This window comes from Schistocerca piceifrons, chromosome 1, assembly GCF_021461385.2.
Source record: "Schistocerca piceifrons isolate TAMUIC-IGC-003096 chromosome 1, iqSchPice1.1, whole genome shotgun sequence".
NCBI lineage: Eukaryota > Metazoa > Arthropoda > Insecta > Orthoptera > Acrididae > Schistocerca > Schistocerca piceifrons.
Genome location: NC_060138.1, coordinates 722,566,527 through 722,710,705, shown reverse-complemented (window position 1 = coordinate 722,710,705; position 144,179 = coordinate 722,566,527). Strand labels below are relative to the sequence as shown.

At 41.0% G+C, this 144,179-nt stretch overlaps 1 protein-coding gene, 1 long non-coding RNA gene and 1 other non-coding gene across 3 annotated transcripts; 2 read left to right on the top strand and 1 right to left on the bottom strand.

Annotated features, from left to right (window-relative positions):
• The first annotated feature begins 23,941 nt into the window (after nucleotides 1-23,941).
• Nucleotides 23,942-136,112, top strand: LOC124804589 (lipopolysaccharide-induced tumor necrosis factor-alpha factor homolog). Its single transcript, XM_047264780.1, has 4 exons — nucleotides 23,942-23,961; nucleotides 96,376-96,503; nucleotides 120,242-120,383; nucleotides 135,783-136,112. Exons 2-4 carry the CDS (start codon nucleotides 96,377-96,379, stop codon nucleotides 135,880-135,882), a joined length of 369 nt encoding a protein of 122 aa, XP_047120736.1. The 5' UTR covers nucleotides 23,942-23,961; nucleotide 96,376; the 3' UTR covers nucleotides 135,883-136,112.
• On the bottom strand, nucleotides 51,491-61,699 carry LOC124804598. Its single transcript, XR_007017351.1, has 2 exons — nucleotides 61,615-61,699; nucleotides 51,491-51,650 (listed from the first exon to the last, which is right to left on the bottom strand). It is a non-coding gene; the product is annotated as an uncharacterized LOC124804598 (long non-coding RNA).
• Nucleotides 53,053-53,124, top strand: Trnah-gug. The gene has a single exon. It is a non-coding gene; the product is annotated as a tRNA-His (tRNA).
• Nucleotides 136,113-144,179: the final 8,067 nt, after the last annotated feature.

The following is a 144,179-nucleotide window of genomic DNA, read 5'->3' as shown; positions in this document are numbered from 1 at the left end:
GTCTATTCAGCTGGTTGCTTTATTGTTGCAAGTGATAGTGTGTAATGTGCTTGTTTTATGGGTGTTTCTTGTTCATGTGAGCCTGGAATAGCTTCCGTGTGTTTGTGTTCTCCGTGTGTGTAAGTTGCTGATGAGCTGCTTGTTTTTATGTACAAGGTCTCATCTTTATTTTGTTTCATTTTGTGATTCAGTTTCTCTGTAATGTTTTTTATGACATCAATTCTCTACAATTATTTGCTTGATTATCTGTAATTCATTTTGTGTTTGTCTTGACTGTCTGGAATATTGTTTACGTTTTGCAGCATATACTGGAAACCAACTAGTATGTGCAGAATCAGATTATTTTAGGATTTGTCTATGGCTGTACTGGTGGTGGTGACTTTCCTGAAGGTGGACAGCTGGTGTTGGTTGTTGTGTGTGTTTTATGAGTCAAGGAAATTTAACATTTTGTCATTTTCTGTTTCTATGGCGAATTTTATTTTTCAGTGAACTGTGTTTGTGTCATTGTGCAGTTTTTGGATGTGACTGGGTGTTTCTTTCAGAAGGCACATTTGGTGTCATGTACATAGCATTAGCAGTACGTTATCCTGTGTTGTTTGGATCTGACTATTATTTCAGTTGTTTTATTTTCAATGTGACTGAGAAAAATGTTGGGTAGGAGTGCATTGACTAGTGAGCCCATGGAAAACCAATCTTATTGTGAATAGAACTGGTTGTCAAATGATAAATAGTTTTGCTGTGTGGTTAGTTTTAGAATACTTACTATTTCTTTTAAGTTGTCTTTGGGAATGTCTTTCTGTTCTTCTAATTGTTGTTTGATTACGTTGAAGGTTTCAATGGATGTGGCATTAATGTACATGGATGTGATGTTGAATGATGTGAATACGGCAGTTGTGAGTATGTTGATGTCTTTGATTTTTTTGTATCAGCTCTTCAGTCTTGTGTATGTTTCTGTTGTTTGTGTGCACATAACGTCTTTTTTTTTTTTAAAGTATCTGTGTATTTCCCTGGCTAAGTGATACGTGAGTGCACGTCTGAAATTTATCACGGGACATGTTGGAATATCCATCTTGTGGAGCATCAGGAAGCTGTTCAGTATGAGTGCCTTGGGTTCTTTTGTTTTAGCCATTTCACTTTCTGTTTTGTGAATATATGTGGGATATTTTTTAGAAGTGTCTGTGTGTTGTTTTGGTGTCTTTGTGTTGGATCACTGGTTAGCTTTGTTACGTTGTTGTCTTCTAGGAGTTTTAAAGCGTTATCTTTGTAATCCTCCTATGTGATTTCTACTATGTTGCTACTCTTGTATGCTCTCTGTCCTTTTTAGGTTTGTTCAGACTCAACAGGCAACATCAATTCTCCATATTCAGGAAAAGTCACTGCCTCTAGCGCTATCATGCGCAAATATTCAGATCGTCTGATTGTACAAAAACTATCCGGTTTCCAGTACATGCTGCATAGACTGAACAAAACTCCACTCAGTCAAGGCAAATACAAAAATGAATTACATATATTCTCTCACACACAAAATTACAAAATAAATAAATAATACATAAAAAAGTAAAACATTAAAAAATAAAAATATAAAAGTACGTAATTAAATGAATAAAACTCACACCCATTCACCCTCTCTCTTCTTCTTCTTCTTCTTCTTCTCTCTCTCTCTCTCTCTCTCTCTCTCTCTCTCACACACACACACACACACACACACACACACACACACAGACAATCTTCCACATAGAATTAGTTTTATTAGGCCTCACCACAGCATTAAAGTCGCAAAATTAGGAAGCAAATACGTTTCCCCCACATTAAGTTCTATATGGTTGCAGACGACAATCTGAAAGAAGACCAGCGCCATTAAAAAACATAAAATACCTAGTAAATCCACAGCGTGTAGTGCAAGGTATGTACACAGAGCTTTGTCTGTTTTTGAAATTTGTAAATACAGTAAATTATCGAATATTCGAGGGCGGATTATACGCTTTGCCGATTATCCGCATCCTGCTTCTTCCACTTACCTTTTCTTTTTTTTCTGCTGAAAATGTTCCATTAACCCGGGAGTGGTCGCGGATGAGCGTAATGTTACGTTACAATACGAGTGTTGTAAACGATGTGCTGCTTGAACACTGCAAGAGCTGGACTGTATTTTGTTTCAAAGTAGTGTAAAGTAATATGAAATTGAACTGTACTGTATTCATTGCGAAAACCGAATTTTCACATGTTCTATGACAGAATTTATTATAAACATTAGTTAATGATTTTAATTATGGTACTGTAATTAATTTTGATTTCGGCCAACCCTAATTCATTACTGCGTAGTTTAATTACGGATTATCCGCGGAATTCGATTATCCGCAGTTTTCAAATCCCCAATTATTGCGGATAATCGAGAGATTATTGCACTGTCTCCAAAACTCAAATTTATTTTGTACAAACGGTAAAGAGCTTTTTTCCTGTCTAACAGAAAGAAAATAAAAGCCCACTTATGATGCTGAAACTTCAGTGAAACATAGCTAGGAAACAGAAGGAAAGAAGAAAATGTGTTTTGCTGCAAAGATTGTACTATGTAATTACTTATGTATCATAGCCAGTGTTTCTGTAGATTGAGAATCACCAGTAGCAGACATTGAAACATAACTACTACCGAGAAGGTTAGGAAGTTGGTGGCTGGTTTTCAGGAGAACATGGTTGAAATGGGCCCATGTGTGTACTGTGGACAATTATGTCTTTTCATTTAACACCACGATACATTCGTCCCTTAAAGAGTAAAATATCTCCGTTTTCTCTAAATTTGACAGCAATTAGTCTTTTTCTTATAAATACAATACCTTAAAGCTATCATCGATGCTTCCTAACGAATGTTGGCCGTTCTTAATACACTTCCGTACCATTCTCTTTATTTTGTGTCCTTGACGGCCCGCAGCGATGTGGACGTTGCGACCGAACCGCCGAATCTTTCCATCAGTAAATGGGGTATGTTCTCAACTGACTCGGTTGTTTTAACCCCTCCACTGACGGAATGACCCGCTTCCTACTTCCGTATGTATAAAGCCAATACGGACTTGTAGCTGTCACGCCTTTGCGCTTACTGCTACGTATTTTAACCGTAAATAGCTCAGCCCTAATGGTAAGAGGTAGTAGTGAATTCACGTTATTAATCTTTGAAGACAGCACAGCTGCCACAAGCTCAGCTCACTTTTACTCCACTCCTACTCTCGCCATTGCACCACATTAATTAGGTGCTACATGGACCTTGCTAAATTCACTTGCGTATACATTTTTGACCGTTACTCGCCAGTATTTACCTAATGATTAGTACACTCCTAACCGGACTATTTCCCAAGGAGCTGTGATGATTGAACGGGTTCGATCCATGGCCTACAGTGCCCTACAGTTCACACGGTAACACTGCCTACCTGACCCACTTAACTTGGTAGTGAGCTTATGTATCCAATCACCACTGCTAGCAGCAGTGGGTAATCCTATCAGCACGACGAGAGCAGCAGACTTACCGTCGAATCCTCCTGAAAATACTTATAACTACGGTCGCCAGTTCTGAAGGAGCAAAAGAATAAATCAGTTTTTTGGCTCGTTTCAAAGTGAAACGGCTTGAGTTGAATTTAAACTTAATTCTGAATATTACTATTTCTGATCATTCTAGGTGATTCTACAAAGCAAATACTCTCTCAATTTCTGTGAGTTGGCTTGGTAATTACCACCAAGACAACTTATGCAACTTAGGTTAACAAAATTCTATCCTTCAACTTATTTAATGATTTTGGATATTACTCTTTGGACAATTGATATAGAATTAGTTAAGTGACTTTACTTGAAAGGTTACTCAGAAAAATTTAAGTAACTATAAATAGGCGACTCATTCTGGTGTGACCATTGCTCTTTTCAACATTCTTATACGCTAAAGTATTCTACACCCAAAAGAATTGTAAATGAAAGAGGCGATGGTGGCCTCAGTCTGATTTCACTACACTATGTTTCAGGTTACTACACTTTACAATGAACAACATGCGTCGTAATTTTACTCATTACTATATTCTGTCTTCTGCACTTGCACAAAAGAAAACTGGTATTCTCCTTTTACATGTATACAAAGTTCGACTTAACAATTGCAAGCAGTCTTGCCTTGGGTAGACGTGTCGGTGCTGGTGATGAGATGCATGTGGCTAACGCAGCTCTTCACGCCTCATGCCCTCAATGGCGGCTGGAACTACGAGCTGTAGCACTCGTATAAGCTACTGCACGTCCGCCATAAAATCTGGGCGCAGGAACTCTTATACTCAGCCCCAGTGGCATAGAGATGGCTTCGACAACCATTCGTCGCGTTCTACTCCACAAACGGCGACGATATTCTCCTCTTCGCTGTTGCACAATCACTTTTGCGTGAGCACAGTTACGCACGTCCGGTCACGTCAACACTCCCCAGGCCATTCCATTGTTTAGTCCCTGTGTCTCCAGCTACCCCTAGCTACGCTCGTATCACCAAGAGTGGGGGCATTCCCCTACCACCTTTTCACCGAAATCATTTAGTATTTAAGAATATTTATATTTATTACCCTGGAGTTCATACCAGTCATAATAATTTACTACTAGCGCTTTATAACATTAAATCATACAGTAATAACTTATAATTACCAAGAAAAAGAATACATTTGACTCCGAGAGCTTAGTGCATTGTCTAAGAGGCAGCGCTAATTCCCAGTTTCGCCAATAGATGGCATCAGGCTGCACTCCCTAGCAGTCTCACACCAGCGCGCTCGTTTCCGACGCGCGGGCTCCAAATTACTGTCAGCCCACCATCATTTCAGTTCCGTTACACATGCCCCACTTCTTATTGAAGTATCTAACAGTGATAATTCAATAAGAAGTCTCTCCTATAATGAATCTGAAATTTTCGTTAAGCTTTTTACCAAGGGTTTTCTCTTTCTTACTGATACACCTCGGTACTTATATTACTTATTTAAAATTAAACACCAATTCTTTCTATCTTTCCTGCTAAACATTACATAAATGATTTACATATATTCTTTCCAATTTTCTTACTTCTAAACACAGTACACTTTAAACATCTTTTTTACAAAAATTTTAAATACACTTCTTTTATCTCAGGCAAGTAAAACACACGTTATGCGCCTATTACTTTAGAGCCCGTCCTTTTCACTTTACCTCCTCACTTTTCTACCTCTTCCACAACACTTATTTACACATCTATTAAGGCTTTCTTAGAAGCTCAGTCTTTCCCAGTCTGTTTAGTCTCTACTTAAACTAGAAGTTTCATTAGAATACTGCAACATATTTTAGTGAACATTTACCTTTCACATAGAACAAAAGAAACAAAACTATTTACATATTGGTTTACTTTAATATTTATTTATATATTTATTTTCAATCTGGTAGAATTCGTGGTTCATACCTTTTGAGATCCACTATGTTTCTTACTCCCAGGCGTTTGTCTGTTAATGGGTACTCTAAATAATAAGCATTCACATTGGGTATGGACACTATTTTAAATGGTCCATTATATATATATTTAAATTTGCTGATCTCGTTATTAATTTCACTTGACTTTTCATGTGTTTTTACAAGAACGAGATCACCTATTTTGAATTTAGGATTCCTTACTTTTTCGTCATGACGACGAATTCTCGCATCTGCTTGTTTTCTCATCTTGTTTTTTACTAAGTTCTTTTTACTATCATAATCTAATTCAACTCTATCTGGAAATTCTAGTAGGTCTTCTACTAGACTTTTACTTCTCGTCTTTTTCAGGATTTCTTCTGGAGTAAATCCAGTGCTCTCGTTTGTTAATGAATTCATGATTTCTTGGAATTCACTCACATACATGCCCCACTTCTTGTGGTTGCTATGGCAGTACGTCCTAAATAACCGACCTATCTCACGCATATATCTTTCTGCCGGATTGCTTGATGGGTGATAAGGTGAGATATGTACCACTTCTACCTGTTTCTCAGTTATCCCATCCTTCCACATTTTTGAGCAAAACTGAACACCATTATCTGATAGTATTCTCTTTGGCTTCCCTACTTTCACAAAATAATCACACACCATTTTATCATACACAGCTCTGGCAGTAGCTTTTCTCAAGGGATATAGCTTTATATACTTTGAGAAAAGTTCAACTGCTACAAATATATACACAAAATCCCCCATGGGTTTCGGTAATGGTCCAAAGATATCTACTGCTACTATTTCTAATACTTCATCAGGTTTTATTGATTGCATGGGCCCTTGATTAGTTGCATTTGTTACTTTCGCCTTTTGGCATAGATCACAAGATCTTATCCTCTGTGCTACCCTTCGTGCCATGTTGTTAAAGGTAATGCATTCATCTAACTTATCGGTACACTTCCGTGCACCACAATGGCCATATGCCAAGTGAACATAATCTATCAGCATTTCAGTGTGTTGTTCCGGCCAACATACTCTCCACTTCCCTGGATTATTTAATCTTTGAAGATACAGTACACCTTTGTGTATTTTATATGAAGCTCTTATGTTAGTTGCGTCCGGATTGTCAAACTTGACCTTTACCGACTTGAGTGCATCATCATCACTTTGTTTAACAGGTTTACTACATTTCTCTGTCGCCCCTATCACTTTAACACCTGTTACTGGCATCATGACTACTCCACGTTGCTCTTTGATCATCTCAAAAAAATGCGTGCGAAATAGCACTTATTTGAGCACCCGCATCCAACAATACATATAAATCGTACCCACATACATTAATGGGCAGGATTGTTTGCATCCTATTGTCCTCTTTCATACTTTCTTTATCTTCCCATAATAAATCCTTTTCCACCGCCAAGTCTTGCCATATTATTTTTCCGGTTTTTATACTGACCATTCCATCTGGAGGTTTCTTTCTCCTTTTCATCCTAAATTCTTTCACCACTTTTTCCAATAGTCCTTCGTCTAGGCTCTTTAATGCCATCTCGTTCTCATTCGAATCTGTCATGCCTGAACTCTCGGTTGCGGGATCGGAAACTTCCTCTACTTCTTTTTCTCCCTGGATGCTTTCTGATGATTCTGACGATAATTCCTCCTCCTTAGAAATATGACCTCCTTCGGATTCAAATAATTCTCGCAAATTATAACCCATTTCTCTACTTTCCCTTTGTTGGATAGTGCATTCGCCACTCTTACTTTCATTATTTTCCCCTACTAATGGAATTCCAGTCTCACTCAACTCATTTGCTTCAGTACTACAGCGATCACAACACTCTTTCTCTTGGTTAGATACACTTTCTCTAATTTCTCTAAAAGAATCTTCATCACAGTCATGTACTCTTGCTGTCACTAGGTACACATCATAATCGGTATGGCTCTCTGACACCGTCATATTCGGGTCCAAACTAATCACTTGAATGGAAGATCTTTCTAATTGTGCTGGCTGGCTTTTGAGCTGATGTACATATTCTGCATACGAGGTAATTTCTGAATCGGCATGCGTCTCTGCACTATGCCCCTTTTTCTTATCCACCCTTCCCTCTTTAATTACTTCTCGATGCGATTCGTCGACTATTCGTACGAACCTTTTACCATAAGTCACATCACTCCTACCTTGCCCTTGCCTCTCTGCACAGTTGCCATCCCTACCGACAAACAACGCCTTCTCTGACTCTTCCTTCATCAATTCCTCACTCTGACCTCGAATTGTACTTATTTCATTCACGTGAGCCTTCACATCCGACCGATATTCTTTTCCTACTTCATTTCCCTTAATAATTCCTCTCTGCTCTCTCTCCTCTGTTTGTATCCCTGCATTACACTTCGCAAAGTTTCGTTTATATAACTGCTCTTCAGGCGAACGACGCACTATCCTACTATAGTACTGACTACTCCGATCTTCCCTGTATTTGGGCCATTTCTTTCTTTCCGCGCGCGTTAGGCCCTTGACCTGCGCGGTATTTAGTTTTCCTGATTTTGATAATGCATCCCGTTTCCCTGATAGTGTCCTCTCCCTCACTGAGAGTTACCTCCTCGACCTCTTCCTCTCATCATGTTAATTTGCGGTTCATTCCTACCACCTTTTACTATTCCATTCTGATTTCTGAAACCTCGAAACTCTCTAGTTTCACGCCACCTATCTTCATTCTCGATTTTTTTCTAAAGATTCATCGAATGTTCGATGAGTGCCTCCTACATAACGCTTTGAATCGTCAGGTAGCTTTTTCCACAACTCCCACACTATCTCCGATTCTGATCTACGATCTTTAAGATACTCCAAACGCTTGAACCGTCCTTCACAGTATTCTTTCATGAGCCCACGCCCATGTTCTGGCATTCTGGCGACAACGAATTCTCTCCACAACCTATCTCTCTGTTGTGTGCTCCAGAATTCCTCAAGGAACTTTTCTTTGAAGTCTGTAAACTTCAAATTGTCGATATCCAAATTCAATCCCCAACGTTTAGCATGACCTGCTAAAGCGTCTATTACTAAATTAATTTTTTCTTTATCCGACATGTCTGTTGGTAAGACACGTTCACAATTTTTTATAAAATCCATTGGATGCCATCCACCTTGTTTCTTTTGAGGATCGTATTTTTCCTCCCTTCTCAGTATTTCCGATTTTTGCATTACCAATGGGATACCACTACAGTTAAGAAACGTCTGATTCTGAACTTGCTGACTTAACAATTTTATCTCATTACGCAGTGCATTTTCCTGTTCCTGCACACATGCATCAAAACTCAATATGGTATTGCGCAGAGTTCCAATATCAGCTGCCGTTTCTTTAACAATCTCTTTCTTTACAACTGGTACTATCACCTGTAATTTACTTTCAATTATCGGTTCTAATTTTTCACTAACCAAAGGTTCCACTGATTTCTCTATTCTCTGAATTTCGGTATCAAATCTTTTCTCTATTTCTGTGACTTTTCTCTGAACATTTGTTATTTCAGCCCTAATGCTATTTACTGATTTGTTTACCTCTGTGATACGCTGGCTTTGCGTATTCAAAATATCTAAATTGGCTTTTATTTTACCAGATAGGTTTTCATCCAATTGGGATATATGGCTAGCCATTTCTGCTTTCAAACTAGCATTCCCTTCTCGAATTTGCGCCATCATCCTATTTAACAAACTTGTTAATTCCATATCCTCTCCCTTGTGACTTGCATCCACAGATACATTGGGTTCACTTTTCACTACCTTTGGTTTCACTTCCCGTTCCTCCTGTCTTGTGGGTGTGGATTCATCTATAAGATTTTCCAACCCTACAACAGTATCTATGGTCCCTAATTCTGGGTCTGACCTTGTAATGTTTTCGTCTTGCTTGTTACTATTCGACTCCATCTTATGCTGCTGTATTTCGTGCCTAATAGAAATCTTTATTAAACCAAGTATTACTTGTTTAACTCCTACTATTGGACTTTCTTTTGCTGCTTTGCAGGTTGTCGTCTTGAACTTACCAATTGTGGTATATTTGTCTACAACAGAATTTTAAATTTAAAATGTTCTTGAAACTACAAGTTTATATAAAACACTTTTATTGCAGCCATTATTCTACAAACTTGGTAAGTCCTGTCACGGTCGCCACATGCGACCGAACCGCCGAATCTTTCCATCAGTAAATGGGGTATGTTCTCAACTGACTCAGTTGTTTTAACCCCTCCACTGACGGAATGACCCGCTTCCTACTTCCGTATGTATAAAGCCAATACGGACTTGTAGCTGTCACGCCTTTGTGCTTACTGCTACGTATTTTAACCGTAAATAGCTCAGCCCTAATGGTAAGAGGTAGTAGTGAATTCACGTTATTAATCTTTGAATACAGCACAGCTGCCACAAGCTCAGCTCACTTTTACTCCGCTCCTACCCTCGCCATTGCACCACATTAATTAGGTGCTACATGGACCTTGCTAAATTCACTTGCGTATACATTTTTGACCGTTACTCGCCAGTATTTACCTAATGATTAGTACACTCCTAACCGGACTATTTCCCAAAGAGGTGTGATGATTGAACGGGTTCGATCCACGGCCTACAGTGCCCTACAGTTCACACGGTAACACTGCCTACCTGACCCACTTAACTTGGTAGTGAGCTTATGTATCCAATCACCACTGCTAGCAGCAGTGGGTAATCCTATCAGCACGACGAGAGCAGCAGACTTACCGTCGAATCCTCCTGAAAATACTTATAACTACGGTCGCCAGCTCTGAAGGAGCAAAAGAATAAATCAGTTTTTTGGCTCTTTTCAAAGTGAAACGGCTTGAGTTGAATTTATACTTAATTCTGAATATTACTATTTCTGATCATTCTAGGTGATTCTACAGAGCAAATACTCTCTCAATTTCTGTGAGTTGGCTTGGTAATTACCACCAAGACAACTTATGCAACTTAGGTTAACAAAATTCTATCCTTCAACTTATTTAATGATTTTGGATATTACTCTTTGGACAATTGATATAGAATTAGTTAAGTGACTTTACTTGAAAGGTTACTCAGAAAAATTTAAGTAACTATAAATAGGCGACTCATTCTGGTGTGACCATTGCTCTTTTCAACATTCTTATACGCTAAAGTATTCTACACCCAAAAGAATTGTAAATGAAAGAGGCGATGGTGGCCTCAGTCTGATTTCACTACACTATGTTTCAGGTTACTACACTTTACAATGAACAACATGCGTCGTAATTTTACTCATTACTATATTCTGTCTTCTGCACTTGCACAAAAGAAAACTGGTATTCTCCTTTTACATGTATACAAAGTTCGACTTAACAATTGCAAGCAGTCTTGCCTTGGGTAGACGTGTCGGTGCTGGTGATGAGATGCATGTGGCTAACGCAGCTCTTCACGCCTCATGCCCTCAATGGCGGCTGGAACTGAAACGTCCCCTTTGAACAATTTTACACGGGACTGTGCTTAACCTGACACACAATATTTTTAGCGCAACGCAATCTGACTTTCAAAATTCCCTACAAAACAATGGCCCTGACTAACATTTAACTATACCTTTCACAAATCACTTACCTCACAAAAATCTTCGCTGCTCAAGCTACTGCAATACAGCGAGCGCCACTACTGCCAGCTAAATAAAAGATTCAAACTATGGAAGGCACTAACTACTGATAGGGATAGTTAGCAAATGAAAGATATTAATAGAGAACGAACAATGTATTTACCTTGATATCATCACAAGTCATAATATATATATCAGTTCATGACAAATTACAAACCTCCGCCATCTCTCTCCCCACATCCACCACTGCTGGCGGCTCACCTCCAACTGCGCAACGCTACGCGCTGTTCACAGCCAGCTGCCTAACACTACAATGGCGAGTATTACAACAATGCAAAGCAGACACAGACTGCACACAGCACAGCCAGTGATTTTCATATTGAGCGCTACGTAACGTTGCCAATAAGAAAACATAAACAGCCTGAGAAAACATAAACAGCCTACTTACATAGAGAAAACATAAACAGCCTACTTACATAGAGAAAACATAAACAGCCTACTTACATAGAGAAAACATAAACAGCCTACTTACATAGCCCCCATGCTCCCCACAAAAAATTTTTACAAATGGTGTTGGGCACTGGCCAATACAGATTTGACAAAAATTTTTCTTTTCATAATTACAATAACAAAGAAATCAAATGCACACACTTATTGATACAATGTTGGTCAAAAGCTAAAATTGTCTCACAGTCCATAAAGACAGTCCTAATCGTACATAACAGGAGAATAGCAGTGTTTTTCTCAAAGTCTGAGCAGTAGAAGAAAATGCACACGGAAGTAGTGGATTTCCATGCAGTCTTGAAGAAGTACTGTTGTCCTTCCAACTGAAAGACAGTGCTGACTCTTGACATGCAGACAGGTAATGCTCCACAACAGAGCAAACCCACAGCAGAGTCATTCGACGTTTTGAAGAATATTGGTAGGTAGGTCATCACAGAACAGACCCACTGTAGTCCTGGTAGAGATTACGGTATTGGTGGGCCACCAGAGGTGCAGACCCACTGCAGTCCTTGTAGAAATAATGGTATTGATGGATCATCAAAGATGTAGACCCACTGTAGTCCTTGAAGAGATGGCCAGCAGCCATCTGTTGTGACTGTGCAGGTGCACAATCACCATTGAAGAGTCTTGCGGATAATATAGCAAGTCCATAAACCACCACTTGTGCACTCACAAAGTTAGTTTCTAATTGTCCTTAGAACCAGCAATGCTGTTATCCAGTCCCTTGCTGAATTATTAACACACGTGCAAACACTAACAGTCCCTACTTCTCACATATTGTCCACATACTATGACCAACAGAAACGTGTGCAGTGGAATGTAACTAACAAGTTAATAATGTCATGAACTGGTGACAATTACAATTTTATAACATAAGAATACAATTACAAAGGTACAAAATACATCATTAAAATCATAATAATACAGATAACATTTGTAGTACAGGCTTTACAAAAGAATAGAAATAAACATATACATCAGTGTTACAAAAATAGTGACATAAGTACATACATAAAATAATGAGAATAGTTTTCGAAACATTAATTTCACACATGAACATTGAAACAGAACAGAATTGTAAACAACTTTACAAAGAAAATAACATATTATTAATGCAACTTATATTTGAGGATAACAGTATTCCTCCTCATAGTGAATATAGCTTAGTATTAGAAGAGAAAAAAATTCTATGAAACTGTACACAGAGACAGGAAGAAAACAAATACTCAAGGGTACACAAACACATAGTGGGATAACACCAACAGGAAAGGACAGGGTTCGTTTTCAGTGTAACATTTGGTACTGCAGTCCAACCCAAAACTTCATATATCTTTCCTCTTATTTCATCCTTTGTTTCCACCAAAAAAATTCTATCTAAGCATGCTTTCTGTATTTATATGTTCACACATTTCTTACCTCAACATTTATTTCCAAGAAAATCCTACCTAAACCTGTTTTCTCAATGCATTTCTTCCAATTCATCGCAACTCATTCTCTTAGAGGCTACCCCCTCTTAAGCTAACTTAAATCTACTGAGCTCAGATGCTAAACTAAGGGACGAGGCAATGCAGCATCACATAACAATTAACACAAACAGCAATGAGAAAAAAAATGGAAATTTGCAAAGCAAGCTACAGTAAATCTAAATTAACAAGCAATGCAACATTACAACTAATATGAGCCAATGCGCAGTAAACAAAAAATTAAATCTGGCTTAGCAGAGTAACACAAATTAAAATTCAGTAACACGATGCCTGGCAAACAGCAGTAACTTATACCTAAACATGACATAGCTCAAGCAGAAAAAATAGTACACTAAAGATAACCATGCAGATAAGGGAAATGTATAATCGCATCTTAATGTCTAAGTAATTAAAGTGGTGCACCACAAGAAGTTATTCTACCAAAAGTTACCAATTACTTGAAAAGAAAATTATGAATGCAGTTACTAGTTCCTTCTTATTGTTCTTTCCTTTCCAAGTGCTCCTTTTTTAAAGAATGTGGATCATAAAATAATTATTTAATAGATCTGTTGACAGAAAGTGTTCACATTAGCAAATGCATTTTATTTTATAAAAGCAATGCTGCAACACAGCTGGAAAACAGATGTCAAATGAAATAAGCAACTATGAAAAGCAAAGCATAAAAATATCATTCAGTAGTCATGTGACATTTCATAAGTTAGTAGCTCTCAACTCTCGTAGAAAGACGCTTGTCGTAATCAGGTGTGCAGATGTATGAATATTTCCCATCAATTCATAAGCATTTCAGTAATTAGCACAAAGTGCGAGTAATCATATGTTTTCAAGTAACGAGGGTGTCGCATTAGCGATGAAAGACACACCCTAATGGCTTGTTCTCCAGGTGTTTGACACGTCCCACGTCCCCTTTTTTTTTTTTTTTTTTCTACCTGTGCCGCTGAAAAGGGCTCGCAATAATGGCTTTTTCTCCAGGCGTCTGACACAGCTGGGTGCCCGCGACGCATTACGTGCAGGTGGTCACTTAACTTTCGTACGGAAATATTTACGACAGGAGATTCTGCTACCGTGGTAGTCTCATATAAAAATATTTCACAGGTCAAGAATTAGCGTTGCAAATCTGTAGAAACAAAACCCTATAAATATAACAGTGTCCAAAAAAATTTTCAGTGGTATTGTGATACATTCATGCATATACACACACATTTCATAACTCTTAAAGTACGATTCTTGGTTTCCAACAACCTTTTCATAAATCAGAGTCCCTAACCCCTACTCCTTATTCCTTACCTTATTACACATATACATATTCATATTCTTCAACACGTCTTCAATATTTCATCATAATAGCTACATAGCATAATCAGATTCCTCATATAGCATCAGCTTATTTATCATAAACATACCTCAACAGCATAGTACACATCGTCGTCGTAATAATAACATCATAACACTTCAGTCAAATCTTAAAATCGTCGTAACTTCCTCCAATAATTTCAAAACGTAAAAAAAATTCTCTGCTCATTTCAATAGTGTCATCTACCTCAAACGTACTTTAAAATCATGCTCCCTTACCAAATATATCATTCAAATCTCTCATAGTATCACAATGGTTCCGAAAAAATATGAACAGTTTACAAAGTACAGACAAAATACAGTTTCATAAGTGTGAAGTTATCCAACCGTGTAATTGCGTAAACATGTGTCACTGATGCAGTAAAATAAATGTTTGTCTCTCTCAGTTAAATAATCAGATAGCTGTGTAATTTGTGTGTTAGAGAAATAAGGTACCGATGTGTAAAGTTGTATAAGCAAATACCATATCAGCTAGGGTTCCTTGTGGTTGCCACACACATGGTACACAAAGTAAGCGTGTACCCCCCTGAGGATTAATGTAATTATACCCTCAGGTGTTACAGATTACAGCAATGGAATGAAATGTATCATGGAAAACTTTCTTTGTAATTCAAAAATCTTTAAAAATAAATGTTTTAAGTACAAAATTAATCACTCAAATGCGTGTCCTGTAGCGCTAAATGTGCGTCTTGCTGTAAGATAATTCTGTGGAAGTGTCGTAATTATCGTCCTCCGAAAGCTAAGTTCTGCAGAAGTCAATGTACTTACCCCATCAGAAACGAAAGTGAAATGCTTTGTGTATAGATATCATAATTATTATGCACATTACTGTGATCAAGAAAATACTATACTGTAAAGTATTGTTGTGCTAAGAAAAGGGCCTCACATTGTAGCTTACTACTAAAACATGTTTTGCTTTCCAGAAGAAATTCAGAAAAACTGTGCGGATATAAAACAGAAACACTGCAAAAGCAACATTGTAAATTGTCACTCATTAGTAGCGTCGTGATAAAATCGTGTAACTGTCACATAAACTAACACTGTGTCATCTGGTATCTCACAGAAAGTACTTTAAATCCAGAATATATTTTCAGGTCAACCAAAATGTTGCCTTAAAATCTCATTAGCAGTACTGGTAAATGTTCTAAGTATGTGAGCCTTATAGTCGTTACGTAATCGTGCAACAAACAAGCAAGAATGTACAAATACAATACTGTGTCGTCTGTTCACTATAACAATGCATTCGTAATTTCTGTTTAAAATGTTCCCTAGGTTCTAGACTGGATATTGTACTTCAAACATTGTTGTATGTTAACAGTTTCTTAAGTCTGACAAAGCATATTAGTAATGTGAAGCGAAAAGTTTTATGGCAAAGACAAAGTTAAAAGACAGATTATCTGTCAATAAATGGTTTTACATGAGAAATGTGGTGTAAACCTTTACTCTTCCTAGTACGCAGAGTTTCAACTTCAACGCAATTATCATGTGGTATACGTCGGATTCTGTAAGGTCCATTGTAAACTAGAAAGAATTTGTGACTCAAGTGTTTCTTCTTATGTGACAATGAATGAGCTTTAATGAGAACTTTCTGACCAATATACAATTTCTTTGCATTTGCTTTACCGTGTAGTTTTCTCCTTTTGTCTGCTGCAGATTTTATATTTTTAAGAGCCAAATCAATTATGTCTTTGTGTCGAAGTTTACGTGTATTCGGGAAAGGTACAAGCTCTCTGATTCTGTTCGGTGGTTCTTCATTCTTCAGTACAAGAGTAGGTGGTAAAGCAGTGGAGTCGTGAGGCATTTCATTCAGCACGTTTTGAAATAAGTGTAAATATCTGTCCCAATGCTGATGCTTTCTGTGACAATAAAGTCTACAAAGCTTATTGATTTCTTTCATAATCCGTTCGGAGGGGTTACAATGTGGTGAGTACAATGAAATAAAAACAGGTTTGATTTTATGGTTGCGAAGCATACGTGACCAAACAGCAGATCTGAATTGCGGTCCGTTATCTGAAATGACTTTGCTAACGTGTCCAACTTCACGTAAGAAATTTTTAACAAAGGCGTTGGATACAGACCGTCCAGTGGCTTTACGTAACGGTGTGAAAGAAACAAATTTTGAAGTAAGTTCAACAGCGACTAGAACGTACGAAAATCCATTAGATGTTCTGACAAGCGGTCCCAAGAGATCAACAGCCGCAAATTCTTTTAATTTAGAAGGAATAATAGGAAACAACGGAGTACGATGTGAGACAGTAGATGGTTTCGCCTTTTGACAAAGTTTACAAATAGACAAGACTTCGAATTATTTTTTCCATATTGTTAAAATAACAAGTCGTTCGAAGAATATGATAACATTTTCGTGGGCCAAAATGTGCGTAGCTGAAATGAATGTACCAAATGAGCTTATTAACAAAATCGTCTGGAATGCAAAGTACCCATAGCTTGTCATCAACAGTGCAGCGTTTGAAGAGTATGTTGTTTCTAACCAGGTAATAATGCCGAATCTGTGTGTGTGTCTTTTCATGCCATTTGCTCTTGATGTCCTTCCAAATCGGATCTTTATCTTGTTCATGAGCAATGTCCTTTAAAGATGTGGTGATGAAGTTTTCAAAGGCGACTTTCTGAATGTAAAGAATACTGAAATTTTTCTGGAGGTTGCCTTCTGTGGTACTTTTCTCAAGCCCAGCCGGTGCGCGTGACAGTGCGTCCGCAACAATGTTCTCCTTGCCGGGAATGTAGACTATTGTGAAGCGGAATTCTTGCAGAAACAATGCCCAACGTTTTAACCTGTCATGATTTAATTTTGAAGACATAAGAAATTGTAATGCACGATGATCACTGTATACTTTTACGTGCTTACCAGAAAGAAAGAAACGGAATTTGTTAAATGCCCAAACGATAGCTAAAGCTTCTAATTCAGTAACGGAATAATTTTTTTCAGATTTTGTTAGCACTCGGCTAGCAAAAGCAATGGTTTTCTGAACGGTAGTGTCATTTTCTATGGCTTCTTGAAATAAATGGGCACCAAGACCGACTTTAGAAGAATCCGTACTAAGGCAGAAATCTTGTGACAGATCAGGATGAGCTAGTATTGGCGCGTGAAGTAACGCTTCTTTCAAAGAATTGAATTCCAACTGTGCTTGTTCGTCCCAGTTCCAAATAGTATTTTTTCCAGTGAGAGAACAAAGTTTTGGTGTAATTAGAATTTGCATATTCAGAAAACGACGGTAAAAATTTACGAGACCTAGAAAACTGCGGACTTGTCTTTTTGTGGATGGAACTGGAATGGCTCTGATTGCTTCTAACTTTTCAGGATCCGGCTGAATGCCTTCAGAAGAAATAATATGTCCCAAAAACCTCACCTTTGACCTACCGAATTCAGACTTTTCCAAGTTAACTGTAATTCCAGATTCTGCAAAAATACGTAACAGACTGTTGAGGATGCGATTATGTTGTTCCCATGAAGCTTCCGCTATTAGAATATCGTCCACATATAAGGTGATGTGACGTTTTAAGAACTCAGGTAATATGGAATTTAGCCCGCGAATAAATGCTGCTGAAGAAATGTTCAAACCAAAGGGAAGTTTCCGAAACTGATAACAAACGCCGAAACAAAGGAAAGCTGTGTATTTTCTGCATTCTGGATGAAGTTCGATCTGATAAAAGCTGGATCTGAGATCAATGGAAGACAACACTTTTACACCATTAAAATTTTGAAGAAGTTCTTCCATCGTCTGCGGCCTGTCTGTTTCAGGAATAATGATAGTATTGATTTGTCTCGAATCTAAGACAAGTCTGATCGATCCATTTTTCTTTTCAACAACATGTAATGGATTGTTGTATGAGCTTACTGCAGGCTCAATAATGCCCTCGTCAAGCATAGATTGTATTTCTGTTCTAACACGGTCCCTATAATGTGCTGGAATTACATATGGTCTAACACAAAATTTAGTATGCTCACGAACACGAAATTGGTATTGAAATCCCTTGATTGTTCCTGTTTTATGAGTAAAAACTGTGGAATGTGCTTGTAAAATCTCAAAAAGGTCCTGCCTATCAGTGTCATTACAATTCTCAATTGTTTGAATTTTATTCTGAATTAACTTATTAATGTCAAATGCGCCGTCGATATCATCCCTGTCAGTACTTGTAGAGTGATTGTTAGTGTCTAGTTCCGTAGAAAAGTCCGAACTGTTGTCTAACAGAAGGTAAAGCCGATTAATTTCCTCGTCATGGTTTGAGAGCCAGTCTTCAAATTTCAAAGCTATTGACTTACCTTCTTTCTCTAAACTTATTTCAGCATCGTGAAAGCTTAAGATTGCTTTGTATTCATTCAAAAAGTCTACTCCCAATATAATTTCCGTCGACAATAATGGAACAATGAGAAAGTTCATAGAGAAGCTGTGGCTTTGACAAAAGAATTCTAAATTGGTTTGCTGGCGTACATCTACACTTTTTCCAAAGATTGCACCTTGTAATTTAATCTTACGTAACGGAAGTGTAGGGCAATCGTTCGATTTGTTACATTTGCTAAAGGCTGTTTCACTAATTACTGAGATGGGACTGCCAGAGTCAAGTACTGCCGTAAATTTTACGTCATTTACTGTAATGTGAATCACAGGATATGCAATATTGTTATGTTTTATGTCGTGTTCCTGGAGTAAGATGTCCCTAATGTCTTCCATTTTTACGTAATTACTAGCTACGGCAGCTGCGTCGTTAGTGTCATAAGAACGTTTTGTGGCTGCCATCGGTGTGAGTCATTGCCTATTGTCTCTTTGTTGGCGCGCGTCGCTATTGGGATTTGGAGACCTAACTTCTACAAATTCACCGTGACGAGAGGGCCCTGCTCTGTTTGAATCCCGCCAGTTCTGATGCAGTTCAGGTCTATCGTTACAATCATATCGTCTGTCGTCATGTCGGTAGATGCCATAGTTTCTTTCTTGTCGGTCACGTGGTGGAGAATTTCTCCCTGAATCGAAACTGCGCGCTGGACCGTTGCGTCTAAAGTTATTCTGTCTCCCCTGATAATATTTATTTTGGTTCCCATAGTGTCTGTTTCTCTGATTGTCTCTGTGATAGTCATTACCACGGAGAGGTGATCTTTCCCTGTAGTTATTACTACTCTGCCAACGGTTGTCATACGGGTGTTGTCTATTTTGGTCACGATTTGTGTTGTGAGAATAGCCTTGTCGTGTCCAGTTATTACTTCTTTCATCGCGGATTTGCGACGGATGTGACCTGTAATTGTTGTGTTCCTGGTTTCGCGTTCCGCGATTGTCAGTGTCAATTTCTAATTCTTGTAGGAGTCCCTGAAAAGCTTCAATGTCGTCTTTGCAACGTCCTGCTAAAATAATATGCCGTAAATGTTCAGGTAATTTGATTAAGCAAATGCGGATGAGTTCTGAGGGGCTGTATGGGTTTGACAGGTACTGATTCTTGTGCAACATGTCTTCAAAATATTTCACAAGACTGGAAAATTCAGATTGTTCGAAGTGTTTCATCATTATGATGTTATGTTTTACACGGTCTTGTGTAGCTTGAGACCAATACGCTGAGAGGAAGGCATGGTAAAATTCTCCCTCACTGTGGCAATCATGAATGACCGATCGCATTCTTACAGCTGGTTCATTCTCTAAGTAGCCACACATAAATTCTAATCTGTGTTCTAACGACCAGTTGCGAGGAAAACAATGAGAGAATTGATGGAGCCATGCTTGTGGATGAATGTCGTTGCCAGAATTCTTAAATGTTTTGAATTTACGTGTAGTAATGAACAGCTTATAGTCAAAATCATCATGTCGGCGAGTCGCATATCGGTCATTGTTAGGTCGTGTCGGCCGTTCCATCTCAAAATTCGGTGCACATTCCCAATTTCTTTCATTACTTCCGAAATGCCCTGTGTTATTATTTTGTGTCTGTTCCGTATTTGTATGTCCCTCTTCCCGTATTGGGGCGCGAGTGTCCTCTGAAATACGTAATTCTTGTACTACTTGTGCCAACTGATCTTGCACTTCCCGGATTTCTCTTTTGTACTGTGTATTGATTTGATTTTGATTTTGTTTGAATTTTCTAATTTGTTCATACTCTTCAGTGTCCATGAAAGCTACAGGTGTTGTGTCATTCAGATCATCATCTACCTTTGTAGATAAGTTAGTGAACTGATCTGAAAGTTCGGCTACTTTATCCGATAGTGAAATCATTTCCTCTCTGTGTTTTTCTGAACCAAGTTTCAGAGTGTCCATTTGTGTTGCAATCGTGTCTACTGTGACCTTTAAGTTTTCCTGAGTTTTTGCAAGTTGCATAACCGTATCGGTAGATGCAACTGAGTCAAATTTTGCTTGCAAGGTCTCATGATTTTCATGAACAATAGTTTGCAGTTCTTTTATAGCTGCTTCGTGATTCTGTAGTGCATTTTCATGACGCGAAAAAATAGGTTGGAAATGCTCACAAATTTGTGTTTTTACGTCATTACAGACTTTTTGACATTTCGATTCAATGTGATGTAACTCAGCAGTTAAATCCTCACGTGTTCGTTCAAGAGTTTGCTCCAATGAGTCTAACTTTTTAAGATTTTGTTCCATTGTGTCTAACTTTTGAAGCTTTTGCTGTGTTTGTCTCTGATTTTGTTCCATTGTGTCTAACTTTTGAAGCTTTTGCTGTGTTTGTCTCTGATTTTGTTCCATTGTGTCTAACTTTTGAAGCTTTTGCTGTGTTTGTCTCTGATTTTGTTCCATTTGTTGCATTAATTGCAATAATAATGTATTAGTTTCTGGAATCTGTTTCTCTACACTTTTCGGCAGTGCATTTGCACCGGCAACATTCACATTTTGACAAGCAGAAAATGCGTCTTGACTTATTTGAGAAAACGGTGATGACCCAAAACCTGAATCTACAGTATTTGCGAAATTGTGTCCTGTCATTTCGGATTCCTGAGGCGAGCTGTTGCCGACCGATCGATCGATAATGCTTCCCTCTTCACTGATTGTTTCACTGTCCACGCCATTGTTTGCCGCCCGCTCCATTTCCCTATGCACAATTACCAAATTACTACTTTGAACATCAGTTAATTCATAACTCAGTGGCGCTAACACACTGCTCTCATTTTCACTGTCATTTCTCAGTTTACTTTGGAGCCTAGTATTACGTTTTTCACACGCCATTATTGTCACAGTATTTCACACGACAACACAGAAAAACACAATTTGAAGAGCAAAAATAAGAGAACACATTAACATAACACTGAAAATAATATCTAGTTAATTACAGCTGCGAAATACTTGGTGCAAATCTATATGCATGCCACAACTGTTTTACTGTACAACAATGAAAGGCTACAACTACAAAGGAGATTCTCTCTACAATTACGCGCTAGCAATAAACAAAAGCTACATTAAATACACAAACTACAAGAAAAATCAGAAGATTCCAGTGAGGTATCCTAGGCTAAGGGTCGACATATGAAACGTCCCCTTTGAACAATTTTACACGGGACTGTGCTTAACCTGACACACAATATTTTTAGCGCAACGCAATCTGACTTTCAAAATTCCCTACAAAACAATGGCCCTGACTAACATTTAACTATACCTTTCACAAATCACTTACCTCACAAAAATCTTCGCTGCTCAAGCTACTGCAATACAGCGAGCGCCACTACTGCCAGCTAAATAAAAGATTCAAACTATGGAAGGCACTAACTACTGATAGGGATAGTTAGCAAATGAAAGATATTAATAGAGAACGAACAATGTATTTACCTTGATATCATCACAAGTCATAATATATATATCAGTTCATGACAAATTACAAACCTCCGCCATCTCTCTCCCCACATCCACCACTGCTGGCGGCTCACCTCCAACTGCGCAACGCTACGCGCTGTTCACAGCCAGCTGCCTAACACTACAATGGCGAGTATTACAACAATGCAAAGCAGACACAGACTGCACACAGCACAGCCAGTGATTTTCATATTGAGCGCTACGTAACGTTGCCAATAAGAAAACATAAACAGCCTGAGAAAACATAAACAGCCTACTTACATAGAGAAAACATAAACAGCCTACTTACATAGAGAAAACATAAACAGCCTACTTACATAGAGAAAACATAAACAGCCTACTTACAGAACTACGAGCTGTAGCACTCGTATAAGCTACTGCACGTCCGCCATAAAATCTGGGCGCAGGAACTCTTACACTCAGCCCCAGTGGCATAGAGACAGCTTCGACAACCATTCGTCGCGTTCTACTCCACAAACGGCGACGATATTCTCCTCTTCGCTGTTGCACAATCACTTTTGCGTGAGCACAGTTACGCATGTCCGGTCACGTCAACACTCCCCAGGCCATTCCATTGTTTAGTCCCTGTGTCTCCAGCTACCCCTAGCTACGCTCGTATCACCAAGAGTGGGGGCGTTCCCCTACCACCTTTTCACCGAAATCATTTAGTATTTAAGAATATTTATATTTATTACCCTGGAGTTCATACCAGTCATAATAATTTACTACTAGCGCTTTATAACATTAAATCATACAGTAATAACTTATAATTACCAAGAAAAAGAATACATTTGACTCCGAGAGCTTAGTGCATTGTCTGAGAGGCAGCGCTAATTCCCAGTTTCGCCAATAGATGGCATCAGGGTGCACTCCCTAGCAGTCTCACACCAGCGCGCCCGTTTCCGACGCGCGGGCTCCAAATTACTGTCAGCCCACCATCATTTCAGTTCTGTTACAACGTCTCTACATTGTTTTTATTATTGTACTCTTTGGAACTTATTTTAAAGTTTTTCATATTTGGCCCACATTTTTCATCTCACAATAATGATACAAAGATTTTACTGTCGACAGCAGCATCGTTGGTAGGTATGACGTACGTGTAACGAGTTACTACAGTCTTTGATAGGTGAGGGCAGTTGACAGTAATTAATAAACTGAGCTTTGTGAGATTGTTATGTTCCACCAAGAGATGTACAAGGGATAGTCATCTATGCATGTTTGCTTATTTCTTTTTACTGCGCGTAATGGCGTACTAATTTTGAGGTATGTAATACTACAGGGCAAAATGGATGATTTAAATTAGACGTGTATTTATATATGTAGTAAGCGAAGTAATGATTTATATCTCTTGTTTTCTAGAACTTGATAATGGGATAATGTAGTCCCAACAAATGTTGTACTAAATGAATCACATATTTTCAACCAATTGTGCATAATAATCGCCGTACCTTTTAATCAAGTAAACAACAAAGAAGTTATTGGGAAGTGTGTGTTTACTGTTTCATTGAATCTGTCCATTTTAACTGTTCGGTTCATATCGAACTAGCTGTCTGCCTTAATTGTATAATCAGCGAAAGTTGCAGTCGATGCGTCAAGAGTGAGGAACTGAAGTCATTCACGTTAGTGTCATGCAAAGTGTTCGCTGCTATGGTAACGAAGTTTACTTGTTTGCTGACAGAAGTGCCGCACAAAACAGCCGTGTGCACGGTGAGGATAAACGCGCGCGCGTTGCCATGACTACAGCACACTCGCAACACGCTACTATATATTAATTGTTCGTATCAGCTGAGGGCGCAGTTGCAGCACACGCGCTCCGGAACACGTACGGTAAGCACACGCGGCTGCTATTGCGACTCTAAAAGCACAACGACCAACACGAAAACGGTGCACGTCTTGGCATTCAAAAATGTCGTTCGATTACAGTCGCCTACTGCATTCACGTCATCGGTCTGTTGTAGAATTATGTAACATATTTTATGCTTACGCGTTATAAGGTCTATGGAGAACGAAAATCCGCTCATTAAAAATCAACACGGGTTCCGTAAACTAGGATCTTGTGAAGCCTGCTCGGTCCGTCCATGAGATCCACTGTGCCGTAGAAAAAGACGCCTGGGATGACACCGCGTTCTTTTACTTCCGAAAGTCATCCGATACTGTTTCATGCTGTCGTTTTAGTGCGAAAAAAAGAGCTAACCGAGCATCGGACACCAGATTTGTGATTGGATTCGGAACTTCCTTGCAGATAAAGGTCAACACGTCGTTTTTAATGGAACAAATGGCTCTGAGCACTATGGGACTTAACATCTGTGGTCATCAGTCCCCTAGAACTTGGAACTATTTAAACCTAACTAACCTAAGGACATCACACACATCCATGCCCGAGGCAGGATTCGAACCTGCGACCGTAGCGGTCACGCGGTTCCAGACTGAAGCGCCTAGAACCGCACAGCCACACCGGCCGGCCTTAATGGCACAGAATCGACAACTGTAAATGGAATTTCCGGAGTACCCCAGGGGAGTATTACAGAGCCGTTTCTGTTTGCAGTTTATGTTAATCATTTGGTGGATAACGTTGAAAGCTGTGAGCTGTTTCGGCCGCTGCTGTAGTCTACTGGGAGAATGGAATGCCAGAAGAGTGTAGCCAGAATTCGGGTGGGAATGCTAGTGGATCCTGAATGTAAATAAATGTAACGTATTGCGCACAGGTAGGTAAAGAGATCCACTACTGTTCTCTTGCACAATTGGCTGCAAATCACTGGAAAAAAAATAAGCACCGTAAAAATACCTAGAAGAAACCGTTTGGAACGTCTGACCCTCAAAACACAAATACAGACGCCAGGCTGAGAGTATCTTAAGGACATGTAATACCCACGAAAGAAGTGGCTTACAAAACACTCGTTCGAGCAACTGTTGAGCAGTACTTCTCAGTCTGGGACCCTTATCAAGTATAAGAAAAAATAGAGTAGACGCAACGAAGAGCGGCACGCTTCGTCATAAAATCTTAGTCGGTGCGTGACCTTTACGGAGATACTCAACAAACTTCAGTCGTCGACGTTACAAAAGAGGAAGTGTGTTTCACGAAGAGGTTTACTGTTAAAATTCTGAGAGCATATTTTCCGTGAAGGATCGGGCTACTTATTACTTCCTCTCGTCGTTGTTTCGCGGAATGGCGACGACGAGAAAATCTGAGAAATTAGAGCACGTACGGGGTTTCGCCGTCAATCATTCATCCTACGCGCCACCCAATGGAAAAGGGAAGAGGTGAAAAGATGATGTTATCAGAAGTATCTTCGACACGTCTGCAAAGTAGCTGTAAAAGCAGGTATAGCTGTCTCTGTAATCTGCGTATTGAATAGTGATATGTTGCTGTTTCAATGACGTTTCTTAATGCGACGACGTATTAAAAGAATAATTATGATAAATGTTATTAGGCAGACACTAGGTGACATCTCCTTCTAGACGCATTTATTGATGTGAAGCGTCATCGTCATGCCTCAGATGCAGTAACATGTCAGTTGGAATGCCTGAGTTCTAGACTTGTCCTGGAAGTTTCTGTTCCTTCGTCAAAGAATAAGTCTATCCAGATGCATGCATTACATGTTTCTTAGAAAATGGATCCTTGCCTAACTCGCAGTATACCATATCTACGAAGTGTTTTGAATCAATGAATAAACATGTCTCTCTTCAGTGCCCGTTAGTTAAGGATCAAGTGTGTATTTTTCTCGTGTGGTTGACTCAAAGTAGTAATATTTATTGTGCTGGTGTTGTAGTTGTAGTTGTAGTAGGTATGGAAAGAAAGGGAGGAACAGGATGAATGTCGCCATAATAACAGTTTCTTTTGCCTTTAATATAATAACCTTAAAGAAATTTAAAAGAAATTTCATCCTATCAGCACTTCGTGTAGCACTCGCTCCTCTTTACTTGATTCATCAGCAAAATGAGATTATGTATAAGTAAATTACAGATAAGTAAGATAATGGATGACTGATTTCAGTTCATACTAGGTAATTGGTAAATAATTGGAGTGTTTGTTACACTAATGACGTCATGAGATTTGACAGTGGGATATAGAAACAACAATGTGAAATACGGCTCTCTTTCGTTGTTGTTGTTGTTGTGGACTTCGGTCCTGAGACTGGTTTGATGCAGCTCTCCATGCCACTCTATCCTGTGCAAGCTTTTTCATCTCCCAGTACCTACTGCAACCTACATCCTTCTGAATCTGCTTAGTGTATTCATCTCTTGGTCTCTCTCTACGATTTTTACCCTCCACGCTGCCCTCCAATACTAAATTGGTGATCCCTTGATGCCTCAGAACATGTCCTATCAACCGATCCCTTCTTCTGGTCAAGTTGTGCCACAAACTTCTCTTCTCCCCAATCCTATTCAATACTTCCTCATTAGTTATGTGATCTACCCATCTAATCTTCAGCATTCTTCTGTAGCACCACATTTCGAAAGCTTCTATTCTCTTCTTGTCCAAACTATTTATCGTCCATGTTTCACTTCCATACATGGCTACACTCCATACGAATACTTTCAGAAATGACTTCCTGACACTTAAATCAATACTGGATGTTAACAAATTTCTCTTCTTCAGAAACGCTTTCCTTGCCATTGCCAGCCTACATTTTATATCCTCTCTACTTCGACCATCATCAGTTATTTTGCTCCCCAAATAGCAAAACTCCTTTACTACTTTAAGTGCCTCATTTCCTAATCTAATTGCCTCAGCATCACCCGACTTAATTAGACTACATTCCATTATCCTTGTTTTGCTTTTGTTGATGTTCATCTTATATCCTCCTTTCAAGACACTGTCCATTCCATTCAACTGCTCTTCCAAGTCCTTTGCTGTCTCTGACAGAATTACAATGTCATCGGCGAACCTCAAAGTTTTTATTTCTTCTCCATGAATTTTAATACCTACCCCGAATTTTTCTTTTGTTTCCTTTACTGCTTGCTCAATATACAGATTGAACAACATCGGGGAGAGGCTACAACCCTGTCTTACTCCCTTCCCAACCACTGCTTCCCTTTCATGTCCCTCGACTCTTATAACTGCCATCTGGTTTCTGTACAAATTGTAAATAGCCTTTCGCTCCCTGTATTTTACCCTTGCCACCTTTAGAATTTGAAAGAGAGTATTCCAGTCAACATTGTCAAAAGCTTTCTCTAAGTCTACAAATGCTAGAAACGTAGGTTTGCCTTTCCTTAATCTTTCTTCTAAGATAAGTCGTAAGGTCAGTATTGCCTCACGTGTTCCAGTGTTTCTACGGAATCCAAACTGATCTTCCCCGAGCTCTCTTTCGTATGGTGTGGTAAATCAGATTCCTCCCCGTTTCCATCAAGAATTTGCATCCTGTAGACAGCATTGTCGGAGGCAAATTGAAATGACGCGTTTGGATCAAATTCCAATCACTTTGCCACCCCAAAATGTACTGCCCCTGTGTAGGAGGCACTGTATCCTAAAGCAGACAGTACATCAACTAGTTTCCGAGAGCCCTACATATTACAAATGAATGTGGCCAGGCCAGCTTGCAATGGTGACAGGAAAGATTTCTGTATAATAGCTGCCATCATGCTGTGTACTATGGGCAAACCTTTGGTCTTCCATTTTTTCAAGTTTCCTCACTTCCTTTTCACACTAGTTGATTAACGAAATTTTGAACAGTATCAGGCATGATGACCTCGTTACCTGTAAGAAACTGGTCTGGGGGGGGGGGGATATTTAGTTGTGCTGTAAAAGTGCTATCAAATACGTTCAGCAAGTGCGTCTGATGTTGTTTAAATCACATTTCTGTGGTGTCACCGCCAGACACCACACTTGCTAGGTGGTAGCTTTAAATCGGCCGCGGTCCATTAGTATACGTCGGACCCGCGTGTCGCCACTATCAGTAATTGCAGACCGAGCGCCACCACACGGCAGGTCTAGAGAGACTTACTAGCACTCGCCCCAGTTGTACAGCCGACGTTGCTAGGAAAGGTTCACTCAGAATTACGCTCTCATTTGCCGAGACGATAGTTAGCATAGCCTTCAGCTAAGTCAATTGCTACGACCTAGCAAGGCGCCATTTATCCTTTGCTATGTATCTAATGAAGCATGTACAGTAACAAGACCAATGTTCACCAATTGTGGATTAAAGTTAAGTATTCCAGAAGCTACGTACTTTTCTTTATAGCATTCATTACGCATCCTGTTTCAGACCTCACGCCATCCTGCGTGAGCTTATAGCGCGCATTTCGGCTTCCTCAAACAACACGGTGTTGGCACTTCTGCCGACACTTCAATATCGACGCTCCTCCTCTCGGGATGAGCTTTTTGCGTGATATCACCTACCTGTACGAATTTTACTAGTGTTTGTGAAACAAACAACACAGACGAAGTAGTCACTATATCACTTCCATATTTCTTCAACAGCCCACCTTTCACAGTCTTGACGTAAGGATGCCAGCCACCATGGATCTGGTCTATTAACTGCTGACGGCAAAATTGACAAAAAATGGTTCAAATGGCTCTGAGCACTATGGGACTTAACTTCTGAGGTCATTAGTCCCCTAGAACTTAGAACTAGTTAAACCTAACTAACCTAAGGACATCACACACATCCATGCCCGAGGCAGGATTCGAACCTGCGACCGTAGCGGTCTCGCGGTTCCAGACTGCAGCGCCTAGAACCGCACAGCCACTTCGGCCGGCAAAATTGACACTTCTCATCACTTTCACTGAGGTCGTGGCAAATTCGCTTCATAGCACCATCAATTACTGTGACGTATAGATATCGTTTTTCTCCATACCTGTTTTGGACTGCCCTGCAGGACCTTCATGCATTTGATGTGGTACTGGGCATCTGCTGCAACCGAGCCATGAACTGGTCCAATCCGAAGTATTATTGAGCGGCCTAAGTCACTGTTTTGTCTCTCAGCAAGATTCACGAGTCTCTCGTATCCCCAACTTAAGCACACAATACTGTAGGTTCCGTCGATTGGATGGTAGCCTGTTTTCTTGAGTCAGAAATTCTGTCATAATAACCTACCCATACACAAAAAATGGTTTTGAAATCAAAATCTGCTTAAGGAGATAGTTTCTTTTCAGCTGCAACCATCCGCAATCTTCTTAGCCTCCGTACCCATTAATTTTTCGTTAACGTACTGCCTTCGACATGGTTCACGAACCTTAACCAAACTTTTGCCCTTCAAAAGAGCAGCCATCCAATCTGTCCTCTTCTTAATTGTTTCAAGAACATTCTTCAAGCTCACTTCATTCCTAAGTGATGACACTGTCCTACCATCATCCAGTACGCCATCACATGGAACACACATCTCACTTGAACTCATTATATACTTCATGTCCGCCCTGATAGCTGAATGGCTGCCGGCATGGTAGCTCAGCGTGTTTGGTCAAAGGACTGTGTGCTCTCTGTAATAAGAAAAATGAGTCAAGCAATCAACGATCAACTTGAACGGATGTCTTGTGACGTCCGGCCAGACCGAATGCAACGAACTATATCGAACAAAATGAAATAAAAGTAAAAATGGTCAGCGTGACGGACTGCCGTTCTAAGGGGGCCGGGTACGATTCCCCTGGTGGGTAGGGGATTTTCTCCGCTCAGGGACTGGGTGTTGTGTTGTCTTGCATCATAATTTCATCGCCAACCGGCGCGCAGGTCGCCCAATGTGGCGTCGAATGTAGTAAGACCTGCTCCGAGGCGGCCGGACCTGCCAAACGCTCATTTCATTTACTATTTTATACACTTACACTGAATTTAACGACCACAAATACATTCCAAGCAACCATACGAGGGCGAAGTCGTACACAGTTGCCGTCGCAGGAGACCAGCAAATCGACCGGCCTTACCCCTCCCTGTCGGAAGGAGGGAAATCACTGGTATCTCATAGACATCCTATCCCTCCAGCAAGGCAAGTATCAACTAACAACTACCCCAATAACATCGTCATACTGTTGGAGGTTGGAATTCGGCAATGGATGTACTAAAAAGTAAGGTAAGGGCGCGGCGGTTAGGTCCTGAGATGACCCATCTTCTCAGCTTTGAAATCGCGCTAACTTCAACACGCGCTACACACCATACGGTTGGTATGATGAAAAACGTCACTCAGATATACTTTGTTGGAAATTTTATCATCTTTATTTTAGTTAATTTTGCCGAAAATTGCGTCGTTTCGTAGTTAAAAATAAAAATCAAAGAGAAGTCGAGGTGTTTTTCCATTTCCAGGCTTAAATTTTGGTTCGCCTTTGAAAATTCTGATTCAGCACCCTCGAAAACAAATAGAAAACTCTTTAAAAGACTTTTACGATGCCGCGCGGAGTTGCCGCGCGGTTTAGGGCGTCATGTCACGGATTGCGCAGCCCCTCCCGCCGGAGATTCGAGTCCTCCCTCGGGCACATAGCATAAGCTAGTTTCAGTAGTGTGTAAGTCTAGGGAGCAATTACCTCAGCACTTTGGTCCCTCAGGAATTCACACACATTTTAATTTCTACAAAACTTGTCGCTATTTCGTCATTATGAGCACCATTTGACTGGACTGCTGATGATTAGTAAAAATCATCTATTCTTGCTATTCTACCATAGTTACCTCTGTGGCTTTCGTTACCACACGCTGCATTGGTGCTGTCATCGCCAGTTTTTAAACAGCGGGGGGGGGGGGGGGGGGGGTGAAGAGGTGTGGCGTGACGTTGCTGAGTATCAAATTATGCACCAGTGTCCTGTATTAGACTCTGAACCTCGCAGTGGTGTTTCGTGGTGGACGAGATGAGACACTGTCGATTGTGTTCTGCCCATTGGTTGGGTACAATGGTTTCGCGGCTCCCTTTTAGTTGTTCGAACTAAACAGGTCACGTGCCGACAGAGTGTTAAACCCTCCTCCTTATGTTATCATTACCACCACAAACAGTGCACAAGTTATCCTCACATTTAGAAGCAGTTAGAGGAAAGAAAATCGATAAGAAAACTACCCAAGTAGCATAAAAGAGGAAATCTTGCACCAGGGCGCACGCCAAACGAGCAAATCAATAACTCTAGTTATCACCTTGAGGTGATTTATTCAGAAAGCTCACTGTTTCTGCCCGTGTTTGCTTTAGTTAACAAACAAATTTTGAGGCTTTCCCTCTGAATAAAATATCAGTTCTTGTCTGCAGAACATGACCAACCAAATGATCTGTTAAGGTCTGTAGCACCAGCGTGACCATCAGATTGTACCCCTTACTATGACGTTATCTGCAGGAAAGTATCGTTGTTAGACGGTCGTACTGAAATGCAGAAAGAGCTGGACAAAATTTCCGTTTGGTATAATGAATAGTAGGTGTCTTTAAAAGTGAATAATTGGAAGATAATGCCTATAGCGAAGAGAATGAATTCGATTGTGGGATTAATCCTGAGTACGTCACACCCGTGAGTATTTAGACATAATACTAAATACTACAAATATAAATGTGTTAGGGCATGTTTTTTGGCTGGGAAATCCCACGCTGCGCGTTAAGCCACCTGTCGGAAATGGTGTTATTCCTCCGCGTACATAAGCCCCTTTACTTGGGGATAAGTTAGAGTTATGTCTTATGGGTATATGTCAAGTGTAGGTGGGTGTAATGGATGCGTGTATACTATAGTGCTATGTTTGAGAGACGGTCACATAGTCTACTCCTCTCGAATAGGACCAAGGGAGCCGCTGAGCTTAACGTCCCCGTCCGACGGATCACCATCAACCGTGTCACATGTCCTCGCTTCATGAAACACTACGACGAGGCCTGCAATTTATAGCAGGACAATGACGAAAATACTGGTACTCAGAAACTTAACGACATCTCCTCTCTTCCCAAACTTACATCCACCAGTAGGGTTGAAAACGGTGTACATCCCCCCTGCGAGACGAGAATGAGCCAGTGTCCACAGGCAGGCAAACACGTGAACTAAAAATTTAGTTCAGAAATAAATAATAAAAAAATAATCATTATGCCATGTAATTCCTCCTGCACACATTCAGGTCGCCACCCTGGACACGTTGATACGCAGCATCGTTGCATGCCAAGAACGTAGGACGTTGGGTAATCACCAAGTACCGATGGGAATGTTGATCACGTTGCGCTAATAGCTGGCAAAGGTCCACGGTATGTGGGGGGACGTTTGAGAGTACTGTGAGCTTCCATTACACGCCACCAAAATTCAAGTGTGGAGTGTCTGAGATAGCGGAAAAGGTAGGCGATCGTCGCTTGACCTCGGAACTATGCGATAGCTTGGTGTTTAGCCAGGGAAAAATGAGAAGTGTGTGGTAGAAGTAGGAGATTTGCTTCCTCGGCTACGGAAGCAGATACTATTGAGAAGTTGTGTGAAATAAGACGATCAATTAAATAAGTTTAGGGGAAGACTTGTTGGAAGGGTTCTGCGAAAGTGCAGTGTATGTGGGAAAAAAAATGCATGTATGAAGCTAGTGGAATCAGTTCTAGAGTATTGTTCGGATGTTTCGAGTATTTATCAAATAGGCATGACAACAGATACCTTGCCGCCACCGTCGTATATCTCGTTGAGGGATACTGAAAATAAGATCAGTGAGGTTACTAAGCTCACAGAGGCGTGTGGGTAGCAATTCTTAACACTGTCAGGAGAAAAAACTGATAGTGTTGGGACGAAGTGCCCTCCGCCATACACATTTTTGTGGCTTGCGAAACTGCAGATACAGAATCTGTGGGACGAACGTCACACAACAGTTCTTTTGTAAATATGTATTATTTATTTTCGTTTTTCTGATGTGTTCCGCATCCCGAACGATCTACGCAGTACGGATCTACGAAACAGTGTATGAGATTTGATCTCACCTAACAGAAATGGCCAACAAACCACAGGGTTAAACGATACAACGGCTATCATAAATGCTGTTTAATGATCACCAACATAAAATCCGGTGGTATACTCGTGGATAGTAAGTTGCCGAATTTTAGGATCAGAAGATTAGGAGATACAGCTGCAATTTGCATGAAAATGATGTGAGACGACGTGGTCATCTGGATGCACTTTTAATATATTTGCTTCTGTCTTGACCACACTTTTATTTTTCATCGCCGATACGCGTTTCGACTTTCCGTCATTTTCATAGGCTACAAAAATACAACGTTGAACTTGTATCAGACGGTATGAAAATATGATAAATTTCATCTTTAATAGGAGACGTACTACAAATACTACACTAGAGTATGGCTTCCTAGTTTACTATTGCTATGTCAGTCATATAAAAACATTAGATACATTGTATCATGTCAAGATTTTCGAGGATGAGACAAGTGCAAACTGCTACCAAGTGAAAATTTTGAGCCGCGCGGGATTAGCCGAGCGGACTGGGCGCTGCAGTCATGGACTGTGCGGCTGGTCCCGGCGGAGGTTCGAGTCCTCCCTCGGGCATGGGTGTGTGTGTTTATCCTTAGGATAATTTAGGTAAAGTAGTGTGCAAGCTTAGGGACTGATGACCTTAGCAGTTAAGTCCCATAAGATTTCACACACATTTGAACTTTTTTTTTTTTTTTGAAAATTTTGGTAGCCAAGTGGACTACACTGCTAGGCGGCGCTGGTTACACTGTATATGCTGCAGTTTTCTCCTGTTTACAATCATAATTTTCATCGTTGCAACGTATAAAATGATTTCATCAGTCAATATGGGAAATATTTACAACGTCAGACAAATATATTACTTCACAAAACAGTGCGTTACAGCTTTTTTTATCGTCTAATACATTGGTAAAACGCGCTGATTGGCGCTGGGGCCAAATGTCTGTTAACAAACAAACCTTACAGGACATAAATTACTTCCATAAGTAAAAGTTCAGTAGTATTTAGTAAAACTTAAAATTATATAGATTGCTAGAGGGTTGTAAGGAACTGATTAAAGCTGTCGCACTTAATATACCGTACATAAGAAATTCTGTACTTGTATGACGGTAAAATTGTTTTCTGTGAGTAACAGGCGGCCGGAGTGGCCGAGCGGTTCTGGGCGCTACAGTCTGGAACCGCGCGACCGCTACAGTCGCAGGTTCGAATCCTGCCTCGGGCATGGATGTGTGTGATGTCCTTAGGTTAGTTAGGTTTAAGTAGTTCTAAGTTCTAGGGGACTGATGACCTCAGAAGTTAAGTCCCATAGTGCTCAGAGCCATTTTTTTTTTTTTTGTGAATAACAAACATTGTAGATCGCCATGTTACAATTAAGAGAAGGGAGAGGGGTCAAGGTGTACACAACATTAATGTTAACATTTCAAAAAATCCTGTAAAACGGCTTGCAATAATGTGACTGCAAATGTTTATAAAATGACAGTTTAAATAAAATTACGCGAAAGGGTTGTGAAGCAACTATAATAGCTCTGTTGTCAACAGCTGTCAACTTGTACCATGCAGCGTGAGGCGCTGAGCAGCCACATATGAATACTCTATCGGCATACGTAAGGTAACGTTCATTAGGTCCTCTATGGTTGACCATAAAACTGTTTTTCTTAGAATAATAAGCGTTGTAGAATGCCCTGACGCAAATTAAAGACTGGGCCCCCAGCGCCAATCAGCGCGTTCTACCAATGTATTAGACAATAAAAATATCTGTAACACAATGTTTTGTGAAGTAATATACGGGGGTGGGGGACACAAACTGTTGCCACCTAGAATAACTCCGAAAGTATGACAGTAGCGGAAAAGTTTGTGGGACAAATACTGCATGGGCCAATGGGGGCCATAAATGACGTTGGCATTTTGTTGCTAGGTGGGGTCGCGCCACAGATTTGAAGGTCAACTTCATTTTTTGTTAATGGGATGTTATAGTTTGGTACTAATTTTCTGATAGCGGCTATCAAGACGAATTCAATGATATGTAACAGTAAGGTCAACGAAGGTAAAAAAGGTGGCATGAACGTCCATTTACAGAAGGTGTTCGAAGTGATGACCATTGGCATCAGAGCAGTGCTACAATATTATCATGGATTGAGTGGTATTCTTTATCACTTCGACACATACGCTGACAATTTCCTCTCGTATAACGTGCAAAAAGTAACTATTCGCCGAATACGGCGTAGCCATCCAACGTGCCATTGACATGTAAACACCATTCAGCGGTGTCGCAATACAACACTAATAGGAATGGTAAGACTACTATCGTCGAATCAAACGAGTGTGAATGATGTATTTCTTCGAATAACAAGTCGATATGCTTCTCTTTTACGGAGAGTGCCCACGAAATTCAATGAGAGCTCGAGACTTATACGCTGGAAGGTATCCTCAACGTACTCACCCTACACGTCGTACATTTAAATATGTGTATGATAAATTGAGAACAACTGGATCTTAAATGCATCGGAAACATATACGACAAAGGAAAGGTACTAACGAGGAAACCGAAATTGGTACACTTGCCACTGTGGTTCGAGATCCTTGTGTTAGTTCGCGTCAAATCGCAGGGGAATCTGGCATGAGCCAGAGTAGTGTTATTAGTGTTCTGCATCGTCATAAATATCATCATTACCATATCAGTCTCCACCAAGAATTAACTGGTACGGATTGTACGCGTCACACTGAATTCTGCCGATGGGCTCAACTTCAGATTCAGAGGGATAGCACGTTTATTAATTTGATTTTATTTACTGACGAGGCTACATTCACGAACCATGGAAATGTTAATTTGCATAACATGCATTATTGGGCAACTGAAAATCCATGTTGGCTGCAGCAAGTTGTACACCAAAAACCGTGGTCGGTGAATGTGTGGTGTGGTATTCTGGAGGACAGAATTACAGGCCCTTATTTCATCGAAGGAAATCTTCATGGTAGGAAGTACACCACATTCCTGCAAGAAACATTAGGTCTGTTATTGGAAGAAATACCTTTAGGAACAAGGAACAGAATGTAGTATCAACACAATGGGTGTCCGGTTCATTTTTCGCTTATGGCTAGAAATGAGTTGCAGAGACAGTTCCCAAATAGTTGGACTGGACGCGGAGATGTGTCGTGGCCGGCTCGTTCGCCAGACTTGACGCTTCTGGATTTTTTTCTTGTGGGGATTCGTAAAAGACATTGTTTATAAAGACGTTACAGCTACATCTGAAGATATGCGAGAGAGTTTTTTCAGAGCATGTGCTTCGATAAGTACCAATGTGATTAGGAATACCACTCAGTCCATGACAAGAAGATTGCAGCACTGAAATGGACGCTGATGCCAACTCCGTGACCTTCGTTGAGCTTCAAAGACCTTACTGCTACACATCATTCGATTTGTCTCGATAGTCGCTAACAGAAAATCAGAACCAAACTATAGCATCCCATTAAAAAAAAAAAACAAAGCTGACCTACATATCTCTGAAGCGACACTCCTTAGCAACAAAAAACATCATATTATGGCCCCATTGTCCATGCAACTTTTGTCCCACAAACTTTTCAGCTCCTATCATACTTTCGTAGTTATTCTTGGTGGCTATAGTTCGTGACTCACCCTGTATTTGTAAAACATTGTAAGTTATTACCATATTGACTGATGAAATCATTTTATACGCTGCAACAATGAAAATTATGATAGTAAACAGAAGGAAACTGCAGCGGGTACCGCGTACCCAGGGTCGCCAAGTGATGTAGTCCATTTGGCTTCCAAAATTTTAACTTGGTAGCAATTTGCACTTGTCTTGTGCTCGAGTATGTTGACGTGATACAATGTATCTAATGTTTTTACGTGACTGATATAGCAGTGGTAAGCTAGGAAGCCATATTCTATTCGTCATAGTACGTGTCTTATTAAAGACGAAATGTATCTTATTTTCATATCGTCTGATACCAGTTTTATGTTGCATTTCTGTAGCCTTTGAAAATGACGGAAAATCTAAACTCGTAAAGTTGATGAAAAATAAAAGTGTGGTCAAGACATAAGTCATCAACATTGCATTATAACATTCCCTGCGAGTATAAAGATATTCGAGAGTGAAGAGAAGGGAAGGCTCCTGGAGACGTTGGTGTTAAAGTAGAAAGAGATAAAACTGGAGCCAAATAATGGGGAAGGAACATGGAAAATTACTTCCATAATTCCGGGACTGCGTCTGACAGCCCGCAGTGAAGTGTGCGCTGTTCTGAAACTTCCTGGCAGTTTAAAAGTAGGCACTAAACAGGGACTCGAGATTATTGCACTCCAATCAACTCCCTGCGCGCAATCTACATCACATTTACACGTATACTCCGCATGCCCCCTTGCGGAGGGTCCTTTGTGTACCACTGTAGCTTTGTCCTTTTTCTGTTCCAGTCGCGAGATTGTTCGCGGGCAAAATGACTGCTGCTAATCCTCTATTCTCTCTAAATCTACCCTCATAGTCTTTTCGCGAGAGATGCATAGGAGGAAAGAATATATTCGTTGACTATTCTAATAACGTACGCTCTCTAAACTTCAGCAGTAAACCACAACATGATGCGGAATACCCCTTGCAGCTTCTGCCATTGGAATTGGCTGAGCACGTCCGTGACTCTTACGTGTTTATTAAATGAACCTGTAACGAAACGCGCTGCTCTTCTTTGGATGTTCTCTACTTCCTCTTTTAATCCTAGCTGGTGCGGATCCCATTCTGAAGAGCAATATTCAAGTATTTGTGGAACGAGTGTTTTCTGAGCTAATTCCTTTGTTGGCGGACTACATTTCCTGAGGATACTTCCAATGATAACAGTCTGGATGATTGACTGATCTGGCCTTGTAACAATAACCAAAACGGCCTTGCTGTGCTGGTACTGCGAACGGCTGAAAGCAAGGGGAAACTACAGCCGTAATTTTTCCCGAGGGCATGCAGCTTTACTGTATGATTACATGATGATGGCGTCCTCTTGGGTAAAATATTCCGGAGGTAAAATAGTCCCCCATTCGGATCTCCGGGCGGGGACTACTCAAGAGGATGTCGTTATCAGGAGAAAGAAAACTGGCGTTCTACGGATCGGAGCGTGGAATGTCAGATCCCTTAATCGGGCAGGTAGGTTAGAAAATTTAAAAAGGGAAATGGATAGGTTGAAGTTAGATATAGTGGGAATTAGTGAAGTTCGGTGGCAGGAGGAACAAGACTTCTGGTCAGGTGACTACAGGGTTATAAACACAAAATCAAATAGGGGTAATGCAGGAGTAGGTTTAATAATGAATAGGAAAATAGGAATGCGGGTAAGCTACTACAAACAGCATAGTGAACAAATTATTGTGGCCAAGATAGATACGACGCCCACACCTACTACAGTAGTACAAGTTTATATGCCAACTAGCTCTGCAGATGACGAAGAAATTGAAGAAATGTATGATGAAATAAAAGAAATTATTCAGATTGTGAAGGGAGACGAAAATTTAATAGTCATGGGTGACTGGAATTCGAGTGTAGGAAAAGGGAGAGAAGGAAACATAGTAGGTGAATATGGATTGGGGGACAGAAATGAAAGAGGAAGCCGCCTTGTAGAATCTTGCACAGAGCACAACATAATCATAACTAACACTTGGTTTAAGAATCATGAAAGAAGGTTGTATACATGGAAGAACCCTGGAGATACTAAAAGGTATCAGATAGATTATATAATGGTAAGACAGAGATTTAGGAACCAGGTTTTAAATTGTAAGACATTTCCAGGGGCAGATGTGGACTCTGACCACAATCTATTGGTTATGACCTGTAGATTAAAACTGAAGAAACTGCAAAAAGGTGGGAATTTAAGGAGATGGGACCTGGATAAACTAAAAGAACCGGAGGTTGTACAGAGATTCAGGGAGAGCATAAGGGAGCAATTGACAGGAATGGGGGAAATAAATACAGTAGAAGAAGAATGGGTAGCTTTGAGGGATGAAGTAGTGAAGGCAGCAGAGGATCAAGTAGGTAAAAAGACGAGGGCTAGTAGAAATCCTTGGGTAACAGAAGAAATATTGAATTTAATTGATGAAAGGAGAAAATATAAAAATGCAGTAAATGAAGCAGGCAAAAAGGAATACAAACGTCTCAAAAATGAGATCGGCAGGAAGTGCAAAATGGCTAAGAAGGAATGGCTAGAGGACAAATGTAAGGATGTAGAGGCCTATCTCACTAGGGGTAAGATAGATACCGCCTACAGGAAAATTAAAGAGACCTTTGGAGATAAGAGAACGACTTGTATGAATATCAAGAGCTCAGATGGAAACCCAGTTCTAAGCAAAGAAGGGAAAGCAGAAAGGTGGAAGGAGTATATAGAGGGTCTATACAAGGGCGATGTACTTGAGGACAATATTATGGAAATGGAAGAGGATGTAGATGAAGATGAAATGGGAGATATGATACTGCGTGAAGAGTTTGACAGAGCACTAAAAGACCTGAGTCGAAACAAGGCCCCCGGAGTAGACAATATTCCATTGGAACTACTGACGGCCGTGGGAGAGCCAGTCCTGACAAAACTCTACCATCTGGTGAGCAAGATGTATGAAACAGGCGAAATACCCTCAGACTTCAAGAAGAATATAATAATTCCATTCCCAAAGAAAGCAGGTGTTGACAGATGTGAAAATTACCGAACTATCAGCTTAATAAGTCACAGCTGCAAAATACTAACACGAATTCTTTACAGACGAATGGAAAAACTAGTAGAAGCCAACCTCGGGGAAGATCAGTTTGGATTCCGTAGAAACACTGGAACACGTGAGGCAATACTGACCTTACGACTTATCTTAGAAGAAAGATTAAGGAAAGGCAAACCTACGTTTCTAGCATTTGTAGACTTTGAGAAAGCTTTTGACAATGTTGACTGGAATACTCTCTTTCAAATTCTAAAGGTGGCAGGGGTAAAATACAGGGAGCGAAAGGCTATTTACAATTTGTACAGAAACCAGATGGCAGTTATAAGAGTCGAGGGACATGAAAGGGAAGCAGTGGTTGGGAAGGGAGTAAGACAGGGTTGTAGCCTCTCCCCGATGTTGTTCAATCTGTATATTGAGCAAGCAGTAAAGGAAACAAAAGAAAAATTCGGAGTAGGTATTAAAATTCATGGAGAAGAAATAAAAACTTTGAGGTTCGCTGATGACATTGTAATTCTGTCAGAGACAGCAAAGGACTTGGAAGAGCAGTTGAATGGAATGGACAGTGTCTTGAAAGGAGGATATAAGATGAACATCAACAAAAGCAAAACAAGGATAATGGAATGTAGTCGAATTAAGTCGGGTGATGCTGAGGGTATTAGATTAGGAAATGAGGCACTTAAAGTAGTAAAGGAGTTTTGCTATTTGGGAAGCAAAATAACTGATGATGCTCGAAGTAGAGAGGATATAAAATGTAGGCTGGCAATGGCAAGGAAAGCGTTTCTGAAGAAGAGAAATTTGTTAACATCCAGTATTGATTTAAGTGTCAGGAAGTCATTTCTGAAAGTATTCGTATGGAGTGTAGCCATGTATGGAAGTGAAACATGGACAATAAATAGTTTGGACAAGAAGAGAATAGAAGCTTTCGAAATGTGGTGCTACAGAAGAATGCTGAAGATTAGATGGGTAGATCACATAACTAATGAGGAAGTATTGAATAGGATGGGGGAGAAGAGAAGTTTGTGGCACAACTTGACCAGAAGAAGGGATCGGTTGGTAGGACATGTTCTGAGGCATCAAGGGATCACCAATTTAGTATTGGAGGGCAGCGTGGAGGGTAAAAATCGTAGAGGGAGACCAAGAGATGAATACACTAAGCAGATTCAGAAGGATGTAGGTTGCAGTAGGTACTGGGAGATGAAAAAGCTTGCACAGGATAGAGTAGCATGGAGAGCTGCATCAAACCAGTCTCAGGACTGAAGACCACAACAACAACAACTGCCAATGAATCTCAGTTTTTCGTGCGCCTTACCTGCGGTCAGTTTTACGTAGTCGTTCCAATTTAGTCGCTCCGTACTCATACTCCTGGATATTTAATGGAAGTAACGGCTTCTAGCGATTGATCTGCAATCGTGTAATCATACAACAAAGTGTCTTTCTGTCTACATATACGCAGTACGTTAGATTTGTTTATGTTGAAGATCATTTGCCACTCCCTACACGAAGCGTCGAGCCTCTGGAAGTTTGCTTGCATTTCGCTACAATTTTCCAGCGCTGAGACTTCTTTACACGCTGAGTCACGTAAGACATAACACACCTTTCACATCGTGAACGGTTACACATATCGAAACGCGGTTTTCGGCAAGGACTAGAGCGTGGAGGGGCACTTATTTTTTTGTTTGGTTAAAGTTTTCAGAGCTGGTATCAACGGAGATACTTAAGCAAATACGTTTTATAACTGCATTCGGTAGCTCTTGAGAAGACACAGTGATGTAGTGCCGCTGAAACCTACCGTAAAAGAATTCGAGAAATGTCCTATAATTTGAGAGCACGGTGGCAGGAATCTGCACAGCTGTACTCTCTTGCTACGCTGTGTATGTCAACACATTTTCCTGTTTACTTGTCTTCACTGCAAGCTGGTCATTTCTGCTTTAACATTCCTTGCTTGTACACAAATGAGGACAAATTGGATATACTACTTTCATGTGGTGAATGTAAAAGAAATGGCGTAAAAGCAGTACAGCAGTATAGGGAGGGCTATCTATCCTGATCGCCAACGTCCGACGTGCCAGGCAGCTGCTAGAATTATTAAGACGCTAGTGCGGAGAGGCCGACTGAACGTCAAAAGCAAGACAAGAATGAAGACTGCAACTTACAGAGAACACGAAGAAGCTGTTCTGCCTACGACGGTAATGTATCCGCACAGCTGTACGAGACCTGTTGCCAAGAAATATGGAATCAGGCATCCTACATCGACAGAATTTCCATCCCTGTCATCTGTCACTCCATCAGGCATTCGGTCACTGTGATTTCGAACGTCGTACACAGTTTTGTCGGTTTGCTCTTCATCAACTGAGCCGGCCGGGGGTGGCCGAGCGACTCTAGGCTCTACAGTCTGGAACCGCGCGACCGCTTTGATCGCAGGTTGAATTCTGCGTCGGGCATGGATGTGTGTGGTGTCCTTAGGTTACTTAGGTCTAAGTAGTTCTAAGTTCTAGGGAACTGATGACCTTAGAAGTTTAGTCCCATAGTGCTCAGAGCCATTTCATCAGCTGAGAGACCACCCTACGTTTTTCCAACGAGTGCTCTTATCGCTGAAACAAAATTCACTGACCACGCTAATGTAAATTTGCATAACATACACTACTGAGCAGCGGGAAATCCACACTGGCTTTGTCAGGTGCAATATCAACGGCCGTGGAGCGTCAACGTATGGTGCGGTATCGTAGGAAATTACATTTTGGGATCTTTCTTCATCTCAGGCAGTCAAATGGACATCCGTACGCACACTTTCTGACGAACATTCTGCTGGGTCTTCTAGAAGAGGCACCACTGGATATTTGACAGTGTATATGGCTGCAACACGACGGTTGTCAAGTTCATTAGTCCAGTGTTGCAACGAAAATACTGAATGAGAACTTTCCTGGACTTTGGACTGGACGAAATTCTGTTGTCAAATGACCTGCGAGGCCGCCCAATTTGACTCCTCTTGATTTCTTTCCTTGGAGAGTGGTTCAAATGGTTCTGAGCACTATGAGACTTAACATCTATGGTCATCAGTCCCCTAGAACTTAGAACTACTTAAACCTAACTAACCTAAGGACAGCACACAACACCCAGTCATCACGAGGCAGAGAAAATCCCCGACCCCGCCGGGAATCGAACCCGGGACCCCGGGCGTGGGAAGCGAGAACGCTACCACACGACCCTCGGAGAGTGCTCGAAGATACAGTCTGTGACGAAGTCCCATTGACACCAGCCGATGTGTGTTGTCGAATCGCCAGTGGGTGCTCTACCATATCATCCACTGTACTTATATCTGTTCGTCGTTCTTCCTAACAGCGATTGCAAATGTGCCTGTTCAAACTGTTGACCATGGATTGAAAATCCATGAGCCATTTAGATGAGTACTGCTGGAGGAAGAGCATTCCTAAAGGTTATTGTTTATTTCTTGCATTTATGTAAGTTGTCAACAAAATGTACAAGCCTCGTTTTGTTTGTTAGGTGTTGGTGGGTCTGATACTTTATTCTTGTTTTGCGTTGCGTTTTTTTATGTTACTGTATTGTGCGAGTTTTACTTTTTTGGTTTCTCTGGAGGGAGGTTTTTCTGTCCTTTTAAAATTTTCTGGTTACAATGGTGGGCCGAGGGGTATTGCTGTTTCTTTGCCGGAGGGTTTATGTGATTGACTCGTGGTTTCATTTTTTCTTTTTTATTTTAAAAGTTTGCGTCTGATTGAGGGCGGGTGGTAGGGAACAACTGATTTGAGTGGTACCTCATTCGTGCCAGACAGTTTGCGTTTCTTATTATTTTTTTCATTTGTTATTCTGGATTTTGCTTCTTTTGTTACAGTTTCACCTTCTAACATTATTATTTTCTGTTGTGTCCTTATTTTGTTCTTGTCAGCCTCGATCTTTGACTCCTTTGGAAGTTCATATGCGGTAAGTTTCTTTTTATGTAGCCACTTTTATGTTTTCCTTACCGTTGTTTCTGCTACACTCCTCTTATTTTTACTGTCACTCCTGGTGTATCGATTTTACTGAGTGTTATTTGGAGCTATTGTAGTTGGTGTGACTTTCGTGTAGTATAGTTATGGGTTGCAAGGCTAGGTCATTTTTGCGTTTTATTTCTTTGCGTGTGCAGTAATGTGCGTAGGGATTTTCATTTTTTGAAAGTCTAGTCGTATTCTGTAGTTCACTAACAAGATAATTTTTAAGCACGTTTCTGATATGTTATACGATTTTTGCGCAACAAACAGCAGTATTGGAATCCGTAACTACAAACGACGTCCTACATAGGTTGCTTCTAGTTACCGATTCCAACTATTCGACGGTTCATTATTTACACCGTTTTTGCAGTACGTGCGGAAAATATAATATATGCACTCGTAATTGCTCTCGTTTTCTTAGTTACTATAGTCATCTTCCACTTGTTTAACTGAAATTCGCTCGTAAATAATAGTCGCGTTAAATGTATTATTTTATGGCACACTACATTCGTTTGTTTACAACTATGATCCGTTCCATCTATAGATAGTCCATTGGAGCATCTTCGCCTTACGTATGACGTCATTGGTCAAAGCTGACGGGTGGTATCGGACACTAGAATTTATCCGTGTTCGTATTTATAACCTTCCAAAGGTATCAACAGATTATCTATTTTTTTAAGAGTCAATTAAAGTGTTATTAAATGAGTTATTTACATGAAATAGTTACAAATGATTCTGGTGCTCAGGTGTTTAGATTAAAAACATAAATGGTGCATTTTACAAAAAACTACAAGTGTCAACCAAGTGAAATAGCTGGATTACAAAGTGTTGAATATGACCTTGCATAATATTGGGGCTAAAAAGTGCAAATCTGTAAATTACGTGAGTATACAGTACAAAAGTATTATTAAACTTATTTGTTTTTCATACTAAGTGTAGTGAATAATCAGGTTTTCCTGGCCAAATTTTACAACGAGCAATTTCGTAGTCACATATGTTGACACTTTGAATAAGCCTATGTGAGCAAAACATAACAGTTCCTAATGAAGTATTCTTGTTAAAACAGTTAAATAAATGTACCATGCTTTTACAATCTCTTTTGGATCGAAATATTATATATTAATGACATTGAAAAACATCGCATCATAATTGCACCCATACGAAATTTAAGTAATTTGAGTTTAATTTACTGAAAAATCGTAATATTTCCTCAGTAACGTATTCTTCCATACTTCTTTTCCCTCCTATCGGGATCATTACATACATCTTCCGTGACTCAGCCTGTATATACAGCGGCATCATCCGCGAAAAGCCTCTTGGAACTTCCGACATTGTCTGCATGTAGTGTGCGAACTGGAGTACTGACACCACTTTCGGAACTCAGGTGTCTCTTTCCGCTGATTTCAAGTGATTTTTTACAGTCGCCTTCCGTAAGGCCCGTCTGTCTCTGCCCGTTGGTACATCATGTATGCATGGATTTGGTTTAGCTGCGGTTGCTGCTTCGCATTTCCACTTCACAGTCACATCACAAACAGTCGAAGGGTAGAAATGTCCCTGACGCGTCTGTCACTCAGGTGAGATGCGTAGTCTCTGAGCTCCCTGATCGACCCTTCTGCTGTTACAGCTTCTCTGTTGACTACGTAATACTCCACATCTCCTTTTATTCTGCCGGCGCCTCTCGTGACATCTAGTGTTCAATTTGGCATTACATCGGGATGTCCGGATACTTCTGATCAGATAGTGTATGCTTCATTTATAGGGCTTACTTTAGTCTTTATTTACGATCGCATGAGATTCAGAATTGCAAGAGGGATCAGGCAAGGATGTTCCATATCACCAAACTATTCTCAGCAGCTCAAGAGGATATTTTAAGTCTTCTTTACGGAGAAAACGAAGAAGGGAACATGTGTTAATGGGTGGAAAGGTCTTGCGCATCATGTGCTCTCCGCCCCGATCTCCGTTTGCTCGCGAGACACCCGCGGATTTTACCCAAGTAGGGGAGATTTATGTACTTTGATACACTTTACAAACTTCGCCTCGTAATGCAGTCTTTTTGAAATTAAAAAATTTCACCTGAATGTTAAGATTTTTTTCCAAAACGAAAATATGTTTCAAGGTACAAGATGGTCATGTACCTAGGAGCAAATATTCGATTGCAGTTTAAAATAGTTGCAATAGAGAAAATCTTGCCAGTACTATTTTCAATAGTGTATATATTATATTATTGCTCTGCTACACATCAGTACTCAGTAAGCAAAATAAAATTAAGCAGAAGCATTATAAAAAAACAATTACAAGTTAAATACATTCTGGACTAGAAGATATTGGAAAGTAAGACATATTTCCATTTTCAGGATGGGTAAAATTGGTAAGACATTAGAGAAACTCAGTTCCTTTGCAAATATCACGTATTCCATGATAAAATACCGTCTTTTGTTTCAAGGTACAAGCTGATAAACGACCGACAAAGTATGATTTTACTTTCCAATGTTATATAAATAGCTTTAAAAATATGTAGTATTTTACTCACCATAAAATTCTATACCTGAGGAATTAACTATGTATATTCCATACAGCTTTAACGTATTAAACAGCACTTAAATATATGGAACGCCAAGCATTTACAAATGCTACACAAAAGACACCTTCATATCTAACAAGATCAAAACTGTAGAAAATGGCGGTCTCTAGTGTGCATCCCTTCCATAGAATATGTATATCTGTGGAGTGAGCATACTCTGCTCGCGTGTTCTCAACGTAACACCGGCCTAGTCATCTTATTTTGGGAGGAAGCTTCTTGTCTACAATTTGCGGTAATAGCGAAACTTGAATATTACACGAATTCGCCTTGATAGCGAAACTTGAATATTACACGAATTCGCCTTGTTTCATGTACGTTTCTGGACGTTTGAGTTTTGTTAACAGCTATTGTGTAACATTGTCGTTCCTACGGATGTAGAGAGAAGTATGTGAAAGGTCGGTTGTTTTTCATAGGTGTGTGCAACAAGTGTATGATCGCAATTGTCATATTAATATCAGGCACTTCATACGTGGAAATATTTCGAGACACGGTAACAACGTAAAAAATATTATTGGCTGTCACTTCTTTTATTACTCCAAAATTCGAGCATTGATCTTGTATTTTTTATTTCTTTGTGCGTAGTGTATGGTTTTACTTTTCTGCTGGGGTAGCGAAAAATTGTCTTGTATTGTAGAGATAATTTCTGTGATTTTATGGCCATGTGTTTACGACGAGACAAGAGCTGGATAAATTTAGAAGTGCGATTGAATAAACTGACAATCACTGTATATATACTGGTGCTATGTTCAAATAGATAAAATTTATACATGGTAGTCTGACGAATTTCCTCCATTTTACACAGGTTCTTAAACCTGTGTGTGTATCTAAGGATTTCTGCATGAAACAGTTTCCTACTCTGTGTCATTGTAAGGTAATTAATTAGAACAGTTTCGGAAGTATGAATCAGTGCAACAAACAACGTAAAAAATATTATTGGCTGTCACTTCTTTTATTACTCCAAAATTCGAGCATTGATCTTGTATTTTTTATTTCTTTGTGCGTAGTGTATGGTTTTACTTTTCTGCTGGGGTAGCGAAAAATTGTTTTAGATATTTTACTTGTCTATAAAGAGCAGATGGGTCAATAAACAAAAACTGAAAATAATAATGTAAAAGAAGGTGGTGCAAACTGCAACTATTTCATAGTTCCAAATGCGTTGTTTCTTTGTGACACTTCGGCGACGTATACAGTGTCATTGTAACTTAATTAATTAGAACACGGATTCGACAAAACAAATAAGTGCAACAGAAAACGTAAAATAATATTGTTGGCTGTCATTTCTTATCCTGTTACCGAAAAAAACGTAAATAAAGTGGAATCTGATCTGTGATACTGTGGCGAAGAAGGACAGTAGCATTTCTCGTCACATCTTTAAGCCAACTTCATTTTGTGGCGTCAAATTGTTAAGATGTCTGTAAAACGCATATACCAAGTTTCGCAGTGACCTATCTGTAGCACCGAAGTAACAACACTCAACATACACTAAGCGGTATATTAGCTAAAAACGCGCCGTCCCATTGTCACGTAACTTGAGCTGCAGTAGATGTTGCGGACAGAATTCTCGTTCTGCTCATCCGAATGCTCACTCCATAGATATTTATACTCTATAATTCCTTCATGTGATTCTAAAATCAGTCAATATACTGACGGCGCAAACAAAACATCACGTGTTTCTAGGTATACTATCCTCTACACAACACTATCCCATACAGGTCGACGTATAGTGAAGGCTTTAAAGACACAGTTGTGGTCTGGAACTAAAGGCTTCACTTGTTTTATCTCACACTCCCTATGGATACTGATGTATTTTTATATTTACTGATTTACATGTCAGGCGGACAATGGTGACGTAACATCTGTGTGACTTTCATGTTTCCAGATATACCAGTGTTACAGAACAGACAGTTTTTTCGCAACCCAGTATAGCAGCAGTCAATAAGCGCAAACATGTTGCCATGTGATATTTACACGGTGTATTTGCTGACCCTCTTGCGATATCGACCCTCCTGTAGCTATGGAGCGCAATTGCTGTTGCCACAACAGTGCAACACAAAAACAGCGAAACGTTCTGTGTTCACCACTCTTAATGTGGTTCACAATTTTGGTTTTTCTGTGTCCCTGCAGGGCCAGAGAGGCTAGACAGTAGAAAAAAATGCATTTATCAAGTTTAGACAGTAAAGTGTGTCCGGATAAAGCTTGCCGTATTCATTCAAGCAAGATAAGACCATACGGAGTACCAAATCAGGTATATGAGTAGTTCGGTGAATGTTTGACTAATAGACCTCATTGCATGACGACCGTTCTTCAGAAACAATAACACCATCAGATGTGCCCTCAGGAAGCGTAATAGGATTCTCTCACCATTTCTGCCAAATAATGACAGTAAAGTCAGCTGCAGAAACAATTCCTGAACTGTAGGCCTGGAAAAGACTTTTATCAAAAATCAAAATACAGGATTTTTCCAAAGAACTAGCAAATCAAAATTGTGAGGAATTGTATAGAGAAAACAACGTAAATCAGAAATTCTCTAAGTTCTGATCCTAATTTGCATCGAACATTGAACAGAAATTTCCAAAAATAGCCACAGGAGTAGCAATAACACATAAAACCAAATGCACAACAGTAGGCAATAGAAAGTCATTCCAAATCCTTAAATAACCCAGTTCCATGATAAAAGTATCATAATGAGCCTCAGTTCTTAAATTTCTGCCACCAGTGCAAAAGATTTATGTAGGGTCTGATTGCTACAGAAAAAGTCGTTTAATGACAAAGTAAAATACAATGCAGACAATAAAAACAAATCAGTCTGGATGAAGTTAAAAACGAAACAGGGAGACAAGAACATACGTTTATCGTGTTGCTAAGGGAGAGGATGAAGTAATGTATGACCCATATCACCTAGGAAACCATGTGAGTGGGCAGTTTTCAAATCTTGCAGAGAAATTACAACAAAAATTCACCAAACATGTAAAAGACTTGTAAATATGAATGTAGTAGGTGCGATGATGTTATTATAGATCACAGGGCATGAGCTCGGTAAAGCTGTACAAAACTTAAAAAATAAAAACCTCAAAAATAAAATTCAAGGGAGAGGTTTCTGAACCTTATCAAATTAGGACAGGATTGAGACAGGGTGACGGATTGTTTCCACTCCTCTTTAACCTGGTGCTGGACAAGATTATCAAGAGGTGAGAGAAAGAAATACCTGGAATAAATATGGGAACAGAGGACAAACCAATCAACATCAAATGCCTTGCTTTTGCAGATGACCTAACAATAATTACGCGGACCCCCCAGGAGGCCAAACATGCCATGTATAAACTTCATGAGGTTGCCATCAAAACCGAACCCCAAATTTCTTACGATTAAACACAGTTCATGGACTCCGAAAGTTCAAAACAGAAACCACTTGCAACAAAATATGATGACCTCAAACAAGTTAAGTACTTCAAGTACTAGGGTGCAATGATCAGCAACACTGGCAACGAAAAAGTAGCTCACAAAACACGAGCAGAAAAATTATGTAACACATACAATAAGAAATCGCTATCCACCCAAGCCAAACTTCACCACTATCATGCAGTCACTCTTCCAGAAGCGCTCTACGCAACTGAATCATCATCATCATTAACCATCAACATCAAGGAAATTGAGAAAATGGAAAGGCAAATACTCAGGAAAATATTTGGACTCAAGATTCAAAATGGTATCAGGATGCGCCAAAGCTCTGAAGAACTGTACTCAAGAACTGAACGTTACACGTTAGTTGCACGGTAAAGTCGATTGAAATTCTGCAGACATTTAGCAAGAATGTACGCCTCTAGAGTGACCAAGAAAATCTTCCTTATCATCAAAGGAACTAGACAAACCAGGGCACGCTGGCTAACAAACCCAAAATGACCTCACGGAACTCAGTATTGACCCACTAGAAACCACACGGACTGTGTACAGACAGAAAATCAACTCTCATAAGTTCACAACCAAAAACCCGACGGAAAAGAATCTGAAATTGAAAAACGCATGGACACAAGAAAGAAGACCGGTCCATAGTGAAAGGATGAGGAAGATTTGGGAAGAAATGAAAACAAGAAAGCTAAGAACACCAGTGCTCCTTAGAGGGCGAAACGAATAAATAATAATAATAATAATAATAATACAGTAATAAAAAGCCAGTAGGCTTAGATGAAATACCAGTATGTGTGCTGAAACAGAATGCACTAACTTCTTAACAAACGTAATTCGCATCAAGGACGTTTTCAGAGTATTGAAAACAGGTAAGAATTTTGTCTATGCTAAAGGAAGGCACTACAGAAGACATGGAAAACTGATGGCCCATTTCACTGCCGTTATCGTTCTATGAAAATAATGCTAATGAATTACTCGAATAAATATGAAATTCTCATTGGAGTGGCACGATTAGAGAGTCAGACATAGTAGATTTCTCAAAATTGGCATTTGATGCTCTTGACAAAGTTGAGTGTATCACAGGTATATTCAGGTATATTCCTAGATCTTTTTCAGGCTTTGGATACTGTTGACTACAAGATATTTCTTCAATCTCAGTGAACCGGTGGGCCTTCGTTCTTAACAACTGGGCTTGTTTTCCGATTTATTTACAGTGGTTTGCCTTGGAATGTTATATTTCCTTGCAGCTTCCATCTGGCCAGTACATCCAGCAGTAATTACTTCTAACTTTTTTCTGCAGTGTTCATTCGAATTACGGGTATTTGTGTAATATTTCCGAGTACTTGGTTTGAAAGATTTCTGCTGTCACATTTCTGTAGAAGGAGAACATAGTAAGCGTACTGTGTCATTTAACTTGATGGCTAAAGGGAGGCTTCGAATAAATATTTAAGTCTGTTTATTATTTAGCCTACGGTAATTTTTGAATAATTACGAATGAGTGACATCAAAATTTGTGCAGTCGTTGGCAACAAGTTTGTTTAACTATTCATACATGAATTTCCAAATTTGTACTCAAATAAATGCCAGTATCGTTAGGCCCAACCATCAAAATCAGGGAATTCGTGCTGGACCAAGACATTGTCTCAATTTTAATCTTGATTTATTATTCTAGTTTCGATCTGGTAAACATATAACCATGATCTTGCCCTAACTTTATACCAGTACATTGTTATCCTAAGAGGAGCGTGAATCTGCAGCTAGTTACATCATAGTGGTTATGTCGTTACAGTAACGAATAATTTCAGATCAAATTTCATCAATGTAAACTACAAGGATAATGGAATTGTTAAAAAAAAAAAAGTTATGAAAGACATCATCACTTGTACTTACAATCATAAACAGAAATCGCCGTTGTCAGAAGTTTTCTTCGCACTCGGCACAAGCCAAAGAACTTAAAAGGAAATACGAACTACATTTAAATCTATTATTTTCGTCCAAAATAATGTCAGTAGATGGAGCCCCAGCCATCTGAAACAAAAGTAATACCAGTTGATTGGTAAAAAGCTACAATGGTTGACTGTAACGCATTAGCAGTGGAATCATGTGACTTCAGCGATCTCAAAGTTAGCGTTTTCGAGTGAGATGGGATGCTGTAGCAAGCACTGCTTTTAAGTTCGATTAGCTTGGTTGTATGTTTACGGTAAATTACAGCAGTTTCCTTGGGTCGGCGGCGCTTTCAGTACTGTTTTCCAGCCACGGTGAATGTAGACCTTTTGAGGAAATTTCCGAAATAGAGTTCCTATTCTTTTCGACACAGTCGCAGCATGCAGGCATCGTATTACTAACTGCACAGTGCGTTTTGATATGACTATACAACAACTTATTACACTGAAGGACTGCACTCGTTCAGTTCTAGTATGTGAAGAGTCGGTTATAAGGCTCAATATCATTTTTTAAAAATATTTCGGACATTTGTTATAAATCTTATTTATTTTATAAATTTATTTCGTACTTCTCCACTCAGAATAGTGTCAGAGGCATTTTCTGCTGGTTATTTGTGTTGACAGGAAATAGGGTTTCTTCTGTGGATCTGATTTTCTTCTGTGTCATATTTTTAATTTTTCAGTAGCAAACTGACATAATTGACGTATGAATATAAGTACACTTTGCAAATATTTTCTAATTCTATTTCGTAACTGTTGGATTTAATGTCATTTCAAAACATGTACTTCACAAATACTAGTGAAATATGCTTACCTTTTAGGTGTAAAAGTAACGTGATCTTCCAAAACATATTCAAGGGATGGTTGTCAAACGTTGGAGGTACAAATTGTGGGCACTCCTGTCGAATTAAGGACACAAGACGTTTCTCACACTCATTGGCAATTTTAGAATCTTGCCACCTGTTGTACGAATTTATGCAGACGCGTATGCCTCTACGATCTACGAATCAACGACTATGAAGAAAGGGAATACGCCATTCTTAGAGCAATATCTTAAAAAAGGCGAAATATGTCCCTTGTCATAAGAACACCAACAAGGTGGTGATAGTGATGAAATGCTGGGTAAATGGCTACAGAATTTTTCAAGCCCATACACATTTTATACTACGGCCGTATCCGGTAGCCGCAATATAAGTATTGTATTTTGCACATGAATCGCTCAGAGTAGTTAAAAATGTTTGTCTGTCAGTTTTGTCCTTTATGGTGAATGTAGTTTCTCGTTCTTTCCGTATAAGTGAAACAGCAACTTACGAAATACATCTCGATCTCGGAACTACGTTACCAAACGCATTCGATTACCTCACTCGTGCTTCGGCTTGCGACACCTAGATGGCATGACAACCGCTATGTCGACGCAGCTCGCCGTCCGCCATTGCTGCGTCATTATCAACCTTGAAAAGAGGGAACTGTTTCGTCCCTCCGGTATAGCCGTGATCGTCTAGTGGTTAGGACATTGCGTTGTGGCCGCAATAACCCAGGTTCGAATCCTGGTCACGGCAGTGGTGAAACACTGTCACGGCGGAGGTTATTTTAACCGGTGGAAATGCATTGTAAATTTATTATACTTTAAGCTGATATCGAATAAAAGCGTAAATTATTTTCGTACAGTTTAGTTTTCTTCTTAAACACACGGTAATTTTTCCACTAAAGCCCTTATGGCCAAAAATTAAGCACTGGTTCTGAAACGTTTTACGAGTTATTAATCTAATGCCGAAAACAATTATGAATTATGTTTCCGTGGGATAATTTATATATTTTTTGGATTATTTAATAAATCGGCTCTTTATCGCAGACCTTCGTTGTTTCATAGCACAGCAGCTCCTTTATCTACAAAATTTATGATGTGTGTTGATTGCTGATTTTTATGATAAAACGTGGAAGACAGTACAAAAACTATTAGCAGAGCTATGCTTCATGTTGCCACTATCGACTGCTACACTGCTTGTTCAGTAGACGAATAGAAGAATTATAAAGTTAGAACCTTCAACATCGCAGCGCGTCAGCAATCGTTGGTTAATATATTAAAAAACTAGAAACCCTCCTCGATTGCAAAAACAGCACCTAGTGTTAACCTAGGTTTCGGCGTAGATAACTACACCTTCTTCAGAACAGTAAAACCCACAAGTGCCTAAGAAGTCCTTTGTCAATGATTAAAAGAACACCATAGCTATATATTTTTAAACGAAAAAAAGTTCCCCATTTAAATGCGAGTGCTTATATATATATATATATATACTTTTTTTAGTCGCCTTTTGCACTTCGGCAACCACTGTTGCCACAAATACATCAAGGACACTAATACCAGTTTGTATGTGGACGCGCAGTCCGGAACCGCGCGACTGCTACGGTCGCAGGTTCGAATCCTGCCTCGGGCATGGATGTGTGTGATGTCCTTAGGTTAGTTAGGTTTAAGTAGTTCCAAGTTCTAGGGGACTGATAACCACAGCTGTTACGTCCCATAGTGCTCAGAGCCATTTGAACCATTTGTATATGGACACCCTCAAAGAGGTCAAGCCTATTTGTTGTCACTAGATATAATATATTTCGAACATGAGTGTGGTTCTGAGCTGTCTGGTCCAAGTAATTTTCGGAGAAGGCATTTAATAATGTTTCATAGGATGTCTTGTTACACACACCACTAACAAAACTGTAATTTACCCAGATGATTGTCGGGTGATTAAGTCTCGAGTGATGATTACAATATGACTGAGTAACTTCGGTATAAGCGAACTGAGGTTTTGTCTAAAGGTGAGTTTGGCGGTCGATCGAAGGATCCAATTACAATTTTGTGCCCATTGCTAATACTCAGTCTTGCCCAAACAGTCTTACAAGCATCTTCAGTTTCTGTTTCGGTGGATTTGAATTTCATGTCTACTGCAACAAATACTTCAACACCATTTCCTGTTAGTCCGTCATTATATACATGTTTAAATTTCCCCAAAGATCATACTGTTATTATCTTCAGGTTTTAACAAGTTTTCGGTACTTGGTAGTATGTGGCCTCTACTGTTTTTCAGGAGTGTTTCAGACTCTGGCTGTTTGTTGTGAACTACTAGGATTTTAATGCTCTCGCCTGTGTGTGGGGGGGAGGGGGGGGGAGGGGGGCAGGGGGGGGGGAAGTGGGGGGGAAAGGGGCGTTAATCTCATATACGAGACGCGTTCAGAAAATAAGTTCCGTTTTGTACTAAAAACAAAACGAGTACAAATATAGAAAATCTATTTATTCAAAAGAAATCTTAAATTATTCTTCTACATAGCTCCCACCACTTTGTGGGCACTTGTCGCTGCATGCCAAAAGTTTTTGTATGCTTTCCTTTTAGCATGTTGCTGGCAGTGTTGTCAACCTCTTTGAGCTCGTCACCGTTGTTGAATTTATGAATGTGAGATGTGGTGCTGCAGAAGAATGCTGAAAATTAGTTGGACTGGATAAGGTAAGAAATGAGGTGGTTTTCTGCAGAATCGATGAGGAAAGGAACATATGGAAAACACTGTGAAGAAGAGACAAAATGATAGGACGTCTGTTAAGACATTATGGAATTACCTTCAGGGTACTAGAGGGAGCTGTAGTGGGTAAAAACTGTGAAGGAAGACAGAGATTGGAATACATTCAGCAAATAATCGAGGACGTAGTTTGCAATAGCTACTCTGAGATAAAAAAGTCGGTACAGGAGAAGAATTCGTGGCGGGCGGCATCAAACCAGTGAGAACACCGATGACGCAAAAAGAAAAAAGAAAAGTAAAAACGTGTTCGGTGCGAAAAGAGATGGAAGTCGATAGGGGTTTGGTCAGTCCTGTACGGAGAGTGATCAAAGTCGGGTAAAAGTTGTGTCCTGCACTCTCGTGAATCAAAGCAATACCGTTTTTGAGCTTCTCGCCACGTTTACTCCGTACTGGGCAACACAATTACATAGGCGTCTCACAATAAACATTTGCAGCTTCATGTCACCTCACAGTAAATAATGTACCAGTGGGACACCGTGTGTATCTCAAAAGAGTGCACATTACTTTTTGAGTTTCAAGATGTGCATAGCTTTAATGTTTACTGGAGAGGCAATGTGCCCGCAGTTTCGGTTGAGGGTTTCACAAGCGATCCAAGTCTTACGCGTGGTCACTATCTTGCTAAAAAAATTGTCACCGTCTTTGTTTTAACGTCTCAAAAAGACAGCCAAGTGCACTGACCAGACGCTGTTTTTTGTGTTGCACAGAAAGAGTTCTTGGCACCCATCGAACACACAGTTTTTGAAAATTCAGTTTTTGATAAGTAATCTCACGAAGAAATGATCTCGAGATATGCGGGTTTTTCTTTGAAATATCGAGTAATGAAAACATGCGGTTTTCCTTTACGAGTTTTTTAACTGCACGATCCAGTTATTCATTAACAGAAGATTGGCACCCATTTCGTTCATCGTTGTGCACTCGATCACGCCCTACATTGAACGATCGAACTCTTCTCCTTACCACTGAGAGAACATAGAGAGAAATCAAAATCGTGTCATCTCCTTCTCCTCGACTGAAAGCAAATACGGAACATAAGCCCAACTGCGATTATAGGAGGGCATGCTGAAAATTAATGTCTACGAATTTTTAAGGCGAAAATTCTTAAAGCTTTTTAAATAAAACAAACATTACTGACATTCTTTCTACACCTTTATTCTTCATGTCTACATATATGCAGTCCTGTGACACTAGAGGGCTCCGAATTGTCGCATGTAGCGTAAGAGTGTGTTACATATGTCGCTGCGTGCAAATCAGCTTGCTATAATCGAGTTTCGAATCCGAAGAAGTTCGACCACCAGCAGAGCATCATCTCCTTCAGTCTGACGATGCAAGACCACACCCGAGCGCTCTGACATTTGGAACAACCCGACGCCTTGAGCTGACTGAGTAACAATACGATCCCGACCTGGCCAATTCCGATTTTCATCCATAACTTAAAGAACACCTTCGAGGACTTCATTTTGATAGTAATGAAGCAGTGCAAGCAGAGATTAGGTTGTGGTTCCGTCAGCAAAGTCAAATATTTCCCGCGTTACGAGGGGGAGAGGGGAGGGCGAAATGTTAAATTCTCTTCGCGGTAACTGGTATCAACAAACTGGTCTCTTGTTAGGGGAAATACTTTCATTGACAGAGTGACTATGTTGATAAATTAGTATGTACACTTGAAGAATACAGGTGTACAATGTTAATAACGTTCGTATTATTTAAAAAGCTTTAAGAGTTCTCGCATAAAAATTTGGAGGTATTACTTTTTAGCACGCCCTCATAGTGCTGCCTCCGAATGAAATACAAATGGAACTTACGTTCTGTTCGTACTTCGTAACATAGTTTCCCACAGTTTCGTTACGATGCAAGCTCTCGTTGGCCGACAGATACGGGGTATCTGAGAAAGGTGGCGAGCTGTAACACACAGGACCATACCGTAAAGGCGCCAGATTCAATTCACCGTCTGCCCAGGCCGGTTCAACACATTTTCCTGAAGATGCTTAAGCGAATGCTGGAACAGTTACTCTGAACGGTTACGACCTTATCACTCCCCACTCCCCGTCCAGCTGAATTGATGCTTTTCTAAGGATGTCGATGACGATAAGGCATGAAACTCCTGACTTCTTTCCTAGACTAACAGCAAGTTACGAACTCACCTACGAACTAGATTGCACAAAAATGTCTGCAAGAGTTACTTCCGTCTCATAGAAGAGAAAAAATTGGGAATGATCGTTAGACTAGTTACTGCGAAGAGAATTTATTATTTCACCCTCCTCTCTCCCCTTCATTACGCGGTAAATAAATTTTTCAATTTAGTAGAAAATCTCCGGTTCTTCGATTGCTCGATGAAGATGTATCGAACCTGCCTAATTTTCTCCGTGTTATTGAGATCAGATATCTGAAAAATCCAAAAGTGAACATACGAACGGTTGTGATGCCGAGAGAAGTTCATTTAATGAACGATATACGTAGGAAGAACATCACCTCCATTATTTTGCGAGGAGAATTTTATTTGTGAATCCGTAGCTGATAATGTATTTTCTGGAATTAGTAGTTACGTAGTTACGTTTTATTTTTTTCATTTGTGTGTTTTACTTTGACTTTGGTTTTGGGGCCGCAGCCATTATTTTTGACGCCTTATTCGTTTAAATTAGTCGAGCCGTCAACCTGCGAGTAGGCGCCATCACTGTGCACTGTTGTTGGGTTTAGAGTTAAACGCCACGTCGACGCCAAGGGCAGAAGAGATTGAGCACAAGCTCAGACTGGGCAACAGAGGGGAAGGGAACTGCCACTCGTCCTAAGTGATGTAGGGAAATCACAGGAAACCTTAATACGGATGGCCGGACATGAATCTGAACAGCTGTCCTCCCGAATACAAGTCCACTGTGTTTTCCAGTGTGCCACCACGCTCTGTTAGAAATAATCGGTACAGATTAACTGATTGTGTAATCAATGACTAAAGTGGACGTTAAAGCGCATACACACTAGGCAATCGGAGGTCAAGGGCCGCGCGGAACTGTGCGGCTGGTCCCGGCGGAGGTTCGAGTCCTCCCTCGGGCATGGGTGTGCGTGTTTGTCCTTAGGATAATTTATTTAGGTTAAGTAGTGTGTAAGCTTAGGGACTGATAACCTTAACAGTTAAGTCCCATAAAATTTGACACACACTTGGACATTTGGAGGTCAACGATCGACAACCATCCGTTTTGTTGGCCGACATTTGATTAATGTTTACGGAGCCTACGGAGAGGTTGCTTTGATTGCGGTTCGGACTACCGGAATTAACATCAAAGCGTTGGACAGTGGGTTGGCCTTGGGACTTCTCTCCTAGTGTGGACGATGGGTAGAATGTTCGTCGATTCATTAGCGATTTGCTACCTGTCAAAAGGGTGTATATTTATTGTGATTAAAAACACTGCAGTGTGGAGTGGAATACGGAAGAGCATTGAAGCTGATAAGAGTTTTATGGTGGATGTGGCTTACGTTCGGAAAAAAATTGAAAAATAGGCCATATTGCAATTCAGCTTTAAGGTCAGACATTAATTTCGTTTTATCACACTGATCCTAACTTTTTAAAAGAGAGGTCGTCCACCAGGGTCCTTTCTTCTTCTTCTTCTTCTTCTTCGTCTTCTTCTACTGCATTTTATTTGCAGTAAAATTAATGCTGCTTGTGGGACGACTGCTAACTCCTGTTCTTCACTCATAATATGGACCGATGAAATTGTAATTAAAACGCTACTTATAACAATAACCAAATTGGAGCAGCCTCGACAAGTTGTCAGAGCCAGCTGCGACTCCACTTGGTCGTCTCCTTTGGCTCCAACCCCCTTGGTTTTGTGTGGATGAGAGGCGGCGCGCCAGTGATTTGGCGACCAACGTTCGATTGTTGACTGTCGACTGCTGGCTGTTCTTCGTTGATCTTCGTTGGCCTTGTGTCTGCGCCCCTTTACAAATACTTTGAAAGCTTTGAAGGGGAATACGAACACAGAAAGTGTTATCAGCCACGACCCTTAAACTCGATTTTATAGGCGGAATTGGGACTTTATGCGGGTGGTATTCGTGTTGTAGAAGTCCCACTAAAGATGAAGCAACAGAAGAGGTTGTTAATTGCTTATTCAGACAATCATTAAGTGGTTGTCTGGAAATGAACTCTCCCTGAATTTTGGAAAAAAAACATACTATACTCAATTCTGAACACCAAATAGGATCACACAAACAATTACTGTAGCACATGGACTCAGTAAATAAGATAAAATGTTCCAGATATTTGGGTGTGCATATTGATGAAAACTTGAACTGGAAGAACCTCATACCTGAGCTAATCAAGCGTTTCAGTTCGTCTACTTTTGATCTCCATGTAGTTATAGTCATGGAAACAACCGAATAAACCTCCCGACATACGAGTATTTTACCCTTCCATTTAATAACACCTTATGGAATAAATTTCTGGCGTAACTCGTCACGTAAAAAGAAAGTATTGATCGAACAATAGCGAGCAGTAAAATTAATACGTGACGTTCTCCTGTGGAGAACCTTCAAGGTTCCTCTTGAAGGAGTTAGGCATTTCAACTGCACTACCACAATATACATACAATATTCGCTAATGAAATTCGACATAAATAATTCATCACAATTTGAGAAGAATAGTGAAATCCATGCCTACAACAGTAGAGGAAAGACTGACCTTTATTGCCCATTATTGAGGCTGTTAGTGAGTCAGAAAGAAGTTCAAAGCCCAGCAACAAAATTTTTTCATCATTTGCCCAATAATATAAAACGGCTGACTAGTACCAAGAAAGTTGGAAGTTCAACCTCAAACTATTTTGCCTAATTTCATGGACTAATTTTTACTTAAAAACAGATAGCCTGCAAAAAACTATAGTTTGTAAGTGTAGTTGCATGAGCAGGAGTAAAAGCAGTGTTAAAGCAGTCCGTAGAGGACGCCTTAAACAGCGCGGCCACTCCGCGCTGCAAATTATTTATAAAACGCGTAACTAACTGAGTAGTTTTGTGGCATCAACTGTCGAAATATCAGATGTCCATAAAACAGCCCCCGGAAGAAGAGAGAAGAAATGGAATAAATCGAAAGAAAGAAAGAAATAAACAAAAATATCTGCTTCCTTCGCATTCTGACAGTCACTGTCCAATTCAATCCGTGATGTAGAATTAAACAGTAGAACATGTATTGATAATATTTCAACGTAGTGACAGAACTGCAACTTCCTCCTTTCGTGGAACAAACAGTAATACTTATTTTTGTTCCACGTGCGTTTCATTCTATAATGACAGTACATGCACTTACGGAAAAGGCCAGTATTTGATAATCACTCTTAAGAGGGATGTTGTAAATAACGCTGCAAAATTACTTTGTTCTCTCAGTAAAGTGAGGATACAAACATTAAACGTTCATCTCACATTAAATAAAACATTTATGAAGGAGCGCCACATAAAAAAAAAACTTGGAAGTGTTGGCAATTAGAAGACGACTGTCTGCTGGAGCACCACAACCTGGACTACAGACCTGCGCGCGCACTTTTGACGTCACATACTGATGGCCGGGTCTGTATCAGAACGCTGCTGTTAAGCACTCTGAAGCTATACGAACTTTACGAGTTTCTGAGCTGAAACTTCATAGGGATTCCCGTGCTTTCCTCTTCTACATGGCCTTGTAATGAACGCATGGAAATTTATATCACTGCACGAAGTAATTGAACAAAACTGCCCTATGTTATTTGAACATGTTAAGTTGTTTTTACGATTTGCCTTAAATACGCGTTTCTAGGGTTGAAGACAAACTGTAATTTTAAATTCTGTCTTTTGCCTCAGGAGCTACGTTTTCCTGCAGTAAAAAATCGGCAAATGCTACAACAAGCAGACGTTTTCGGTTTTAAATAAAGCTACTGGAACTCCTACAGATGGTTCAAATGGCTCTATGCGCAATGGGACTCAACATCTGAGGTCATCAGTCCCCTAGACTTAGAACAACTTAAACCTAACTAATCTAAGGACACCACACACATCCATGCCCGAGGCCCGAGGCAGGATTCGAACCTGCGACCGTAGCAGCAGCGCAGTTCCGGACTGAAGCGAAATGAAATAGCTTTTATCATCAGATTCTTCAATAAACTTATCTAAAATACCTTGCATTATCTCTAATAAATGCTCTTTATCTTCATACTCTGGAGATGCACTGTTTCCAAGAGATTTCAGTATACTTTCAATATCATGAAAATAATTTGTTTTCATAGGAAACTGGTATCTGTTCTGGAAGGAATGATACTCCTTTATATAAAAAAAAAATGAAACTTGCAACTGTTCATTAATAACTTCAGTGTAACATAAATTAGGTGCAGATCCTGTTATCTCAATGTTAACAAAAATTACACTGTCTGCCTTGCTGATGACGGCCGACAACGAAGAAAAGTTGCCTTTATGCCCCCCTGTTAACTGAGATATATTTGAAATTTCGTTTCCACTTTCGTGTTGATCTGCAGAATTCACACTCTCACTTATCGCTTTCTGAAGTTGTGCTGCTTCCAGACGCATCCGCTTTTCATCAGGCGATTCCCGGGAAGCCAGTTGCGATGATTAACAGGAAGGACAACCAGGAAACATCGAAGGAACACTTCCATCTTTTATCCTCGGTCGTTCGAGATTTACAGTTAAAATCCTTCCTATCTTCTCGTCAAAGCAGTTTGTTGTCCATACAATACTTTCCGGTTGGAAGTGTTTGTGACAGATCTGTAACAGCACAACACAAATTAATATATCTATTCTGTGTGAGAATAGTTGCATTAAAGAGAGACTTTTCACAGCCAGATTCGTATTAACGTCGCAGCAATCGTCCAGAATTAAGAAACAAATGATACTTGGACATCATACATAACTGCTTTTAAAAACAATTGGCAAATATGGTGCAATGGAAACGAATAACACGTTACAAATTTTTTCGTCATTTATTTACACTTGAATGATGCATAGGCACAAATTCCTGTCTGGGAATAGCTGCAATCCAGCGATTTCTCAACTTCACATATTTGAGAAATCGAAACTTGTGCGCTTTCATGCCTGTTTTGGATTTATAATTTCCCTGGTAAAAGGGAGCGCAGCAGTTGTATCCCATACTTTGAAGAACTCTAGGCGAATACTGTATGAAATATATATATATATATATATATATATATATATATATATATATATATATATCACTTTCACGTGGCACACACTTTCAACACAACATACACGCCAACAGGACTGCCGACCAAAGATAAGACGGCCAACAGTTTGTGACGTCACGTGCCAATGTGGCCGCTGTGCATACGCCTTGTATCTGGAAGGCTTTGTCTGGAATCGGTCAAAGCCGGTAGCTGGACGGAAGGCTCCGCTTCAGACAGCAGCCTGCTGCAGCTGCCCAAGGTGAAACACAGTGAGGGCGGGGGGGGGGGGGGGGGGGGGGGCGCTGAGGTCATGGTCGCGATGCCGCGCGCAAAAACTCGGTCCGTCCTTGAGGCACCGCCTAAACACAGAGCGACGCCGTCGAGCGAATAGAATATTCTACGTGCCTGCCCCGAGAACGAGATTATTACCTGCTGAAACGAGAAGGCAGAGAGAGGATAAGCGAGAACAGTGTTTACTGCTGTGCAAATGAAAAGTAAATCAGCAATGGCGACCAGCAGTTAAACATACCATGAGCAAGACTGAATACAGCCTCTATTTTTTTCGCTGTAAGGATTTTGGTTCTTCAACCATAAAGGATACTATCTTGAGCATTGTTGTAACTCATTACGGGTTACGTCATGTGCGTCGCATGTGTCGTGGGAACAACAAAACTTTTTATTTTACAAGTAGAAATACTCAAACCGCCGGTTTTCACTCACGAAAAATTAGATGCTCACGTCCGAAAAAGACAGCAGTCCAGCGAATTTTTAATAGTATGTACTCGAACCCATAGTAAGGAAAAAGGGATAAGCCATACTACGTGTATATATATGAAGGGCTTATTTCAATAGTGGTACAAGTCCATTTTTGTTCATATTGAGATACACGGTCCTAAAGTTAAATGAGCCCTGAAAAATCTGCAGTTGAGATACCAGAAATATTCAAGCATATGGCTTCTTGCTAGAGATGAAACATTCTTTCTGTTTGTTTGGCTCATTAGTTTCAGAAACATTATAGAGAAAAGTGGAGGTAATGGACTAGTACCACTATTGAAATAAGCCAAAGTACCACTATTGAAATAATCCCTTCATATATATATATATTTAAATTGCTACACAACGAAGATGACGTGCTGACGTGCTACAGGAAGAAGATGCTGTGATATGCAAATGATTAGCTTTTCAGAGCATTCACACAACGTTGGCGCCGGTGGCGACAGCTACAACGTGCTGACATGAGGAAAGTTTCCAACCGATTTCTCATACACAAACAGCAGTTGACCGGTGTTGCCTGGTGAAACGTTGTTGTGATGCCTCGTGTAAGGAGGAGAAATGCGCACCATCACGTTTCCGACTTTGATAAAGGTCGGATCGAAGCCTAACGCGACTGCGGTTTATCGTATCGCGACATTGCTGTTCGCATTGGTCGAGATTCAATGACTGTTAGCAGAATATGGAATCGGTGGGTTCAGGACGGTAATACGGAACGCCGTGCTGGATTGGATCCCAACGGCCTCATATCACTAGCAGTCGAGATGACAGGCATCTTATCCGCATGGCTGTAACGGATCGTGCGGCCACGTCTCGATCCCTGAGTCAACAGATTGGGATGTTTGCAAGACAACAAACATCTGCACGAACAGTTCGACGACGTTTGCAGCAGCATGGACTATTAGCTCGGGAGACCATGGCTGCGATTACCCTTGACGCTGCATCACAGACAGGAGCGCCTGCGATGGTGTACTCAACGACGAACCTGGGTGCACGAATGGCAAAACGTCATTTTTTCGGATGAATCCAGGTTCTGTTTACAGCATCATGATGGTCGCATCCGTGTTTGGCGACATCGCGGTGAACGCACACTGGAAGCGTGTATTCGTCATCGCCATACTGGCGTATCACCTGGCGTGATGGTATGGGGTGCCATTGGTTACTCGTCTCGGTCACCTCTTGTTCGCATTGACGGCACTTTGAACAGTGGACGTTACATTTGAGATGTATTACGACCCGTGGCTCTACCCCTCATTCGATCCCTGCGAAACCCTACATTTCAGCAGAATAATGCACGACCGCATGTTGCAGGTCCTGTACGGGCCTTTCTGGACACAGGAAATGTTCGACTGCTGCCCTGGCCAGCACATTCTCCAGATCTCTCGCCAATTGAAAAATCTGGTCAATGGTGACCGAGCAACTGGCTCGTCACAATACGGCAGTCACTACTCTTGATGAACTGTGGTATCGTGTTGAAGCTGCATGGACAGCTGTACCTGTATGCGCCATCCAAGCTCTATTTGACTCAATGCCGAGGCGGATCAAGGCCGTTATTACGGCCAGAGGTGGTTGTTCTGGGTACTGATTTATCAGGATCTATGTACCCAAATTGCGTGAAAATGTAAGCACATGTCAGTTCTAGTATAATATATTTGTCCAATGAATACTCGTTTAGCATTTGCATTTCTTCTTGGTGTAGCAATTTTAATATCCAGTAGTGCACATAATGTCGTGTGACTAAGGCCTCCCGTCGGGTAGACCGTTCCCCGGGTGGAAGTCTTTCGATTTGACGCCACTTTGGCGACTTGCTCGTGGATGAGGATGAAACACCCAGTCCATGAGCGGAGAAAATCTCCAACCTAGTCGGGAATAGAAACCGGGCCCTTAGGATTGACATTCTGTCACGCTACTGGCGGTTGACGCCATACTACGTGAAAGCAACTAAGGTAATTACATTCTACTGACATCAATCTTAGGCGTAGAGTTCACTGTACAAAAACAGAAACATTTAAAGCGTTGTTATTTACAGATGGGCAACCATTATAAAAAAAAAATGACCTACACACACTACAACGATACCTAACGGTTACTGCTAGTGTAGTTGCTTTTCTAAACAGCTTCCCATATGAGTGAAGAACCAGTGCATGTGGATACTGGTACTTAACGACTATGCACAGCTCGGTTTAAAAGAATGACTCATTGTACTCATGGGGTCAAGCTGCAAATAGTGGGGTAATCGGGCTCCCACTCCAATTTTGATATCATATTGATATCATATTAATTATACAAATCAATTAATTACCCCACCACCTGATGGCGTCATGGGTTTTCCCCAGCCGGCATGTGGGTCCCTTCCCCTCCCCTCCCCTCCCCTCCCCTCCCCTCCCCTCCCCCCTCTAAACCTCTCGAAATGGTGGAATATTAAAATTTTGGCAGGAAATTCAAAAAAGACAGGCAATACAAATTTATTGATGGGAACATCAAATTTTGTGTGTTCACCTTGAAGTCTGGAGACCAACTGAGCTAGTTTACAACACGGGTGCTGTCGGTTCTCCCCAACCCCCCCTTCCCACCCCTCTCGTGATGTAATCCAAGATGATGGTGCAGAAAAAAAGGGCGGGAACCAATAGGAGCACTGAATCTGGTCATGTGATAGGCTTCAGCCGGTACGATCACAGCAATTGGTGATGTCATTGGAGAATATACAAGGTGGGCTCAGCAACTGGACAGCCTCAGTCTCACTCAGTCATCCAGCAACATCAGAAGAAGAACTATGAAGCATCAGCAGTAGCCGTCAAGATCCAGCACAGCCCAGCAGAACAAGAAGAAACGAAAAAGTAAGTATCGCATATTACATCTTTTTCTCAGCAACGTCAGAAGAAGAACTATGAAGCATCAGCAGTAGCCGTCAAGATCCAGCACAGCCCAGCAGAACAAGAAGAAACGAAAAAGTAAGTATCGCATATTACATCTTTTTCTCTAGTTAGCATTATTGTTGGTTCTTTTGTGTCTTGGTCTGCATGTGATGCTTCCTCCTCCTTCTTCAGCAGTAGCATCGGATCTGTTGAGGCCTGCAGGGGTGACCGCAAATATGTCGACCTCTGTCACATCGAGGCCAGCAGCAACCTCAGCCACCATCTTGAGAGACATGCACCAACCTCTGGACCTGCAGCAGCAGCAGCAGCAACCTCAAGTGTGAAACTTCCTGGCAGATTAAAACTGTGTGCCGGACTGAGACTCGAACTCGGGACCTTTGCCTTTCGTGAGCATGTGCTCTACCATCTGAGCTACCCAAGCACGACTCACGCCTCGTCCTCACAGCTTTACGTCTGCCAGTACCTCGTCTCCTACTTTCCAAACTTCACAGAACCTCTCCTTCGAAGTTTTCTGGAGGCATGACGTTGTGTGTTGCACACTGAATTGGCGTTTGAAGTGACATCTCATGGCAATGATGGGAGCACATCGTGATGCAAATAATACGTCTGCAATCAGTGTAATTATTGTATGCAACAAAGGTGTGTGTGTGTTTGTGGAGGGGGGGGTCATACAATACGTATCAGAGGGTGGGTGAGGTGAAAAAATAAAAAGAAAAAAAAACCACGTATAATGTACATGTTTAGTTTGTGTTACAGCACACTTCTTGTGAAGCTTAGTACGAACGATAGCGCACTGTTGAGACTCACTGCTGCAATTCTTTATCGTGGTCTCTTTATGGCACATTTCTTCGCTGTTCCACGCGAGGAATCGTCTCTGCATCTTGACTTGATTCAAGGAAAGCAGAAAGCTGAACGCTGGGTAATATGTTGCATTGTTTTAAAGCTGTCTTTATATAAAAGAAGCAAAGCTGCATCCCCTGCTGCGTTTTACTTTATGAACAAAGAACTGAAAACCATAGGTTTTGGAAACTCATGTTATTTTCGCTCTGCAGTTGTCCCTAAGCGATTACAATCAGTTGGATATCACTTAAATGACTTGCATGTTCCTAACCAGTTATTCAACAGGGAAAAAGGGAACTACAGTGCAACATGGAACCGAGCCACGTTTCGTTTATAGTAAATCGTCACATGATTTGAAGGTAAGTGCTAGGTTAAAATGCAGAGTAAAAAAAAAAAGTGACTCAGCAGGAATTCGATCCTACAATCATCTGGTTTCTAGCTATACGCTATACAACTCCTTTTGTTCGTCATGGTTCTCGTCATTTGGTCTGGACAGATGTCACCGGATACCCCTTCAAGTTCTTAGCTGAATACTTCATTCAGTTTTTTCTTTGTATTACAGGGGGCAGGCAGCCCTATGATCGAGCACAATTAGCTAGCGTGTCGGCCGCTAAACTACCACACGATATGCAAACTGTGTCACTCTTTCCGCTCTCACAAATCGCTGCTCCCCTCTTGAATTACGGCGGGCGCTCGCTAAGTGCCAGTGGCGTCGCTTTCACCACGAAATTTTAACTCACAATAATCATAACAATTTGTACAAAGTATTTATAAATTATACGCAAAAGAATTCCTTGTGGATCAGTGTATATTACCCATTAGTCAAAAACGGATCAGAATACCTTCAGCTGTTCCTGAGGTTAGTTTGCACATACAGTCAGAGACGAGGACGCGACTTCAATATATGCATAGACAGAGAGGAGACAGCATCGTGCTATGATTCATTAATATGTAGAATGGCAAACCATTAGCTTGGTGTCGTTAGTCTGGACCATGACTGAGCGCTTCAAATAGACCTATCAATGAAGCAGACCTGCATACTGCACTATACACAAATCAAAAAACAGTTTTGCATCACCCCAGTTCCCAGAACTCCTGAAGATAGACGTTGACTGTGGATATTGTATCACAGACACAGTCCCTTGACTGTTCAGAGATGTCACTAAACCTGCCCAAAAATGTAAACAACCATGCATAAGTAGCGCCTATTAGACGGAGGGGGTCCGACAGCCGATCAGTTGCAGTCATTCCACCAGGAAGGACGTACATTGCTCGTGTTATCTGTAGTTCAGCCATGCGTAGACGGTCAATACCGCGGTTCGGTCGCGTCCGCATTGTTACTTTGTGCCAGGAAGGGCTCTCAACAAGCCAAGTGTCCAGGCGTCTCGGAGTGAACTAAAGTGATATTGTTCGGACATCGAGGAGATACAGAGAGACAGGAACTGTCGATGACACGCCTCACTCAGGCCACCCAAGGGCTCCTACTGCAGTGGATGACCGCTACCTACGTATTATGGCTCGGAGGAACCCTGACAGCAACGCCACCATGTTGAATAATACTTTTCGTGTAGCCACAGGACGTCGTGTTATGACTCAAACTGTTCACAATACGCTCCATGATGCGCAACTTCACTCCCGGCGTCCTGGCGAGGTCCATCTTTGAAACCACGATACCATGCAGCAAGGTACAGATGGGCCCAACAACATGCTGAATGGACCGCTCAGGATTGGCATCACGTTCTCTTCACCGATGAGTATCGCACAGGACTTCAACCAGACAGTCGTCGGAGACGTGTTTGAAGGCAACCTGGTCAGGATGAACGCCTTAGACACACTGTCCAGCGAGTGCAGCGAGGTGGAGGTTCCCTTCTGTTTTGGGACGGCATTATGTGGGACCGACGTACGCCGCTGGTAGTCATGGAAGGCGCCGTAACGGCTGTACGATACGTGAATGCCATCCTCCGACCGATAGTGCAAGCATATCGGCAGTGTACTGGCTAGGCACTCGTCTTCATGGACGACAATTCTCGCCCCCCATCGTACACGTCTTGTGAATGACTTCCGTCAGGATAACGATATCGCTCGACTAGAGTGGCCAGCATGTTCTCCAGACATGAACCCTATCGAACATGCTTGGGATGAATTAAAAAGGGCTGTTTATGGACGACGTGCCCCACCAACCACTCTGAGGGATCTGCGCCGGTCTAGCGGTTCTAGGCGCTCAGTCCGGAACCGCGGGACTGCTACGGTCGCAGGTTCGAATCCTGCCTCGGGCATGGATGTGGGTGATGTCCTTAGGTTAGTTAGGTTTAAGTAGTTCTAAGTTCTAGGGGACTGATGACCACAGATGTTAAGTCCCATAGTGCTCAGAGCCATTTGAACCATTTTTGATCTGCGCCGAATCGCCGTTGAGGAGTGGGACAATCTGGACCAACAGTGCCTTGATGAACTTGTGGATAGTATGCCACGACGAATACAGGCGTGCATCAATGCAAGAGGACGTGCTACTGGGTATTAGAGGTACCGGTGTGTACAGCAATGTGGACCACCACCTCTGAAGGTATCGCTGCGTGGTGGTACAACACGCATTGTATGGTTCTCATCATCAATAAAAAGGGCGGAAATGATGTTTATGTTGATCTCTATTCCACTTTTCTGTACAGGTCCCGGAGCTCTCGGAACCGAGGTGATGCAAAACATTTTTTGATATGTGTATAAACCAAAAGCTTCTTTTTTTGAGGTAAAAATGTGAAATTTATGCAAGAAATAACTCATTCAAAAATGTGGTTCTCTGTAAATTTCTTCGTGACTGAGATTTATGAATACAGCGGCGGTATTTTGAAGCCAGCATAAAATTAGTATTAGTGTTGGGTATAGCTTCTCACGTTTAACCAGTGTTCGGCGAAGTCATCCCATTTCCGACTATCGACAGATTCGCAGACAACCAAGTGCCTTGACGACGACGCATCAAATTTTTATAAGTTGGATGGTATTGCAAGTCCATAGGACCCTGTGCTTGGCTTGCTAAAGGTGGAGCTTTCTTTCATTCTTCCCCGACAGAATTAAGAACAACGGGCTGAACTTAGGTCTGACAAACCACGTTCTGGGCTACGCGACCAAGTCAGCCGGTTCTTCCGGCCGCATCATGGGTGGCGAACTGCAGGGGAGCACGTGGTGCGGGGGGTGAAAGAGCGCTTTGTCCCGTCTGAACGCCTGTGAATACAGCTGCTTGGCAGCCTCTCGTCTGGCCTCGCCACTGCGATCTCCAGTCCTTTCCTAAGGCATTACTCCCAACAGTGGCTTCATACCGCAACGCAGCCGTTGCACAACAAGGCGTTGTTCCCCCTATCCTTCTTTAGGACAGCGAGCGGTCGACTTCATTACCAAACTGAGTATGGTTGGAAATTCTTTAGAACTTTTACTACGTGATGTACCATGTCCTCCTCTTTAAGCGTGTTCATCAATTTCTTGGTAATTATGATGTGATATAGGCGCGGGGCGGAAGGTAAAAGGAGACAAATATTTATTCCATTATCACCAAAGCCCGGCAGGCTGCTTGAAACTCTCGACGACGACCATGTCGACATCTTGAATATTCACATTAATCGATAATGTATGTGTACACTTCTGTTCTAAAAAATGAGAAAGGGATCTTATTGGCCGGCCGCTGTGACCGAGCGGTTCTAGGCGCTTCACTCTGGAACCGCGCGCCTGCTACGGTCGCTGGTTCGAATCCTGCCTCGGGCATGGATGTGTGCGATGTCCTTAGGTTAGTTAGGTTTAAGTAGTTGTAAGTCTAGGGGACTGATGACCTCGTATGTTAAGTCCCATAGCGCTTAGAGCCATTTGAACCATTTTGGGATCTTATTATCTTTCTTGTCTCGATTATAAACGACGAAACAATTTCCTAGTACTGTCTGCATTCTCTTCTGCACTGCCACGAGTCCTTACTTACGTAGAGCATATGGACATTGTGCAAATCTATGACCATTGTAGTGAAAACGTGAGTACTTCTGATCGACGACATTAACGACGGTTTGACAATACCCGATGCAACAGTATTTTTGAGACTCTTTTACAAAGTGCGTGAATGTAATCTACTTATTAACAGCTTCATCCAAATCTAGGTACAACCTTCGGAAACCATTGTGAAGTGTAGTGCAATGGCTGCTTAGCACAGAACCGCATGTTACGGTTTTTTTGCCGTTTCAACCACCAATGCCGTGGACGTTATTGTGAATAGCAGAGTAATCACGTAGACGTAGATGAATAGAGGGTTGGAAGATTGCTTGAATGTCTCTGTGCCTGTTGTACTTAGTCTATTCTGGTTTTCAAGAACCTTATGACGGAAATAGAAAGAGAACTATATCGTAAAATATCCGTGCTGCATCTCAGCGACGGAGTCACTAAAATGTGAATGAGCTGGTGTCTTAAAGCAACTTAACGCAAACCAGACGGCTTTGTAGATCTATCAACAGTTTCATCTGGCGTGTGCCAGGAAGCAACAAATTTCTTCCTGTTAAAATGACAATTTTAATGTCAAAAGGGGACTTGTGCTGTGTCTGCGTGAAGATGGCTGACACGTTTCAAAACTTAAGCTGTACATCTGCTCGGTGTAGTAATTCTCAACCACAGTTATACTTTCTTGTAATACCTTTATTTTCTGCCTCCAACATGGTTATGAACCAAATTAATAAGAAAAAAATGGTTCATATGACACTGAGCACTATGGGACTTAACAACTGAGGTCATCAGTCCCCTAGAACTTAGAACTACTTAAACCTAACTAGCCTAAGGACATCACACGCATCCACGCCCGAGGCAGGATTCGAACCTGCGACCGTAGCGGTCGTGCGGTTCCGGACTGAAGCGCCTAGAACCGCTCGGCCACATCGACCAGCCCAAATTAATAGTTTTGAAATAAACATAGGTATTAGCAATGAGTAGATACAACCTACTATTACGAAGGCCACAGCCGGCCGCTGTGGGCGAGCGGTTCTAGGCGCTTCAGTCTGGAACTGCGCGACTGCTACGGTCGCAGATTCGAATCCTGCCTCGGGCATGGATATGTGTGATGCCCTTAGGTTAGTTAGGTTTAAATAGTTCTAAGCTCTAGGGGACTGATAATCTCAGATTTTAAGTCGCATAGTGCTCAGAGCTATTTGCACCATTTTGAACGAAGGCCACGTATCTTCATAATAGTAACTCATTTGTGGATTCCTTTCTTTTGTCTTCCTCTTGCCGAAAACGGAGGCTACGGACCTAGATAGGTAGTTCCAGTACGGCACTGAAACAGATAAGATACTTTCTCCTGCTCGTCCGTCATTAGCAGTAATTTAATCGATGGGAGCTGTAATTCGCCATCGTCTGCGAGCTTACGAGATACGACAACATGTCTAAACATTAATATTTCGAAGCAATTAATCATATACAGTCTCATAACTGCTAGTAAAGATAAATAATTAACCAAAGATAAACATTAAAACCTATCCCTTGTCTTCTGTACAATATTAATCCGTACTGGGACTTTTGTTCTCATACTCCTATTCGTGACGATGTAAATTTGTTTATAACGTTTTTCGTCCCACACCAGAGAAAGAAAGGCTACACGGTCATAAAAATAAGTGCTTTAAGGGACAATGAAAAGATCAATATAAAAAAACAAAAGAGTCAAGGAATACTGTACCTTGCACAATTAAAACATTCGCGCTTTTTGTATAACCCCTTCTACCTTCGACCGAGCGAGTTGCACTGGTTAGCATTCCGGGTTGGCATTCACGAAGACAACGGTTCAAATCCTCGTCCGATCGTCCAGATTTAGGTTCCCCGTGACTTCCCTAAATCGCTCCATATTAATTCCGTTATGGTTCGTTTGAAAGGACAAGACCGGTTTCCTAGCTTGTGTTCCGTCACTTAATAACTTCGTTATCGACGGAACGTAAAACGCTAATCTTCTTTTCTTCTATTTACAATGTAAATGACGAAAGAAATAATTCATATACCTTATAACAGGACACGTTATTCACATGATCAGAAAACATATATCCGTTAATTCCGTTATGGTTCGTTTGAAAGCACAAGGCCGGTTTCCTGGCTTGTGTTCCGTCACTTCGTTATCGACGGAACGTTAAACACTAATCTTCCTTCCTTCTATTTACAATGTAAATGACGAAAGAAATAATTCATATACCGTATAACAGAACACGTTATTCACATGATCAGAAAACATATATCCAGCCCCACAAGATCAAATGTAGCTGCCCCTTCATCCATTGAAACTAGTCATCTTTGTGGGCACGAGGGAATTACACCTGACCCAAATGGTCCTGCCTCTCGAGGATTTTCAGATCCTGCCGCCTATTGCGCGCAGCGCTTTTCCTTGTAGGGGGCCGCTCCTAGGGGTTGTGGTTATGGGTGGTTTCCTATTTGATTCTCTGAGGCATAGAATTACTAATGTATGAGGACGTGCTGAAAAGAACTTTTTATGAGGACACCAAGCTTTTTAAACAAAACACCCTTTATTAACGTTATACATCCTTATTCTTCATGTATAGATACTTATTTCTCAACATGGTCACCTCGCCGGCGAACACATTTCTCCCAGTGAGAGACCAGTTTGTTGATACCGTCACTGTAGAATGTTTGGCTTTGTTGGCGGAGCCATCTCACCTCTGCTTGCACCCCTTCATCAGCATCAAAATCAAGTCGTCGAAAGTGTTACTTAAGTTTTGGGAACAGATGAGAATCGGATGGGGCAAAGTCAGGACTGTATGGAAGATGATCGATGACATTGAACTCAAGACTTCGGATTGTCGCATCTACATCTACATGGATACTCTGCAAATCACATTCAAGTGCCTGGCAGAGGGTTCATCGAACCACCTTCACAATTCTCTATTATTCCAATCTCGTATAGCGCGCGGAAAGAACGAACGCCTATATCTTAGCTCTGATTCCCTTATTTTATCGTGGTGATCGTTCCTCCCTATGTAGGTCGGTGCCAACAAAATATTTTCGCATTCGGAGGAGAAAGTTAGTCATTGGAATTTCGTGAGAAGATTCCGTGACATATTTCGCGATAATACAAAACGTGTTGCCTTTCTTTGAACTTTTTCGATGTACTCTGTCAGTCTTATCTCGTAAGGATCCCACACCGCGCAGCAGTATTCTAAAAGAGGACGGACAAGCGTTGTGTAATCAGTCTCCTTAGTAGGTCTGTTACCTTTTCTAAGTGCCCTGCCAATAAAACGCAGTCTTTGGTTAGCCTTCCCCGCAACATTTTATAGGTGTTCCTTCCAATTTGAATTGTTCGCAATTGTAATACCTAGTTATTTAGTTGAATTTACGCCGCAGGTGTCGCAGAGCTCGTGTTTGTTCTGACATTATCATGCTGAAGGAGAAGATGCTCGACGTAAGGACGACCTTAACGAATTCAATTTTCTGAGATGTTTCTCAAGCAACGATGTAGTTACATTACACACCGCCATGTTACACACTACAATTCGCAACCCTCTAGCGGCAGAGAGTTGCTTCTTCCGTCAGCGAAGCGGGAAAGTCTGCCGAGTAATACAGGGTGTTCCAAAAAGGTACGGCCAAACTTTCAGGAAACATTCCTCACACACAAATAAAGAAAAGATGTTATGTGAATATGTGTCCGGAAACGCTTAATTTTCATGTTAGAGCTCATTTTAGTTTCGTCAGTATGTACGCACAATGGAGCACGTTATCACGATTTCATATGGGATACTCTACCTGTGCTGCTAGAACATGTGACTTTACAAGTACGACACAACATGTGGTTCATGCACGATGGAGCTCCTGCACGCTTAAGTCGAAGTGTTCGTACGCTTAACAACAGATTCGGTGACCGATGGATTGGTAGAGGCGGACCAATTCCATGGCCTCCACGCTCTCTTGACCTCAACCCTCTTGACTTTCATTTATGGGGGCATTTGAAAGCCCTTGTCTACGCACACCCGGTACCAAATGTAGAGACTCCTCGTGCTCGTATTGTGGACGGCTGTGATACAATACGCCATTCTCCAGGGCTGCATCAGCGCATCAGGGATTCCATGCGACGGAGGGTGGAAGCATGTATCCTCGCTAACGGAGGACATTTTGAACATTTCCTGTAACAAAGTGTTTGAAGTCACGCTGGTACGTTCTGTTGCTGTGTGTTTCCATTCCATGATTAATGTGATTTGGAGAGAAGTAATAAAATGAACTCTAACATGGAAAGTAAGCGTTTCCGGACACATGTCCACATAACATATTTTCTTTCTTTGTGTGTGAGGAATGTTTCCTGAAAGTTTGGCCGTACCTTTTTGTAACACCCTGTATACATGACATGTAATATCTCAAAAGATATTGAGAACAGAATGAGAAATTCGGAGACATTACTTTTCAGGTAGGTGTTTTGACAGGTTCCCATCAAGCCGTCAATTGCAGTATACGGAACAGTATTCTTCTAAGAACTGGAAGTGCTTCGAGTATTTTGCTCAGTTGTCCGATGGTGTGGTCACTGACTTAAGAATTGTGAAAGCATCGCCAGGAATCGTTACCTTCTATCGGCTGCAGCTTAGGCATTGCTTCCTGCGCGCTCCGAATCAGTTTGGTATCACGTCTCCGGAAATCCTTGTGGCTCGTTTGTGAGCGTTTCCGCAATGACGCGTGGTCGGTGATTCGGCACATTTGCATTTTCGTATGCGAACTGCTTGAAGGACTGGATTAGTCATTAACGGTTCTTGATCTGATGTTTTGCACCAATGAGCGTGTGTTCCTGGTCGGTTTAGGCACCACATGTAGGGAAATTGGTTCTGACTTGCTGTGCGAGTATTGCCGCAGTGACGTGTGGTTGCTAATTTGGACCATTTACGTTCTTTTTGCGTGTGAATTGTATGCGGTATTATGGACTATTAGTTTATTTGTCTGATGCGTTGTAATATCATGTGCCTATTGCGTTATTCGAGTTGTGGACTGATTTAATTTTTGTACTGATTTCAGTAATTGCACCATCCGAGTGGTGACTTTAGTGATGTTAAATGAAATCTGCACTTAATTTGGGAGGAAGTTACTCCGTGTCGTTTATTGTACTACGTAGAATCTTAACCAATTGTAAGTGAATGTGGTTGTTATAATTGACACTGACTGAACCACTGTTTAAATTATCACTCGGTGCGCTGACTGAGGGTGGGTGGTTCACGAAACAAGTGTCTGAGCAAAAATTGAGTTTTGACTACATACGATATTGCAGTGCCTGTGTTGTTCAGAAGTACGATGCAATCTTCCTTCGGATTGCTTGCTTGTCCAAAGAACATTACATCTTTCTGAACAATACAGGCATTGCAATGTCGTGTTTATCCACCGAAACCAGGCAATGACATTCAGTTAAAATGTCCTCGCCTGTACAGGAATTAAATAATGTGAAAGAGTGCAGGTTGTGACGTTTCAACGATGACATAGGGAGTTTGAATCTGGCAGTGGTTGAATAACCTGTGGTAAGACAGCCACTCGGGATAAGCGGAAATCCGGGTTCGAGTCCTGGTCCGGAATGAATTTTCATTGTCGTCATTCCATAATACAGTTGATGGTTCTCAGTATTCGCAACTGCGAATACATTTCAGGCACTGAGTTTCGGCGGGCTGTGTTTCCTAAATTCGTCTTAATATTGTTCTCTGTGCGTGTATTTCGCGCACATGTTTGCGTATCTACTCTATGTTTTTGCCTTGATGATCAGTGTCTGCCTTGACCATTCTTGTGTTTGTTTTGTCTTCACTTGTGTGGTGTGCTGAACACACGTCTGTGTACATTTTGAGTTGTCGCCCTGTGTTGCTCACTGACTGCTTTGTATTCCATCGTATATTTTGGTATTACTTGTATTATGAAAACACGTCTGCCTATCTATTTTAAGCGTCTTGTGTTGATCAGAGTCTCGCTTGAATTTTGCCGTTGTGCGTTTCGATGTTAAGATTGGCTTGTAAGGAACAACGTATATCCGTTATCTCGGTTCATCCATTAGGTTGAGTCGGTATCTTGAACCGTTAACTGCAAAAGCCTCCAACTAGAGCTGTTCTCATTGTGTCAGTGATAGTTAGTGCGCTGATTACCAGCAGGCCTACTGCCGTATTCTTCTATTCTCTTGTTAGTATTGGCCAGGCTGAAGTCCGCGGAGTTATAAATGGGCTACTTCCCCATCCTACACTGATAACGTGGATAAGCTACGGCTAGTGCTGTCTTAGGATACTGCCTCAGTTGTAAATAGCTCTACTGTCATTGAAGCTAAGAACATCGAATGAGCGCCCTATTTTAAGAGTTAGCTTGGGTGTAGCTTAGTGAAACGGCCGCTACTGTGTTTGCTAATTCATAGCAATCATTATTACGAACCGGCTACATGGTAATATCTGAGTGGGGTAACTAACTGTGCTATGGGTGTGGTTTGGTAATGGTAATCGGCGTTGATAATTTGGCCTGTGTGGTAATCAATATCATTAGGTGGCTGCATCTTTGTGAAGTGCCATACATCGTTTATAAGAATCTTAGTTATTACCAAGCGTATGATTACCACGTAAAATGCATTGTTGCGTTGACATTTAATGTTCATTGATTTTATAACTTTAACTTCTTGAACTGTTTAATTAAGAGTGGTCAGTTTCTGCATTCATGCTTGGATATTTATCAGTTGTGAATTTTACTTGGTGGATTTTAAAAATAACAGTTGCCAGTCAGCTGTGCTGTTAGCGAGATTACATTAGTTATTCAAGTCTCTGTTTTAGCACAAGATCCCTTGCACATTCCTTTCGTCTTCCACCCTCCGCAATTCAGAGGTTCACGCCGACATTGTAACCATCGCAGAGCTGATACAGGTGGGTCAAGTTGTGACGTATGGCGCCGGGTTCACTTTGAAGACGTCAGGTTTTCGAAATTCGTGTCAGATCCAGAAGACCGAAAACTACTTTTTCATGAAATTTGAAACTGAGAAATAAAAATAATAGATAGTCTTAGTCTGACCGACTCTCAGTCACAAATGACACAGCTTATAACATTCGTAAGAGTCGCAGACCTCGCCCATATCAAATAACATGGCTCAAGGTGTGTGTCAGTTTCTTGTGTGGGCAGCAAGCCCTCTATCTGCGTTATTATATGAAGCTGCTATAAAAATATTGTTGCTTATTATATCTGAATACTGTAAAATCGTTAGCGCAATTATCATGCAAGAACATCCAGCTAACCTGTAATCCTAGGGGAAATCGACTCTCCCTAGAAAGTACACAGATCTATAATTACACAAGACAGGTTACCGCAAATGGGTTCAAAAATGGGTCTGAGCACTATGGGACTTTACAACTGAGGTCATCAGTCCCCTAGACTTAGAACTACTTAAATTTAACTAAACCTAAGGACATCACACACATCCATACCCGAGGCAGGATTCGAACTTGCGACCGTAGTGGCAGCGCGGTTTCGGGCTGAAGCGCCTAGAACAGCTCGGCCACAGCGGCCGGTGGTTAGCGCAATGTTCGTTACCCTCTCTAAACGATGACCGATGGTTATCAAGGACCATTGTGCACAACAACAACACTGAAACAGTGAGAAAAACAAACTTAGGTATACAGCAGATTGTATTTGTTATTAATGGTTCGTGTAACCATGAAAAGTTGTAGAACAATTAAAGTATCTTGAAATCTAAATGGAATGTAAGTATAGTAGGTTTTGATTTGGTCTAAGTATTGGACGCAGTTCTCAAGAAATTGACAGGAACCAAAGTTCCCTAATATTTCCATTGAACTGAAGCAAAAGGACGCTGACACTGTGCGGAGATGCCAAATTACATGGAAGACTGCACGGAGAATACGCAACAAGGTCTCTTTACCACAGCAGGTTTGGAATTCAAAGTTAATGACACAAAATAATAACATATAATCACATAGACAACTCAAGTTTCATGCCAAAATAATTACGAAGCTAGCTGTCAGAATATGGACCAAGCTACTACGGAATGCAACACATAGACTTCTTAAGAACAGAAAAGTCTGCATCCATCAGCATCTTATGGCGCTGGGAGACCCAGTAGAATGGCGGTCAGGAGACGAATGGCTGCCAACCTTCCTTTTCTGCCCTGAACTCCACCCTTTCAAACATCCTACATTGAGGGACGACTCATTGCTGTTGCCAAGGAAACAGACGAGAATATCACTTATTTCACGAAAAAAATCCACTTCAAAAAGCATGCGGTTGGTACCATCTAGGAGCAGTGTCTCTTCATTTGATCGGCTTTTTCGCGCGAAGCACAGTGGAGGGACGACATAGTCAATCGGATAAACACGATTTTTTCAAGTGAAAGCAAACGACATTTTCGTACTGGGAGTCTTGCGTCCCATCGTTTGTTGTTTACGCAGAAAATACAAAAAGAAGATGAATTATGCTCTGGGGCCAGCAGTAATGGCACACTGTCTATCCGTAGTGAGGGCAGGTGCCAGCTCTGCCCACAAAAGTATGAAACGACTTGCATCTTCTCTTCCTTGAAAACTGCCCATCTCCCTGAGGAGGCTCGCCTTTCCTAATGAGATTCACTGATTGCCTTCTGCTGACAAAGAGGAACCTGAGACCACACTCTGAGTGGATCTTCCCAGGCAGAAGCATGAAAAGCTTTCCACGCACGCTCCAATGTCCAGTACTCTCAATAAAATAACTACGAAATATTGGAAAAAAATAGCACTTAGCGATACGTAACAGTAATGTTACAACACCCTTTTACCCCTTTTTTAAAAAGTGTCAAAATCCCCAAAATTGCGTTCCTCGTGGGTGACCTGGCTTAGGTGTCCTAGAAAAAATGGTTCAAATGGTTCTGAGCACCATGGGATTTAACATCTGAGGTCATCAGTCCCCTAGAACTTAGAACTACTTAAACCTATCTAACCTAAGGACAGCACAACATCCATGCCCGAGGCAGGATTCGAACCTGCGACCGTAGTGGTCGCGCGGATCCGGACTGAAGCGCCTAGAACCGCTTGGCCACACCGGCCGGCGGTGTCCTAGAAATTAAGTAACTCATATACCTACTGGAACCAAAAAAGATCTGCCAGCAGTCTTCTCACAGGATAAAGAAAACGGCAAGGCATCATATTGCCTTCTTGGTACATAATAAACATATTACATCAGGATAAATATTGTAGTTTGAACATAAATAACATATATTAGCAATACTATAATACAATAGAGTGTTGATTATCCTAACTAATTGGGAGAGATGAGTGTTCGGAAAACTGGTTCATTCAAATAATCCAATGATATACTTTTATTTACCAAATTCTACATACATTTATAATAACATGAATCTCTCTTATTATTACAAAAGTAAGTACAGTAGGAACGTGTTTGGTACAACAATGTAATCAAAAACCAAGTAATACTAAGCATTTTGCATGTACAGTACATATATATAGAATTAACACTTTAAAAATCCTTTATTTTGGTCTGCCTTAGCAAACGTACTCCCTTACAGGCAGCTAGGTCATGCCCTTTTCTTGAGATCGGCATCTGATACTGGTCACTTTCATCTTGAGCTTCAAAGAATAGCAAGGCAATATCCAAACGTCTAAACGCTTCAGGAACATCCAGTTCATTTTCATCTTCTTCTTGTGGACCACTAGTTGATGAGATTTCTGGCAGTCTCATAAGTGATGAGGTTACAATTTCGCTATCCTAAAAAATTTGGTGCCCTGGATCTGCATCGTTAACAGTCATCCACTCACATTCACGGCAACTGAGTTCATTTAGCATATTTATCATATTGAGCATTCTGTTCGTCTTTTTCAACCGTTCGTTGAGAACTTTCCGCTGTACTCAAAAATTTATTCCAGCTTTTTTTCAGATTCTGTACCTTTACACTATCCCATGCTGCACCAATCGCGTGGGACGCATCTGTTAAATCAATATTTTTTATGATTTTTAAGATTGTTGCTTCTCCTTGGTCTTCTCTTTCTAACAATAACTCACGTAACAATTCTTCTCTCTCATACTGTTCGAAAGTGTCAATAACGCTTTATCCATAGGCTGTAATAGGGATGTTACGTTATGCGAAAGAAACATTTTTATGATCTCGTCCTTTTTGTTTAATATATTACATTTTTTTCCTTTTGCTATTCTTTAACTGATGAAGGATTTACAGAGGGTACTAAATTTCCATAAACCATTCCATGAAAATCGTACTGTCCATCCAGGTGCTCTTTTGTGAGGTGCAAACAACAGGCATCTCAGTTATATTAACGTGTTTAAAACAATGCGGTTTCTTACTTTTATCAATGACGAACATAAGCAATCGATGGCTGCCAGTAGCATTAACACAAGGTAAAACAGTAATACCATCGTTGCATATTTTACGACCAGGTGCTAGTAATTCACAACTTGAAGCAAGAGTTTTTCTTGGCAAAGCTTTCCAATTTCCCGTTTTGTCCGAATTTTAAACGTCTTTGAGATCATAATCTTCTTCCCTCAGTTCGTCCCTCAGCTTCATTTTAAAAGAATAAGCTGTTGAAGAATCAGCAAACAGTTTTTTCTGCTTGTATTTGAAGCTCACGAGCATCCTGTCTTGGCTTAAAGCGTTTTAACGAGCCCGATCTTGCTTTAAAATACGATGGCCTTTTCACATAGAATACGACCAGAGATTGGGTCTCCTTGTGGTTTTTTTTTTTTTTTGTGTAAACCACTCGTAAACAGCATCATCTAAATCCTGTACGAAATGAGCTACACGGCTATAAACTATGTCGATAAGTCGATGGATCAGCAGAATCAAGCTTAGATATAAAATTTGTGATGCTTGTCTTTTGTTATTTTTTATCTATAATTGGCGACTTAACAACCTTGTACTCATTTGATAACTGGTTGCAGATTCACCCTCCCCTAACATTTTATTAAGCTCGTATTTATCTCTCACAGAAACGACAACACAGTTACATTGAGACACGTTACATAGCAAATTTGCTTTACGCGACAGAATTAACGCAGCTGATCGAATCAAAGCACAGTTTTTATCGTTGACAACTCAGCTTTGTGTGTACGTGTGTATGTGTGTGCGCGCGCATGTGGCGTAACCACTCTCTCTTTCCGGTGAGTAATTAACAGATATTTATTTCATTCCTTCTTCTAATAACACGTTTCAGCCAGGCATTTGAATAATACACTCCTGGAAATTGAAATAAGAACACCGTGAATTCATTGTCCCAGGAAGGGAAAACTTTATTGACACATTCCTGGGGTCAGATACATCACATGATCACACTGACAGAACCACAGGCACATAGACACAGGCAACAGAGCATGCACAATGTCGGCACTAGTACAGTGTATATCCACCTTTCGCAGCAATGCAGGCTGCTATTCTCCCATGGAGACGATCGTAGAGATGCTGGATGTAGTCCTGTGGAACGGCTTGCCATGCCATTTCCACCTGGCGCCTCAGTTGGACCAGCGTTCGTGCTGGACGTGCAGACCGCGTGAGACGACGCTTCATCCAGTCCCAAACATGCTCAATGGGGGACAGATCCGGAGATCTTGCTGGCCAGGGTAGTTGACTTACACCTTCTAGAGCACGTTGGGTGGCACGGGATACATGCGGACGTGCATTGTCCTGTTGGAACAGCAAGTTCCCTTGCCGGTCTAGGAATGGTAGAACGATGGGTTCGATGACGGTTTGGATGTACCGTGCACTATTCAGTGTCCCCTCGACGATCACCAGTGGTGTACGGCCAGTGTAGGAGATCGCTCCCCACACCATGATGCCGGGTGTTGGCCCTGTGTGACTCGGTCGTATGCAGTCCTGATTGTGGCGCTCACCTGCACGTCGCCAAACACGCATACGACCATCATTGGCACCAAGGCAGAAGCGACTCTCATCGCTGAAGACGACACGTCTCCATTCGTCCCTCCATTCACGCCTGTCGCGACACCACTGGAGGCGGGCTGCACGATGTTGGGGCGTGAGCGGAAGACGGCCTAACGGTGTGCGGGACCGTAGCCCAGCTTCATGGAGACGGTTGCGAATGGTCCTCGCCGATACCCCAGGAGCAACAGTGTCCCTAATTTGCTGGGAAGTGACGGTGCGGTCCCCTACGGCACTGCGTAGGATCCTACGGTCTTGGCGTGCATCCGTGCGTCGCTGCGGTCCGGTCCCAGGTCGACGGGCACGTGTACCTTCCGCCGACCACTGGCGACAACATCGATGTACTGTGGAGACCTCACGCCCCACGTGTTGAGCAATTCGGCGGTACGTCCACCAGGCCTCCCGCATGCCCACTATACGCCCTCGTTCAAAGTCCGTCAACTGCACATACGGTTAACGTCCACGCTGTCGCGGCATGCTACCAGTGTTAAAGACTGCGATGGAGCTCCGTATGCCACGGCAAACTGGCTGACACTGACGGCGGCGGTGCACAAATGCTGCGCAGCTAGCGCCATTCGACGGCCAACACTGCGGTTCCTGGTGTGTCCGCTGTGCCGTGCGTGTGATCATTGCTCTGTACAGCCCTCTCGCAGTGTCCGGAGCAAGTATGGTGGGTCTGACACCCGTGTCAATGTGTTCTTTTTTCCATTTCCAGGAGTGTATTTCAGCAAAAAGCATTTAAAAGGAGAAGAGTAGTAACTAAGAGTAAAGGAACTATAAGAAATTAAACCTCAACACATTAGTTTGTTTCATAAGCCACAAACATTCATTGTACGCTCGTGTTCAGATCTATTCTGTGAGGAACTCGTCCGTTAGCAGTATTCGCTTCCATGTGATGTGTAGTTGTAAATTGGAAGTTGAGGCATTGTTAAAATTGTGTTTTATCCGATTTAGTCTAACAAGTGAATTCGCTGTATGATTGGCATTGGTTCCAAAGATCACCATTTGTCCCAAAGTGTGATAAATCAATAAAAATACTTGTTTCCGGAGATAGTTAAACAGACTTAAATTATTAACAGATAAAGAACATAGACAATGAACAGCACTGAAGTGATAATACTTGACATCTGATTTCTGAAATTTTAGCGTAGTGAACATTACGCTAATCACTAGTCAGTTGAGAGATTTTCGAAGGAAGTAACAGATTCTCTGATTTGTCCGCCAATCAAGCAACATGGGACAAACATTATTACATTTCATACGATCACTAATGGTGTTCCGAAAAGACAGACTAAATACGGTTGGCGGTGGCGTGTTTGTTGTGGTAGACGTAGTTTCTCTTGTCACGAAATTGAAGTAAATACTTCCTGTGAGTTAGTATGGACATGGATCATTGTTGGCAACCGGAATAAAATAATAACTGGATCCTTTTCCCGACCTACCAATTTAGATGATACAGTTGCTGAAAGGTCAAAGAAAACTTGAGTTTGATTTGAAATACGTACCCGACTCATAGGAATATAGTTGGTGGTGACTAATTTACCTTCGATATGTTGGTGAAAATGTAAGTTTAATTCCGGAGGTACGCATAAAACATCATCCGAAATTGTACTAAGCGCATTCTATGAAAATTATTTCGAGCAGTTAGTTCATGAGCCCACGCGAATAGTAAACGGTTGTGAAAACACACTTGACGTCTTAGAAACAAATAATCCTGAGTTTATAATGAGTATCAAAACGGATACAGAGATTAGTGAACACAGAGTTGTCGTAGCGAGATTGAATATTATAACCCCCAAAGCCTCCAAAAATAAGCGAAAAATATACCTATTCAAAAACGCAGATAAAAATGATCTTGACGCTTTCCTGAGAGACAATATTCATTCCTTCCAAATTAATAATGCAAGTGCAGACCAGATGTGGCTTGAATTCAAAGAAATAGTATCGGCAGCAATTGAGAGATTTATACCAAATAAATTAACAAACTACAGAGCTGATCCTCCCTGGTGCATACAATGAGTCAGAACACTGTTGAAGAAACAACGAAAGAAACATGCCAAATTTAATCAGACGCAAAATCCCCAAGACTCGCGACCTCGAAATTTAGCGCCGACTTCAGTGCGAGGTGCTTATAACAGTTTCTACAACGAAACTTTGTCTCGAAAGCTGACAGAAAATCCAAAGAAATTCTGGTCGTATGTGAAGTATGTTAGCGGCAAGAAACAATCAATGCATTCTCCGCGCGATAGCAATGGAGATACTGTCGAAGACAATGCTGCCGAAGCCGAGTTATTAAACACAGCCTTCCGAAATGCCTTCACAAAATAAGACGAAGTAAATATTCCAGAATTCGAATCAAGAACAGCTGCCAACCTGAGAAACGTAGAAGTAAATATCCTCGGTGTAGTGAAGCAACTTAAATCCCTTAATAAAAGCAATTTTTGTGATCCAGACTGTATAGCAATTAGGTTCCTTTCAGAGTATTCTGATGCATTAGCTCCATACTTAACAATCATATACAACCGTTCGCTCGACGAAAAATCCGTATCCAAGGTCACACCAATATTCAAGAAAGGTAGTAGGAGTAATCCACTTAATTACAGGCCCTTATCATTAACGTCGATATGCAGAAGGATTCTGGAACATATATTGTGTTTGAACATTACGAATTACCTCGAAGAAAACAGTCTATTGGCACACAGTCAACAAGGCTTCAGGAAACATCGTTCTTGTGAAACAACTAGCTCTTTATTCGCATGAAGTGTTGAGTGCTATTGACAATGGATTTCAGATCTATTCCGTATTTCTGGATTTCCGGAAGGTTTTTGACACTGTACCACACAAGCGGCTTGCAGTGAAATTGCTAGCTTAAGGAATATCGACTCAATTGTGTGACTGGATTTGTGATTTCCTGTCAGAGAGGTCACAGTTCGTAGTAATTGACATAAATTCATCGAGTAAAACAGAAGTGATTTCTGGCGTTCTCTAAGGTAGCATTATAGGCCCTTTGCTGTTCCTTATCTATATAAACAATTTGGGAGACACTCTGTTCAGCTGTCTTAGGTTGTCTGCAGATGACGCTGTCCTTCATCGACTAATAAAGTCTTCAGAAGATCATAACAAATTGCAAAACGATTTAGTAAAAATATCTGAATGGTGCGAAAATTGACAGTTGACCCTAAATAACGAAAAGCGTGAGATCATCCACATGAGTGCTAAAAGGAATTCGTTAACTTCGGTTACACGATGAATCAGTCAAATCTAAAGGCCGTAAATTCAAATAACTACCTAGGAGTTACAGTTATGAAGAACTTAAATTGGAAGGAATACGTAGAATGGGGAAGGCTAACCAAAGACTGCATTTTATTGGCAGGACACTTAGAAAATGTAACAGATCTATTAAGGAGGCTGCCTGCACTACGCTTGTCCGTCGTCTTTTGAAATAATGCTGCGCGGTGTGTTATCCTTACCAGATAGGACTGACGGAGTACATCAAAAAAGTTCAAAGAAGGGCAGCACGTTTTGTATTATCGCGAAATATGGGAGAAAGTGTCACAGAAATGATACAGGATTTGGGCTGAACATTATTAAAAGAAAGGCGTCTTCCGTTCCGACGGAATTTTCTCACGAAATTCCATTCACTAACTTTCTCCTACGAATGAGAAAATATTTTGTTGACACGAACCTACATAGCGAGAAACGATCACCACGATAAAATAAGGGAAATCATAGCTCGTACGGGAAGCCATAGGTGTTCGTTCTTTCGCGCGGTATGCGAGATTTGAATATTAGAGAATTGTGAAGGTGATTCGGTGAACCCTTTGCCATGCACTTAAATGCGTTTTGCAGAGTATCCACGTAGATATAGATGTATATCACTAATTTGCCTATTGCAAGACATTCGAGGGAGATAATTCAATTCAGAATCTTATCAATCCAACTTCAAGCTCCGTTTTAGCTTAGGCTTGGGTAATCATCGATGCAGCTTGTTGTGCAGCGCCGTGCACTGTGAGTTTATGAACAATTCAGATGCATTTTATTTTATTTTATTTTATTTTTTTTACACTACAGCCCAAAGTGAAAAGCGACGATAAAGCAGACTGTGTCAAGTTGTGCCGCGGTTCTCCACCGACTACACGGATAACAGGGCGCCCACAAATACGTTAGGTGACTTTTCGTCGTTAGTAAGAAAGCAAGAACTTCATACATAAAATTTCACCATAGTACTACTACTACAGCAAGGAAAAGGAGGACCCGGTGCGACTGAGGACGGTACGAGCGAGTGAGTAACAGTTCTGTTAAGCGGTTGTTTGGTTGACTGCCGTTCGGATAATTGACATTCCGCTGTAGTATCAGAACTCTTCTTACCTCAAATAATAAATTATGTTTTAGCCTGAGGTTCGCAGAGAGGGCTTGATACTAAAAGCGCAGTTTCGATCGACTTAACGGACGAAATTTTCATGTTGTATTATATAAAATTTGAGTCTAACGTACAAAAATGAAAGAGATTTGAAGTAGGAATCGCTTTTTCTGAAACAGTGAACAGGCGTCGTAACATAATGTTGTCCCACATTGTGATGTCCTGATTAAAGTAACAATATCTCATAATTTTGCAAAGATTTGTTAATTTTCTTAACAAGTTATATCACTCATTGCTCTGATTAGAAAATCACACAAAATAAAAGGGAGTTCAATGGCACCTTAAAAACCCGAATACAATTGCCATCTAGTAGTTATGACCTATTTACTTATTTATTTACACGTTAATTTCCGTAGGACCAAATTGAGTAGCAAATCTCCAAGGTCATGGACATGTCAGTACATTAAATTACAACATAAAAGTAATAACAGAAAAAAATAAATGTTTATGAACCTGAAAAAAGTCAGTCCATAAGTTTAAGTAAACGCAGTCAACAATGCAATAAGAATTAGCTTAATTCTTCAAGGAATTCCTCGACAGAATAGAAGGAGTGATCCATGAGGAAACTCTTCAGTTTCGATTTGAAAGCGCATGGATTACTGCTAAGGTTTTTGAATTCGAGTAGTAGCTTATTGAAAATGGATGCAACAGTATACTGCACATCTTTCTGCACAAGAGTTAAGGAAGTCCGATCCAAATGCAGGTCTGATTTCTGGCGAGTATTAGCCGAGAGAAAACTGCTTATTCTTGGGAATAAGCTAATATTGTTAACAAGAAATGACAGTAAGGAATATTTATTTTGAGAGGTCAACGTCAAAATACCAGGACTCGTGAACAGGGGTCGACAAAAGGTTCGTGAACTTACACCACTTATTGCCCGAACCGCCCATTTCTGAGCCAAAAATATGCTTTTAGAATAGGAAGAGTTACCCCAAAATATAATAAAATACGACATAAGCGAATGAAAATAAGCAAAGTAGACTAATTTTCGGGTTGAACAATCACTCAGTTCTGGCACCGTTCGAATAGTAAAAATGGCAGTATTAAGTCTTTGAACAAGATCCTGAACGTGGGCTTTCCACGACAGCTCACTAGCTATCTCTGTACCTAGAAATTTGAACTGTTCAGTTTCGCTAATCATATGCCCATTCTGTGAAATTAAAACGTCAAGTTTTGTTGAATTGTTAGAAACTGTAAAAACGGAGTCTTACTGTGATTTAGAGTGAGTTTATTTTCTACAGACCATGAACTTAGGTCAAGTTCCGCACCATTTGAAACCGAGCCAGTGTTGCACACAATACCCTTTACTACCAAGCTAGTGTCATCAGCAAACAGAAATATTTTAGTTACCCATAATACTAGGGGGCATATCAAATGGTTCAAATGGCTCTGAGCACTATGGGACTCAACTGCTGTGGTCATAAGTCCCCTAGAACTTAGAACTACTTAAACCTAACTAACCTAAGGACATCACACACATCCATGCCCGAGGCAGGATTCGAACCTGCGACCGTAGCGGTCGTGCGGCTCCAGACTGTAGCGCCTTTAACCGCTCGGCCACTCCGGCCGGCAAGAGGGCGTATCATTTATATAAATAAGGAACAGGAAACAGGAGTGGCCCAACACTGATCCCTGGGGCACCCCCCCCCCTCTCCCCGTGACACAGTACCCCACTCAGACCCCAAGTCACAGCCGTTATCAACATTGTGAATAATGACCTTTTTCTGCCTGTTCTAAAGTAAGAGGTGAACCAATGTGAGCTACTCCCCGTATTCCGTTATGGTCCAACTTCTGGAGCAACACTGTGTGATCAACACAATCAAATGCCTTAGTTAATTCAAAAAATATGCCAAGCGTTCGAAAACTTTTGTTTATCCCATCCAGTACCTCACAGAGAAAAGAGAGTATAGCAATTTCAATTGTTAAACGACTTCTAAAGCCAAACTGTACATCTGATAGCAAATCGCGTGATATAAAGTGATCAATTATCCTTACATACACAACCTTTTCAATAACTTTTGCAAACACTGATTTAATAGAAACAGGTCTAAATTATCTGCATTATCCCTTTCTTCCTTTTTATAAAGCTACTGAGTACTTCAATCGCTCAGGAAACTGACCATTCCTGAAGGAAAAATTACAAATGTGGCAAAATACAGGGCTAACATGCGCAGCACAGTACTTTAATATTCTGCTAGACACTCCATCATAACAATGAGAGTCCTTATTGACTCGATCTCCCTCTTCTCTATATCACAGAGGAGTATTTCAGACATCAATCTCGGAAAGGCATTTGCCAAGAAAGTTATATGATTTTCTGTAGAAACCAAATTTTTGTTAAATTTACCTGCAATCCTCAGAAAATGATTGTTAGATACTGTATATATATCTGATTTATCAGTAACAGAAATATTTTTTGCTGCGAACTGACTTATTTCGTCGACCTTGTGCTGCTGACCAGACACTTCCTTCACAACTGACCATATGGTTTTAATTTTATCCTGTGAAATAGCTATTCTATTTACATACCACACACTCTTTGCCTTCCTAACAACATTTTTAAGCACCTTACAATACTGTCTGTAATGGGCTACTGTAGCTTGATTGTGACTACTTCTAAAATTTTGATATAATTCCCACTTCGTTCTACATGATATCCTTATCCCACTAGTCAGCCACCCGGGATGCCTATTACTGCTAGTACCCCGTTTAGAACGTTCTAATGGAAAGCAACTCTCAAAGAGCGTGAGAAATGTGTTAAGGAAAGCATTGTATTTATCATCTATGTTATTGGTACTATAAACATCCTGCCACTCTTGTTGCTTGACAAGGTTTAAACAACTCTTTATTGCTGTTGGATTAACTTTCCTACATAGTTTGTAATTAAATATGACATTTGTTTGAGTACAAAAGTCTTTTAGTGTTAAAATTTGTGCATCGTGGTCTGAAGGCCACTCACGCTTTTACTAACACAATGCGTCTAGTTATGAAGAATGAATAAAAATATTGTCTATGGCTGTGCTACTGTTTCCCTGCACCCTAGCTGGAAAAAATCCAGTTTGCATCAGATCAGATCATATGAATTTAGGAGTTCTACTAAAATCGTTTTTCTTGCACCATCGTATACAAAATTAATATTGAAGTCACCACATATAAATAATTTCTGGTATTTCCTACAAAGTGAATCAAGGACCCCCTGTAGCTTGAGGAGAAATGCTCTGAAATCAAGAGTGAGGGGACCTATAAACAACAACAGAAGTTTAGTTTCACTAAATTCAACTGCCCCTGCACAACATTCAAATATCTGTTAAGTGCAGTGTCGTGATATGTCTATGAACTCAAATGGAATACTGTTTTTTACATACATAGCCACTCCCCCACTCCACAAGGAACTCCTTGAGAAACAGCCAGCTGATCTTTATCCTGGTAAATTAAGCCTCTGAATTGTCCAATTATTTAAGTGGTGCTCTGATATACAAATAATTTCATAGTCAACATCTATAAGCAGTTCACTAACTTTATCTCTAATACCTCTTATATTTTGATGAAATGTGCTAACTCCTTCTCTTCTGGGAAACATTACATCCTCGAAAGGTGATCCCTTAGTTAGAGGGACTTCCTTTAAGCAGGTATAACTGTCAGCTGACTTCACTCTAAAAAAAAGTGCAGCTCTAACACCAACTACTACAGGAATTTTTCCATGAGTGATCCTCACTACCACCACCACCACCACCACCACCCACTACACTGTCACCTATAAACTTAGCCAGCCTCCCCTTTCCATACCTATTGAGGTGCAGGCCACACCTAGTGAAAGCCAATCTACTGCTGGACCCAACTGGCACCACTGAGATGTGACCCATGCCCTCTGTCATGAGCGCCCTCTCCAGCCCCATGTTAACGCGCCTAACAGCCGCATTAAGGTGAGGCTGATCATGACGCTGAAACAGTTGCACGAGATTCACATTAGTGCCACCAGTTTGAGTACCTATCTTTACGAGGTCACCACCTACATCATATTCCCCGTCCCTATCAAGACTGTTCCCTGCTCCACCCACTATCACTACCTGATCCTCCTTCGTAAAATTCCTACATAACTCCCTTATGCTGTCAGTCACTTGAGCCAACCCTGTACTTAAGCTTCACAATGCTGGAGACCTGGTACTCGCTCCCCAACACTTCCTGCAACTGCTGGCCCACACATCTACCATCAGCAGCAGAACCTTCTTCTTTCTGTTAAACTTTGCAACTGACCTAGGCCTCCTAACTGCTGAGGACTGCTGCGTGTTCCCTACATCTACAGCTACACGAGGCTACTCTCCACTCAGCTCTGACAGTTGGACAAATATATTGCATATAGGTAAAGTAAAACTGTCTGAATACCTCCTCTTCCTAGCTGCCTTCTTGCCAACTACCAGTTCCCATTCCCCACCACCCTTCACCCTCCTCAACCTCTCTAGTTCCTCCTTTGCGCGTTGTAACTGCACCTGAAGGGCACAGATCTTACGCTGCTTCTCCTCTATCAACTTATTTCTACTACAGATTCTGCATTCCCGGGAGAGGATCTCACTAAAATGGCCACTGGCTTCCCCACTGTATTACCCCCCAATGAAAATGCTTTGAATAAATCCCACACCGTAATCCACTACGTACAAACTTACGACAGAGTTCATACTTCTCACTCATGGTAAAATTTTACAGTTACTGAAAAAAACTATCTCTTGCATGGTCAAATGGTGGCGTCTGCAAAGTGTATACAATGCAAAATAAATGATTATGGAAAATTATTTACATTATATCTGGTTCCTAAGATTTTTTCAAAAAATAATTGTGTGTGTGCATAAAATTTTTGTTCACAAAAATGGATTGTCTTTAAGATGTTATAATATGCAGATTTAAAAGTGGAAACTTTTTTCTCTGAGATGCAACTCAATTACATTATGTCGTTGCGCATAGCTGCGTTTCTTCGAGAGGGCAGCCACATCTGTTACTTAAGTTCGCCGAAGCTCCTGTGTGTGTCAATACCTGTAATGCGCTGCTCAACACGGCGTCAACAAAAGGTGCGCGCGAGCAGTTCGTTTGTGTCCTGCTCAAGCCCAAGGGACAGGGACGACATCTACTCTGCCTGCTTCCTGAGAATTTCCTCGCGTCTGTCTGCAGCCTGTCTGCTTCTGTATCAGTCATAAGACGCAAATATCTGAGTAGCTCGCGAATACAGAAATATTTGAAACAGTCAGAATACTCACTGACGGAAAAAGATACCAACACCGAAAGATAATTAACTTAGACTAAATAAATTTCTGAAATGCACTCTTCCAGGCAATATACTTAAGTGACTAACATTGCAAGATCACTGGGTAATGTAAGAAAAAAGTGGTTCAAATGGCTCTGAGCACTATGGGACTTAACTGCTGAGGTCATCAGTCCCCTAGAACTTAGAACTACTTAAACCTAACTAACCTAAGGACATCACACACATCCATGCCCGAGGCAGGATTCGAACCTGCGACCGTAGCCGTCGCGCGGTTCCAGACTGTAGCGCCTAGAACCGCTCGGACACTCCGGCCGGCCAAGGTTATGTAAGAGCGAGATAGGGCATTGCAAATATGAAATGCTGGGAAGTTAATAATCTTTGTAATTGCCAGAATGTTCAATGCAAGCATGCAAACGTGTTGTGCAGGTACTGGATGTCAGGTTGTGGAATGGAGCTCCATTTCTGTTGCACTTCGTCAGTCAATACAAAGACGGTTAACACTGGTTGTGGACGACGTTGGATTTGTCGTCCGATGATGTACCACGTATGCTCGAAAGGAGAGAGATCTGGTAATCGAGCAGCCAAGGCAGCATGCCGACGCTTTAAAATGAGAGTCTGTATGTGGTCGAGCGATCTCCTAGTGGAAAACACCCCCAGGAAACATGTTCATGAAATGCAGAACAGTAGGTCGAATGACCAGAGTGACGTACAAATTTGCAGTCAGGGTGCGAGGGATAACTACGAGAGTGCTCGTGCTGTCATACGAAATCTCACCCTAGACCATAGCTCCCGCCATAGGTCCAGTGTGTCTAGCACGCACACAGGTTAGTTATAGGCCCTGCACTGGCCTCCTACTAACAGACGGCCGTCACTGGCACCGAGGTATAGCGCACTTTCATCAGAAAATACAACAGACCTTCAGCCTGCCCTTCAATGAGCTCTCATTTGACACCTTTGAAGCCGCAAATGGCGGTGATTTTGGGTCAGACGAATGCAAGCTACAGGGCATTTGGCTCGGAGCTGTCCATGAAGTAACCGATTTGTAACAGTTCATTGTGTCACTGTGGTGCCAACTGCTGCTGTAATGGTTGACGCAGCTGCAGTACTATGCGCCAGAGACATACGCTGAATACGACGAGCAGGCCGCTGTGGCCGAGCAGTTCTAGGCGCTTCAGTCCGGAAACGCGCTGCTGCTACGGTCGCAGGTTCGAATCCTGCCTCGGGGATGGATGCGTGTGATATCCTTAGGTTAGTTAGGTTTAAGTAGTTCTAAGTCTAGGGGACTGATGACCACAGATGTTAAGTCCCATAGTGCTCAGAGCCATTTGAACCATTTCAATATGACGGTTTTCCCTCTCGGCAGTGTCACTTGGCCGTCTGGAGCCCAGTCTCCTTGTAACCGTATATTCCCATGTCCATCGCTGCCACCAATCATGTACAGTGGCTACATTCCTGCAGTATCGCAGAAGGAACATCCATCCCCTCATAGCCCTACTACACGACTTCGTTCAAACTGAGTGAGGTGTTGAGAATGGCATCTTTGTCGCCTTAAAGGCATTCTTGACCGACATCAAGTCACCAGTCCGAACGGTACGTAACGCTCATGGCCGTTACAGCGTTTATTTAAAGCAAATGCGATTTGCATCCTTACAGTGGCACTACTAGCGGCACTTCTATGCGAATAGCGTGAAATTTGAATACACGTCATCTTTCAGATGTACAGACACGCCTACCAACTTCCGTTTATTTCGAATATCTCCTTCGTGTTGTTTCTGATTTTTTTTCCGTCAGTGTATAATCAAATAGGCAACTCAAGTAATGTGTCAGAACAGTTAAGTAGCTGACTGGTCAGAATATGGACTGCACTGCTGCAGAATGATACACCTATATTTCTCCAAAAATAGCAAAGCGTGTGCCCATTAATACCAGATGTCGGGTGGGAAACGCAGTAGCATGGCGACCAGGAGATGAACGGTCGCCAATCGTCTATCTTCGACCTCAGTTCCTACCTTTCAAAAACGTTTGGAGGGACGACTCAATACTCTTGCTAGTGTAAAAGATGATAACAGCGGTTATTTCGCGAAAGAAGAAAACAGTGGAATGCAGCAGAAACTTCCCGCTCTTGGCTTACGAAGTGCGCTTCAACAAATACAAGGTTCGTACTGGCCCGACGCAGTGTCTCCTCTGTTGGTCGGCTTCTTCGCTCCAAGAAAAGTGGGCGTGAAACATTCGATTGACTAAACAAACCTTTTGAAAACAAAAGCTGACGACTTTTTCACCGTGGGTGGGCAGTTTTGGGACGTCTTAACCTTTGATGTTCGTGCAGAAAAGGCAAAAATGTCCCGCTCAATTAATTTTTTGGGGACGACAGTGGCAGCAAAGCGTCTTCTGTCCTCAGTAAGGGCATATATTAGCTCTGCCCACAAATGCACGAGGCAGGCCGCGGCTCCACTTCCGCACAAACTGCCCATCTTCCTGGGTAGTCTTGTCTCTCCTAATAAGATTCACTGAGTGCTCTCTGTCGGCAAAGAGCAACCTGAGACCACACCGTTAGCGCACCTTGCCAGTGAGAAAAACGCAAAGTCTTGCAGGCTCACATGTCCAGTACTCTCATTAAAATAGTAACGTAGCTGTAGTAAAACAACATGAAACAATAGCACTTAGCAACTTGTGACAGTGATGTCACAACGAATACGTTTAAGTATCGCTAAATACTATTCTGTAATCATTATATACTAAGCTCATCTCTAGCAGATCAATGTTCGCAGAATGAGAACTTGGGATATGTGGGTGCGCCTTGATACAAACATTTCATTGGGTCAAATTCCATTACGCATGGCAATATGTAAATATCAAAGAGTGAAAAATTGTTGCTTAGGATGGATGTATCATCAACTAGCGCTTCATATCTCTGTTTTACTGTTTTGGAAGCTGCTCTGTGTATACTACTATGAATGAAATATCATTGGTTTTCGATTTGCAATCCAGATGTAAGTTCTCTTTTTCTACACCGGAGTATTCACCAGCTGTTGTTTCACCACTGGCAAGTTAAAATATAAGAAAAATCTTTGCGCTCAAAATTGATTCACCTTATTTAGTGCAGCAACCACGTTCTTTCGTGGAATGTTTTGATTACGGTTTCATTTTTGCCGTAATGTGTTACGCCCACGAGAGATGAGCATTATAAACCTACTCGCAAATCGTCGATAGTCGAATACCAACAAATTTAAAACGATCCAGGCATTAATAGGAATCTTTTTTTCCGCTCTTGCTTTTGATGGAGGTTTAACAAACTTGGTACCCACCTTGCACAAAGATTTCTCATTCGTAATTTTTAATGTGAAATGTTAGATTGCGTCTTTTTCTTTTACGTTTATGTATTTAACAATTTCGTGCATTGCAGCCACTGACCGTTCAGTAACATTTTGTACTCTTTCTCGGTGTTTTCATCTGTGGTCGTAGTTCCCAGCTGCCCTATGAGAAGAACTAAAATTTTTGAATTCAGCCTCCCATTACTTTACCTTCGCAACTGAGCAACATACCTAATCTTATTCTTGTGTATATGTATATTCTCCAGGTAAGCAGGCTGTCCGAGTAATTCCTATTACAGTTATTGATTTTTCAGCCAAATACCAGGCATCTCGTAGATGGGCAGAGAGAGTCACAATTGGAAATATTTGGGAGAGAATTTCCATTTCCGGTATTTGCCCAACGACCAAGTGAAATATCCCGAAAATCTCGATCTGACCTGGGGGAATAGAAACTATTTTTAATTTAATTCTGCGTCACTATGTCCAAGATAGCCTAGCGTGCGTGATGGTGTGTGTGTTTGTGTGGATATAGACACGTGTAGTGTGCTGTATCTGTCTCGCTGAAATATATGACCAACATAGTGAAACAAAATTTCGTATGTATCGAGACTTTTCCACATAGCCCTCGATGGCATGCTAAACGACGTGAAAACGATTGTCTAGCTCAGTGGCAGTTTAAGAGTACTGGATTGAGATTGTTCCTGTACTGGGCGTGTTCTGTTGCTGCAATGAATGCCATGTTGATATATCTTTGTGTGTTAAAGGATGTATTCATCGGCAGAAGACCACAAGCCGCAGCCGCAGCCGTTACACGGGGCTCTGCCGCCTGCCTACGGGGTTGGTGGCCCCTCCAGTTCGTCACCACACACAGCTGTTGTGTTTACCACAGCGTGTAAGTACAGCTTCGTAAGAACTCGGGTCACATCGGTGTGCCAACTAATTTTCATTATCTGTATAGGTGTGTGTGTGTGTGTGTGTGTGTGTGTGTGTGTGTGTGTGTGCTGGGAAGGGGGGGGGCAAATGAAATAATTCACTGATTTCATGTAATGTGAATTTAGTATACACCATACAGCTAAACCGTTAAACAACTTGTGCACCTATAGTGTGGGGTGGTGTGTTAGGCAGTCAGTGCCTCTATTGTGCTACAAACAGAAATAATTCATTAATACCGAAATTCCTAAATATGGGCCCAGTTTTATAGTTTCTGCTTTCTGTAAACAATTTCGTTCTTTGAATGTGGAAGAAGATATCATTTAGCTGGGAAGAAATTAGTCTAACTTTGCCGTAAGTCCATTTACGACCAGTGGTTCAGGTTCAGTGTAGGCTGCCATAGCAATCGGCCACAGATTAGCCTCTAATTATTATTGCTGTGTTACAACCACTGTGCATCACATGTTAAGGAAAAAAGAGAAACATAGTAACTTTGAAAAAGAAGGGGGCATTTGTTTAGCTTCTTTTTAGACTCCAATAATTTTACAAATAATTTGCGAATGTTTTTTTTCTTCATTTCCACAGTTCTGGAACAAATCCTTTCATGTGATCCATAAGAATTATTTTTCCAGCCCTCTCTTTAACATGGAGGAGTAGAGCATTTCTCAATATGAGGTGGTTTTTAAGTCTTCTTAAATCCTTGAATGACCTCTTAGAGGAGCTGATGATAAACTGTCATACTCAGAATGAGCTACTGGATAACTTCATAAAACATTTCGTCAGCCCTAGCATATTCAGGATGAAGTCTTCTTTCAGTAGAGAATACATTGCACCAGTCGTAATGATTCGCAACATTTCGAACTGTGCCTGAAGTCTGTCAGAGTCTTCAGTGTTCAGTGTGTTCTTCAAGCAACTCTACCAAAAATTTTTTGAAAAAATAGTCAGCGATCTTAAAATTTGATAAAATTAAATTTTAAAGCAGTCTTGATCGCAGTCATGTTAAAACATTTTTTTTGGAGTGAGTGACCGGTTTCGGCTCTGTGAAAGAGTCATCTTCAGACTCCAAAGCAGTGAATGGGCACTCCTAGATGAGTTCCGTCGACACTCGACACTCGTGTAACTCCAGAGCAGTTATATGAGCGTGGAGGGTCGACGGTCACTCACTCCAACAAAAAATGTTTTAACATGACAGCGATCAAGACTGTTTTAAATTTTAATTTTAAGTTTACCAAACGTCGTATAGCTGGAGCATACATTTGGTTGCATGTAACAAATGTGTCTTCTAGATGGGACAGTGACTTTAGATCTTCTAGACTGAACCATCAATCAGTTTCAATCAGAAGGAGATCAAAAGTTTCAAACACATCTTCCTTAAATCTTCGTTTATGATATAATTCTTCAGGAACAAGCCATGTTATTCGTGCTTCAAACCCACTGGTATTCTTCTTGGCAGTAAGGTTATATGGGATTTTCTAGTTGAGGTTCTTTGAATAATTTTTACTTTTCACTGACAGCATATCAGTTGCTTATAGGAAGTTTCTGGATTATTGCCTTCTGTTTGAAGCTCCTCCCCCAAAATTTGGCACACTAGATGGCGACTGTATAGTTCGCTCTACGATGCTCAGCCCCTCCAGCTCGATTTGTTTCAACCACTGTACAGATGTTTACACAAAAGTGATATTCGAAATTTGTTGCGAATAGTGAGAGAGCTTGTCCCCCATTAGCATTCTTTTTTTTTTTTCTTTATTGTAGTTCAATTCCCCATCGGGGCGGGCTGGCAGCAGCATATAAGCTGCTCTTCAGCCGAAAGACATAGAACAAACAATAGAAGACATTTAAAAAAACAAAGGAGAGAATATGGTGAACATAGATATAAAAAAGGGGAACATCATGGAAGGCAATAGACAAAAAACGGGGTGACCGTGAAATGGAGATTAAAAAACTGTTAAAACTGTTTAAAAGTAGCACACACAAAAAGCCACACACTGCGACAATTAAAAGAATGCAAGGCACAGTATGACTGGAGCATGAAAGGTATCGACGGATGGTGTAGCACATAACAAACACTGACGGCGAGCCTCAAGGCAGTACACAATTGCCGGCCACGGTGGTCTAGTGGTTCTAGGCGCACAGTCCGGAACCGCGGGACTGCTACGGTCGCAGGTTCGAATCCTGCCTCGGGCATGGATGTGTGTGATGTCCTTAGGTTAGTTAGGTTTAAGTAGTTCTAAGTTCTAGGGGACTGATGACCGCAGAAGTTGAGTCCCATAGTGCTCAGAGCTATTTTTGAAAGTACACAATTAAAATCACACCTCTTGACGCACAGGACAAACAGCACTAAACACAACACTGATGTGGCACACTGACGATGATCAAAACAGAGGATCTTCCAGGCGCAAGGAGATGAGGGAGACTGGAAGAAGGGAGGGAGGGGAAGAGATGGCGGAGATGAGCGGGGGCGCGCTGAAGAGGGCCAGGTAGGGAGGGATGTGGGAAGGAGAGGCAAGTATGGGGTGCAGGGTCACAGGGGGGGGGGGGAAGGAGGAAAATCCGCTCTGGGAGAAGGAGGGAAGAGGAAAAAAGGGAGCCCTGGGGAGGGGGGGGGGAACCCCCGGGGGGAACCCCACCCATTAGCATTCTTTCTTGTGGGGATTAAAAGGCGCAGACTATAAATCAGTCGAAGCGAAGGGAAGGACAGTACAAAATGTAGTTGGACTTGAAGTTTAACATTGCCTGACAGCTGATGATTGTTCCAAGGATACGATAGTTTGATTCCTTCATAATATGAATAAACCAAAATACTAATCGAATATTTGCTGATGTAAGCATAATTTTTATCACTTGGCTTTTCCATTAGATATTATGTACATCGATAACGGTAAATGAATTTCCCAATTTGACGACCCTCTCCATGTTCATAAGCATTTTCCACGCAACGTGTTTGTGTATAAGTATACAGGGTGGTCCATTGATCGTGACCGAGCCAAATATCTCACGAAATAAGCATAAAACGAAAAAACTACAAAGAACGAATCTCGTCTAGCTTCAAGGGGGAAACCAGATGGCGCTATGGTTGGCCCGCTAGATGGCGCTGCCATAGGTCAAACGGATATCAACTGCATTTTTTAAAATATAAACCCCACTTTTATTACATATTCGTGTAGTACGTAAAGAAATGTGAATGTTTTAGTTGGACCACTTTTTTCGCTTTGTGATAGATGGCGCCATAATAGTCACAATCATATGGCTCACAATTTTAGCCGAACGTTTGGTAACAGTTAGGTTTTTTAAATTAAAATACAGAAAGTAGGTACGTTTGCACATTTTATTTAGGTTTTTCCAATGTGATACATGTACCTTTGTAAACTTAGCATTTCTGAGAATGCATGCTGTTACAGCGTGATTACCTGTAAATACCACATTAATGCAATAAATACTCAAAATGATGTCCGTCAACCTCAATACATTTAGCAATACGTGTAACAGCATTCCTCTCAACAGCGAGTAGTTCGCCTTCCGTAATGTTCGCACATGCATTGACAATGCGCTGACGCATGTTGTCAGGCGTTGTCGATGGATCACGATAGCAAATATCCTTCAACTATCCCCACAGAAAGAAATCCGGGGACGTCAGATCCGGCGAATGTGCAGGCCATGGTATGGTGCTTCGACGACCAATCCACCTGTCATGAAATATGCTATTCAATACCGCTTCAACCGTACACAAGCTATGTGCCAGACATCCATCATGTTGGAAGTACATCGCCATTCTGTCACGCAGTGAAACATCTTCTAGTAACATCGTTAGTACATTACGTAGGAAATTAGTATACATTGCACCATTTAGATTGCCATCGATAAAATGGGGGCCAATTATCCCTCCTCCCACATGCCGCACCATACATTAACCCGCCAAGGTCGCTGATGTTCCACTTGTCACAGCCGTTGTGGATTTTCCGTTGCAATAGTGCATATTATGCCGGTTTACGTTACTGCTGTTGGTGAATGACGCTTCGTCGCTAAATAGAACGCATGCAAAAAATCTGTCATCGTCCCGTAATTTTTCTTGTGCCCAGTAGCAGAACCGTACACGACGTTCAAAGTCGTCGTCGTGGAATTCTTGGTGCATAGACACATGGTACGGGCGCAATCGATGTTGATGCAGCATTCGAAACTCCGACGTTTTTGAGATTCCCGGTTCTCGCACAATTTGTCTGCTACTGATGTGCGGGTTAGCCGCGACTGCAGCTAAAACACCTATGTGGGCATCGTCACTTGTTGCAGGTCGTGGTTGACGTTTTACATGTGGCTGAACACTTCCTAACGTAACTATCCAGAGAACGGTCCGGACATTTGGATGATGTCGTCCAGGATACCGAGCAGCATACATAGCACACGCCCGTTGGGCATTTTGATCACAATAGCCATACATCATCAAGAAATCGACATTTTCAGCAATTGGTAAACGATCCATTTTAACACGGGTAACGTATCACGAAGCAAATACCGTCCACACTGGCGGAATGTTACGTGATACCACGTACTTACACGTTTGTGACTATTACAGCGCCATCTATCACAAAGCGAAAAAAGTGGTCCAACTAAAACATTCACATTTCTTTACGTACTACACGAATATGTAATAAAAAATGTGGGTTCCTATTTTAAAAAAAAAACGTAGTTGGTATCCGTTTGACCTATGGCAGCGCCATCTAGCGGGCCAACCATAGCGCCATCTGGTTTCCCCCTTCAAGCTATACGAGTTTCGTTCTTTGTAGTTTTTTCGTTTGATGCTTATTTCGTGAGATATTTGGCCCAGTCACTATCAATGGATCAATCTGTATATGTGTGATAGGCGTCATTACATTGTGCTCTCACTATTTCTGAGGGGAGCATTCAGCATGCTGAAAAGGCAGCAAGAGTACTTGTTACTGCTAAACTTTGCTAAGGGCAGTCCACTCTCTGCACCTGTACATGGTGCATCTTTGCATTGAGTCTCCGTGTCATGTGTCATGTTTGAGACACCCAGTGGAAGACAATGTGTGACACCGACTTATCAGCTGCTAACCAGATGATACCTTTACGCCGGAGAATACGAATTACTAACATTCCGACGTTTCTTAGTTTCTAGTTATCCGCCCATACCTTTGAGCGCAAATGGGCATTATCGCCGCGGATTCGTGGCACTTCCGACCAGCCAGTTTTCAAAAAAAATGTTCAAATTTGTGTGAAATCTTATGGAACTTAACTGCTAAGGTCATCAGTCCCTAAGCTTACACACTACTTAACCTAAATTATCCTAAGGACAGACACACACACCCATGCCCGAGGGAGGATTCGAACCTCCGCCGGGACCAGCCGCACAGTCTATGACTGCAGCGCCTAAGACCGCTCGGCTAATCCCGCGCGGCCCAGCCAGTTTTGTGCAAGAGCTTTCCCTCGCGGTTGTGGCCTTCTTTGACGCGACAACTGCAACGGTATTCACCTAAATGGTGTACAAGAACAGTGGTTTGTTGGGATTTACCTTATACGAGGGCAGTTCAATAAGTAATGCAACACATTTTTTTTCTGAAACAGGGGTTGTTTTATTCAGCATTGAAATACACCAGGTTATTCCCCAATCTTTTAGCTACACAACACTATTTTTCAACGTAATTTCCATTCAATGCTACGGCCTTACGCCACCTTGAAATGAGGGCCTGTATGCCTGCACGGTACCATTCCACTGGTCGATGTCGGAGCCAACGTCGTACTGCATCAATAACTTCTTCATCATCCGCTTAGTGCCTCCCACGGATTGCGTCCTTCATTGGGCCAAACATATGGTAATCCGACGGTGCGGGATCGGGGCTGTAGGGTGCATGAGGAAGAACAGTCCACTGAAGTTTTGTGAGCTCCTCTCGGGTGCGAATACTTGTGTGAGGTCTTGCGTTGTCATGAAGAAGGAGAAGTTCGTTCAGATTTTTGTGCCTACGAACACGCTGAAGTCGTTTCTTCAATTTCTGAAGAGTAGCACAATACACTTCAGAGTTGATCGTTTGACCATGGGGAAGGACATCGAACAGAATAACCCCTTCACCGTCCCAGAAGACTGTAACCATGACTTTACCGGCTGAGGGTATGGCTTTAAACTTTTTCTTGGTAGGGGAGTGGGTGTGGCGCCACTCCATTGATTGCCGTTTTGTTTCAGGTTCGAAGTGATGAACCCATGTTTCATCGCCTGTAACAATCTTTGACAAGAAATTGTCACCCTCAGCCACATGACGAGCAAGCAATTCCGCACAGATGATTCTCCTTTGCTCTTTACGGTGTTCGGTTAGACAACGAGGGACCCATCGGCAACAAACCTTTGAATATCCCAACTGGTGAACAATTGTGACAGCACTACCAACAGAGATGTCAAGTTGAGCACTGAGTTGTTTGATGGTGATCCGTCGATCATCTCGAACGAGTGTGTTCGCACGCTCCGCCATTGCAGGAGTCACAGCTGTGCACGGCCGGCCCGCACGCGGGAGATCAGACAGTCTTGCTTGACCTTGCGCCGATGATGGCACACGCTTTGCCCAACGACTCACCGTGCTTTTGTCCACTGCCAGATCACCGTAGACATTCTGCAAGCGCCTATGAATATCTGAGATGCCCTGGTTTTCCGCCAAAAGAAACTCGATCACTGCCCGTTGTTTGCAACGCACATCCGTTACAGACGCCATTTTAACAGCTGCCACCTGTCGGAAGTCAATGAAACTATACGAGACGAAGCGGGAATGTTTGAAAATATTCCACAAGAAATTTCCGGTTTTTTCAACCAAAATTGGCCGAGAAAAAAAATGTGTTGCATTACTTATTGAACTGCCCTCGTAGATGGTAACATTGTTAAAAGGCCCAGATACAACGATGACATGTGTAGATGTCGGAATATTTTTAAAGTTTGGCATGTCTTAAAACACAGTGTTTTGCTGGATACCACTTGATAATCGCCTTGAACAGAAATTGCAGTAGTGAAAATTCATAACCTCAACAGTCAATGGCGATTATAGTGTCTTCCAAAAAGTGTTACGTGACTGTGAAACCCAGCCATGAGAACTGAAACGAACCGTTTTCTTTAATGCGACCTGCGTGACGTTCAAGCACACGGGCCACCTGTGTAGAACGGTTTGCAGAATTCCTAGCACGAATATTAAATCGCTAACTTCGGTATTCTGTAAGCGATTAGGACGTTACGTGTGGACAGCCTACCCTTTACATTCCACTTGTGCCACATATTGGCGTTTTGTTGTCCATTTGTAGAGTGTTTACACAACTGAGAATTTCAGATCGATTTAGTGATGACAGACTGGTCTGAAGCACAGCGAGAGGTCTATGTTGGATTGAAGGTGAGAGTCTGGATGTGAGTTGACGAAGCCAACTAAGGCAAATGTGAATTTTTCGTTATGAAGACAGACTGACGCAGCGCGAGTTTCAAGTTGGGTTATAAGCTGATAGCTTTAGTGGAAATAATATCATGTAACACCTTATGCAGTTGTTCGACTAATGCTTTATTTTGCGATTGGTTTCGGTAAAAGACCGTTATCTAACACTAACTTTTGTTAACAGCAAGAGCTAAAAAAAATATGTCAAAAATATAATACTCATAAATAATGTTCAACTATGCAGACACTCCACGTATTTACATCTGAATGAAAAAACATTTTATAAATATAGACTAGTTAGTCGAGTTCAGCTGCACTTCATTAACACATGTACATTGTGAGATTGCTCTGACGTTCCATGTGACTTTGTATCATGTGTGTATTGTCAATGTGTGAACTACTGTCGTCTAGCCAAGCACTATCAGTGCAGCTTTAATAGACCTGGCCTGAAAATGACCTTGGTAGTTCGAAACTAGTTGCCAGCTTAATAAAATGCAACTGTGACGGTATTACGATGAAGAATTTTTTACATTATTGCTCTGCTACACACCAACAAATAATCAGTAAGTGAAATCAAATTAAGCATACGTATCATCAAAACCAGCTGCAAATTAAATACATTTTGAAATAGAAGCTGCTGGAAACTAACACAAATTTACGTTTCCAAAACGGGTAAAACAGTTAAGACGTTGAACAAACTCAATTCATTTGCAAGTATCGCAAGTTCTATGGTAAAAGGCCTTCTGTTTCAAGGTAGACGACGGTATACAACAGAGCATGTATGGCTTAACTGTACTAATGTTATATAAATATATGAGATCCACATCGCAGTGGACAACGGCGCTCAGGCTGATGCCGTGTTCCTTGATTTCAGTAACGCATATGATACCGTCCCGCATTGCCGTTTATGAAAGAAATACGAGCTTACTGACTATCGGAGCAGACTTGCGATTGGATTCAATACTTTCTTGCACATTGTACTCAACACTTCGCTTTTAACCGAACAAAATCGACAGATGTAAAGGTAATATCCGGAACACCACAGGGAAGTATGATAAGACCGTTGCTGTTCACAATATATGTAAATGATCTAGTAGAAGGCGCCGGATGCTCTATAAGGCTATTTCCTGATGATGTAGCTGTCTATACAAAAGTAGCAAAGCCAGAAGATAGTAAGAATTTGCAGAACGACCTGCAGAAATTAATGAATAGTGCAGGCTCTGACAGTTGACCCTGAACATAAATAAATGTAACATATTGGGCAAACATAGGAAAAGAAATCCACTGCTGTACAGCTACACTACTGATGACAAACATCTGGAGACAGCGTCGGCAGTTAAATATCTAGGCGTAACTATCCAGAGCGACCTTAAGTGGAATGACCACATAAAACAGATAGTGGGAAAAGCAGACACCAGACTCATCTTCATCGGAAGAATCTCAAGGAAATGTAACTCATCCACGAAAGAAGTGTCTTATAAGGCGCTTGTTCACCCTACTCTTGAGTAATGTTCATCTATTTGGGATCTCCATGAGGTAGGACTGATAGAGGAGATAGAGAAAATTCATCGAAGAGCGACACGTTTCGTCACGTGATCGTTTAGTTGGCGAGAGAGCGTTACGGAAATGCTAAACAAACTCCACTGGCAGACGTTACAAGCGAGGCGTTTTGCATCACGGAGAGATTTACTATTGAAATTTCATGACAGAACTTTTCAGGGAAAGTCGGACAATATATTACTGCCCACGACATACATCAAGCGTATTGACCACGAGGAGGAAATTCGAGAAATTAGAGCCAGTACAGAGGCTTACCGACAATCATTCTTCCCACGCACTATTCTCCAGTGGAACAGGGATGAAGGGATCAGACAATTGTACCGAAAGTACCCTGCCCCTCACATCATGAGGTGGCTTGCGGAGTATAATGTAGATGTAGATCCAAATATTTATAAAAATATGTAGCATTTTACTCACCATAAAATTCCCTACCTGAAGAGTTTACAAATATATTTCAAATAGCTGCAGTATATTATACAGCACTTAAAGGAATTTAATGCCAAACGTTGACAGACGGTACATAAAACACAACCTCATATCTAACAACAACAACAAAACTACACAAAATAATGTGATTCTAAAAACAGTCACCTGACTGAAGTACCACCGAAAGCTACCATTTGTTCGTAGATACAGTAACCTCTAGGTACAAAAATCTCCCCTAAATAAAAAAAATAAGTGGATCTGAAGTTTTCCACATTACCAACCGAATACTAGTAATCAGGTTCCAGTCTTTCTACATAAATATTGGGTTTGAGAAAGTAGAAAACGCAGTTAGACGTTAAACAAAGAGAGTACACGGAGAATTTCGCCTATCACATTGTTTTCTTTCTGTTACTGACACTGTTACAGGTAAATTTTATAGTAATTTTCTAGTCCTTCATTACCCGCTCCCTTTGCAGATGTGCAAGCCGTTTGTAACTTGTAAGCCAAACTTCAACTATTTACTGACATGAGACTTGTGTGCCATACCTGAGCAGCAAACGGACACCATATGAAACACTGTAGGACCGTTTGTCTTTCGGTAAATCTGTCGATGTGTGATGACCATCTCTGTAATCTCTCATATCTTGTTGACAGAGTTTGGTTTCTCCACATCAAAATGTTTTCCATGCATAGGGGACTAGATCAGTCAATTACACTACGTATCTGATCCAAAATTATTGACTGTGCAGACACATGTAAATATTTTTTCTTCTACATAATTGTAGTCTTAATATTTAAACCCTGCTGGAAATTAATTTGGTATAACAGAGGTTACAAAGCTACAAACGGGCATTGTCCTCGTCGGAAATTCGCTGCTGGAGTAAAATGCGCAACATCTTCAAGGGCAGTGTTCAGTGGCACCTAGGTATAATATATGTATACTGTGGAGTTGTGATGTTAATGATAATTTTTCGTTCACCGACGATCCGAAGACCAACCCTTCGTGCACGTCGTGGAAGGCAGGCAACGCCGCCAAGTACGGGATGGCCTACAGGAATGAATTATGCTGTGAACGCCCTGTAGTAACTCCGAAAAGTGGCAGCTAACGGCTCTCAGGCAAAGGCTGCCGTCAATGGATCAAAAAAAAAAGCTTTCAACAATGGAACGAGCCTCAGAAAGGATAAATTTAAAAGTCAACGACCCGGTAAGGCAAACGGACTACGAATTGTAACTTTGAACATTGGAACATTGACAGGAAGGACAGAGGAGATAGTGGATATGACGGAAAGGAGAATGCTGGGTATGTTAGGCATGGTAGGGACAAGATGGAAAGGAGAAAGCTGTAGGGGGCTGAGGGAAAGTTGCAGATTGTATTGGGGTGGAAAGCAAGAAGGAAAACAAAAGGGAGTGGGACTTGTTGTGAGCGATGGTCTAAAAGAAGAGATACAGAGGATAAGCGATAGGATAATGAAAATCAGAATATGACAAAGGGAAGAAGTATGGAACTGTTTCAGAGGGCTAGTTGAATGGACAAAAGTTAATAGTCCTAGGAGAGCTGAGTGCACATACGGGGACTGAACACAAGGGTATGAAAATGTTCTGGGAACAGAAGGATTGGGAAGCAGAAATGGAGAAGGAAAGAGATTGCTGGAATTCTGCAAGGGAAATGGTTCAGTGATAGGTAACACCTAGTTTCGGAAGAAAGAGAACCAAGAAGTGACGTGGTACAGCAGGAATCTAGCACAGAAATCTTTGATGGGTTAAATGCTCTATGATTGGGAAACGAAGAGGACTGTAACGGATATAAAGGTGCTACCATCTTAGCTACCATCTGAAACATTGGATATTGACCACCAGCTATTGCTGATGAGCAAGAGATTCATGAAGGAATGGAAGAAGACAAAGAATCAGGAAAGGATACTTCGAGTGTGGAAACTGAAGGAAAAGGAAGTCAAGGAGACTACCAGGAGGTTATAAGGGAAAGATTACCAAAGGATGAACAAAAAAACAGGAGAGGAGGAATGAGACAGTATAAAAGAGGTAAGGTGGAAGTGGCAGTAGCTGTATGCGGAAGAACAAGTGGTAGAAAACGGTGGAAGGAGACGCCATGGTGAAACGAAAGACTCAAGGGGGTAGTGGGAAGGAAGAACAAGACATTCAGACAGTGGCTTCATGTAAAGGAGCGAATTAGCAAAGGAGGGAAAAATAATAAAGAAGAAGAAACAAATAAATAAAATAGTGGCTGAGAGAGAAGAAAGTGGGTGGTAGAATGGGCAAAGATGATGGAGGAAGATGCCAGAGGAAGTAAGAAAGTACTATATGGAATGGTCAAAAGTAAGAGGAGAGGCTTGAGAAAGGGTGCAGCAATGAGAGATAAAATGGGAAAGACGTTAGTAACAAACAGACGCTGATGATACTGTGGAAGAAGTACTTTGAGCACTTACTAAATCCGACCTCTAGACTTGGAGATGAGGATAATAGACTAAAGGGGGTCGAAGTAATCTGTTTGAAGAGGGGAGGCGGGTGAGGACCTGACATGAAAAGAAATGTAAATGGCATTGGACAACATGAAAGGGGGAAAAGCACAATCTATGAACGAAGGGGAGGCTGGGACACAGTGACTGTATCGCCTGATAACGGTGGTGTGATATGAAAAGAAGACTCCAGAAGATTGGAAGACAGTTCTAATAGTGCCTATATTCAAGAAGTGGAGCAGGGAGGATTATAGACATTACGAATGGTTCAAATGGCTCTAAGGACCATGGTATTTAACATCTGAGGTCATCAGTCGCCTAGAACTTAGATCTAATTAAACCTAACTAACCTAAGGACATCACACACATTCATGCCCGACGCAGGATTAGAACCTGCAACTGTAGCAGGCGCGCGGTTCCGGACTGAAGCGCCTAGAACCGCTCGGCCACAACGGCCGACGTAGACATTACAGGGCAGTCACACTGATACCACACTGCGCCAAGGTACGCGGAAAGATCTTGGAGCAGCAGAATTTGAACATCAGGAATAATTTGAGAGAAGAACGGCATGGCTTCAGACCTGGATAATCAGCTTTTGACCACATGTTTGCAGTGAGGCAGCTCCAGGAGCGCCACTACGGTTTAGGGAAAAACCTTGTGATGGTCTTTCTTGATACAGAAAAGGCACCTGATAGTGTCTGTAGAAGACAGGTCAGGAAATCACTACAAAAGAAAGAAGTGGAAAAGAGACAACAAGCAGGGAGAAGGAGATGTACTGTGCAAGTCTGAGTTGTGTGAAAGTGGGAAATGAAAGAACGTATTGGTTCCAGCACATAAATGGTATGAAACAGGGTAGTGCATTGTCACCTCTGCTCTTCATTGTGGTATTAGATAAGACCAGTGTGTCAGAAAAAACGAGAAAATGAAAGCAGTGACCTTGTTCAAAAAATGTTCAAATGTGTGTGAAATCTTATGAGACTTAACTGCTAAGGTCATCAGTCCTTAAGCTTACATACTACTTAACCTGAATTAACCTAAGGACAAACACACACACTCATGCCCGAGGAAGGACTCGAACCTCTGCCGGGACCAGCCGCACAGTCCATGACTGCAACGCCCAAGACCGCTCGGCTAATCCCGCGCGTCGCAGTGACCTTCGTAGTAATTTTATGATCTGGGGAAACAGGGAGGATGAGATTCAGAAATACCAGGATGCCCGGGAAGAAACTCTGCGACAGTATAGAAGGAAATTTAACGTAAACAAATGTGAGATCCCGGTTACAACTATAAAGAAATATAGGCCATCTAGCATAATATGAAGTGGAGGTGAACAAATGAAGAAGGTGGAAAGTGTCAGCTACTTGGGAAGTGTGACAGAGGAAAATAGAAGAAATGAGAAAGAGATCAGTGAAAGTGGCAGACAGGCAGAAGCATTCCTGCAAACTGTAAGGAGATTAGTTTGGAAGAAAGTTGTGTAACAAAAAAGAAAAGAGATAATGTATGGACACTACCACATCCCAGTATGGATCTGTATCTGAAACGTGGGCAATGAAGAACAGGGGTATAATTACATTACAGGCATATCAAAGGAAGTTCCTCTTAAGTAGGACAGGAGTTAGGAGTGACAAGGAGAGATAGGATGAGGAATGAAAGGGCAAGGGAAATAATGAAAGAGGAGTCCTTGCAGAGCAGGATAGAAACGCGTAGGCTAAGGTGGCGTGGGCACTTAAAGAGAATGGAAAGCAAGAGGATTTCCAAGAAGGTACCTGAAATTGAGATGCGAAGGAAACGACGAAAAGGAAACCCAAGGGATTGATGGCTGAAAGGTGTGGAGGAGTGTGGGGGAAAAGAGTCTGAACCAGAGTGAACACAGAAAGTTGGTGGGAAAACAGGATTTGAAGGCGAGGCTTACGTTCCAAACAAATCTAGCCTGGGGCTGGAACTTGTTCAATATGATTATTATGATCGGCGACCATATGGCGCTGAGGAGGCATGTCTGTTTTGACTCTGTATACAGTAACTGTGCTGAGTTTAGAGATACACATTGTTTGCAACGTTCTTTCTAGGGTACAACCATGCCTATCCCTCCCTCCCTCCCCCCCCCGCTCCCCCTCTCCCCCACGTTGACGAGCACGTACACGTGTTGAACAACTCCAATCATTTGAACGGGGTCGCATTGCGCGTCCTGAGACATGTGGATGGACGTGTCGACGGACTCCTGCATATGCTGCGCGACGTGTACCGGTGGTGCTTTCCTGGTTTCATCAGTGTTCTGTGGAACATTTTCACATCTATAGACCAGGTTATGCACGTCCACGCAATTCAGAGAAATGTGAAGATCGATTCATTATGTGAGCAGCGGTGTCCGATCGTACATCATCCAGGGACGAAATCTGGGCACATGTTGCATCTACTGTCTACCCAAGAACCATTGGAAGCCGTCTGTTTACGGCAGGACTAAGAATTGGTGCTCCCTGGCAAGGCTACCACTGACACCACGACACCACCAAGCATAGCTACTCCAGTGTCATGAAAGAGTCAGCTCGAGAACAGAATGGCGTTCTGTTGCCATCAGTGCTGAGAGTAGTTTTTGACTTCATGCGAGTGATGGGCGTACACGTGTATAGTGTAGGCCTGGTGAACCACCTACTCCGAAGTCCACGGCACACAGGTCTCTTTCCAGGCTTCGTTGTGTACGGGCCATTAGTTTCAACTCGCGGACACATATGGTGTTTCCGCAGTGTTCAAACAACTAGTGTCCGTTACATTCCACAGACTGTTATCGCCGTACTACTGTCATTTCTTCCAAAGGAAGGTGAAATGCTTTTTCAGCAGGCCAATGCACGTCGCAATACAGCTGATAAGACGCATTGTGCTTTTCGTGATGGAGAACAAAAGACTATGGGCAGCGAGATCAACAGCTCTCTTGCCAATTGAACACGTATGGGAGATGGAAGCGTTCTCGATAACCTGCAAGAACCATTGCAAAATTGCACAAAAGGGGAAGAGGCGTGGGTCATCCTATCGCAGGATGCCATTCGGCACCTTTATGGTCATTGACACCTGAGAATACTTGCCTGTGTTGCCGCCAGAGGGGGGTAAACTGTATGCTGATGTGACTTTTTGGAAACCGCTTATTGAGACGTGTGTGCCATTTGGTCTGAATTTATTCTCTTATACTTCTACAAAGATGAATTACGTGTAAGATCTCTTGTCAATAAAATAATGTTGCCTTTGACAGCGTTGCATTTTTCCTACAGTGTACCACTTACAAAAATCCTCGCTAAATTAACTATGATCAACGCTTGTATCAGTATCGTTCTGTAGTTACAATGAAACCATCGACAGATTAAAGCAACACAGCTGGGCAAGAAATGAGGGTGACGAATAAAACTTATTCTTGTGTAGCGGCACAGTCATTGAACACATTCATATTGCTCACCCAAGAACAATACTATGATTGCACCTTCAAATTTTGTGTCATTGGCTGCACAGAATGCGATTTCAGATTACGAATACTTTTTTCTGTAGGTAGGTTGGGGGATCACCATCCCTTCCTCCTGCTCGATATGCTCTTTCAAATCTTTACATCTATTTGTATAGTTACTACAACATACGTGTATTTACATTTGGAACCTTAGTGTTCATGTCGGCCGCGGTGACCGAGCGGTTCTGGGCGCTTCAGTACGGAACCGCGCGACTATTCGAATCCTGCCTCAGGCATGGATGTGTGTGATGTCCTTAGGTTAATTATGTTTAAGTAGTTCTAGGGGACTGATGACCTCAGATGTTAGGTCCCATAGTGCTCAGAGCCATTTGAATCATTTGAACCTTAGTGTTCGTATAGTTTCTGACCCTCCCCCACACAATACTTTCCTTAATCACCAAATTAATTATTCCGTAATGCCTCAAAATGCGTCCTATCGACTCATATAGCTCACTTCTCGCCGATTCAAAAAATAAACAAATAAATAAATAAATAAATAAAATAAAAGGTTCAAATGGCTCTGAGCACTATGGGACTTAACATCTGAGGTCATAAGTCCTCTAGAACTTATAACTACTTAAACCTAACTAACCTAAGGACTTTACACACATCCATGCCCTAGGTAGGATTCGAACCTGCGGCCGTAAAGGTCGCGTGGCTCACCGATTCGATTCAGTGTGTAGTTACGCCTCCGTCTCGGAGTTCCTGGTGCATCGCTTGAAGTCTGACTCGCGGTCGTAGCCGTGCAAGACAAATTACGTGAGATAGTGCTGCTAAGGTTAAGTAGGAAACTTTTATTGGCGGATCGGGATTAATTCACTGTGCTGCTGCCTAACCAAATAATCGTCCAAAGAATCTAAAGTTGGGCTTTGATCCGCAGCACAGGGCTATCTTGCTCCAAAACCATTATTAATGCCCTATATCTCTCACAGTAAATTAGGAAAGACTGCGGAGTAAAAGCAGTCGGTTGGATAACGTACAACTCTAACATTCAGTGCACCGCCTCCATCTGTTTCCTTGCAAATTCTACCGACAATTTCCGTCAGGACACAACAGGGTAAGTGAGAATGCCAGAAATAAAAGTTAGTTAATACCGTCTTCGGCTAACCAACGATTCCATGTACTGCTTTGCGGTCTTTACCTGCTGGACACGTGCACACTCACTAAACTAGAACACTCGTTTAGCAAATGGGAAAGATGGCTAAGCAGAATTCGATGTCCATGTTTAGGAATTATTCTAGCCTTTCAGTCTCAGAAAATTGGCTTTTTTGATAGTGAAAGATCACTAACCCCAATTTCAGAAAAATAACATTATTATGAAATACCACCTCCATCAGATAAGGCACACGAATTATCTCGTACTCCCAGGAGAGCTACCATTAGACTCCTGGCGTCAGGAGCTCCAAGCAGCTCCATATCTTTCTTTTGATTTATTTAGACTTTTGCAGCGAATTACTTTGACGAACAGATTGCCAGAGTTCCAGCTGGTAATTTTCTTTCCCCACTGATAGCACTTCTCTTGAAACAGCTGCTTGCTGCCATGAAGTGTCAAAAGTTTGTTTACAGCAGCAACTGGAAGACACCTGTATTAATGGGAAAGTCACTCTCATCAAGCCGGCCTCTTAAGATGGAACAGTGGAAATGGCAACCCCTTAGTTTCAGAATGGACAAAGGTATATCTACGAGGTGCCACAAGCCGGCACTTGTGTCTCTCATAACCGCAATAACACAAGCTCCACACTACACACTACGCCCAAGGGTAGAGGAAAATTCAACACAAAGGGATCTCCTTACTCGCTAGGTCGTATGATGGATTTTTTCCCGGCAATTAGAATTCAGCGTGAGAAAATGTAAGATGTAGACTGTGTTGAGCAATCGATGGTCAACAAGAGGGATACCAGTGAGGCAGTCTTGATCTAGTCGATGCACTCTTTTTCACGGGAATTTGTACGTTCACGATACTGGGGTACGGTACATACGAAGGATTGACTACAGCTCCTATCAACATTCATTCCCCATTGTTTTTGTAATATTCTCCTCCATTTCCACCGTAAAACGTGTATCATGACGTTAAAATTGTATCAACGCAATCTAAAACGCCTAAGTTTTTTCTATGATATAGAATTACAATTCTGTCAGTACTCATCTCCCTGGCTAAATAGCTAGCGCTAAAACCCAATTCATAAATCGAAAAAAAAAAAAAAAAAATACCAAGAGGACGACCCACTGCGCTACCGTGAGTGATATGTTGAAACGTTTCTTTCAAGTTTCCTCGGAAATCCTACTCGTACCTGCACTGTAGGGCGTCTTAGCGATATGTGGCGCATAAGACAGTTCAAACGACGTGTTTCCCTGAAGATTTAGTCAGTTTCTAGGTCACGAAGTCCACTTACTTCTGACTTCATTTAGTTAAACGCTGTAAAACAGCAACTCTGCCAAAAGAGTTTGAAAGACTCCTAGGCCTTTTTATATTTAATCTGCGTACGCAGCAGATATGATATCTGTATCAGTGCCCTGAAAATATTATCCTTCGTATACAAAAATGTGGCACATAAATGAATATTAACGTAACTTCTCTTCAATTTATGTAGGAGATTTTGAACAAACATTTAAATAATACATTATTATGACCAGTACAGCTAAGCCTGGTAACACAACTTGGAACTGTACTTCATCTTCCCTTACAGTGATGGAGCGTGCGATGGAGAAGTAAACGCAACGTCGTATAGTCTCGCGCCTACTTGTTTAAAGCGCTAGTCGCAGTTGTCGCTCTCAGCCTGTTCAGAATCAGCACGTGTCTCAGTAGTTCAAACCTACTTTATACTTTGCTGTAGAATGCATACAATCTACCGATGCCAGATTATCTGAATAACGACTCCACTGAAGACGGAACGTATTTACTTCAACGTGCTAGCATCCGCTACGACTTTAGACAACAAGTGAATGAGCACAAAGGAAGCTTGAAGAATTATTTTGCCTTTGGGATGAGAAACAATTGAGGAGTAATTGGAATAATTCTCGATTATTGCTCTAGAAAACCATTATGTATCTCATCACAGAAACTACAGATGCCCGCCATGGTATCACCATTACTATACATGATCAAAATTAGAACAAATGGAACCCCATAAAATTTATAATCCCTGTAGTAATATATACAGAGTGACCATTATTGAACTATATGAAAAAAACGCAAATTAGTTACATACTACGGCGTGCACACACTTTAACCAACAAGTGAACGTCACTTCAGGTATTCGGATTTAGGCTAAGACATCTTCGATGTTACTCCCATCATTGGCGAAGATGTGGCGCAGACGAAGAGCGAAATTCTGCTTGACCCGTTGAAGTGACGGAACATCGATGCTGTCGATGACCTCCTGATTGGCTGTTTTCAGCTCAGCAATGGTTTTAGGGTTATTGATGTACACCTTTTCTTTAATATAGCCAAACAAAAAGGAGCCGTATGTGTTCAGGTCCGGATAATATGGCGGCCCATCGAAGCCAATGCCAGTGAGCTCTGGGTACCCCAGAGCCAGAAATCGGTCCCCAAAGTGCTCCTCCAGTACACAAAAGACTCTCCTCCTTCGATGGTGTCGAGCTCCGTCTTGGATGAACCACATCTTGTCGAAATCAGGGTCACTTTGGATAAATCATCTTCCAAAACCTTCACGTACCGTTCGGTAGTCATCGTGCCATCAAGGAATGTCGCACCGATTGCTCCGTGACTGGACATTGTACACCACACAGTCACCCACTGAGGATGAAGACACTTCTCGGTCGCGAAATGCGGATTCTCAATCCCCCAAATGCGCCAGTTTTGCTTATTGACAAACACATCCACATGAAAGTGGGTTTCGTCAATAAACCAAACCATACCAAATGCACCAATTTTGCTTAATGACGAACCCATCCATATGAAAGTGGCTTTCGTCAGTAAACCATACCATACCAATTCCCATCATGCCGCACGGCTAACCGTGCAGTTTGAACATCCTAACACAAACCGTTCACAAGTTATGACGATTTTACTTCATATAGTTCAATAATTGTCCGTCCCCTGCGCCAATTAAGTGGGGTAGCAAAGTGAGTCATGACCTACATTCATGGGTGAGTTAGTGAAAGTCCGATGTTGATATTTCAATGCAGATTTTTTTTTCGATTTGAACAATGGATTTTATCTTCGCCACAAAGAAAGCATATCTACAAAGCAGAAAACTACGTGAATGGAACATTACGCAAGCAACGATCTCACCATAAACCCCATATTTTGAAGTGTAGAAATGACCATCTAAATGCAACTTTAGACAAAATCATCGAATCTGAACCAATAGAACTACGAAAAATGCAGGCAGCAACCACATGATGCAAATAACCAATCAGTCGGCGAAAACGTAAGTGTTCTTTGTCTCTCATCACTCACCTCATGAGACTTCCTGTAAACGTTGCGTCATTTTGACTGGGTCTACGAGAAATACGAGCCCCACAAAGTTCTTGTGACGTCACACTATAAACCGGTAGGTAATTGGAAAGGTACCTTTGTCGTGTGCTAGTGAGAGCCTGCATGCATTTAAATGCGCAGTGACCATGGAATTACATTTTCCTTGAGACATGGGAATCCCAACTTTATCTTCCTTAATAATAGAAGCTGAAGAAATGAATTACAATTTGTGCAACGGCTGGGACTTAACCCTAGGCACATCTGCCTAGTAAACGGGAGACATAGGTTTTCTACAGGTTGGGCGACAAGTGCCAGTACATCCTAGTATCGAATGCTAATTCATTTTATTTGTTTTAGAACACGTGCTTATTTATGTATTTAGTGTCAAATATATCGATATATTCTCCAAGAAACTGTAATCACATTTCATTATGCCACCATGTTCTTCTTGTCACATTTTTGAACATGTCCGGTGCTATAGTCGAAATGCATCGTCAAGAACATTGCCCATTTTTGCGTTTGCGGCATAACGACGTACAGATATATGCGCCTTAATAGCTCCCCATAACGAGCTGTCAGGTGTGGTAAGGTCAGGACTTCTTTGTGGTCATTTCAAGGGAGCTGGTATTTACGATAGACGAAGACCTGTCCGCCGTCCTGCGAAGTGTTCATTTAGGAACTCACGCACTACCATAGCGTAGTGAGGAGGCGCTCCATCTTGCTGCAACCATATCCTTTCTGTGAGGCCCTTTTCTTGAAACTGGGGTATTAACCATGTTTGTAACATGTGTAAATAATTTGCACCGTTCACAGCCCCTTCAAAAAGTACGGTCCAAGCAGATGTAGTGATGTAACTGCTGCCCGTATCACTACATGAGCCACAGTCTTTCTTTAACTTGAATGTGTAATGAGGGTGCTCTTTGATCTAAACGACAATACTTCTAGCAAGTGAGCTGCTATAAACGGCACATTCATCTGAAAACATAACCTTGGCCGGTTCACTGTTTTTGGAAACTGAGTTAACAAAGCACAGCATGTTGAAACGTGCTCATTGTGGTCTGTATCCAATACTTCTGTACTGACGTTGGACTAAAAGTTCTGAACTTAAGGTATTTTTTCTAGTGATCTCGCATTGTTGTCCTCGGTATACCGAGTTAAATAAGAATTCCAAAACTGATTGTAACAATTGATAAGAAATAACATAGCTACCAATCCGCTTAATATCGCATCATACTAAGCAGGGGTTACAGGGGTACTGCGACTTTTCGCCCACACTGTAGCTGCCTTCGAAGTGAAACTTCCTCTTTGAAAATTAAGAATGACAGTGCTGGAAAAGCTCTTACGTTATTTGATACTGAAACAGCTGAGTAAAATTGTACGTTCTCAGACAGTTTTCTCTTTACTTATTCTGGTCTTCACAAGACTGACACACTATATTTTTAGCGCAACGCAATCTGACTTTCAATAATCCCTACAAAAGAGTAGCCCTGGCTAACAATAACCTATAGCTTTCATGAATCAATTACATCACAAAAATCTTCGTTACTCAAACTACTGCAATACAGCGAGCGCCAATACTGCTAGCTAAATAAAAGACTGTAACTACTGAAAGCGCTAACTACTAATGGCATAGTTAGCAAATGAAAGATTTTGATATAGAACAAACAATGTATTTACGTTAATAGTGTTCAAAAGCCATTATATATATATATATATATATATATATATATATATATATATATATATATATATATATCCAGTCTTACAAATTTCGTTTTTCTGACGGTCACACGTCCAGATCGTCCGCTCATAGTAACCTCTCAGAACTCTGGTATCTTTCTCCTCACATCCACCACTGCTGGCGGCTCACCTCCAACTGCCCAATGCTACGCGCTGTTCACATCCAACTAATCAACGCTACACTAGCGAATATTCCAACAATGAGTCCAACCAGCCACAGACTGCACACAGCGCAGTCAGCGATTTTCGTACAGAGCACTACGTGGCGTTACCAACATAAAAACCTAAACAGCCTACTTACAGAATGTCTCTCAGGAGACAAAGCATTTTCAGGGTCGCAGAGCAGTCAGGTTCTTGAACGGAAACGGTTGCATGATCGTCACAAGAGTTTTGAAAAACAAAATAAATCAAAAGAGTTTATTCATTTATTGTAGCCCACTTTCTTGATGAGTACAAAGACTATTGTACACTACAAGCCATTAAAATTGCTACACCAAGAAGAAATGCTGATGATAAGCGCGTATTCATTGGACAAATATATTATACTAGAGTCCGCACCTCGTGGTCGTGCGGTAGCGTTCTCGCTTCCTGCGCCCGGGTTCCCGGGTTCGATTCTCGGCGGGGTCAGGGATTTTCTCTGCCTCGTGATGACTGGGTGTTGTGTGATGTCCTTAGGTTAGTTAGGTTTAAGTAGTTCTAAGTTCTAGGGGACTGATGACCATAGATGTTAAGTCCCATAGTGCTCAGAGCCATTTGAACCATTTTTTATTATACTAGACCTGACATGTGATTACATTTTCACGCAATTTGGATGCATAGATCCTGAGAAATCACTAGTGACTGGCGTATTGTGACGAGCCAGTTGCTCGGCAACCATTGACCAGACGTTTTCAGTTGGTGAGAGATCAGGAGAATGTGCTGGCCAGGGCAGCAGTCGAACATTTTCTATATCCAGAAAGGCCCGTACAGGACCTGCAACATGCGGTCATGCATTATCTTGCTGAAATGTAGGGTTTCGCAGGGATTGAATGAAGGGTAGAGCTACGGGTCGTAACACATCTGAAATGTAACGTCCACTGTTCCAAGTGCCGTCAGTGCGAACAAGAGGTGACTGAGACCAACATACCATACCATCACGCCGGGTGATACGCCAGTATGGTGATGACGAATACACGATTCCAATGTGGGATGTCGCGAAACACGGATGCGACCATCAGAACCTGGATTCATCCGAAAAAATGACGTTTTGCAATTCGTGCACCCAGGTTCGTCGTTGAGTTTACCATCGCAGGCGCTCCTGTCTGTGATGTAACGTCAAGGGTAACCGCAGCCATGGTCTCCGAGCTGATAGTCCATGCTGCTGCAAACGTCGTGGAACTGTTCGTGCAGATGGTTGTTGTCTTGCAGACGTCCCCATCTGTTGTTGACTCAGGGATCGAGACGTGGCTGCACGATCCGTTACAGCCATGCGGATAACATGCCTGTCATCTCGACTGCTAGTGATACGAGGCCGTTGGTATCCAGCACGGCGTTCCGTATTACCCTCCTGAACCCACCGATTCCATATTCTGCTAACAGTCATTGGATCTCGACCAATACGAGCAGCAATGTAGCGATACGATAAAACGCAATCGCGATAGGCTACAATCCGACCTTTATCAATGTCGGAAACGTGATGGTACGCATTTCTCCTCCTTACACGAGGCATCACAACAACTTTTCACCAGGCAACGCCGGTCAACTGCTGTATGTATATGAGAAATCGGTTGGAAACTTTCCTCATGTCAGAACGTTGTAGGTGTCGCCACCGGCGCCAACCTTGTGTGACTGCTCTGAAAAGCTAATTATTTGCATATCACAGCATCTTCTTCCTGTCGGGTAAATTTCGCGTCTGTAGCACGTCATCTTCGTGGTGTAGCAATTTTAATGGCCAGTATTGTATATAAAATTTAGTTTATGTGAATCTCTGTGCTAATCAGTTTCTTTTTATGTTTCTGCTATTGTCGCTCTCTCGTTACGTGGATACCCATGCGCTGCTCAACGTGTAGCTATCAAACAGCGCATTTTTCCAGTCTTAACTGGGATTAAATGAAATTACTGTATTGTCTGCACTTAACGGGGGTTCACTCTGTTACAAGAGCAACATGTTGTTTCGCGTTGCAGCTGTGGCGGTGCCGGCTCCGGCAGTGGGGCCTGGCCCGAGCCTCGTGCTGTGCCCCACGTGTGGCAGACACGTGCAGTCTGACGTCACGGTGAAGGCCAGCACCCGGACGCATCTGATAGCCATCCTACTCTGCATCGTCGGGTGAGTGCAGTCCGCCATCTGCTGCAGAGAGCGGCGGCAGGTGTTGTGCCAGTGTAGCTCGTCTTCCATAAGTCCCGTAATCTAACTGTATATACCAGTTCTAAATGGTTTATCCACCATTGGTCGTGACACAGATGCTACGCAGGCGAGGTCGCTACTGTACACAAGTTTATATAAAGTGCACTGTCTCTGTTGTTCTAAGGTACTTTGCAATGTCCTTTACGTCTGGTAAACGTACTTCGACTTTAATCATACGTCTCTTCCTGTACGGGACTCACAGTACCTGTCCGAGTATAGGGTACAGACGAAACGATAACATACGGAAGTTTGGTCGGTCTGGGGAGTGTTCTCGGGTCACGGCAACCACTCGCAACAAGCCGAAGATCCAATTTCGAACCTTGTCCTGACAAAAGTTTTCGCCGTCACCAATACATAGTGTAGCCAAAGATCTGCCATATTCGCAAATGCGAATACGATTCTCATACAGCACATAAATGTGCAGAATTTTTCGCAGTTGTGAATGGAGCGCTGGGGTATTTAACTGACGAGACTGAGCTGAATACCATTTATTAACAAGGACCTCGCGGTTACAGAATTATCAGCTCAGGAGAACACGCTGGGCACCACGGTTTCTTCAGCCATATGCGTCGATCTCCATCCGCAACTAAGACAGCCATAGGGCAACGGGTCACTTACAAAGTTCCCAGAGCCTTTAACCACAATGAGCAGTAGTTAATCCAACAGTGATACCGAGAGTATCAAAGTACTGTGGGTAGTTAAAATTAAAGTCAAATAACAAAAGCAATCTCATTAGCTTTAAGCTCTCAATAACTCAGTCAAAAAAAATTAAAACATCTGTTCTGACAGACTGATTGAAAATACTATCTTTAAGTATATGTACCCATTAATAAAAGTTTTACTCAATGAAACGTTACTCAACAAAAATGATCAAAAATTAAGTTTAATTACTTTTGCCCCGTGGAGATAAAGCACTCACAATATACGTCAACCAAATACAACGAACGTACACAAACATTGAACATCAACCACTACAAACCACTCACATACAACATAATTAGTCATGCCTACTGCACCGACTTATCATGCAGTACTGCGCTTTAACTAGTTGCCGCCCAAACACCACAATCCAAACAAATCGTGCAACGGTATTTGATGGCTCAACGCAGCGTAAGATAAAGGTATGCTAAAGAATTCTTGTTTCCTCTGATTAAAATTACCTAAAATCCAAAAAAAGTAAACGCAGAAATTTAAATCACCCCGGTGCACCACTTCTAAGATTAAATAGCTATTCTAAATTTATTTTATTTTATTTTATTTATTTATTTATTTTTACACGCTGGCGCACCGCGCCTTAAGGACTCGATTTTACTTAAAATCGTACGGGACGCCACTACCACTGAATCTGTAATCCCTATGGTCCTAACGGCGTATAGCGGTGTATACGGAATACCTAGCCTAAGTGGAAGCAAAGAGACAGGCAACGGTACCAAGACATCAATATCCCGCAGTGAATCCGAAGTCGTCCAATGGTCACTAAAGGAGGGTGTTTGTGTTTCTGTTCGTGGCAATCCGTCTTTCAGACGGACATGTTACATTTGGTGGTCCCTTGTGAAACGTCCCCTTTGAACAATTATACAAGACTGTGCTTTAACCCTGACACACAATATTTTTAGCGCAACGCAATCTGACTTTCAAAAATCCCTACAAAAAATGGCTCTGACTAACATTAACCTATACCTTTCACAAATCACTTACCTCACAAAAATCTTCGTTACTGGAACTACTGTAATACAGCGAGCGCCACTACTGCCAGCTAAATAAAAGATTCAAACTACAGAAGGCACTAACTACTGATAGGCATATTTAGCAAATGAAAGATTTTAATAGAGAACAAACAATGTATTTACCTTAATAATCATAATATATATAGCAGTTCATGACAAATTACAAAACTCCGCCATCTCTCTCCCCACATCCACCACTGCTGGTGGCTCACCTCCAACTGCGCAACGCTACGCGCTGTTCACATCCAGCTGCCTAACACTACAATGGCGAGTATTACAACAGTGCAAAGCAGCCACAGACTGCTACGTAACGTTGCCAATAAGAAAACATAAACAGCCTACTTACATAGCCCCCATGCTCCCCACAAAAAATTTTACAAATTGTTTCGGGCAGTGGCCAATAATGATTTGATAAAATTTTTTTATAATTACAATAACAAAGATATCAATTGCACACACTTATTGATACAATGTTGGTCAAAAGCTAAACTTTCTCACAGTCCATAAAGACAGTCCTAATCGTTCATCACAGTAAAATAGCAGTGTTTTTCTCAAAGTCTGAGCAGTAAAAGAAAATGCACACGGAAGCAGTGGATTTCCACACAGTCTTGAAGAAGTAGTGTTGTCCTTCAAACGGAAAGACAGTACTGACTCTTGACATGCAGACAGGTAATGGGCCACAACAGAGCAAACCCACAGCAGAGTCATTCGACGTTTTGAAGAATATTGGTAGGTAGGTCATCACAGAGCAGACCCACTGTAGCAGCCATCCGTTGTGACTGTGCAGGTGCACAATCACCATCGAAGATTCTTGCGGAGAATATAGCAAGTCCATAACCACCACTTGTGCACTCACAAAGTTTTTGGAATTGTCCTTAGAACCAGCAATACTGTTATCCAGTCCCTTGCTGAATTATTAACACACATGCAAACACTATCAGTTCCTACTTCTCACATATTGTCCATATACTATGACCAACAGAAACGTGTGCAGTGAAATGGAACTTACAAGTTACTTAATTTGATGACCTGGTGTCAATTACAATTTTATAACGTAAGAAAACAATAACAAAGGTACAAAATACATCATTAAAGACATAATAATACAGATAACATTTGTAGTAATACAGGCTTTACAAAAGAATAGAAATAGATATATACATCAGTGTTACAGGAATTATGACATAAGTAAATACATAAAAGATCAGAATAACTTTTGAAATATCAACTTCACACATGAGCATTAAAACAAAACAGAATAAATAATGTCTAAACATCTTTGCAAAGTAAATGACATATTATTAATGCAAATTATATTTGAGGATAACAGTATTCCTCATCATAGTGAATGTAGCTTAGTACTAGAACAGAAAAAAATTTCTATGAAACAGTACACAGAGACAGGAAGAAAAGAAATACACAAGGGTACACAAACACATAGTGGGATGACACAAAAGGAAAGGACAGGGTTTGTTTTACTGTAGTATTTTGCAAACAAAACTTTCTTTACTTCTTGGAGATCTCCCTTCATTCATCATTATTCCCAAAAAGTCCTATCTATACCCGCTTTCTGTATTCTATTCATATTTCTTTCAAAATAATTATTTCTCAGTGCACAATACTCATTTTTACCAAATCTGTTTCTTATATCTTCTCAATGCGTTTCTTCCAATTCATCGCAACTCATTCTCTTATATAGTCTACCCCTCTTAAGCTAACTTAAATCTACTGAGCTCAGATGCTAAACTACGGGACGAGGCAATGCAGCAGCACAAAACAAGTAACACAAACATCAATGACAAAAAATTCAAACTGGCAAAGCAATGGCAATATTACAACTAATATAAGGCAATGTGCAGCAAACAAGAAAAATAAATCTGGCTTAGCAGAGTAACACAAATTAAAATTCAGTAGCACTATGCCTGGCAAACAGCAGCTTATATCTAAATATGACAAAGCTCAAGCAGAAAAAATATTACACTGAAAATGACCATGTCTAATACCTATGTCACATCTTAACACTAGAGTGATGCATCGCAATTTATTCTAGAAAAGAAATTACCAAGTCATTAAAAATAGTATTTATGCAATTCCTGGGAAGGGAAATGTCTATTTGTGCTCTCTTTTCCAAGAAAGTTTATCAGAAACATTCTTTACTTGGTCTGTAGACAGAAAATAGTGATATTAGTACATCTATTAAATTTTATAATAAGCAATGCTGCAGTGCAGCTAGAAACTATATATGAAAGAAAATGAGCAAATATGTACAAAGGAAGGCATGAAACATCATTCATTAGCCATATGGCATTTCGTAAGGTAGTAAAAAATTCTCTCAATTCTTTCCAAGTCATGAGCGTGTCGTATTTGCGGTGCTTTCTACAAAGGAATGTCAATAGCGAGGATAATGGCCTCCCCTTTTTTTTTTCTTTTCTACCTGTGCTCTGAAAAGGCATGCACTAATGGCTTCTTCTCCAGGCGTCTGACACAGCTGGGTGCCCACGACGCATTACGTGCAGCTGGTCACTTAATTTTCTTACGGAAATATTTACGACAGCAGTTTCCGCTACAGTGGCAGTCTCATATAAAAAGTTCACAGGTCGAAAATTTGCGTTACAAATGTGTAGAAACAAAATGCTATTGATGTCCAAAAAATTTTCGTCGGCATTGTGATACATTCACGCATATACACACATTTCATAACTCTTAAAGTACGATTCTTGGTTTCCAACATCCTTTTTCACAAGTCAGAGTCCCTAACCACTACTCATTATTCCTTACCTTATTACACATATACATATTCGTCGTCATAAAAATAACATCAAAACACCTCAGTCAAATCTCAAAAACGTCGTAGCTTTATGCAATAATTTCAAAACCTAAAGAAAATTCTCTGCTCATTTCAATAGTGTCATCTACGTCAAACGTACTCTAAAAATCATGATCCCATACCAAATACATCATTCAAAGCTCTCATAGTATCACAATGATTCCGAAAAAATATGAACAGTTTACAAAGTACAGACAAAATACAGTTTCATAAGTGTGAAGTTACCCAACTGTGTAATTGCGTAAACATGTGTCACTGATGTAGTAAAAAAATGTTTATCTCTCAGTTAAATGATCAGATAGCTGTGTAATTCTGTGTTAGAGAAATATGGTACCGATGTGTAAAGTTGTATAAGCAAATACCATATTAGCTAGGGCTCCTTGTGCTTGCCAAAGACATGGTACACAAAGTAGGCATGTACCCCCTGAGGATAAATGTAATTATATCCTCAAGTGTTACAGATTACAGCAATGGAATGAAATGTATCACGGAAAACTTTCTTTGTAATTCAAAAATCTTGAAAAATAAATGGTTTAAGTACAAAATTGATCACTCAAATGCGTGTCCTGTAGCGCTAAATGTGCGTCTTGCTGTAAGGTAATTCTGTGGAAGTGTCGTAGTTATCGTCCTCTGTAAGCAAAGTTCTGCTGAAGTCAATGTACTTACCTCATCATAAACGAAAGTGAAATGTTTTGCGAATAGATATCGTAGTTATTATGTTTATTGGCGTGATGAAGAAAGTACTGTACAGTAATGTATTGTTGTGCCACGAAAAAGGCTGTCTCATTGTTGCTATACCACAGAAGTTACTACTAAAACATGTTTTACTATCCAGAATAATACAGAAAAACTGTGCAGATATGAGACAGAATCACCGCAAAAGCAACATTGTAAATTGTCACTCATTAGTAGCGTCGTGATAAAATCGTGTAGCTGTCACATAAACTAACCACTGTGTCATCTGGTATCTCTCAGAAAGCACCTTGAATCCATAATGTATTTGCAAGTAAACCAAAATGTTGCATTAAAATGTCATTAGCAGTACTGGTAAATGTTCTAAGTATGTGATCCTTATAGTCGCTACGTGATAGTGGAACTAACAAGCAAGAATGTACACACACAATAACACTGTGTCGTTTGTTCACAATAACAATGCATTCGTAATTTCTGTTTAAATAAGTTCTCTTGGTTCTTGACTGGATATTTAACTTCAAACATTGTTGCATATTAACAGATTCTAAGTCTGACAAAGCATACTAGTAATGTAAAGTGGCAAAGACTAAGTTAAAAAGCAGATTATCTCTCAATAAGCGATTTTATATGTGAAGTGTGGTGAAATCCTTTACTCTTCATAGTACTCAGAGTTTGAACTTGAATGCAATTGTCATGTGGTATACGTCGGAAAGGAATGCTAAATCTTTTCTCAAGGTTAGCGTCTGTGTTATTTTTCTCTGAGCCAGCCGGCGCACGTGGGTGCCTGCGGCGCGAGTCATTGTCTGTCTCTTTGTTGGCGCGCGTTGTTATTGGGATTAGGAGACCTAACTTCTACTAATTCGCCTTGGCGAGAGGGCCCAGCTCTGTTAGAATCCCGCCAGTTCTGATGCAATTCAGGTCTGTCGTTACGATTATATCGTCTGTCGTCATGTCGGTAGTTCCTGTAGTTTCTTGTCTGTCGGTCATGTGGTGGAGAATTTCTCCCGGAATCGTAACTGCGCGCTGAACTGTTGGGTCTGAAGTTATTCTGTCTCCCATAATAATAATTATTTTGGTTCCCATATTGTCTGTTTCTCTGATTGTCTCTGTGATAGTCATTACCGCGGAGAGGCGATCTTTCCCTGTAATTATTACTCTGCCAGTGGTTGTCATACGGGTGGTGTCTGTTTTGGTCACGATTTACGATGTAAGAATAGGCTTGTCGTGTCCAGTTACTGTTTCTGTCGTCACGGAATTGTGACAGTTGTGACCTGTAATTGTTGTGTTCCTGTTTTCGTGTTCCGCGATTGTCAGTGTCAATTTCCAGTTCTTGTAACAGTCCCTGAAAGGCTTCAGTGTCGTCTTTGCAACGTCCTGCTAAAATAATATGCCATAAATGTTCAGGCAATTTGAGTAAGCAAATACGGATGAGTTCTGAGGGGCTGTATGGGTTTGAAAGATAATGATTCTTATGCAACATGTCTTCAAAATATTTTACAAGACTGGAAAATTCAGATTGTTCAAAGTGTTTCGTCATCTTGATGCTATGTTTTACTCGGTCGTGTGTAGCTTGAGACCAATATGCTGAGAGGAAGGCATGGTAAAATTCTCCTTCATTGTGACAATCGTGAATGACCGATCGCATTCTTACAGCTGGTTCATTCTCTAAGTAGCCACACATAAATTCTAATCTGTGTTCTAACGACCAGTTGGGAGGAAAACAATGAGAGAATTGATGGAGCCACGCTTGTGGATGAATGTCGTTGGCAGAATTCTTAAATGTTTTGAATTTACGTGTAGTAATGAACAGCTTATAGTCAAAGTCATCATGTCGGCGAGTCGCATATCGGTCATTGTTACGTCGTTTAGGCGGTTCCATTTCAAAATTCGGTGCACCTTGCCAATTTCTTTCATAATTTCCGAAATGCGCTGTGTTATTATTTTGTGGCTGTTCCGTATTTCTATGTCCCTCTTCCTGTATTGGGGCGCGAGTGTCCTCTGAAATACGTAATTCTTGTATTAACTGTGTCAGCTGATCTTGTACTTCCCGGATTTCTCTTTGGTGTTGCGTATTAATCTGATTCTGATTTTGTTTGAATTTCCTAATTTGTTTGCACTCTTCTGTGTCATTCAGATTATCATCTACCTTCGTAGATAAATTAGTGACATGATCCGAAAGTTCGGCTACTTCCTCCGATAGTGAACACATTTCCTCAGTGTGTTTTTCTGAACCAAGTTTCAGAGTGTCCATTTGTGTTGAAATCGAATCTACTGTGTCCTTTAAGTTTTCTTCAGTTTTTGCAAGTTGTGTAACTGAATCGGTAGATGCAACTGAGTCAAATTTAGCTTGCAAGGTGTCGTGATTTTCATGAACAATAGTTTGCAGTTCTTTTATGGCTGCTTTGTGATTCTGTAATGCATTTTCATGACGCGAAAAAATAGGTTGGAAATGCTCACAAATTTGTGTTTTTACGTCATTACAGACTTTTTGACAGTTCGATTCGATGTTATGTAACTCAGTAGTTAAATCTTCACGTGTTTGTTCAAGCGTGGTGTCTAACTTTTGAAGATTTTGTTCCATTGTGTCTAACTTTTTAAGATTTTGTTCCACTGTGTCTAACTTTTGAAGATTTTATTCCACTGTGTCTAACTTTTGAAGATTTTGCTGTGTTTGTCTCTATTTTGTTCCATTGTGTCTAACTGTTGCTGTGTTTGTCTCTGATTTTGTTCCATTGTGTCTAACTTTTGAAGATTTTGTTCCATTGTGTCTAATTTTTGTAGCCTTTGTCCCATTTGTTGCATTAACTTTAATAACAATGCACTGGTGTCTGAAACATGTTCCTCAGTGCTTTTCGGCAGTGAAGTTGCACCGGCAACACTCACATTTTGACAAGCAGAAAATGTCTCTTGACTCATTTGAGAAAACGGTGAGAACCCAAAACCTGAGTCTACAGTATTTGCAATATTGTGTTCTGTCATTCCCGATTCCTGAGACGAGCTGTTGCCGACCGATCGATCGATAACGCTTCCCTGTTCACTACCTGTTTCACTGTCTACACCATTATATGACGCCCGCTCCATTTCCCTATGCACAGTTACCAAATTACTACTTTGAACATTAGTAAATTCATTACTCGGCGGCGCTGATAAGCTACGCTCGTCGTCACTATTATTTCTCAATTTACTTTGGAGCCTAGTGTTACGTTTTTCACACGCCATTATTGCCACAATATTTCACATGATAACACAGAAAATTACAATTTGAAGAGCAAAATAAGATAACACATTAACATAGAAATGGAAATAATGTCTACTTAAATACTTGGTGCAAATCTACATGCATGCCACAACTGTTTTACTGTACAGCAATGAAAGACTGCAACTACAAAGGAGAGTTTCTCTACAATTATGCACTAGCAATAAACAAAATCTACGCTAATTACACAAACTACAAGAAAAAAATCAGAAGATTCCAGTGAGGTATCCTCGGCTAAGGGTCGACATATGAAACGTCCCCTTTGAACAATTGCACAGCTCTACAAAATAAATTTTTTTTTTCGTTGCCAGGGAAGTTTGAACGAAAATGGGATATTGTTATGATACTCCTTCCGAGTATATCTGTACTTTTTCCAAATTGGCTCTGGTTTTTGAGATATAGGTTATTTGTGGAAATGAGAGTTTCATGTGGATAATATCGACTGCAGGGTCCATATATGGTGTAATGTATTTGTTACCTGTTTTTTAATTAGTGATATTGTACTATCTTTATTAAACAATTGTGCTCAGGGAGTGCATCTGTGTGGTTGAGGATTACATCATGCAAACATAACACTGTCAGCATGTGTTCAGTCCTGTTGTGCGGTGCATGTGTTGAAGATATTGAGGGTTGTGCAGATTTGAATTCGGCGGTACTCGACATTCATTTGTTGGCCGAGGTAATCCCCGCAACGGCCGATAGGTAGCGTTCAGTGTAAACAAGAAAAATGGCGATGGTCGAAAGTCACACACATTTGCAGTGCAGCTTCGAGGAGATAGAACCTTTTCATCATGACGTAGCAAATAACAGGTGAGTATTCATTTCACACAAAACAATTAATGATGTTTGTAGGATGTGATTGACATGCAAATACAAGAAAGTTCTGCATAATATGTAGTATTTGTGCAATTTTGTTTTAGGAAAACATGAGTTCTTCGCGCCGTCTTTGCGTGAACCATCCAGATGAGTTCTGCTACATTTGTGGTGAATACGTTCTTCAAAAGAACAGGAAGAATATCACTCCTTTTGTGAAGGAAGCGTATCTGGCATATTTCGGAATTAAACTTGGAGATCAAGACAAGGCGTGGGCACCCCATAAAGTTTGTAAATGCTGTGTGGAGTGCTTATGGCAGTGGACAAAACGAAAAAGGAAAAGCTTAAACTTCGGAGTGCCTATGGTATGGCGAGAGCAGAAGAACCATACAGATGATTGCTATTTTTGCGTTATTAATGTGAAAGGTTTTAATAGGTTCAAAAAACGAAAGTGGGAATATCCCGATTTGGAGTCAGCAAGAAGACCGGTGGTGCACAGCAACGATGTTCCTGTACCAACCTTCACAACATTACCCACGCTAACATCATCAGATGACGATGTGCACGGCGAGGAATGTACAAGTAGTGGTTCGGAATACGAAGGACGTGAGACACAACCCCAGCAGTTCGACCAGAAGGAGCTCAGTGACTTGATACGAGAACTCAATCTTTCAAAGCAAGCATCAGAACTCTTAGCATCCAGGCTTAAGGAAAAGAACTGTCTTCATCCAAGTGTTAAAATAACAGCTTACCGGACAAGAGAAGAAAACCTTCTTCCATACTTCAACCAAGAAGAGATTAGAGTGTATTGCAGCAATATACCTGGACTTTTACTTGAATTGGGGCTGCCGGAATATAGACCAGAGGACTGGCGTCTCTTCATAGACAGTTCCACTAGAAGTTTAAAATGTGTTCTCCTACACAATGGCAATCGTTACGCATCTATTCCAATTGCCCACTCAACAAAACTTTGTGAAGCATATGCTAACATCAAGATGGTTCTGCAGAAAATTCAGTATATGCAGCACCAGTGGTTGATTTGTGTTGATTTGAAAATGATGAACTTCTTGCTTGAACAACAAAGTGGATACACAAAGCACCCATGTTTTATCTGCATGTGGGATGGTAGGGCAAAGCACGAACATTGGAAGCAGAAAACATGGCCTCCAAGGGAACATATGGCTGTTGGTGAAGCAAACATCATTAATGAACCTCTGGTTAGTAGGGACAAGATTGTTCTTCCACCATTACATATTAAGTTAGGACTAATGAAGCAATTCACCAAAGCTTTAGACAGAAATGGTAATTGCTTCACATACATCTGCAATACGTTCCCTGGACTCAGTAGTGAAAAACTTAAGGCAGGAATATTTGATAGTCCTCAAATTCGCAGGCTCATCAACGATACCAATTTTACAAGTGTCATGACTGTCACTGAAGCATCGGCCTGGAACAGTTTTGTCGCTGTTGTAAAATGTTTTTTGGGCAATCATAAAGCTCCCAATTACGAGGAACTGATCAAAAAAATGCTCACTAACTTTCAAAACTTAGGAGCTAACATGAGCATAAAATTGCACTTCCTTCACAGCCACTTGGATCGATTTCCTCGTAATCAAGGTGATTTCAGTGAGGAACAAGGAGAGCGGTTCCATGAAGATACGAAAGGAATAGAGGAAAGATATAAAGGAAGACTGGACAGGCATATGATGGCAGATTATTGCTGGAATCTGCAACGTGACTGTTCTGAAGAGACCTATAAAAGGAAAGCGTGCAGGAAGCGGTTCGTCATGGACGGAAAATGATATACTTATAGAGAAACTTTTCAATTATGTTTTATACGTGGACAAATGCCTATCAGGTTTTCATAGAAGCTATTTATAAAGATTATTTTCTTTTTTCATTGTAGTTTGTAGCGCTCGAGTTCAGTATTAGCAATTTTTTCTAATTTTTTGATTAAATCATGCATTATCTCAAAAACTAGAGCCAAACTGCATAAATGGTTGCTATATTCGTCCTCATTACCACTAACCCATCTTAAAGCCACTCAAATATCCTTGGCAAGAAAATGAGTGTTGACCAGTGTTATACAAGACTGTGCTTTAACCCTGACACTCAATATTTTTAGCGCAACGCAATCTGACTTTCAAAAATCCCTACAAAAAATGGCCCTGACTAACATTAACCTATACCTTTCACAAATCACTTACCTCACAAAAATCTTCGTTACTGCAACTACTGCAATACAGCGAGCGCCACTACTGCCAGCTAAATAAAAGATTCAAACTACGGAAGGCACTAACTACTGATAGGCATAGTTAGCAAATGAAAGATTTTAATAGAGAACAAACAATGTATTTACCTTAATAGTCATAATATATATAGCAGTTCATGACAAATTACAAAACTCCGCCATCTCTCTCCCCACACCCACCACTGCTGGCGGCTCACCTCCAACTGCGCAACGCTACGCGCTGTTCACATCCAGCTGCCCAACACTACAATGGCGAGTATTACAACAATGCAAAGCAGCTACAGACTGCTACGTAACGTTGCCAATAAGAAAACATAAACAGCCTACTTACACTTGGAAGTGTTCGAAGGTAGTGGACAAAGTACCGACGCGGTATTTCGCCGCTTTCGCTCATTTAGCACAAATACTGTAAGCTGACTCAATACGCATTCATCACAGACACCTCTGTAAGTTAAGAGAGCCGAAGTGGTGTCAATTAAAAGATTTGCGCCAAGGCGTGAGCTTTACGCAGGGTAATAAGGATTCATTGTTGTATACACTACTTCTAATATGCCATTTGTCGATTACTTACTGCTATCTAATGCAGATTTGTACCCTGTATGAGAATTCCAGCCGACCGCGCTGACCGTGTGGTTCTAGGCGCTTCAGTCCGGAACCGCGCAACTGCTACGGTCGCAGGTTCGAATCCTGCCTCGGGCATGGATGTGTGTGATGTCCTTAGGTTAGTTAGGTTTAAGTAGTTCTAAGTTCTAGGGGACTGATGACCTCACATGTTAAGTCCCATAGTGCTCAGAGCCATTTGAACCATTTGAGAATTCCAGTAACAGCAAATGTTCATCACTGTCATACTCAGACAGAACTGAATTAAAGGCAATGTTTTTGAATAAAACTGAGATTCTTCGCGACTGAGAGTCTTCACATTAAGTAAAAAAATCCGACTTTGGTTAGTACAAAAATAACGATTTAAGGAAAGTTTTTAGACAAAATATACCTGCACGCCCCTCGGACCAGACGCTTATGAAATATATCTGTTTTCATTAACTATTTTTCGGACCTTTTCAGCCATATTTTCAGATGAGGCATGCCGACGTTTTCATATTCAAAATTATGGCATCCTTTTGGGCACTGGAGGTTTTAACTCTACGACTGAAAGACAATGACACTGGGACTCAAGAGTAGGATTTTAAAACCATTACCGTCCCCACTGCCACAGAAAGTAAATAAACTAACCTTTCGATGCAGATTTCCAAATTACAAGAGTGGATTACAGTGTTTTTTATCTTCTTGTCGCACTGAAGAAACGGTCGGTCGCAAGCATGATGCTACAATTTTGAATAAGTAAGGTTTTGGATGTGTCATCTGCAGATGTCCTAAAAAGGCGCGAAAATTAGTTCATGAAAATAATGATTATTTCGTTTGTTCCCTGTAGACGTATTTCATTTGATGTACAGTCATGGTGATCTACAGGATCCATATCCAATGAGCCTAATTTCAAGTCTTTATAGATGAGACACAAAGAGATGAAGCTCAAACGCCAAAATGATCAAAAGGCTAGTGGCGAGAGAACTCTTCTAGATCTGTTCGGCGTCTATAAGTAGTGTGTTTCTGTGGATTAATGCGTATCGCTGAAGAAGCAGATGAGATATGGTGAAATCCAACTCTGGCCCATAGCCTAATCACCTTGCACTGCATCAAGCCAGTTCCGAACTTACCGTCCCCGTCGACGGATATATTACCACCAAGTGTTGTCCAACGCCCTAGTACCATAACGCGGATCGGATGGGTTCGGAAAACATGCCAGCGCATCAGTGGGCATTCTGGTGATCAAGAACTGTCCGCCGCAACTTCTCATCTACTCATCGGCCAACGGACTGCTATGAAAACTTCACCCTCAGTATGCTCGCCGTCAATCTCCTCTAGGTCATACTCAAACACTAGTTACTGGACACATAATACATAAAACTTTATATTCTTCTTCCCCGAACGTTATTGCTCTCACTTTATTTTAAGAGATATGAACGATTTGTTATGTAACTCTTGACATCAACGCTGAACAATCATGTACTTGAGGGTACGTACTGATGTATCCTCCACTGGAATTTCTGCCTGTTTCTGCCAGATGTTATCTGGCCTTTACGCTCAGAAGTACTATGCATTTAGTAACCAACACCTTCGTCCTTTGGTGCTTGGTAGGAATGCTCACATCTAAATACAATTTCACTAAACCATCCTACTCTGCCGTCTTCCCACACTTCTCTTCACGCTTTTTACGTTTCTCAATTGCATCGAGCACATCTTCTGTTCTTCGTATGTGGGAAATCATCTCTTATTCCTCAAGCCATCTGCCCCTTCATGGGACATGAGTTACCCAGAGGGAAGGAGAAGTTTTACACACCTCCCTTGGTCTGGAAACTCCTCTGTTTACTTCTAGGCTCTGTGGCCGCCTTACCCCCTCGTACTTCAACCATTGCCAAGCAAGATTCTGACTGGGTCACTGAATTAAAGGTCATACTTCTCAAACGTATTCTGTTACTTCTATTTTCCGTCCTATGTGGTGCAATCAGCTGTTGTTAAGCCAGCCATATACCGCCTTGATTAAAAATAGATACTCCTCAATGCAACTTGTGACGAAACTACAACCATTTATTTCAATTGTAAGAGATGTTGCTGACCTATTTGTCACCTGCAAAGTACTGCAAGTTCCTGCTTAACCAATTAACGTGTTTTTCAGCTAATTACCTTTTATAATTATTGTTCTTAAATGTCTGAATCGTTTTATTATCAACTTGAGTGTGTGCGGTATTATGAGAGCACGCAGATATTCCTTTACGAACTTTGTTTGGCCAACTACCATTCAGTATTAAACTTACAAGGACTTTTTGTAACGGTTTTGACTGAGACAGCAGCTTCTGAATTTTATTGGTGTGGTTTTTTCGTACACTTTCACTTTTAAAATCATTCCTTTGTGTGTTTTTTACATTATTGCCTGATAGCATTTGGATTGAATTTAGTGTTTCAGCTGTTGTTATCTTTACTTAGTGCACTTCCATAAAGGGGAATACAGTGATACACCGCGCTGTCTGTAGTCATCTCGCGGCTTGTGGCAATTGTGGCAACTGTTATGGAACCTGACCTGTAAAATATCATCGCAAAGTTCTGAAGAATCTTAACTTTGTTACTAACTTTCGTTTCAGAATAATACGCTGTCTCTGATATTTGAAATTGTCCATCTAACTGCACGATATATATTTGCTGTAACGCACTGCAAATGTGCCAATCTTGACCTGTTTTGTTACTTTTTGGATGTTGTGTTTTAAATTTAATTTTTATTTGATTCTACATCACCAAAAGATTAAAAATCATTGTACTGGACTGTCAGTTCACTTTTTGATCTTGCTAATCTTTAATTGGCATGGTTTACGCTGGGCTGAATTTATCAACCATGTTATATGGCCTTTTACAGACATTATCTGTAACATATTTTGATAGTCATAATTCTTAAGCTTAATGTATTATCTCTGAAGTAATTATATACTGTGATAAAATTAGTAGTAGTGCTTTGACAAAAGTCTAAATTACATTCTTCTGTTAGTAACATAAAGGAGGGAAGTAACATAGAGAAAAATAAATTAATCAGACTAGAAAAATGGATTGAGCGTAATGCACTAAAACAAATTTATAGTATTTAGAATGATCCTAGAGTTCATCAAGTACAAAAAATACATAATAATTTTGAGTGTGTTGACTGTTTCAGGTGTTGGCTTTGCTGTTGCATTCCATACTGTGTAGACAGCTGCCAAGCGAAGAATCACTATTGTCCAGACTGCAAGACATTCCTCGGAACATATGATTAGTAACCAGAGCGTTAGCTCGAGTGAGCAGTGCATTAGTAATGTATCTTTTGCAAATATGTGACTGGAAACTATCAAGGGAATGTATGACTGAGTTACTATATTATTACCGTACATTTCAGTGGTTGGATGCTGCTGGTTTTCAGTAGGAAAATATTCAACAAATCATTTTAAAACGACTTTTTTGTTTAAGTAAGGCATTAGCGTTACATGATGTTATCAACCTTTTTTAATATCTGTGTCTTGATTAATTACGTTATTTATTGGTAATTATGTATGATTTTATATTGTACTGAAGAGTTTTATTAAGTGTAAAGCATTACCTACAACATTATGCTCTATAAGCTGACATTTAGAAATGTTTCTATTACATACAAAATCTATTAACTAATGTCGTTGAAACATGTAACTGAATGATTACAAATAAATATACAAACTGAGCCATATTATAATAAAAATATTTACGAATTTCATTTACTACGGCGATGAAGAGCCCAATAGTCCAAGGCGAATGGTATTGAGGTGAATCCAACGCCTGCTGGAACAAACCATTACTAGTCAAAGATGAAAATAATGATTCCCCTTCTTCAAGTGCAGAATCTTCGTAATATATATGCATATACATTCACATGTTATGTTAATCCTAACTTCGACAGACGTCACTTTGTGAGAACCACATGCTTTTAGGATTATTCTTAAACTACTTCCTGCAACTGCAACTGCACAGTGCTTTCGGGCTGTTCCATATAAAGGCTTTCAAATTAAGACGATATTGCTTACATCTGACTGTCACAGTTTGCCACCCGTTACGTAGACTTAACCAAACAGACAAACCTGTTTGCCTGTTGTATCTACAAAAATTTGTCTTTTATCTGCCGCTGGCGTTTCCGTCGCAGCTAATGTACTGCAGACTTTCTTTGGATCTCGGTAACCTTTTGGTTCCTTCTCTGTTTTCTAAGCTTACGTACTAGCTGACACATTAGAAATGTAAATGAATTACTGAAACCAGGATACATTTAGTGCTGTAAGAGCTACAATTTTTCACTGGCTAATGGCGCTATAGTTGCACTGAGTTATATCCATAGGTATTGAAATGTATTTTTAGGCTACTACAAATGGAAGACTATGTAGACCAATAGTTATGCGTCCACTCGACAGACGAGACGTACTTTTCCTTTTGGTGACACTCCCGGTTAAACCACTACAAAATATCAACTACTGTCTTGTCTGTAATGCAAATTGCCTATGGAATACTTATACTAACAATAACTTCCTTCTTATGAGTTTATGTCTTTCCCAATATTTCCAGAAAATTACATCGCACTACCGGCAATACTGTTCGAATAATTGATTTTTCATATTCTCTAATAGTTTCGAATCTCCTGACAGCCAAGTACTAAAAGCTCAGACATATACACCGCATATTAGTACATCCTTTTAGAGGTTTCTAGTTCACTCAAAATTCATTGTTGCATATGGAGTGCATGTATGATTACATTTATAAACCAGTAGCGCGAGTTGTTATGGGGTATAACGTATCAACCCATGCTGAAACACCCATATTAGTATGTGGTGTAGCTTCCATGGGCGGGCGGCCGGAGTAGCCGAGCGGTTCTAGGCGCTACAGTCTGGAACCGCGCGACCGCTACGGTCGTAGGTTAGAATCCTGGCTCGGGCGTGGATGTGTGTGATGTCCTTAGGTTAGTTAGCTTTAAGTAGTTCTAAGTTCTAGGGGATTGATGACCTCAGCAGTTAAGTCCCATAGTGCTCAGAGCCATTTGAACCATTTTCGACGGGCGGCAGTGCAGGTGCTGACTCTGGCATCCAGTCGATCTTGTAATTGGTGAATATTGTCCTGGGATACGTTATTCCATGCCTGCTCGATCTGTTCACGTAGTAAGAGTTGTTGGTTGACGAGCCTCACGAGTCACTTCTCCTCGCATCACATCACGCACGTGCTCAATTGGAGACGAGTCCGGAGATCATCGTGGCCAAGCAAGTTTCTGCACGTCTTTCAGAGCGCTTTAAGTCCTATGGGCAGTGTGTGGGCGAGAGTTATCCTATTGAAACAAGACAGCACCTTCATGTTGCAAGAACGGCAAAAGAACAACAACATTCTGCATATACCGAGCTCTGGTTAGTTTCTCCTCCAGGAACACCAAAGGAGAACGAAAGCTGTAGACTATAATTTCCCGTAACATAAGGTGTGAGATGAGGCCATTGTGTCTTGGACAGATCCACTATACGAGACAGCACTCACCAGATCTACGTCATACGTGCAAATGACCATCACTCGTGTCCAGGCAGAATCGCTGGAGACTACGACCCACCATCCCGTTTTCCAAGTGATCCTCTGACGCGACTACTGGAGCCGTGCACGTCAATGATGTACCGTGAGTGGAAGATGGGCTAGAGGTGTGTGTGCCCATAGTCCCTCTCATAATAACCGCTTCGCAACAGTTCGTGTTAGCACACGAGGGTCCACAAACCCTCTTATCTGTGCTGTGGTAGCTGCACGTTCTGCCACTAATGCCTTAAAAGTACGGTGATCCTTGCGGGCATCTATGCTGGATGGACGTCCAGAATTTCGTTTATGGTGTGAGAATGTTCATGTGACAACTGATACCAGCATCGTTAGTTAGTTAGTTTGTTACGTGTTCAATTGTTCAATAGCACGGAAAACCGTTATGATGTGGAACGTGTCAAACGCACAAGAGATGCACACAGGAAACAAGTTTCTTTCTTTTCTCTTTTTTGTTTACATTATTGTGTTATACCTAAATATTTCTATTATCTATCCCATTCCCTTAAAGGGTACAAAATGCATATATTATATCTCCAGGCTTTTTTTACTCATATTCAAGAATTCATCTATGGTTTAGAAGGAGTTGTCAAGCAGGTACGATTTCAATATAGAATTACAGTTCTGTCAGAACTCATCTCCCTGGCTAAATATCTAGCGCTAAAACCCAATTCATAAATAAAAAAAAAAAAAATACCAAGAGGACGACCCACTGCGCTACCGTGAGTGATATGTCGAAACGTTTCTTTCAAGTTTCCTCGGAAATCCTACTCGTATCCACACTGTAGGGCCTCTTAGCGATATGTGGCGCGTAAGACAGTTCAAGCGACGTGTTTCCCTGCAGATTTAGTCAGCTTCTAGGTCACGAAGTCCACTAACTTCTGACTTCAGATAGTTGAACACTGTAAAACAGCAACTCCGCCAAAAGAGTTTGAAAGACTCCTACGCCTTTTTATATTTAATCTGCGTACGCAGCAGATATGAGATCTGTATCAGTGCCCTGAAAATATTATCCTTCGTATACAAAAATGTGGCACATAAATGAATATTAACGTAACTTCTCTTCAATTTATGTAGGAGATTTTGAACAAACATTTTAATAATACATCATTATGACCAGTACAGCTAAGCCTGTTAACACAACTTGGAACTGTACTTCATCTTCCCTTATAGTGATTGAGTGTGCGATGGAGAAGTAAACGCAACGTCGTATAGTCTCGCGCCTACTTGTATAAAGCGCTAGTCGCAGTTGTCGCTCTCAGCCTGTTCAGAATCAGGACGTGTCTCAGCAGTTCAAACCTACTTTATACTTTGCTGTAGAATGCATACAATTTTGGTAAACATTTTTGGACAACAGTGATCAATAAATTGTTATATTTTGACTAAAGTTCAGTCTTGATCACGTCATGTATGTTTTAATGATACAAGTGACCGGTTTCGGTTCTTTCTACAAAACCATCATCAGACCTGTGGATAAATTTTAAGAAATACTAGATACCAATCTTTAAATAAGATGAAAGTGTCTAATGATGTCAAATTTTAACAAGATAAAATAATATTAATTATACCCTGGCTCCTTTATGATGGTAGGCGGAGCTCTCCTCGCTGCTACGCAGTCAACTGATGGTTATGAGTGCTGAGCATGAGTTTAAATTTGCAGAGGCTCCGCCTACTTCCTGTCACACTACTTCACAACTGCCAATCAGCGTTCATAATATGACGCCATCGTCAAAGTATAAAAGCAGGAAATACACTAATAACATAAAATTGATAGATTTAAATATCTGATTAACAGATAGTAAGTATGTCTATAGCTTATTTATATTTTGGATAAAAACAGGGAACTACAATGTGTAACAGTTGTGCCCTCTATGGGCAACCTTAATACTACTACATTGCCAGTTACATCAAAGATGTGAAAGTCCTTGGCGTTGTGGTATATATCGATTATACCGAGTCGCCTACAACACAATTGCATCTTTGTTGGATGCTGCAGAATCGTCTTATTTTAGCTGTAGTTTTTATAGCAATATTCTTTATAGCAGTAGGGAAGCAGCCAAGAGTAAGTTCCACATTATGTATATCTGAACTACTAATTAAATTTTTTAAAATCATCGATCTAATAGTTTTTATAATAATCAATGTCAATTTCATATATATATTTTTTTATGTTGTGCAACATATTTACATACGTTTCTTTTGCCATGGGTATAACTAGTCTTATATTTTTAAAAAACAAAAGAGTAGATGCTTTTATTATAAAATTTCGTCAAAAAGGTCGTAATAATATTTTTCGCAAAAATCCAGTTATTTCATTGAGCAGCATTGATGATTTGGTTTTCAAATGAGCATATAGCTCGATTTCTTCTAGGATATTCATAAGTAAGCCTTTATTTGCATAATGAAGAACTTGTAAATTCTGTTGTACTGTCCCCTCAGCACGATTATTGAATGCTATATGATGACCAAATACGGACTTTGTTCGTGAGGTACCTGACGTATGTTCTTTGTACCTTACTGCAAAATTTCGACCTGTTTGGCCGATATATATTTTCTCACAGTCTCTACATTGGATCTTGTACACTCCTGATCTGGTAGATTTTCCATTATCTTTACTTACAGTATGTCTTAATTTTTGTTGTAAAGTATTGTTAGTTGTAAATGCTATTGTTATTCCAGAATTTTTGAATAAATTAGTGATTCTATCTGATATGTTTCCCATATATGTCATCTTCATATATTTTGGATTACCTATTAGTGGAGTACTTTGTGATTGTTGTACTTTATTAAAAATGATATCTACCTGTCATGTGTCAAAAGAGTTGGTTTTTGCAATTTGTTTTAAGATGGTCATTTCCTTTTTGATCTCATTAGCTTCTAGTGGTAATTTTAGTATTCGGTGTATCATAGACTTAAAAAATGCTTTTTTATACTTGTCAGGATGACATGATGTGGCATTAATAATAACATCAGTGGTTGTAGGTTTCCTGTATATGGTGAATAAATGTTTCCCATCGTTATTAGTTATAGTGAGATCTAGGTAGTTAATAGATTTTCGATTTTCATGCTCAACTGCAAATTGTAACTTTGGATGCATAGAGTTTAATTTTATAGCAAGTTTCTCAATTTCATCTTTTGAACGATTATAAAGCAATAATGTATCGTCTACATATCGCTTGTAATATATGATTTTATTTGCGATATCAGGGCTATTTTTCAGGAATTGCATCTCAATGTGGTTCACGAAAATGTCTGCAACTGTCCCAGCTAAAGAATTTCCCATTGCTAAGCCATCTTTCTGACAATAGATTTTAGTATTAAAAGAGAAATAATTGTAATCTAAAGTGCATTCAAGCAGTTCTATAAATTCGATTATTTCTTCTTTAGTCATATTTTTGTATTGTATTAAGTTATCCCTAATTATATTAATCGTCTCATTAATGGGTATATTTGTATATAAATTTTTAATATCTAATGAGGCGAAACTTGCACTAGTTGGAATGTCTATATTGTGGATTTGTTGTGCTAGTTCATAACTGTTTTTGATACTGAAATTGCTGTCATATGTAGAGAATGCTTTCAAAATTTTATTAAGTTTCATATTTAGTTTATATGAAGGACTATTTTTGTAGTTGACAATAGGTCGTATAGATTTCTCTTTTTTATGCAGTTTAATCTGTGATCTTAATTTAGGTATTTGGGGATTCATATTTTTCGTCATATTCTTTTCTTCAGGGGTCAAGAGGTGATTATTTTCATCGATCAATTTCTTGATCTTTAACTGGAACTTTGGAGTGGGGTCTTAGTTACTTCAACGATCCCATTTTCATTAAATTTTAAGACGATTCTGCAGCATCCAACAAAGATGCAATTGTGATGTAGGCGACTCAGTATAATCGATATATACCACAACTCCAAGGACTTTCACATCTTTGATGTAACTGGCACTGTAGTAGTATTACGGTTGCCCATAGAGGGCACAACTGTTACACATCGTAGTTCCCTGTTTTTATCCAAAATATAAATAAGCTGTAGACATACTTATTATCTGTTAATCAGATATTTAAATGAATCAATTTTATGTTATTAGTGTATTTCCTGCTTTTATACTTTGACGATGGCGTCATATTATGAACGCTGATTGGCAGTTGTGAAGTAGTGTGACAGGAAGTAGGGGGAGCCTCTGCATATTTAAACTCGTGCTCAGCACTCATAACCATCAGTTGACTGCGTAGCAGCGAGGAGAGCTCCGCCTACCACCATAAAGGAGCCAGGGTATAATTAATTTTATTTTATCTTGTTAAAATTTGACATCATTAGACACTTTCATCTTATTTAAAGATTGATATCTAGTATTTCTTAAAATTTATCCACAGGTCTGATGATGGTTTTGTAGAAAGAACCGAAACCGGTCACCTGTATCATTAAAACATACATGACGTGATCAAGACTGAACTTTAGTCAAAATATAAGAATGCATACAATCTACCGATGCCAGTTTATCTGAATAACGACTCCACTGAAGGCGGAACTTATTTACTTCAACGTGATAGCACCCGCTATGACTTTACACAACAAGTGAATGAGCACAAAGGAAGCTTGGTGAATTATTTTGCCTTTGGGATGAGAAATAATTGAGGAGTAGTTGGAATAATTCTCGATTATTGCTCTAGAAAACCATCATGTATCTCATCACAGAAACTGAAGATGCCCACCTTGGAATCACCATTACTGTATATGATCAAAATTAGAACAAATGGTACCCCATAAAACTTATAATACCTGTAGTAATATATACAGAGTGACCATTGTTGAACTATATATGAAAAAACGCAAATTAGTTACATACTACGGCGTGCACACACTTTCACCAACAAGTGAACGTCATTTCAGGTATTCGGATTTAGGCTAAGACATCTTCGATGTGCCTACCATCATTGGCGATGATGTGGCGCTGACGAAGAGCGAAATTCTGTTTGACCCATTGAAGTGTCGGAACATCGATGCTGTCGATGACCTCCTGAATGGATGTTTTCAGCTCAGCACTGGTTTTAGGGTTATTGATGTACACCTTTTCTTTAATACAGTCAAACAAAAAGGAGCCATACGTGTTCAGGTCCGGAGAATGTGGCGGCCAATCGAAGCCAATGCCAGTGCCCTCTGGGTACCCCAGAGCCAGAAATCGGTCCCCAAAGTGCTCCTCCAGGACACAAAAGACTCTCCTCCTTCGATGGTGTCGAGATCCGTCTTGGATGAACCATATCTTGTCGAAATCAGGGTCACTTTGGATAAATCATCTTCCAAAACCTTCACGTACCGTTCAGTAGTCATCGTGCCATCAAGGAATATCGCACCGTGTAAGACGTCCGAGCAGATGTAATTTTATGCAAGAGGTCCGAGCAGATGTAATACAGATGTAATTTTATGTAAGAGGTCGGAGCAGATGTAATTTCGATGTATTGCTCATGCGCTGCCTGCGATATGCAAGGTATAAGAGAATCGCTAACCAGAGAGCAGAGTTGACTGCATTAGGTACTGTGTAGCTGTAGCAGTAAGTTGTGGCTAGTCTGCGCTTGTCTGGAGTCTGCTCTGCTCTGGCCTGGTGTATTGTGTTGGCTGGCCGGTCGCTGTGCAGCGATGCCGGACCTGAGTATTATTGCATAAGGTAAAAAGCAGCCTCGCGCAAATCTAGTAATGTATTTGAACTCCCATGTAAATCTTTTAAAAATGTCCTAATAATAATCTTTGTCATATAAAGTAATTTCTAACAAGCATTCATTTCAATTTAAAGGATTTACTAATTTCTCCAATCCATGATCATTCCGATTGTTGCAAAAAGAAAAATCAGTTGCTTCCTTTCATAAATGACAAATCTATCGGCCAGCATTGCACAGAGCTGTGCCGGAAAAAGGTTATTGTAAGAGCAGATAGTCGACGACTTTATTGAGGTAAGAATTTTTGTTTTTTTATGCAGAATGATGTTACAGGGCCATAACGC

What these genes read in the sequence shown, in the direction of transcription:
- LOC124804589 (XM_047264780.1), top strand. Translation starts at nt 96,377, where the DNA reads ATGTATTCATCGGCAGAAGACCACAAGCCGCAGCCGCAGCCGTTACAC. An exon ending in TGTTGTGTTTACCACAGCGT is followed by an intron (nt 96,504 to 120,241) that starts GTAAGTACAGCT and finishes TTCGCGTTGCAG; the next exon opens with CTGTGGCGGTGCCGGCTCCG. An exon ending in ATCCTACTCTGCATCGTCGG is followed by an intron (nt 120,384 to 135,782) that starts GTGAGTGCAGTC and finishes TGACTGTTTCAG; the next exon opens with GTGTTGGCTTTGCTGTTGCA.